The sequence below is a fragment of the Humulus lupulus genome, chromosome 7 (assembly GCF_963169125.1).
Source record: "Humulus lupulus chromosome 7, drHumLupu1.1, whole genome shotgun sequence".
Lineage (NCBI taxonomy): Eukaryota > Viridiplantae > Streptophyta > Magnoliopsida > Rosales > Cannabaceae > Humulus > Humulus lupulus.
The window spans coordinates 139,455,789-139,599,967 of NC_084799.1; the positions used below are offsets into that span (position 1 = coordinate 139,455,789).

A 144,179-nucleotide genomic window follows, 5' to 3' on the forward strand; every position below is an offset into this window, starting at 1 on the left:
AGGGGTATGGGTTACCTCGGTCGAAGGGGCCAGCTGCTGCCCCTGATGCAGCTCGTTCTAGGTCAGGACCCCGAGCAGCCTCGGGAGCTCGCCTATTTCGCACAAAAATCACTTCATCTTCTTCTTGTTCCTCGCCTTTAGCGACCTCAGAGTCTCCTTCTGGGGGAGGCCGGAGCTTGTGGACTACCGGAAGGATAGCCAGTGTCCTTCTTAAGGCCAAAGTCTGGCCTTCACCGATCAATTGGTATGCCAGCATCGTGATGTCATTCACGAGTTGGCGATAACTCTTATCGCGGGGCGGGAGCCCAGACAAGGTGTCATACTAACCCCCGAGGGTCGCAAACTTCTCCATCCTCGCGAATATGGCTGAACAAAAAATGGTAAACTCAATTAGTCTAAACACACGAAGTATGTCTATTAAAAAGAGAGAATGACTTCGCGAGCTGAGAAAAGAAAGAAAACTTATGAGGACGGTTGAAATATCGATGCTCACAATTGCGGAACCCGTTCGACATAAAGAATTGATCCTTATAGTCATTGGGGTGGCTGGGGAGTTCGATAACCGAGGCTGAATTTGGGAATCTTGTGAGGTAGTAGAATCTGTCACCTCGCCCTCTTTGCTCCGGGTTGGCCTTAAGGCAGAAGAAGTAGAGGATATATGCTGGAGTGGGGACCTCTCACTAATGCTTTAAAAATAGGTATTTCAACCCTGCCAGAAGTCGGTATGAATTTGGGGGGAGCTAAAACGGTGCCAATTTCACGTAGTTGAGGAAATCAGAAAAATATTGGTCTAGGGGAAGGAAGGACCTCGCCTTTAAGTTCTCGTCACTCCAGGCCGCAAAGTCATCCTGGAGGGGTACACAGCTCCGTTCCCCTTCAAACAGAGGTCGGGCAATGAGGACCCCGGACTCGTCCTCTATGTTGTGGCTTAGCATTATTTTATTGACCCTTCCTTGGGTCGTGATCTTGGAGACGATCATCTCTGCCTCGTAGAACGCATTGGGGTCAATCACGATCTCCCTCTCTACCACAGAGACGAAATGAGGAAGAGGAGATTCAGAGGCGATCTCTTTTCCCTTGTTAGTTTGTTGAGCCGACGAGTCAGGTGCATTTTTCTTGGGTACACTCTTCTTGGGTACGCTCTTCTTGGGTGCCATTAGATCGCCTAACGAACAAGAATGACGAGTCACTTATTAGGCGACCTAAGATTTTGTAAAGGTTATGACATGGATGTACGGGGGAGAATGATATCTATGATATACGAGCTGAGTTAGTCTCAGCCCGTTGTGTGATCCCATGTGCTACCCTACGCTACACGCCTCGGTTTCCTAACAGATCCCTGATGTTTAGGGATCCGTGTGTCAAAAAATCCAGCCACTACTGTCCTTGGGGGGAGGATTTTAAAAAAGAAAACCACCCAAGAAACGTGTTCCCTAAGCAATCTAATTTTTGAACCCTAACCTTTCATCTATAATAACTCGAATGGGTATTTCCTAAAATTTGCCATAAATTCCCAAATCTACCTAGAAAATACCCAGTTTCGTGAATGTCATAGTTTTAGGAGATACTCTAAACCTTCTCAGTAAACCTAAAGCTGAAGCCTGTGTGCCAAATTCGTTGAGAAAACACCCTAATATTATCTACGGTGAAACGTGGGTGAGCATGGTAAATAAAACACAGAAATCAATAAAGCAAAAAAAAAGGGTTCTTTGAAACGATAAGACTTACAGTGTGATCATCGATAGAAGAAGTAGATTTCACAAGGAATAGTTCCTGGAAGACTCCTGAGTAATCGGACAACTGGGTTTCGTAGAGATTTTGAAACGAAATTTTTTTGGATTTCTTTTCTCTGAGAAAGAAGAGGGGTTTGAAAGCGCAGACGAGAGAAGATGAAGAAAGATTTCGAATAAAAGGCAATGAAATGTGGAAATTGTCTACCCTATCTATATGTAAGTGACATAAATCAATTTGAGCCATCTGATTAGGTCAATACAATATCCGAGGGCTATGTTTCAAAGGAAAAAAACGGTGGAAAAAAGTTGACAAGACAATTATTGCAGTCCTCGAAACCCGAACAAACGCCAATTGTAGTGTTCCACGTGTCCAGTACTCAAGTAGTGGGCAGGCATGGTTTATTGCTATAGAAGTCTAAAAGTCCCTACTGTGTAGGTCAAAAGATGACATCATAAACCACGAGCAGGGACTTGGGGGGCAAATGTGTATCCTAATTTCAGCACTGGTCTTTCCCTCAGATAATTTGCAGCTGGCAAATAAATGCATGGATGAAATAGCCAAGGAGTCCATGTGCGTTCCATATAAACAACACAATTTTCATGATGGTTGTACGAGCTAGGGATGCATAAATTGATAAGCGTGAGCTTATAGTATTTATTAGGCATGGCCTCCATGATACGAGCTTAGCGGTGTGTTCAGCTCGGGGTGAATTGAACATATGGCATTTCCGCAGATCCCCGAAAACCCGGATACTTTATACGATCGTTTATGGCCAGCCTGTGATAGTTAATGCCCCAGATATTAGGAGTCTATTTATTTCGTGATTAGATCATATCCTAGTATAAATGGGAATATTCCATAATAAATATAATAAATACGCAAATCCGTGATTGACTCACGGGGTTACCCAAACCTGTCCAAGGAATTTCTTTATAAATACTGAGAATATTGGACAGGAAAGGGGATGATTATTTTGTAATACCGAAACTCTGTAAAAATAGAGAGAGAGAAAAGAAGAAATAATATAGACTCGTGGACTAGGTGGATTTTAACCACTGAACCACGTAAAAAGACCAGTGTTCTTGAGAGTTATTTTCTTACTTTGGTTTACCATCAAGCACTAATTCAACCTTGTTATTTTCTTAATTCACCGTTGGCGAAAAACCACGTCAACAGTCGCCAATATCCCTAAATAATAACAATAAGTAAATAAATGTGAGCCAAGTGCTTTGGCTATATCTAGAAAAAATACAACACTTGCAATTATTTACAAAATAAATAAAAATAAAACCAAGGTGTAATGACCCAACTATTCTAAGACTTAGATCATTAAACCTACTAGACATAACTACTACTTTAAAGAAAACATACTTGACAAAAATTCATAACTTTATTGAAAACTTTAATAATAATAATATTTTAATACATAAATGAGCTCATTGTTTTTGAAAATAAAACGTAACTTTAAATGAAATTGTTTACAAAGCTAAATGCGGAAATACATAAAACGTAATTTTAACAGACTAAAGAAAATAATGTCATCCTCGAATCGACACGCAGCCATCCACTCCATTCATCTCAACACACATGCCAAGCTTCCAAGAATCCTTTTGCCTTTGTATCTATTTTCCTGCATCAAACTAAAAATAAAGGAGTGAGCCTAATGCCTAGCAAGGAAGACCTACTAACAACATAAGACATATACATAAAGTTATATCATAAACATATACTATAATCGTATGTCATATACTACTACAATGGTCATTATACTACTTGGGGCTTGTTAACTAAGCAAGTCATATGCCCATTAGATTTGTGGGGCTTGCTAGTCAAGCAAGTCATATACCCATAAATTATTGGGGCTTGCTAACTAGACAAGTCATATGCCCAAGGTCTATAAATATACTATACATAATGTAACATAAGATAGCATAATGTATCATATAAACATATAAAATTCTATCCTATTTTCCTTACCAAAACCGGGATAATTGAGAACAAATGCAGGACTTGGAACACTCCTAAAACCAACAATAGAATAGTGAGTATTTCTAAGGAAAGAGATGAAAAGAATAGATCTAAACCACCAAGAGGAAACTTACCGAAAAGACACCTTAAGTTCAAAGAACTTAAAAACCTAACCACAAAACCATAACAAAAGTTAGAACCTGAATGAAAACTAAAGAAACTAAGGAATCAAACAGGATTGAGCTTAAGAATAAGAGTACCTTAGTTGACCTTATGGATTGGTCTAACTCCAATGCCAAAATACTCTAATACTCACTTCCCAAGTATTTTATAAAGCTTAAGAATGTCAAAGCTTTTTCCCAACCCAAGTGTTTATCACTCTTATGGTCTCACTAGCACCTTGGAGTCTGATCACAGCTGAAGAGTAAGTGGAAGGGCTGGGTTCTAAGTCCTATTTATAGAGTTCTAGGAATAAAAATCTTCTTTTTGGTTTTGAATAAAAATAATGAATTTAATTGAAAATATTGAATATTCGTCAATCAGAGGCTGAAGACTCGGTCAAAACTATCTAGGGCAGGTCTAAGGAGTCAAAGTTGGTTTTTAAAATTAAAAACCAAAATAAAATAAATAAATAAATAATTAGGGCGATATATCGCCTCTATGTGGCGACATATCCGCTCTACCCTAATCCCGAGTCTCCATTCGTCCATTCGTGCAACACCAACGTGTTTTCCGTATTCTTCGTCAGGCAATATATCGACTCCCAACTACGATATATCGGCTTACGTGAATATTTTAAACACGTAATTGCACTTTTTCAGCAGAATTAAGGTTGGATAACTGCTTTGACTGAGTCAAAATACAACCCTAACAGTTTCTGGTGAAGACTAAAGCTTATATTTCCTTATTTTATCATTAAAATACTAATTCATTAATAATCATGCTTATGACAAGTGTCATATTCTTATTGGCTTCATCTAAACCTTAGGTTATAATAAATATCATATTTATGACCAACAATATTAATCAACCCTTATGTTATAATTCATATTTTTATATTATAGGTTAAACTTATAAAATCCATATCTATTGCTAGGAGTTTCCAACTAAGTCCCGGTTTGAACCAAAATCCACGAAATCTAAAATACTACAACTACTACTAACTATCTAGCTAAGTAAACATTCTAGGACTCTACACAAGGCATGTAGAATCTTCATCTCCATCTTTTAGGCCATCTATTATTTTTATGCCATCTAGCCCAAATTTGAATTATAAATTATTTCAATAATTTTAAACAATCTCTTGAAATATTGAACTTGGCTAATAAAAGCTTCATTATTCATTTAGGTATATTTTGAACTTGGGTCATTTAATTAGAATTTTAAAATTCCAATTAACAATTTTTGGGCCAACCCCACAAATTTAAGGAAACCAATAATCACTCTAGGGCTCGAGTAAGGATCCAAGTGAGTTAGGGCTTGCAATTTGGGGTTGGGTTGGTGGGGCGGCTCAAAGAGCCACCACACCACCAACACGCTAAGAAGCTAGGCGCGACTGGGCGACAAAGGCAGAAGGTTCGGCTAGCGCCATACGCACACACGATCGTGTTATTGAGGGGTTGCACAAGATACGCCATGGGCGTCACTGGGCAGCGCTTGAGGGCATGCATGGGCGCGGTGTAGGACAGCCACGGGGCTGGTGTGACTGGGCAACCATGGGGCTTGGGCTGGGGTTGTCAAGAGGCTCTCGGCACCCTAGGGGCTCAGGGCTAGGGATTTTACACTTTTACAATTAATGTACTAATGCAGAAAATTAAAATATGAAAAATCCTATGCCCCACATGGCTTACAATTTTGTAGATCTAGAAAAATAAGAACAATTCCTAAACCCAAAACACCATATAATTAACGACTCTTTAGAATAAACATTCATCAAAATAAACATCCTCCCATTCATCACATATTACAATAATATAAGAATGCATATTATACCCACACAGTAATTAATGCAAGCAGAGATTAATGATTGCTCTAGTACCAATTGTTTGTAACATGTTTACCATATGCGCAGCGGAAAGCACTGGTGTTGGGCCCAGGGATTTCAAAAAAAATTATTTAAACAAACTTTAATTAATCTGGTCCATTAACATGCAAACATTCATCAAAAAGAAATAAAAAGATGATGATTTACCAGTTGAAAAACTATCAAGAATGCTCGCTATCTTTTTGTATCTCCGACGAACATCAAATCCAAAGCAGTCTTTAAAATACTCAGACCAAAATCTTCCAAGATGTATCTCAACACCTCAAGATGTGTGTGGGCACGTAGAGTAATGGTAGCAAAGTATTTATGATACACAATATATTCTCAACACATGAGATCTTGGAATATTAGGTCTGAGATAAATTTCAGGGATATGAAATATTACGATATATTTTTCTCTCTTTGAAAAGATAAGAATTTTCTTTCTGTTGAATATTTTGTATATCACATCTCTTTTTCTAAAACTATATTTCTAATAGATTTATAAAAGAAAAATGTTAAGATCCAATCTTGATCTTGTTATTGTTGTACATGCCAACTATAGTCTTTCGACTATGGTTGGCGTGTAGAATCCCTATTTTTAGTGATGTGATTCAACCAATTTTCTTTTAATATTTTTTAATAATCTATTTATTCAAAAATATATAAACCTGATATATTATCTTATTAGATTAATTAAAGAATAAATATTAATTAAAATTCAAATTCAAAACTAATTTGAATTATCAGAAATATCATTTCACAATATTTAAATGTTATTTTTGAAAATTTCCTTAATTAAAAATGCCAATTTCGAAAATTGCCACATTAATTAAATAATTTGTCTCATTTACATATTTGACCATGAAGAACAAATTTCTTCCAAATATGCATTTTTCTTGATTTTTCTCAATTTCAACCCTTACCTTGAATAATGTTGATAGAGTCGTCTTGGGGACCTATAGACCTATAATTTCAAGCTCCAATAAATTTAGATTAATAATTAAAACTCTTTAATATAATAACATTGATTTATTAATCTCAATATTATTCCACTAAAAATAAGAAACTGCATTCTTGTAATTATAGACATTTTTTTATTAAGTACTTTTAAATATATAAAAAGTGTCCATCGATTAAATTACTACATACAATTCATTCATTTATTAATGGTTCATAAGTAAAGTAGGAACTAATTACCATTTAACCTCTTTAATTATATCTTATTTCCTTAAGTACCATTAATTTTACTAGTGAAGGTTAATTCATAAACTAATTTTTTTGAATTTGAGCTCAATAACCTTTCAGTTCCAAAAGCCAACCCTTAAGAAAACCATTATTTAATTTCTCTCAAAAAAGGTATAGATTCCATATCTGTATATTATGTCCCCAACCATCTACATCAATGAATTCCCTAAACAAAAGTTTTTCAGCCTGATCATTATGACAAACCATAACGAATGAATCAAAGAACTCATATGACCTAACTTGGAGTTCATAATAACTTCAGGAATAAGATCAATTGGTATATGACCATCTTATTGATATGTTAAATTAATACTATTGACGCAGATTTTTGCCAACAGTAGATTTAGAAATCTAAATGGAATATTAGTGCTTATTTGTAAACCATAATGAAATTGTAAGAACCTTTTCATACACACACAAGTTTTACGTGGTTCAGTGGTTAAAATCCACCTAGTCCACGAGACAATATTATTGCTTTTCTCTCACAATTTCTTCAGAGTTTTAGTAATACAAAAAAATCGTCCCCTTCCCTGTCCATTATCCTTCATATTTATAGTGGAATTTCCTAGACAAGTTTGGGTAACCGTGTGAATAAATATGATATACATTTAATACATATTATTCCCATTTACATTGGGATATGATTGCATAATCGAATAGAATATACACCTGCTATCTCGGATTATATATGACAAATATGCAATACAGCTTTGGCATTAATGAGTGTATATAGAACCTCTAAGTCTCTCGAGATCCTTCAGTATGTGTTATGACTAAGTTTCCACGAGCTGAATATCTTCATTGAGCTGGTGATCAAAGGTTATCTGAACCTTAGCTTGGATTAACTTCAGAGCCCCCAAAGGGGGATTTGGCCACTATATGTCTCTAACTGAACCGTTTTCCTAAAAGGCGACTTGATAACCACCTGAATGTCATAATGCCAAGTCCCAGCTCGAGCTGCTCACATCATTGTTAACAAGAGGTTCTACTTGGCTGCTTTTCCATATATCCATCTGTCAGTTGTACCCCTAGCTGAGTGATTAAAATCATAATAATTTTTAGGGTACAACATATGCCCCCCAAGCTCCTGCTCGTGCTTGATGTCATCACTTTATAACATGCACAATAGGGGCTTTTAGGCTTCTGCCATGTAAAATCCTTCCTACCTATTACTCAAGCGTTGGACACAAGGTCGTCTGTAATTGGCGTTTGTTCAGGTTTCAAGGACTGTGACAACTGTCATGTGAACTTTTTGTCGTCGTATGGCTCATTTAATCTTGGTCTTTGGATCTCGAGCTTTCCCAATCGAATGGACCGAATTAATTCCCAAAGTTTACGTATAAATAGGGAGATCAGACCCGAACCTTACCATCTTTGCATTCAAAAACGTTCCAATCAAAAACAAAATTTCCCTTTTTCTCTCAAACTTTTCCCAAAATCCTTCATCGCCCAACAGAATTTTAGAGGCTATCAAGGAGCTTCCTATGAATGTATCGACATTTTCTTTGAACGAACATATAAATTGTAAGTATTTCCTCATCTGGTTTGAATCTTTCAATTCTTTATTTCCCAGTGAGTTTTTTACTTCGAAAATGTTCTTTGCTCAATATTGTTTAGACGTCTGAGTTTAAATAGGGCTCGGTTTAGGCTAAATAAACGAGACTAGGCTTGTTTAGAAATAAGGTATTCATAAAACTGGGCAAATTTTTTGGGTTTTACAAAGAAAATGTCACTAGTAAATCGATTAGAATGCCTATTTAGATGTAGAAGCCAAGAGGGTTTTAGGTTTGGTTATGGGTAGCTTGAGGGTCAAGATTCCTTAAGCGGTTTTGCATTAAACCGCTTTCAAAAGAAAAATAGTGGGTCTGATGAATCTGACACACGAATCCCAAAGTATCAGGGAATTTTACGAATTCAAAGCGTGTGGCCTAGGACCATGCATGGAACCACACACTGATGCTAGGACACATCTTTAGCTCATGTAAATTTTAAATCACCAAAAAGTAATATCATTGCACCTTTTATCGTCGTAGCTATTAATTGTCTTAGGTCGCCACTAATAGGCCGCTTTATTGTCAAGTGAGCTAGATCATGGCCCCCCAAATAAAATCCTCGCAAGCTCCTCTGGTCAGAGTAAGAATAAGGGAAACCAGGTAGCGCCTGACTCTCTAATTCCTCATTTCGGCCCTGTGGTGGTGAGGGAACTTGTCATCGACCCCAACGCTTTCTTTGAGGCCGAGCACATAGTGTCCCAGATAATGACACGAGGGAAAGTTAACAAGATCCTACTGAACCATGGGATTGAGATGGGAGTTGATGGCCTCATTGCCCAACCTCCTTTGGAAGGAGAGCGGAGTTGTGCCCCTTTCCAAGATGACTATGGGGCTTGGATTGATGAACACCTGAAGGGTGCATTCCTCCCATTGGACCAGTACTTTGTAGATTTCCTAAACTACGTCAATTTGGCTCTATTCTAGCTCCTGCCAAACTCGTATCGACTTTTGGAGGGGTTAAAATATGTGTTTCTAAGGCACGAGTGGGAGGTCCCCACTCCAGCAGATATTATGTATTTCTTCCGCCTCAAGGCCAGTCCTGACCAGAAGGGTCGAGGTGACAATTTTTATTACCTCACTCGCTTTCCCAACTCAGCCTTTTCATCGACCTACCCAGCCATCCAAATGACTATAAAAACATGTTCTTTATCTCAAATAGGTTCAAGAACTGGGAGCACCGATACTTCAACCGCCCTCGTAAGTCTTCTAACTTTATGAATTCAGTACGCAAACTCTCTTATCACCTTCCCTTTTTTTTTTTTAAGTATTCTAATTGAGTTCATTCCTTGTGTAGCTATATTCGCGAGGACAGGGTGGTCTAAGACCCTTGGGGGTCAGTACGAGACACTATCTAGTCTCCCTCCAAAGGAGAAAGACTTCCATAAGGTTGTGAACGATGCCACAATGGTGGCTTGCAAGCTAATCAGCAAGGGCCAGACGCTGGCTCTTAGAACCCGAGGTCCACTTCCTATTATTCCCGAGCTCCCCCTCATCAAGGAGTCTTGCCTGCCACTGAAAAGACTAAGGAGGAAAAGGATGTGGCACCTCTAGTGCGCAAGAGGCAAGCTTTTGAGAAAAATCAGGGGCCGAATCCAGAGCGAGTTGCGTCCAGGGCAGCAACCAAACCCTCTAGCCAAGGTAACCCATATAGAGAATTATATTGGGCTGCTGCCAGTTTTAGGGTAGTTCGCTTCAACCCCAACCAGCATGTTAGTCGCCATCCTACTGACCAGGACATAAAAACAACACTCCTTCAATGTGTGGATCATTTGGTGGTACGCTATGACCACAGCTACCCCAAAGGTAACATTGTGGTTGACAACACTCTCCATTTTAGGTCCTTCATTTTTTAGGAGTGTGGGACAAACTGTAGGACATGGCCTTCCTTGGATCAGGGTATATATGTTCCTGGTTTTAGGTTGTATGTAGATGAGTCTAGCTCAGAGGAAGAACCAGAACCCCTTAAGACCCAAGAATTAATAATTTTAGACTCTCCCCCTCCTCCAGTAATCCAGGAGTTTGAGGTATTCCTAGCCTAGTCCTTAGCCTCGAGCTGATCGTAGTAGATTCCTCCCCTATCTCGGAGGGTAAGGTTCTTGCTCTTTTTCTTGTCTTTACATTACTTTGATTAATTATTTCTTATATCTGAATCTTCTGCTCATTCTTTTTTAGACGAAGAGATGGAGCTGCCAAATGCCCCGGGTTTAAGGGGTGCCTTTAAGGCCAGCGGGGCCAGAGCTATTCCTGTGGTGAAGAGGCCTAGATTAACAAAGAAACACACTCCCAAGATTGGGACTTCCACCGAGTCTCCAGTAAAAGATAAAGGTGCCAGCTCCACCTGAGAGCAGCCACAAAAGACTCTTCCCTCAACTGGTGACAATAGTCACAGTTCTCCAGGCCCTGCCTCCTCTTCCTCGTCATGTACCTTCCTTGGTTCCCCAAGTGATCCAAGGCGAGGCTCCCTCAGTTCAGATCCCGGTGAAGCCACTCGACCTTGACTTGCCTTTTCCTTTTACAGTCTGTCCTAGCTCAATTCCATAGAATTGCTCGGGTAAAAGCTAGAGAAGAAGAGCTCTGAGGTGCCCTGAGCGCCGCCCAAGAGAGCGAGTAGTCTGCAAAATCTGCCCTGGTTTCCTCCCAGTAAAGCGAGCGAGCTACCAAGGAGGGTGAGTGGATGGCGAAGAACCAGGTCATGGAAGTGAGTCATCGCCCAGACTAGGTGCATGCCGAGAATGAATGGCTCAGAAAGAAACTTAATGAGGTTAAGGCCAAAGCCAAAGAGGAAGCTTAGATGGCGAGGACAGAGATCGCGGAGTCATCGACTCAAATGGAGGAAATGCTTTACCATGCTGGGCTTTCAACCAGGATGGGAACTTCACTTTCATGCAACCAAGGTTATGGGAAACATATCTTGCCATGTTCTAGATTTGGTTCTCACAAGAACCCTCGGAGACCGTCGAAGCTTTTGACGTTGCTGAAGGAGATGGCAAGGAGGTGACCTATTTTGAGTGAGTTGACGAACCCCAGTGATGATATTATTATTTCTGTTTATATTTTTATGCTTTTGTAATTAAGTCCCTAGAGACCAAAACAATTGCCTTCGGGCTCAAGTCGAGGTTTTTTCTCCTCGAGATGACAATATATTTTTGAATACATATCTAATTTGCGATCTATTTGTGTTCCCCTTAGTCTATTGTTTCTCATGTTTGTGAATCCTTAGATTCTTGTACATTCGAAATCTTAGGGGTTGTCTTTAGATCGGGATAGATTTTTTATGGCTCTACTAACTAATTTTAGTCGACATCTTAGTTGCATCCAAGATTTTGCCCGCTTAATTGTGTCATACCTATTAGGAATAAGTTCCTGGGCATGGTTGTATCCAGGGGTTTTATTTTTAGAGATTTCTCAAACTTAGTTCGTGCCCAGAATTTTGAAATTACAAATTTTAAAAAGCCATTGAATAATTAATGTTTCTAAACTCTAAGTTTCAATTTTCATCCAAACAAGCATAACTCTTTTAAAAGCTTTCTTCGGTTATGTTCCCCCCAAGAAACCAGAACTTATAAATGCTTTAGGTTGCTTTTACAAAGTGAGCTCGTGATAACAAAATGATAAAATTGATTACTTAATAATCCAACTGTTATTAAACTGAAATGGCTTTTATAAACAAGACTTACATAAACAGTAACTCCGAAAACATTAAAGACAACAAAAAAATTGATAATACTTTTTGAGGTGTATGGCATTCCAGGTCTGCGGGACTATTTCTCCACTTAGTCAGGCTAGCTTGAAAGTCCCTTCGTGCAGGATCTCCACGATCTGATATGGTCCTTCCTAGTTCGGCCCTAAAATACCATCCTTGGGATCTTTACTTGCTAAAAAGAACCTTCAGAGAACCAGGTAGCCAAATCCGAGACTGCGTCCTTTCACCTTCGAATTGAAATAACGAGTGATAATCTGCTGGTAATGGGAGAGTTGTAATTGTGATGCCTCTCATTTTTCTTCGATTAGATCAAGGGATGCACTAAGTAGCTCATGGTTATGAACTTGATTCAAAGGTATTTTGTCTGTGGATTGTCACTAGCGCCTCAATTGGGAGCATAGCCTCGCTTCCAAAGGTCAGAGAAAAAGGGGTATGTCCCGTGGAGGTTCGATGTGAGGTCTGATAGGCCCAGAGTACCTGTGGGATCTGCTCGAGCCATTTAGGGTCCTATTTACAGCCTCAACCTGCCCATTGGCTTGCGGGTATGCTACCGACAAGAAACTCTTGGTTATGCTATATTTTTCACAAAAATATGTGAAGAGATCGCTATCGAACTGAGTTCTGTTATCAGACACGATCTTTTTTGGGAGCCCAAATCAAAATATGATATTTTTTACAACAAAATCAAGGACTCTCTTCGAGGTGATGGTTTCCAAAGGTTCGACCTCTACCCACTTCGTGAAGTAATCGATGGCGACAACAGCATAACGAACTCCTCATTTTCCAGTTGGTAAAGAATCAATCAAGTTAATTCCCCATACTGCAAATGGCCAAGGGGATGAGATCATGGTTAGCTTGACTGGAGAAACTCGAGCAACTATGGCAAAGCGTAGGCATTTGTCACATTTCTGTACATATGAGATCGAGTCCTCACTACACAAAATACCTCTTTCTATTATACATAATTATAAGCTAATTGGAAAAGTATTATAATAGGTAAGCTAAAAATTAGAAAGCGGTAAAGTAAATTTTAAAATCGAGGGAAACAAGAAAAATGGCTGGGTACTTTTGGGTTGCCCGCTCAATTAATGTAAAAGCCTTTTTTTCTAGCAAATGTAAAAGGAAAGGAATTAATTTTGTCTGATTCTTCTTCTGCTCCGCTACAAGAGCTGCTTCGAAAGCTCCACCTCTATTGCTCGCCACTTTGGTTGATTTTGCTCTCACCCTCAGGTGCACACCGTAATCTCTCACCCTCTCTCAATCTCTCGTTCACTCATTTTCACCGTTGTTGACTGACCTCCATCTTTCAATCTCTCATTCTCATTCTCCCTTAGGCATGGACTAAGGCTCGACGACTATGGGACTCAAGCAAGGACTAAAGGTTGATGATGATGGGATGTAGGCGGTGCTTTGATGGTGAGGGCTAGATCGGTGCAGGTGGTGGTCGACTGTGTCTATTGCAAAGGCCGAGGACTGAAGGGTGACGAATGGATAAGATTTTTTCTCACCTGTTTTTTTTTTTTTTGTTAATATCTCAATTGAAAACATAGATATTTAATATGATATTTGTATATTTATTTTGTGTTTTGAGATCTTTGTATATATTTGGGTTGAAGATAGATTCAAATCATTGGATTAATCATTTTCCTCTATTTATGTGAGTGTTTGTTCTTCTGTGAGATTTAATGGCTAAAACCCGATTATAATCTTTAAAATTGAGGTACTGTAATGCTACTTATACCTCAAGATGATTTGGATGCATGATTCATCTTTTATTGTTTAATTTTTAATTGTTGTATATTGATTATTGGTATTACTCCAAAGGTTTATTTGTTTGGAATATTGAAGATAAATTTTCAAATTAATTTGCTTTGAGATTGATTCTCAATACTTGTTCTGTGTAATAACTGAGTGACTAGAAAATCATAAATGATTATCCTTTTAGCTTTTGGGAATAATATATACTTGTTGTACATATCTTGTATTTGGCATTTTACTAGGTTAAAATTGATGTCACTAATACTTGTCCTACTTTTCTAGTTAGTGAACTTCTTATTTTAAAGGTATTTAGCACATCCATCCTGAAATGTAACAATTATAGAATAACTATCTATTTTGTTGAGTAGGTTCCGAAGGCCCAAGTTGTTGGTGTTAAAAGTTTGTGCTTTTCCCCAAATTTCCAAATGGTTTAAAGGTTCTTTCTTTGATTCTATATCTTAATATATTTTTCTATATTATGACATAATATAATTGGTTTGTCTTTAACCATCTCCAATAGGAGATGAAGTTTCAATAAGAATGTTTTAGTGCCCCCGATCTGGTTTCTCAAGGGAAAATTCCCTGGTCTTGTAAGTCAACATACCTCTATAATTTTTTAGGCTAATAAGTTCTTATGAATATAGTTGATTGTTTTTAATAATAGATAATTTTTTAATTGTTTCATCTTTCTTTTGTCCAAGTAATCTATAGTGATTACTTTCTTTTTTAATAGTTCAGGGTATTTATTGGTTTTGTTTATGGTAGTTTACAATCACCATGCATGAATTTTATGTGTTTATATGCATTAGTTTTTACTAATAATATATAGAGATGTCATTTTTCTTGTTTTGTTAGACATATCCTGCAAAATATATGTTAGTTGTTGGAATTTTAATGAAGCAATAATATAAATCAAGAAACTTTTCTTGGTTACAGAATGCTTGAGTAGAAAGTATTCAAGATAAATTTGTATTTTAAACATGCTTTAGTAAAACTCTTTGAAGAGGAAGATATAATTCATATGATATTTACTTTGCTTTTTTTTGCTCAATTTGCAAAGACTGATCTATGTTAGCAATAAGGTATCAACTTTGAGAAAACGACTCAACAAGTGTGAGCACCTTTTCATGGATTTATTTTTTAGAAACAATGGAGCAAACAAAGCATTCTAATGTCCAACTCCATATTTTCTTCTCTTTATAAACACTGCCCTTGTTTTTCCTATAGCATCTAAATTAAGTTGAGAATATTAGATTAAGTATAATTAAGTTGAAGGATATTACACTTTCATTCAAATTTTTAAGTAAGTTTGATTTTCATTGCTACAAATTTTCCCTAAAAATGCCCATTCGTACAGTTTTCTGTCTACTCTTCTGTCCACACCTATCTTTCTTTCTTGTTGCTTCTTTCCATTATTTGTCCTCTCCACTTTCTTCTTCTCACCACTTTCATAAAAAATATTAAATAATCTATTGATATCTATGAACTAACTCTTTTTTGTCTTCTATGCCCCAGAGATCTCTTTCTTTTTGGCCATGTCTTTTTTTTCTTTTCTTAAGTTTTATTTCCAATTTTGTTTTTGTGTCCCAAATTAGGGGTTAGGGCAACATTGTCTTTAATGATTTATTGTTCATATATTATATGCATTTATAACTTGTAAGAATCATAAAGTAGCATACAATAAAAAATAAATAAATACCATTCCTTGACCATAATATTTTGAATCAATCATCTCACATTGAATTTAGGGTTCTAGAGAAAATGTGTTTATGAGAAGGGGTGAAAAGAGTTTTTTTTTTTTTTTTCTTTACAGAAATGTCAATGAGTAACATTATATTTTAAATACTAATTTTTTATTTCAATCAACCTAAGAGGGTAGCTCAAATGGTTGGGCATGTGGTTTGCTCCCACAAGGTTTGAGATCTGAGTCCCTCCTAGGTACCTGCATAGAAATTGTTATAGGATCCTAGCTATCCTTTTTTTTTTTTTTTTTAAAAGTAATATCAATCATGGGTTACTACAAAAAGGATTCAGGCAGTTGTCATGCTATTAATAGGTTTTAATATATCTCAGAAGTCAACTAGGTTTTGAAAGTTGAAATGTCCACTATATCAACATGATGAGGCATGTCCTTATAATGGAAAATTATGCTGAATGTTGAAAGTTAAGTATAAGAAAGTGTTTGTAAGTCTTGGCTATTTATATTATGGATACTGTTGAGTTAAACTACCCCTTTTATACATTCTTTCAACTTTTTTTTCACCCCTGTTTTACAATTCACACAGTATGATCTTGTTTATAGTTTTTGTATATATTTAATTCAATCTAGGAATGGATGCCCTTTTGATGTGCCACAGTTACAGTTTCTTCATTTTTTCTATTTCTTAAGGTCCTTTTTTCACTTTTTTTTTCCTAAACTCATGGTTGATTCCCTTTTGATGTGCTGCAGATGCAATTTCACCAATTTTGCTAGAAATATCCGCTGCCTGAAGTGCAAAGCTGAGGGACCAAAGAAGTCTGGAGGAAGTGATATTGAAATGAAGATAGGTGATTGGAATTGTCCAAAGTGAGTTTCCTTTTTATATTGTGTCCTTCTAATCTAAGGGCAATAAAAAGCCCGATATTAAACATAAAAAAGTATGCAAGGAAAAGTACATTTGGCTGTTACTGAATAAGTTTTGCTTTTCATTTTTCAATTGCTTCATTCCTATAAACCAGTGTAAATTCTATTTGCAAAAGGGCAAGTTTCAAGAGAGAGCTTGATATTAATCTTTGAAATTGTGAAAGAAAGTACACTTGGAGATGAGAATTTCAAGCTGGATTTCTTTCCCCTAATTACATTTTTATTTGAAAAACTACACCTTTTTCCAAATAATGGTCAGTTTATTTAGTTCCAATATCTGAACAACAGTCTGTTAAACTGCATCTCTTATTGAACATTTCATTTTTTTTGAAGGACTATGTTGCCATTCAATGGTACCGTGCTCCATAACTCTGTGGGTCAACTTTTCTCAAAAGTAAGTTGGGATTGATCTTTGTGATTTTATTTTCAATTTCTATTGATTGGCCGATGAAATATGCATAAAGTATTGCATTTTTTTGTTGATTTTCTAATGATCTTTCGAAGTTCTTCTTTCATGTTGTTTCTTCAATTTCTTCTATTACTGATTCCACAATATACTCCAATACTTTTTTTTTTCAAGTATCGCTCCCTTGCAATATATGTATATATGAGTTGGCATGTTGTATGTGGCCATCATTATTTTATCTATAAGCTTGAATCACACAAATACAGGTTTCTCTCAGAACCATTGATCTATTGCTCTTCATTTTATTTATATGACAAATTGAGAATGGCTCAGTCTACCTATTATGTACTCTCATACTTATTTATGGTAAAAGAATAGTTGCAGACATTGTTTTTTATTGGCAATTAACAAGTAGTGATGCCTTTAAGTATTTTCTAATATCTTTGTAGGGATTGGCCAATGTTAATTTTTATGTTACCTTCTTACTCTAGATCATATCAAGTGTATGGTTTCTTAGTAGTTTGTTTCTAATACTAAGAGGCTAAGACCTCTACTTTTTGTCTTCAGTACACTCCTGCAATAGATATTTAGAGCATAGGATGTATTTACTGAAATGCTTACCAGGAAAACCACTATTTCGTTGGGAAAATGTGGTACACCAATCCACTGGAAGGGTTCGTTTTTATTCTTTCTATCCATGCTAGTCACTCATCTATAGCAAAAATAATCAAGATTCATGAGATAAAATATTTAAGTAGCTTTTCCCTGAATTCTCGTACTGTAAACACTATATTCATCATGCTTAAATACTTAATTTTTAGCTTTTGCGTTTCATTTTATGGCTTGTTTCTTAAATCTAATATTATCAAATTTTGTGCTTGAGTTGGGCTAGTGGCCCAAGATAATTTGGGGCAAGTGTCCACCATAAATTTGGACCAACAATTAGTTTAGTTTTCACAAGGCCTTGATTGTAGATATATATATATAAGCGTCTCAGGCCTTCTCGAAATTATCATTTTTATTAGTATTTTTTGTTTTTCCACTAAAACAATATTTGATCTGTTTATGTTCGATTCTTAATAAAATTTATAAATAAATATAAAATTTTCACTAGAATTACATAGAAAAATTAAATATGGCAAATCAAATGCCCCAGAGCCGAAATTGGTCACAATACTTTAGGTAAAAGAGGGCAACCTTTATAAGACTTTTTAAAGGATCATTTCTAAGACTTATTAGTGACTTCTTATGTATTTTGTTTTTCCAATTTGAGTCAATATTATTTTTTTAAAAAAATATTTATCTATATAAAACTTTGTCACTAAATTGATAATTTATGACCGATTAATTATTGTATTTATTAATAAGGATGTTTTAATTATAATGTATAGGTTTATATAATAATAATTCGAGCTTATCCAAATATTAGAATAATACAAAAAAATGTGTTATTGTATCTTTTACAATAACACTTGTTTATAAGGACAAAATTATGTTATGCAAACTATTTTCTATAATGCAGAAAGTGTGTTATTATAAAGTGTATCATAACACTACTTTATAAGTACAAAAAAGTGTTATATAATCTATTTATAAATAGCATAATGAAATACTTATCTAACTATTAAAATAACACAACAGAAGTGTTATCGTAGGCTATACCATAACACATGTCTACCACTAAGGAAAAGTGTTATGCAAAGTGCTCTGACCTACTATAACACCACTTTCCTTAACACATCAAAAAGTGTTATGGTATATATTTGATAATACTTTTTTGATCTTATTGAAAGTATTTTTTCTTGTAGTGCCTTTTCAGTGTGGGCCAAAAATAGCCCTGTCTCAGTGCCTTCATAGCTAGGTTTTTCCCCCCAACATGGTATCCGCAAAGCCTTCATGTATTTCCTTCAAAATGGTCTGCACTTCTTCGGGGAGAATACATCGTAGGAGAGGTACAGGATGCCCTCGTCGATATAGAATCCCTTCAACCATAACATATCGTGGAGCTTGATACAGCAGCTTTCTCGCGCCCTTTCGATCGTCAAGTAGCTTTCCGATTGTGCGGTACTCTACTATGGGGGTCATCTAGGTTAGTTTTATGTCAATCATTCCCACCTCAACCGTTTCTGTTGTTATACTCGGGCGTTCCAAGAATTCCACTGGGACTACATTCAGTGTATCTGCCTTTTTATGGTAGCATGTCGAGCCAGAGCATCAACGTTGGAATTCTACTCATGGGGTACATGTTCAACGGAGCTAAACTCAAACTCAGACAATGCCCCCTTAACCTTAGCTAAGTAGGCCGCCATCTTGATACCATGAGCTTGGTGTTCTCCCGATATTTGATTGACTACAAGCTGAGAATCACTATAACATTGGATGACCTTTACATTTAGCTCTTTCGCCACCCTTAGTCCTGCCAATAAGGCCTCATATTCGGCTTCGTTGTTGGATGCTTTGTATCCGAACCTGAGAGCTGTATGGAATCGATGCTCCTCAGGTGAGATTAAAATTATCCCATCTCCTGATCTGTTTTCATTAGAGGATCCATCAATGAAGATTTTCCATAATTGCTACACCGGTTCCCTTATTAGCTCGTCCTAAAAACTTGTGCACTCGGCCACAAAAAACAGTGAGGGCTTGACTCTAGATTGTTGTCCACTGCATATACAATATTTCAAACTAGCTGAGTTTGATCACCCATTTTAATAGATGTCCTGACGTTTCAGGTTTTTGCAAAACCTGCCTTAAAGGTTGGTCGGTTAAGACGTGGATAGAATGAGATTGGAAATATAGTCGGAGCTTCCTTGAAGCCAAGATAAGACAGAATGCGAGCTTTTCTATCAATGGGTACCGAGACTCAACTCCGAGAAGTCTTTTACTTACATAATATATGAGTTTTTCTGCCCGATCTTCCTCTTGAACTAACACAGCACTGACCACATTTTCCGTCACGGCCAGATATAAAAACAAACATTACCAGGACACTAGTTTTGATAGTACAAGGGGTTCAGCCAAATGTGTTCAGGTCGTTGAATGCCAGTCTAGATTCTTCGATCCATTCAAACTTCTTATTCCCTCTGAGCAAGTTTTAAAATGGGAGACACTCGTCAGTGGATTTTGAAACAAAGTGGTTTGAGGCCGCCACTGTGACAGTCAAAATCTCGTGATCCGTATGGGGAAAGATAGGGTAAAAATTTGTGCAATCCCACATCGCCTGGAGAAGGTCAAGTGTGATGATTCTAAGACTGTGTATGTATGGGACTACACAGTTGAAGATGGCTTAAATGAATTGATGGGTACTACCTATGCCAACAAGATGCATCTTTTTTTCGGTAGCCCATCACTTGAGAACTCCAAAGTTAAGCGTGCTTGACCTAGAGTAGTCTCATGATGGTTGAACTCCTAGGAAGTTTTCCTAGGAAGCATTCAAGTGAGGACAAAGCATGCTATAAAGACTCGTGTTGGTTTGTAGGGCCAGTCATCATTCCAGGAAGCAGCCATAGTGACGTGGAGCATTACAAATGGTATCAGAGCCTTGACCTAGCCAGAAGTGTGGTCGACAGGGACGTCGGACCCCTAAGGGGGGTGATTGTGACAGTCAGAATCCCGTGATCCGTAGGGGGAATGACCGGGTAAAAAGCTATGCAATCCCACATCACCTAGGGAAGGTCAAGTGTGATGATTCTAAGAATGTGTAGGTATGGGACTACACAGTTGAAGATGGCTTAAATGGATTGATGGGCACTTCTGGGGATTCAACTTCATGCCATACTTCCTTAGTATGCCAAAACATTCTTCTAGGTTGGATACATGGTTGCTGGAAGTCTTTGATTTAACGAGCATATCATTGACATAAACTTCCATGTTTGTGAACATTTTTTTGACTAACCGTTGGTATATGGCACTGGCATTCTTCTGCCCGAATGGCATAACTTTGTAGCAATATACCTAATGTGTTGCGATATTTTTGCTATGCAAGTGCACACAGTCGCAATTCGTAATAAAATGGTAAAAACCAAGTATCGTCCTCAAGGACTCATTTATCAATTACCAATCAACCAATCTTTTTAATTCTATTTGATTGAACGATTTCAGAGATTTCAACAACGAAAAATACTAAGAAGCACGATGAAAATTTAAACAGAAAATAACAGAGAAAATGAAATTAGGACAATTATGATCCTTTATTTTCCACCCTTTTATTTCCTAATGCAATAATTTATATCCCCTTCTCCCTATTCAAGAATAAGTTGCAAAAAACAATTCATAATCTGGTCAAGATTTATGAAATTCAATCTAAATGACAACTTCCTATATATCTATGGTAAGTTGAATCATGTAGAAGGCATTAACCACGCAACTCTTTAAAAAATAGGCAAACAATCTAGATACTTTCGTTCTAAATTAAATTTGCATCCAAACAATCAAAGCATATCAAATTTCACTTTTCAGATTTCAATTTGATTCTTGAAATAGAAATTAGAGGTGATCAATCAATAATCGCACAAATAACACAGATTGCAAGGAATTGAAAGAGATCAAGAAGAACATCAATTTTGCATTAAACCATAACAAGGGTTTCCAAAAGATTCACATAAAAGCCCTAAAAGAGAATTTAGCCTATGATATTCATTCTAGCCATATGATAGTTCAATTACAAACATGAAAATTTAAAGAAAAAGATGAAAAACCCAGCAATCAATCCTCCAAGATGGTGTTCTTACTCCAGCCGTTGTAACCTCTTCAGACCTCCTTCAGTCGCACACTATGTTTCTCCAAAAATCCCTACCAAATTCCAAGTGAAAGGACCAAATTGCCCATAAAAAAATGATCATATCTGTGAAAATCGCGTCTCTAGCACTGTAGCGCTACTTCTGGAGCGCTGTAGCGCTATTAACAGTGGAAAAATACCTCAAAATATGGTGCACAAGCGCTGTAGCGCTCTTATTATGGCGCTGTAGCGCTAAAGTCAGAATCGACAAAACTCGGTTCGAACAGCCTGCAGCGTCAGCTCATCGTATTTTGATCATAACTCCTTCGATATAACTCCTAATTGAATGATTCAAAAATATATGGAAAGAAAAGAGAAATATCTACAACTTCTATTTCTAGAAGTATTTCCAGAAAGTGAATAAATCATGGTCAAAATGCGGCTTTAAGTATCAGACTTGCGTTATAGAGCATAAACGACGTGTGTTGAGCATCTTCAATGTAGTATTTTCCACACATAATGTCTTGAAACTCCACAATCAACACGAAATCCATCTTATTAATCATATTTAACATGTTTCTTTTCATTTCACTCCATATTATGCAATTGACCATTAAAACCTGAAACAAGAAGAAAACAAGCATAAATCTGCACTAAACAATCCTAAATAACTAAAAACATAACCTAAAACGATCTCTAAAACAAACCTAAAATGACCCTAACAAATTCCCCCAAACTTAACCTTTACTCGCCCTCGAGTAAATAATCTATCTAGACTCAAACCTAACAAACCAAGTCGACATAACTAACCAATTCAAACACTCAAGACTGTTATGCATATATAATTCTCAGGAAAAACAATCATGCAATTTAAACTTTAATCTAGATTTTTAGTCTTAACCACTTCACAATTCACTGCAATTTGTCAACATCAAAGATCATTTACTCATTGCAAATAAGATAATTGAACCCCTTTATGCACATCAAATTCTCACCAACTAACCACAAACTCATGTATTCCATATGCCTCCATTGCTTATTATTCTCCATTAATATAGACAAATGCACAAATAAGAATCAATAGGACTTTATGAGGGTTATAATAGAAGGCTTAGGTATAGGTGGATAAGGAGACAATTTTAGGCTTAAGCATACCACAAGCATTCCACTAAACAAGCTTTCCCAACAATTTCACACCACTCATCCCTTGTTACCCCTTTTTCTGTGCCATGATTGAGAATATAAATATATATATATATAATTTTTTTTTTTCAATAAACTCCCCCAAACTTTGATTTTTCAATAAATAATTATTTGGGAGCATAATCACTTTTCACTTTCTTTTCTCCTTTTTTCTTTTTAATCTTTCTCAATCAAAAGTAATTTCCTGAAAAACACATAATACCAACATCCCCTTATACATTCACTCCCCTCATATAATGATTTTCATGCTCATGGTATGGGTCAAAAAGAGTAAATGGTATTTCATTTTACAGTTAGGCTCAAAAGAGTGTGTTAATCAAGAAAATGGTTATAAGGCTCGAAAGGGATGACGAAGGATAAACTTTAATAGGGTTAGCTTGAAAGGCACAACCAGCCCAAAAATTGCCTATATCATTTTCCTAAATGTGCACTTTTTCAAATTTCATATCAAATAGTAAGCAAGCAAGTTCTAGAATTTTTCAAACTTTTCAATCCACAATCCAAATTTGACATGCATAAAATAACTCAAGTATAACATTTGCAATGTATGAACAATAGATCTCTAATGTCAACAAATCACAGTGAAAAACAAAGTAATCTAACCAAGCACACAGATTAATTTAGAAGCACAAAATTTTTTCCTTTGGATTATACTACAAAACAGTCAATCAGATTGAAATAGCCATTATTGTCAACTTAATTTATACTCTAAAACATGACTCAAAACATAAAAATAAATATAAACCTAAACCTAACAAAACTTAAACAAACTAAGATATCTACAATGAGCAAAGCAATAAAAATCAAATCCCTTCCCCCAAACTTAATCTAAACATTGTCCCCAATGTATAAATAAAAGAAAAGGAAAAGAAAACTTCCCTGTAATCCAATGTATTGCTCCATTGTAGTGACTCTCATTGCTAACCTCGTTAGTGTTTTATATTTCGAAACACATCAATGAGTGGTTGACGCCCATAATAAGCGTCATACAAGACAACTTGAAGGTTGTCGTTGGGAATGCCCTCAAGCTTGGCTAGATTTGGAATTGATGAGCTCCAATGCTCAACTTGACTTTCTTTGGAAATATAAGCATGATGGATGCAAAGGAATGATTCTAATGGAGGTGGAGATGGTGGTGGCCTATAAGGATCGTCATATGTGTACTTTTCCATTATCATTAGCTCACTATATTGAGGATCGAGTACTTGTTGCATGGAGTGTGATGGTGGATGTAGCCTTTCTTCACTACTTTGCTCAAACAATTTATCCACATCATGGGTAGAGATAGCATTCAACACTACTATTTTCTCTCCCTTTTCTTCCTTACTTTGGATTGAAGAGGACTCCATTTGATGTTCAAATTCTTCCATTGGTAGCTCCATCTCCTCACCATTCCCCAAATTGACCTCCTCACTTTGCTCTTTCCCTCTTGAATTTTCAAAATTCCTCAATGATGAATCTTGTCTTTGAATTAAGGCTTCATTTTTATCCATATACTCCATCATCAATACCTTCAATGAACATGATTGAGCCGCTTGGTGAGGTTTCTCTTCTATAATTACTTCTTGAAAATCATCCAAATTTTCCTCATTTGGTCCTTGAGTGCAAGTGTTAAAAGTTGGCTCCATATTGTTATAAGTGCTCTCCCATCCTTTGTTGGTCACTGAACAATTCCAATACAACCACTCATTGTATTCTGCCATGTCTTCCAACATCCAATAGGCTTCATCCATGGATAATTGGTAGAAATTGGCGGTACCATATCCTCTTTCTACCCATTCTCTCGCTTCGACATTCAACCCATTGAGGAAGACCTCTAATTGACACTCTTTGGACAAACCATGGTATGGGAACCTCATTAGCAAAGCTTTGTATCTCCACCATGCCTTGTATAAAGGCTCCAAATCGTGTTGAAAAAAATTCACGAGGACTTGCATATGAGACACCTCAAGTTCCTCGCAAGACAAAAAACAAACATAGAACAAAAACATAAAAGAAAAAAATATATACAAACCAAATTAGAATCAAGAATCAATTATATTTGATATTGATTAAATAGTCCCCGGCAACGGCGCCAAAAACTTGTTGCGATATTTTTGCTATGCAAGTGCACACAGTCGCAATTCGTAATAAAATGGTAAAAACCAAGTATCGTCCTCAAGGACTCATTTATCAATTACCAATCAACCAATCTTTTTAATTCTATTTGATTGAACAATTTCAGAGATTTCAACAACGAAAAATACTAAGAAGCACGATGAAAATTTAAACAGAAAATAACAGAGAAAATGAAATTAGGACAATTATGATCCTTTATTTTCCACCCTTTTATTTCCTAATGCAATAATTTATATCCCCTTCTCCCTATTCAAGAATAAGTTGCAAAAAACAATTCATAATCTGGTCAAGATTTATGAAATTCAATCTAAATGACAACTTCCTATATATCTATGGTAAGTTGAATCATGTAGAAGGCATTAACCACGCAACTCTTTAAAAAATAGGCAAACAATCTAGATACTTTCGTTCTAAATTAAATTTGCATCCAAACAATCAAAGCATATCAAATTTCACTTTTCAGATTTCAATTTGATTCTTGAAATAGCAATTAGAGGTGATCAATCAATAATCGCACAAATAACACAGATTGCAAGGAATTGAAAGAGATCAAGAAGAACATCAATTTTGCATTAAACCATAACAAGGGTTTCCAAAAGATTCACATAAAAGCCCTAAAAGAGAATTTAGCCTATGATATTCATTCTAGCCATATGATAGTTCAATTACAAACATGAAAATTTAAAGAAAAAGATGAAAAACCCAGCAATCAATCCTCCAAGATGGTGTTCTTACTCCAGCCGTTGTAACCTCTTCAGACCTCCTTCAGTCGCACACTATGTTTCTCCAAAAATCCCTACCAAATTCCAAGTGAAAGGACCAAATTGCCCATAAAAAAATGATCATATCTGTGAAAATCGCATCTCTAGCACTGTAGCGCTACTTCTAGAGCGCTGTAGCGCTATTAACAGTGGCAAAATACCTCAAAATATGGTGCACTAGCGCTGTAGCGCTCTTATTATGGCGTTGTAGCGCTAAAGTCAGAATCGACAAAACTCGGTTCGAACAGCCTGCAGCGTCAGCTCATCGTATTTTGATCATAACTCCTTAGATATAACACCTAATTGAATGATTCAAAAAGCTATGGAAAGCGAAGAGAAATATCTACAACTTCTATTTCTAGAAGTATTTCCAGAAAGTGAATAAATATGGTCAAAATGCGGCTTTAAGTATCAGACTTGCGTTATAGAGCATAAACGACGTGTGTTGAGCATCTTCAATGTAGTATTTTCCACACATAATGTCTTGAAACTCCACAATCAACACGAAATCCATCTTATTAATCATATTTAACTTGTTTCTTTTCATTTCACTCCATATTATGCAAGAGACCATTAAAACCTGAAACAAGAAGAAAACAAGCATAAATCTGCACTAAACAATCCTAAATAACTAAAAACACAACCTAAAACGATCTCTAAAACAAACCTAAAATGACCCTAACATAATGCTCAGTCATGAAGCTAGTATGCTCTTGGTCTGCAGGCTTCATCGTGATCTGGTTATATCTAGAATATGTGTCCATGAAAGACATGAGCTCGTGACCGGCTATGGCGTCTACCAACTGATCAATTCTTGGTAAAGGGAAACAGTCCTTAGGACATGCGTTGTTGCGACCGGAGAAATCAATTAAAGTTCTCCACTTCTCATTTAGATTAAGAAATAGCATGGGGTTAGCAACCCAAATCGGGTATTTCACTTCCCTGATAAATTCGCATTAAAGTAGGCGAGCTACTTCTTCTTCCAATTCTTCAGATCATACTATCCCCAAAAGCCTTCATTTTTAGGGCTTTGTCAGCACATTCTTCTCCATGTTCAAAGTATGAATTGTTTTACTCAGGCTAATTCCCACCATATCTTCATGCGACCAAGAAAAGACATCCAGGTTCTTCCTTAGGAATTTGACCAACTCCTTCTTCCTTTCAGGTCCGAGATTTTTTTCCAACTTTTACAACTCTTGCAGGTGTTTCTGGGTCGATACTGATTTCCTTGAGCTCCTCCAATGCTTTGAGCTTGGATCTATCTTCACCTACTCACGGGTCAATGTTTTCTTGTTGGGCGACCTCATTGTCTCATTCTTGAGGTTCTTCCACCTCATGGTCAACTTCCATTACCTGGGGCTCCTCACCTCCTTTGTTTATGACCATTGCCTGCTGCCTGAATTGTGATTTTCCCTTCATAGCTATGCTGTAGCATTCTCGGGCGCCAAGCTGGTCTCCAATACTGTGCATATCCCCAAGGTTGAGGGGAACTTCATTACCAGGTGTCGGATCGTGGTGATGGCCTCAAAAACCATCAGCGTGGGTCATCCCGAAATTGCATTATACGCAGCTAGACAATCAATTACCACGAACTCAAGTATTTTTGTAACAGTTCGCGTACCATGTCCTAGCGTAACCACCAGTCTAATTGTCCCTATGGCTGCCATCACTTCACCTAAAAATATGTATAGCGACATAGAGGTCTCCTTTAGATCGGTCACGGACAATCCCATATTTTCTAGGTGGACATGAAAATCACATTTACTGAGATTCCATTATCTACCAATATCCTTTGCACCCTTCGATTAGTGAGTTGCACGGTTACCACCAACAGGTCATTTTGTGGGAATTGAATGTGGCTATCGTCTTCCTCTATGAAAATATTGGTTGTTTTTCCAACTGCCGTTGTCTTCAAAACCGCTGCTCGAGGATAAATTCCACACCGTTATGAGTTTTCATCTCATTTATATACCTCTTCTGCTCATACCCGCCAAATGAGGTCCTCCAGCAATAGAAGTTATATCTCCTCCTACTTTTGGTGGAGGGTCGACTTGATTCTAATTCATCGAGTCCACCTGAGTCCTCGGCTGACCTGCCGGAGCTTCCAGAGCTGAACGAGAATTCTGCCCGACAGGTTGATTGGGAGCAACTCGATTTTGGGCGTATTGTGCTAATGGTCCAGCTCGAATGAGACTCTCAATCTCATACTTTAGCTGTTGGCAATCATCAGTATTATGACCGATGTCATTGTGGTATCCACAAAACTTTGAGGGATCTCTCTTTGCACTCTGATTCCTTAAAGGTTCTGGAATCTTCCATAGAAGAAAATTAGAATTTTCTAGGAAGATATGTTCCCGTGTATCTGTTAGGTCAGTGTAGTTGGCATAAACGGGCTTGAATTTTTCCCTGAACTTGTTCTTCTTCTGGTCACCCTCACCATTCTCCTTCCTCTTATTGTTTCCCACTTCGTTATTCTGGGTAATAGGTTGAGTCGTAGCTGCAACACCTATTACCAATCAAGTGGGTTGGATTGGGGTCTGGCTGGTTCCTACAAGAGCAGATCGCACCTCTTCTACGTTTATCCACTCCTGAGCTTGGGCCAAGAACTCATCTACACTCTAAACTCCTTTTCACTGGAGTTCTTGCCATAGATCACCTCCCTCTAGGATTCCGATTCTCATCGCCATAAGCTTGGAGCTATCATCAGTGTCTATAGCTCACGCTGCAACGTTGGTGAATCTGCTCAGATATGCTTTCAAGGATTCGATAGGTTGTTGTTTTACGTTGGCCAATGAGTCGACCTATACGCAAGCTAACTTTGAAGCTCGGAACACCTTCTTGAAGTTGAAAGACAGCTTTTTCCAAGAGCTTATCAAATTCTTTCTGTACTTCTTCAACCACTCTCTGGTAGGCCCGATCGGAGTCGTGGGAACATAATACACCTTAGGTAGAATCCGACATTGTGGGCCATCATCAATGTATTGAACATCCTGAGGTGGTTAGATGGATATGTATTTCCATCAAATGATGGCATGTTCAGAATCTTGACCCCAATAGGATACACAACTGCTGCAATATTTGGGGTGAAAGGTTCGTGCTCCTCATCGGAGTCACAATCATCTGCATGATCATCTAAATTCACAAAGGAGGTATCTAGCTCGCAATGATGATGTGAGTTAATACTCGACATGAGGGAGGTTTCTCTATCGTACGTGACAATGGGAATGTCCTACTTAACCAAGCTTGAACTTGGAGGGAAAACAACCCATCAAATGTGTACAATAGGTTGGGAGCTAGTGAACAACCCCCAGCTAACTTAAAGACTAAAGACCTAACCCTTGAGTGACTTGCCTTAATGGAGGAACAGATTAAGAAGCTCTTATCTGGAAAGGGTCAGGTTGTGGATCATACCAAGGACTTTGCGCTGAGCTAAGGTGATTCCTCAGGTCACTCTCAGACCTTCCTCCACGCTGGCTTCCCGTCCAGTAACTTCCATTTGTAAAACTTACACCACACGGCTGAGATCGAGGACCTAGATTATCAGCACATGCATGTGGGGCGTAAGTATCTACTGATAAGGGAGGATTTCTCCTACCATTTCCATGAGCTAGAGAATCTTGTTGTAGGCGCGGTGATGTAGGATGTCTAACCGGTGATGGCGGATGCCTTATTGGTGAGGCTATCCAGGTTCCATCACGATGAACTAAATTTACCCAACTTGGCTCTACCCCAATGTCCCGAGTTCTCTGCACTTGGGGTTCTGATCGCAGCACAGGAGAATTCCCTGGGGCATTTTGTCTCCATGAACTTGTCCCAGCTCACCCTGGTGGGTTGTTGTGAGCATTCCTGGGAATCTGTGAAGAAGGCACGGAGCTGGGGGTTGCAGTTCTACCTGACTGACTGACATGCAAATGATGGTTTCTGTGATGACTAGTGGGCTGAGCACTTCGGTAATTTCCCTCTAGAGGTACAGAGCTTGGAGTGGCAGTCATGACAGAACGACTGGGTTTTGACCAGTTAGTCCTATGGGACTTATGAGACCCACTTTTTCTCTTTTTGACATTAGTGTCGATTACAAGAAGGGGTTATCGAGCCAGGACCTCCTCGATCTATCTATTTTCCCTAGCGAGATCGCTCCTTAATTTGGCATTCTCCATCTCGACGGTAGTTAAATATCCTTGATTAAGATTTAGTGGGAGTGGCGTTGAACTCCCAGCATCGTCTTAGCCCACCGGTTGCTTCTCAGGAGTTGCTGAACATCTGGACCCCTTTCAGTGGGAACAGTGGTATGATGTGCCTCTGTAGCGCACCAATTTTTTTAAAAAAAAGTTCTTAAATTTTGTGCTTTGTTTGATTAAATTGTTAAGTGTTGTGAATATATTTTTTTATTTGTTTAAGTTAATTGTTAGAATTTTTTGGTAGAATTTTGTGAATTTAATTGTTAATTTCTATTTATCTATTTTTTTTAAAATGTGAATATTTGAGTTTTGGTTGAATGTACTAAGGTGCATGGTAGGTAGTGATGCACCCTAGTTTTTGAGTGTGCATGGTTGCATGGTGCACTTGTGTAAAATTTTCTACACACTTTATAGTTTATTTTATTAGATTTATTTATTAAATTAATTAAAATAAATAAATAAGGGAAAGGGAAACAAGGGGAGTGGACGGCATAGGTGGGAATGTGGAGGATTTGATTTTCTATTTTTTTGTCAATCAAATTAATTAGAATAAAGGAAAAATAGCAAGAAGAGGAAACTTACCATTATGTTTATTAGGTTATTTTTGGCCAAATTATAATAAAAAGGGAAGAGAGAAAAGAAGAGGCCATTTGGAGACTTGGAGTCGTCAGCCTAGAGAGAAGGAGAGAGAGAGTGGGCGAGCTAGAGAGAGAAAGGGAGAGAGGAGCAGCCATTTTCTAGAGATCTACGGTATGGGTTTGGATTGTGAATTTTTTTTCCCTTCTTCTTGGTTCTAGTCTAATGGAAGTCCTTGGTGGTGCTAAGTTCTAATCTCACAATAGCTTAGGGTTTGTTGTTAGGGTTTCGGCCAACAAGAGGGTAAGGGTGTTTTGATTTCCTAATATTGATCTATGTGAGATTTTGGTTTTTTGATCTAATGTTGTGGTGGTAACAATAAGGTGTTAAAGGCTACCAAACAAGGTGGTGACTCTAGTTTGGGTTCTTGATTACTATCAAGAGAAGTATTGGACTCCTCCCTCAATTTATGGTTGTTGTTGTTGTTGTTGTTGTTGTTGTTGTTTTATTTTAATTTTTTTTATTTTGGAGAGATCATGGCTGAATGCGGATTGGTGTTTTGGGTAAGGATATTATATTTGTGTTGTTTTGATATTGATGGATGTTTTCGAAAATCATGTTTTGAGAGAAAGCTAGTGTTTTGATTATTTTGGCCTTGGTGTATGTCTTGCACTATAGTTATGATGGCTTGATGAGAAACACGTTAGGTGGTTATATATTTTTGGATTCAAGAGTATAAATCTCATATAGGTCTCGCCCAAGGCATATGTAGATAATACATGTGAAGTTTTGCTTATGTTTCTTGTGATGTTTCTATGAATTTGGCCATGTTATTTGAGAAATAAGAACATGCTAGGTTTCATGTGAAGGCATATACGGATATTGGTATTTTATGTTATTGATACATGTTTGACATTCTTATTTTATTTGATGTCATGTATATACTCATTAGAAACATGATAGGGTGTTTGTAAGATTTTCAATGGGTATATGTTGGTTGTGTTTTCTTTTGGATTACTTGAATGATAGAAGCATTCTAGGGTTTGTGTTTAATTATGTTAATTAAACATGCATGAGTAATGTGTGAATTTCGTAAGGCATGATGAAAGTGACGAATTTCATGATTTGAAGTACTTGTTGATTTTGTGTATAAATGGTGTCAAATATGATGAGAATAATGTTTTTTAATGCTTAAATAATTTTTGTAAGTGCTATGATGTTTTAAGAAATTAAATGGAACTTTAATATTTGTTAAAATGATATTTTTACTCAAATAAATACCTACAGATTTCTTTTATATTTTTAGAGAAAATATGAGTTTTTAAAAAAATCAAAATGGTGATTTTGAGGGTATATATTGTTGCTGGAATTTCGGTAAAAATGAGAAGTTATATTTTTAAATAAAAGGAATTTTGTGTGTATGTTGAAGTAAATTAATACCATAAACTATATAAATATTAAAAATGGTATTTTTAAATATAACCATGAGTGTTCATTTTAATAGATATGATTTTTCTTCTTTTTAATTAAGAAAAATGTTGAGATTAATTCACTTGTGATTTTTAAATAAATTAAATAGTAGCTGAAAGTTTGGTTAAATAAATTCAAAAATAATAATTGGATTATCACTTATGAATTTATTCTACTTAAAATAATACAAATAAAAATGTATTTTTCTCACCAAAAAAGTATATTTTTCTCACACAAAGTTTGTAATTTTATTAAATTGGATTAAATTGTTATTTTCTATGGAAACATACTAGTTACAAGTATTTTAAATAATTTCTAGCCTTTATTATTTCTATGTGATTTAAAAATAAATAATGGAATTATTATATTTTTAAATGGCTAAATAAATTATTTTATGAAATAAAAATAATGTTTTAGAGGTTTAATCAACTTAGTGATTTTAAAGAGATAAATAATGGTAAGAAAAGTGTTACTAAACCATTATTTTCAAAATGATAGAAATAAGTGCGTAGGAATTATAGTTTTTAACGTCAATTTTTAACAACATTCCCACGTATGCATGTCACATGCAAATGCACTTTTACGTTCAAAAATATGTCTAATATTCAACCATATGATTTTTATTTAAAAACATGCATGTAACATAGGTATAATTTGCATTATTTTTTTGGTGATTTCATGTGTAATTATGTCTATTTGGAAATTATGAGTAGTTTTCACCATGTGTGCATGACCCATGCACACATGGGATATATGAGTTGGGCACAAGAAAGTCTTATGTGATGCTAAATGATGTTATTTAATTATGGTATAGGCTTGTTGTGAAGTTTGTCAGTTTTTGTTTTCCTTGGACTTGAGGTAAGGAAGTTAAATAGAATTTTGGATATTTAAGTTGTGAATTGTAAGGTTGGCATGTATGAATAAAAATGTTATGTATGATGATACCTTTTGCGATATGAATTATGAGATACTATTTTTGTGTTGATATGATTGGATTGTATGAATGTTGTATGTTATGTAATGGTTGTTAGCATGATGAACGCGACACAACAAAAATGGGTTACTAAGGATGTGAAGATGTAACCCGAGTTACTAAGGTTATGAAGACGTAACTCATAGGGCGGACGCGTCGAGGTTATTCAAGGACTAGAGATCCTGTTTATCTCAAGATGTGACATGGACAAGTTAGCGGGCCATGTTCACAAAGATAGGATATTATGTTTATGATGACTATGTATATGGTGTTTATGTTATGATGTTATGTTTATGATGACTATGTTTATGATGTTTGTGTTATGATGATTATGTTTATGTGTATGATGATGATGTTTACGATAATGGCGTTTATGATGTATGACGATGTATGAATATGAATATGTTCTATTATGTTTACTTGTTTGTTATTTGTACTTCCTTACTGGGCTTTTAGCTCACTCCCTTAATTTCCCTTCCAGGTAAAAAATAGGTTTTCTCTTTGGCACGTGTGGTGATGTGGGGAGTTCCAACGCCAGGGTGTGTATGGGTCGGGGGCACCCTATGGAGGAGAAAACAATCAGTTTAACGCCAGTTTTTAAAGAATAATGTTATGTTTATTTTTAATTTTCAGAACTTATCAGTTGGACTTAAACTTTTATTATTTTTATAATGTTGCATGAAAACTATTATTTTCTTTTAAACTATCGGGCCCAACATGCATGTTTTAGCAAGGCTCCACTAGGATTTTTATAATAAGTGTCTTTTCTTCTATAAACTTATGAGCATGCAAATATTTTACAAAGTATTAGACTAGGGCGTTTTACAAATGGTATCAGAGCTAGGTTGTCCATGTTTCCAAGGACCCTCCCCATACACGCTAAAGACAGGAAAATCTCACCTCACCGCATCGTAAGTATTTGTTTTATGTGCTATTACTTCTTTATATTTTATTTAATTAATAGTTTCATAACTGTAGTATAGTAAGATGCCTCCTGTTTTGAAAACTACTAAGAAACAACTACTCAAGGAGATCCGCGCAATACCCAAGGTCCAACTTGAAGAGGATCCCTACGATTGGCAGATTACATCATAAAAAACAACAACTGTGCTTTGTGATCGCATTCAAGGGATCATGAACAAAAAAGGAGCTTTGCTATGGCCCGAGAGAAATATTGGGTGCTGAGGGAAGCACTGTCTATGTACTCTAAGGACCTTTTCCAGTTGCACAGAGCATGGCACGACATCATTCAAGATGACTTGGAATTTAGTACCATGGAATACGTAATCTACGTTCTTATAGTCACAATGACAAATTTGTGAATTTTCTGATATTCATATAATACTATTCTAATATTATTATTATTATTAATAATAAAAAAAAATTTAAAAACATTAAATATGTACAAAAATTTATTTCAATTATTTACTTCATAAAATATTGTTCAATATATATATATATATGATTTAAAGGGCACTAATCCCAACATAATCGACCAGCCAGCCAAAATGTAGGAAGGCAACCAAGGCAACCTAATGTGTTCGACCATTTAGGAAGGTCAGAGTAGAGACGTAGAGAAGAGGATCTGAGGAATGTTCTAAATGATCAAAGAGAAAGGCACGACGAACACATTTCTACTACTCATACTCCTACAATTCCAGTTGTTGTTTTGGCTCAAATTGATGCACTGAACTAAGTCGTACAATAGCTGGTCAGTAATAAAACTTCAGATATTGAGTATGACTGGAGAAAAGGCACTCTGTTCATTAGCATAATTGCATTAGCATAAATCCCAAGCAATTTCAGAATGCATGTTCTCCCTAGATATACTAGAAAGTAAGACTCAATATCTCATGTTAATAAGTTTGAGATACATATGGATATTCAATAAGGTATCTGAGGACGTACAATGTTGAATCTTTCCGGAAACTTTATCTGATGCTGCTCAGGAGTGGTACTTAAAATTTGAGTCAACCAGCATTACCTCCTAGGAGATGTTCGTCAAAGAATTGTATGGGAGATTTTGTAGCTGAGTGAGTGACCATGAAAGGAATAGACTATCTAGGTTTTCACTTACCCAATGAATCAACTGAGACTTGCTTATGAAAAGCCTAGATATTATATTCCTTATATAGGCAACTTAATGGGCTTTATTAAAATTAAAATTAAAATTTATTAAAAATAAATAATAACAGCCTTGGGCTCCCACAAATGGACTTGGGCCCAATCTCTTTGTTTTGAATTTAAATCTCAATTGGGCCTAAATTCAAAACCTTTGTAACGCCCTGGATAGCCAAGACCGTTACACTGTGTGTTTATAAAGTGCCAGACTTGCTAAACAAGTCATTTAATTAAAATTGTGTTACTGAAACTATAAAGGAACTAGGGTTAAAAATGGTTTGGTCTCAAAAGCCCCATTTTCATTCAAAAGCATCATCTGTTTACACGGGATCCCAAAAATATTGAGTTTAAAGACCGTTTACAAAAGACACAAGGTTTATACACAATATTAGGCCATATTAAGGCAAAACAAACAATTAGGTAATCCCTGTCCTGACCCACTCCTCGACCATGGCGATCGAACAGTTGGCTATGTACATTCCACCCCGCGGCCCTCCACCTCAGGGTTGGTCCAGCTTTCCTTTGCCTTTACCTGCACCACATAGCACTCGTGAGCCAAGGCCCAACAAGAAAACACAACAACAAAGCATAAGCAATCAATAGACTAATCAATATCTCACATTGCATCACATAATCTCAACCATATAGTCATTCAGTATAATCAAGTATCCAACATGCTAAACATATCAATTCATATCATATATCACTGCACAAATGATAACTAGGGCTAGCGCTCTCAGGCTGCTCCCTCCGTTATCCCACTGACTCCGGCCCGCTTAAACCGAGCTCAGTGGACATTAAACTGTCCTCGGCTACCAGTGTCCAAGCCGCGCCCTGTGTGAAAATGCTATGTACGACACTCTTAGGCCGCTTTTACATGTCCCATGGCGTAATACCATCATTGACACGATGCAAATATCGGGAGCACTTCCCATCACAAACATATAACCGGGTTCAGTTTTCTTACCTTTCAATTCACTAGCTTTGATCCCTCGACTCCTTGAGCACGATCCCCCTCGAGCCCTAGCGCTCACCTAAACACAACCATGGCCAAAGTCATTATCGAACCTCAAGTCCAAAACCTAGCCTAGGGGCCAATCCCGAGTCCCCGAGAAGTCCTAGTTCCACCAACCAAGGTCGTTGAAACAAACACCAAACCTCTGGTCAAAAACCCTTGCAAATAACCCTAAAATCCCCTTCAGAAGACAGGGTAGCGCTACAGCGCTCATGGGAGGGCACTACAGCTCTACAAACAGAAGCAGAACCCCATCAGCAAACTTGGCCTAGTGCTACAGCGCCCAAAGGCTAGCGCTGTAGCACTAGTCACAGACAGACCAGCCTCAGTTTTCCCTTCCTGCGATTTCCTCGAACCAACCTCAACCAAAACTCTTCCAAATATTTTCCAACCTCAAAAACAACCTTATGACCATACTCCACTCATCCCAAGCACCCCAAATACCTAGAACTCAAGCACATTCATCCCCAAACTCAAAATTCACCATAGCCACTCCTAAACACTAAAACTCAGCAGAAACCAATTGAACAAAAAAGTTGGAGTTTAGAATTTATACCTCTGGTGAAATTTCGACCTCAAGGTGCCTCTAGACTTCCTTGGCTTGCTCCTCCTCAGCCTTAGGCCTGAATTCCCTAAAGTTTCCATCCAATTCAACTTAAACACCATAGCTAAAAAAAAACCAGAAACAGAAACTGAAGAACTCTAAAGTCTTACCTCAAGTGTTGATGAACTCTTGCTAAACCTCTACCAATTTCTCAATCCTAGGTTAGGATCCTTGATGCTTAGTTTATCACAGCTCTCCTCTGAGCTTTACTCCAGAAGTCCTCAAGAAACAGGTGAAGGAAATATAAACCGACCTAGAGAACTCTCTCTATTTTTCTCTCTTTCTTTTCCCTTCCTTTTCCTTCTTTTTCAGACTTCCACACTTCTCTACAATTCCCACTAACATAAAGCCTTGGTAATACTTAACTTCTATAAGCCAAATGACTATTATGCCCTTCCTATTAAGTCTAAACCCTTTAATCCTCTTAGGGGCATTTTAGTCATTTTACCCAATTCCCGCTAACTCCTCGAGTGTCTCTAATATTTCTCGCTTAATTCCCGATACGTAATTAATCACCAATAATATTCCTCAATGTCACAATAGACTCCAGTACACTCACTAAATTCCCATTTATACCCCTAAGCTCACTCCGAGCCGGGTATAAATCCCCGCCGCGACTTTTTCGCTACTTTGCTCACTGGAATCGTCTCGAGTCACAGATCACAGACATATCCACATAATAATGTGGTCTTGACAATTATCACATATACCAAAGCAGTTATGCCCATAATGGCCAAAATTACAATTATGCCCTTCTAACCTAATCAGGGCCTACATGCGTACTAATACACATATTCATGCATCTCAAATATTCAAATAATCATATAACATGATTTAAATCATAATCATGCATCTTAATCATTAAAACCACACATAATTCCCATTATGCCCTCCAGGCACACTAATCAAGGCCCTTAAGCCTTATTAGCAAATTTGGGTCGTTACAACCATCTATTTATTTATCTTTTATTTAATTAATTAAATCCTTATTCAAATTAACTAATTATAATTTGAAACTTGATTTAATATTATTTATTCATATTGACACCAATTTATCAATATTAATAAATTTTCTCAAAGATTCTCTTTTATTCTCTAAATCACATATCTCTGTAAAATTTTCTAAAATTGACCTAACCAACTTTAAAAATCATTAATTGATAATTAAATAAATTAATTGAGACATTCTAGATTATTTACTCAAAGGTGATGTGGGGACCATGGATCCATGAAATCAAGCTCTAATAAGTTACCGTGAATTTATTTACGAATAATTTCACTACCTTATTAATTCCTCGTGACTCCACTATAGACTTGGAATTGAACTCTTGAATTCATAGAATGCATTTTCCAAACCATAAATATGTTATCCATTATTATAACTATTACAGTCAATCAATCATCTATCAATGACTTACTAACGAGTTGGGTGCAAATTACCGTTTCACCCATCATCAATATTTTATCCTTAACTTCCACTAAGTTTCTTATAAATGATATTTCTGTGAACTTAATCATAGAAATGAGATCTTAATCATTTAACATTTTGAACAATGCAATTAAGGAAATCATATTTTCACTTCTTATACAAAAGTTGTAGATTTCATATCTATGAATAATACTCCCACTAAATTACACTACTAAATCTCCAAGTTGTAAGTATGGGCTAGACCATAGGTTAAGCTGGTAATGAACAAGTAAAAAGATTTAAATAATATCATTAGCGAATATTATCAATCAGAATTAAGATCGACTTAACCTATGGTCAATGTTGTGACATTGATTAGATTCGATAAAAATGATACTTATTTATCTATCAATAATCAATATCGGTCATAGTTTGATGTAACCAAATACATCTGATCTTATCTACTTGGTCAATTCCTTGGACAAGACATCACACCCTGAATGTGTAAGTAGATTATATCGTAGATTGCCTAATTAGTGAAAATCCAATGCACTGATCTAATCTTAGGACTCGTTCTTTTGAACATATAATTACAACTATAATCCATTGTGACCTAGTCGCTATAATTGTAATTATTTATATTTTCGAGATTTTATAAATGTTTGTATGATTCCAATAATCATGTAATAAAACAAGCAAGCAACATGACTGCCAAACTAAATGATTTATACTACTTTTATAGACAATATAAAATTGTGTTGCATGTCTGATGTGGTTTTATAAGGGCATAATACCCAACAGGTTTGGCTTCACAGTTTCAAACAATGAAGCTGAATTCAAGGCACTGCCCGCTGGATTAAGGCTAGCAAAAGATGTCAATGCATGATCAATGCATGTCTATAGTGATTCACAGCTAGTGGTGAATCAAATACTAGGGAAAATCACATCTGAGGGTTGAAGATCACTGCATATTTGAACAAATCCAAGGACTTGTTGGCATAGTTTGAAAAATATACTATGCAGCAAGTACGTCGCGACCAGAACTTCAACGCTGATGCATTAGCAAAGTTAGCTAGTGCAAAGGATGTTGATACACTAAACATTGTTCTAGTCGAACATTTAGAAATCCTAGAATACAATAAAAAGACTCTACCATGGTTATTAACACAACCGATATCTGGATGACTCCCACCATACAATATCTTGAGCAGGGGCAGTTGCCTGCTAAATGGAACAAGTCAAAAAGGCTTCAGAGGCAATCTACTCAGTTTGTACTAGTCGATGGAATCCTGTATCGACGAGGATACTCACTACCACTATTTTTGTATATCACCAAAGGACAAGCCAAAGACTTTTGCGTGAAGTACATGAAGGGTTTTGTGGTGATCATGCTGCGGGGCAGAGTCTTTCAAAAAAGATACTACCACAAGGGTATTTCTGGCCAACCATGAATGATGATGCCATGGAGTATGTAAGAAAATGTGATAAATGTCAATGTTTCTCCAACATACCTCGAGCAGCCCCCAATAAGCTAAGGCAAATGCAAAGCCCCGGTCGTTCGCAGTCTGGGGAATAAACCTGATCGGGTATTTACCCACAAGGAAAGGTGGTATAAAATATACAGTTGTAGTTGTCGACTATTTTACTAAGTGGACAGAGGTTGAACCACTTGCAACAATCACATCAAATAAAGTTCATGAATTTGTATTCAAAAACATCATTTGTCGCTATGGGTTACCGAAGAAAATAGTGTCATATAATGGCACACAGTTTAATAGCGACATTTTTACTTATTTCTGCTAGTGGCATGGAATCACAAGTCAAAGTTGTAAACAAAACATTAAAAGACAACCTAAAGAAGAGACTCAAACAGGCAAAAGGAGCTTGGCCAGAAGAACTGCCCAAAGTACTCAAGTCGTATAGAACAACACACCGAACATCAACTGGCCACACACCATTTTCTCTGGCATATGGGTATGAGGTCATGCTGCCAGTTGAATTAGACCCACCATTGCACAAGAGGTTAACATACGACTAGAATGAAAATCACCAATTGTTGATGGAATCATTGGACTTGATCGAAGAATACCAAGAGAAAGCCCAACTACGAGTAGCAGCTCATCAACAAAAAGTCGCTCGATATTTTAACTTAAAAGTATGCGAAAGGGAATTTTAAATGGGCGACTTGGTACTTAGGAGAGTTTGTCCCGACACTCGCGACCAAGTTGCTAGGGTTCTCGAAGCAAATTGGGAAGGCCCCTTATCAAGTCGAAGAAATCTTCCAGCTAGGAACATACAAACTTGCTCGACTAAACATAGCTCTCATTCTTCACTATTGGAATGGAGAAAACCTATGCAAGTAATATCAATAAAACATCGCTTTTTCAAGGGGTGGCTTGTGTTTACACATTTTTTACAAGTTTTGAACAAGGCTAGTCATACTGTGTCTAGTCGCTTATAAGTGTAAGATCACCATGATTGCTTGTATAAACATGAATTTTGTCCATTTTTTACGATAAATAAAAGGAATTGTGTGCAGCCAATTATCCTTGCCAATTATTGTATTTTTTCAAGTATTTGGTTTTTAATGTGTTGTTTTTTTGTATTTATAAGAATTTATAAGTTGGACAAGAAGATATGTTTAAACAGGTATGGTCTATGACAAGTGACCAAGCGCCTTAAGCCCCTTGATCACTTGGGGGGCACATGAGATACTAAGGTTAATCAAAGCATATAAAAATATGGAAACACATGAACAAAATAAGAAAAAGTATGCCAAAACACTCAGAATATCTTTCCAAATTTTATTCAATTTTGTAATAAAATATAAGTGTTGTGCTTGGTTCGGCCATGCGAGCTGGTGTTATAATCGTAAAAGATATAATACAAATAAATTTTTGTTACACCACAAGCAGTGCTACTTGGATGTAATTAGAAAAATAAAAGATGAACTGCCTTAGGCAAAGTATTGTCTTAACATCATAAACATGTTGTTCGAGTGTTTCAAAAAAGATTATAGAAATTAAAACCTAAGTTATTACAACAAAAATAACTGAGTAGGAGGGGTTTGATGGGGCTCCTAGTCGACAGTAGGGCCAGTTTCATCCTCTCCATTAATATCAGTAGCCAGAGAGATTTTTGGAGAAGTAGACGGATTGTTTTCTTCGGGCAACCGAGCAGCACACTTCTCAAGTTCTTCTTGCTTTATCTGCTCAGGTAGAGAATCAAAGTTGGCATTTTTATTATTCTTCCAAAACATATAAAATCAGTTTAATATTGCACCGTGGAACTGCTCCAAGTTGCTTTGGTTTATCTCCTCGAGTTATTTCACCCTCTCCTCGAGCTTATTTGACTTTTTCCTACTCTCAATCAGATCTTTCTCTAGCTTTACAGCCTCATCGTGATTAGTCTGGGGAGCAGTTTTGTGTTTCTCCACCAACTTAGCTGCCTTTTCCAGATATTCTTTCGATTGTTTTACCTCCTCAGTCAGAGCTTTAATGGTGTCTTCTGCAGTCTGCTGCTCGGTGGTCCACCACTTCTATTCCTCAGAAAATTTATTGTTCTCCTCCTCAACATGCCTCCAATCATTGTTAATGGTCAGAAAGGTCTATGATCAGCACAAATTCAAGGCATGAAATTAGATAAAAGCACATGCACAAAAATTTGTTAGTAAAAATAAATAATTGCAGAAACTTACACCAAGGAACTCATTAAAGCCCCGACCTAAGACATGGTCGAACCTTAGGGTTGGGAGTATGGCAAGCGCCTATTTACTCAGCTGATGTCTGGCTACTTTGTTGAGCTTTTCGATGGTGGAGCTAGTAGCATTATTCAACAATTCAGTCGCCGAGGGGAGATCAGTTTCCTCAGATGCAGAATCGAGCTGAGCAAATGGTGGTGGAGTAGTCTCCTTTGTTCGGGTGACTGATAAGGGTATTTAGGATATTATATTCGTTATCCTTTCGCATTTAGATAATGTTAATTTCAGGTTTTGTAGGTGTTCTTAGCTTTGTTTTACGAGTCTTTGATTTTTAAACCATAAAATATTTTATAAGGTATTATTGATGAATTTGATATATTTTTTATGTTAGGATTAGATGTACAATGATAGGACTTGAGAAAATGATGTTTGGGACAAGTTTGAAGTGTTTCAGAAGTACCTGAACCCAAGGTTCGAGCTTAAAGTTCAAGATTACGAAGAAAAACCATGCGAGCAGATTTTCACCCCGTAGTCGCGGTGTAAAATGCCCTAGACTAATACTTTGTAAAACATTTACATGCTCATAAACATATGTGTCCTTTGATCTTGATAGTGTCCAATTATATTATCATTGGCGTATTCCATTCTTTGCTTTACTTGAAACTTGATTGTGTCATACTTGTGATTTCCTATGATGCATCTCATCCATTAAATATGTTCATTCACAACAAACATCTTTCAGGGATCTGATATCCACTCATCTCTGTCGTTTACATCATCTATATGAACCCTTGAGATCCCACTAATCTCATCGAGAAGTTTCTTTCTAGAAGTCCTAATTACTAGAGGCATACTTTCTACACAGCAATTACAAAACTACAAAATTTAAAAATAGGAAAGAATATAGATAACATTTAGAGCAAGTACTTACGGCACGGTGAGGTGAGATTTTCCCATCTTTAGCGTGTATGGGGAGGGTCCTTGGAAACATGGATGACCATCTCTAATATCATTTGTAAAATTCCCTAGACAAATACTTTGTAAAACATTTACATGCTCATAAACTTATAGAAGAAAACCACTTATTATATGAAAATCCCAGTGGGGCCATGCTAAAACATGCAAGTTGGACGTAATAGTTTAAAATAAAATAAAAGTTCTCATGCAACGTTTTAAAAATAAATATAGTTCAAGTCCCACTAACAAGTTTGGAAATCCAAAATAAAAACATAACATCATCCTTTAAATTTTGGCGTTTTAAGCTGATCGTTTGCTCGCCCATAGGATACCCCCACGCCATACACACTCTGACGTCGGAACTCCCCACATCACCACGCGTGCCAAAGAGAAACCTTATTTATTACCTGAAAAGGAAAGTAATGGGTGAGCTAAAAGCGCAGTAAGGAAGTACAAACAACAAACAAGTAGACACAACAAAACATATTCATATTCATACATCGTTATACATCATTCTTAAACATCATCATCATGCATCATGCGTAAACATAATCATCATCATATACCATACATCGTTCAACAATAGCATATTCAAGCATAACATCATAGACATTATCATTACATCCTTGTGCGCATGGCCCCCTCTCTTGTCCATGTCACACCTTGAGGTAAACAGGAGGCTTTGGTCCTTGAATAACCTCGGCACGTCCGACCTATGAGTTACATCTTTATATCCTTAGTAACTCGAGTTACGGCTTTATATCCTTAATAACCCCTTTGTTGGGTCGCATTCAGCACGCTAACAACCATATACTTTCTCAACTAGCATACAAAACACATGCAATCCAGTCATATCAACACAAAGGGAAATACATGATTCATCAAACTCATCATATCATCTCAAAAATATCATTTCATACTTCATATCATATGGTACATCATCATACATAGCATTTAACCTGAACAAACCTATCTTACCGTTCATAACATAAATAAATAGATTTCTACTAACTTCCTTACCTTAGGTCCGAGCAAAGAAAAAATTGAACAACTTCACAATGAACCTATATTCAAAATCAAATAGCAATTTGTTAGCATCACATAAGACTTTCTTGTGCCCAACTCATATACCCCATGTGTGCATGGGCCATGCACACATGGTGAAATTTACACATATTTTTCCAATCATGCACATTTTTCACATAAAATCACAAAAGAATAATGCAACTTCTACCTATAATACATGCATGGTTTTCAAGTAAAAATCATAGGGTTGAATATTAGCCATAATTTTGAACGTAAAAGTACATTTCCATGTGACATGCATGCGTGGGAACGATGTTAAAAAGTGATGTTAAAAACGATAATTTCTACGCGCTTATTTCTATCATTCAAAATAAAGATTTATAAGTCATAATTTCTCACCATTATTTATTTCCTTTAAATCCCTAAGTTGATTAAACCTCTTAAGACATTATTTTTATTTCATAAAAATAATGTATTTAGCCATTTTCAAAAATATAATAATTCTATTTATTATTTTTAAATTTTCATAGAAAATGTTTACCCAAAAATGGTATTTGATGACATGGCAAAGATTATATACACGTCGATTGACACATGGCGGAATTAAAGGGCAAATGTGATGTTCGACTATCAACCAAAAGCGCACCTCATCGTCAGTGTTAATCTTTGGTACGACCAGGCTGGTCGTGAAGCCCGATTTATTTCCTTCTTAAGTTGTAATCTAATATAAACTGTATTTGAATATTTCCTCATAATGATCCTTGAAACGCGATTATTAAGGAAAGATAGGACACATTAGCATGTGTAACCCTCCTTGAGCCTATAAATATGCATGAAATAGCTCAAGGCGGGGACCTTTCGATTCATTTGCTTTTTTGCTTGATATTAAGAGAGAAAGAGCTATAGTGATTGTGGATGATTCTATTGTAATCCTTTCAAGGTTTGTGAAACTCAAGAACCCTAGTTCTTTGATCATGACTTTAAGATTCAATAATAACAATATCACTAAGTGGACGTAGGTCATTACCAATCACTGGGGTCGAACCACTATAATTCCTTGGTGTTTTTTCCTTTTCATTAGATTATCTTTTCAAGTGTCGTTCTATATCATGTCGTATTCTTGACTCTGTGTCGTTGGCTAATTCGAGGGTCAACAGAAAATAACAAAAACTTGAGTTAATCTAAAGGTACTTATAAATATCTTGTTTCCTTTAGAAAATAACAATTTTATTTAAATCAATAAAATTACAAAATTTGATGTGAGAAAAATATAATTTTAAGTTTGAGAAAATTTTTTGCTTGTATTATTTAAGGCTTAATTTATGTAGTCCAAAATAATTGTTTTTAATTTATTAAACTAAACTTTCAGCCACCATTTAATTTGTTTAAAAATCACAAGTGAATTTAATCTTAACATTTTTCTTAATTAAAAAATAAAGAAAATCATACTCATTAAAATGTGAACATTCAAGGTTACATTTAAAATGTCATTTTTAATATATACATAGTTTAGGGTGTTATATTATTTCAACAAACACACAAACTTCCTTTCATTTAAAAGACTTTTCATAATTTTTACCAAAAATTCCAGCAACAAGATAAACCCTCAACAATCACCATCTTGGAATTAAAACTCATATTTTCTTTATAAAATATAAAAAAACTGTATGTATTTATTTGAGTAAAAATATCATTTTAATGTAAATTAAAATTCCCTTTTAATTTCATAAAATCATCATAGCACTTGCAAAAATATTTATGCATGCAAATCATTATTTTCATCATATTTCATACCATTTATACACAAAAATCAGCAAACATAACAGTCATGAAATTCATCCTTTTACATCATGCTTCACAAAACTCATACAATAATCATACATGTTTAGTTAACACAAATTTAAACACAACTCTAGCATGCACCTATTATCATATTGTCAATCTAAGAAAACCCTAACATCACATAGACATTCATATCATAGGCATGCTTCAAGATCAATCATACACATATATGAGACAATAACCCTAGGCTGAAACCCTCATGAATTAAACATAAAAATAAAACCAAAGTTCTCATTTACATTCACATGCTTCCTATCATGTTTCTATCATCATTCGTGCATACATTAACCTATTGATACATCATAATTTCATAAACATATTCACCAAATTTCATGGATTCAATAATAAGAGTCCGATTTAATTATCATGCCAAAATTCACATAGGATCCTAGAACATGGATCTAACATAAAAATTAAAATAACAAAAATACAAAGAGGATCCCTATACTTGCATAGGCCGAAACCTACATACACATAAACATGAAGTACCAACAATCATGATATTTTAATAGATCAAAACCTAAGACCCTTGTCAAACTTAATCATACATCCTCCTTAAATAACAAAATAATCATAATCGTGAATCATCATGCATCAAAATCTAATACCTCAAAACAAATCAAATCATCACATGGAAAGGATTAAAATAGTCATCAAAACCTCAAGATCCTTTCAATATAACAACTAAATAAAAATCAAAGTTTAGAGATCTACTACCTCCTTTATAGAAACCAAAAATCCAAAAATGGTCACCACCTTCAATCAAACCCCTAGGTTTCGAAATCCATAAGAAAAACACAAACATTAACATGAAAAATAGATTAAGAAGATGAGAATGTAGAAGAGAGGATTAAACTACCAAAAATCAAAGAACTCACCTAGGTTTGAATTTTTTTCCCCTTTTCTTTCTTTCTTCTTCTCCTTCTCTCTAGCTCATGTTCACTCTCCCTCTCTCTCTCTATGAAATTCGGCAGCCACCAAGGAGCATAATGCTCTCTATTTTTCTCTCTTCCCTTTTTATTCTAACCTAGCCAAAAATAGCCTAATGACGAAAATGGGTAAGTTTCCTCTTATGCTTATTTTCTTTTATTTAATTTGATTTGATTGGAAAAATAAATGGGAATAAAATCTTCCCTTTCCCACCTATTTCCATCCACCTCTCTTCCTTTCCCTTTTTTTTATTATTTTTTTCTAATTAAATAAAAATAAATCTAATAAAAGGAAACAATAAAATGTGTAGAAAATTCTATGCAAGTGCACCATGCAACCATGCACATGCACACACTTAATTACTAGGGTGCATCACTACCTACCATGCACCTTGGTGCATTCAACCAAAACTCATATATTCACAAAAATAAAGTGATAAATAAACAAAACAATTTTCAATTAAATAAACACAAAATTTCTACCAAACAATTCTAACAATTAAAATAAAAAATTCACAACACTTAACAATTAAATAAAACAAAGCACAAAATTAAAAAAAAAAATTGTGCACTACAATATACCCTCCTTAAAAGGAATTTCATCCCGAAATTCTTTCTTACCAAATAACTTAGGGTATCTTTCTATCATGTCCTCCTCCAACTCCCATATTGCTTCTCATTCCGTACTATTATTCCACAGGACCTTAACTAGTGGAATCTTTTTGGATCTCAGATCCTTGATTCCCTTTTCGATAACACGCTCGAGCTCTTCATCGTTACTTAGGTCCTGCTTCAGCTGTAACGACTCATAACTCAAAACATGAGAGGGATTTGACACGTACTTACGAAACATCGAGATGTGAAAAACATTATGCGTTTCAGGTAGTGCTGGGAGCAGTGCTAAACAGTACCCAACTTGCTCTACTCTATCCAACATCTCAAATGGACCTATATATCTCGAGCTCAACTTCCCTTTCTTCCCAAAACGCATAACAACTTTCATTGGCGACACTCTCAAGAACACAAACTCGCCCACTGAAAACTTGATGTTCCTTCTCTTAAGGTCCACGTAACTCTTTTTCCTACTTTGAGTGGTAAGCATCCTTTGGTGAATTTTCTCAATCGTTGTGTTAGCTTCCCTAACTGCCTTGGGGCCTAATATCTGCTTCTCTCCAAATTCATCACAGTTCAAGGGAGATCTACACTTACACCCATAAAGCATCTCATAGGGAGCCATCCCAATAGTAGATTCATAACTATTATTATAGGACAACTCCATTAGGGGTAGGTATCGATTCCAAGACTCTAAAAAGTCCAAAGCACAGCATCTCAACATGTCCTCCAGAATCTGTATAGTTCTCTCAGACTACCCGTCGGTTTGAGGATTAAACGCAGTGCTAAACTTTAACCTTATTCCCATAACTCTTTGTAGTCCCGTCCAAAAGTTCGATGTAAACACCAATCAGAAATTATTGACTTTGGAACCCCATGAAGTCTGACTATCTCACTCACATATAATTCTGCATATTGGTTCGCCGAGTAGGTAGTCTTAACTGGTAGAAAATGGGCAGACTTAGTGAGTCTATCCACTATTACCCAAACAGAATCATGCTGCTTTGTGGTCCTAGATAACCCTACCACAAAATCCATTGTTATATCCTCCCATTTCCATTCTGGAATGTAAAGTGATTGAAGTAACCCTGCTGGCCTTTGGTGTTTTGCTTTGACTTGCTGGCATGTCAAGCATCTGGCAACAAACTCAACAATATCCCTATTCATACCAGGCCACCAATACAGCGCCTTAAGGTCTTGGTACATCTTCGTCGACCCCAGGTGTAAGGAATAGGGTGTTGTATGCGCCTCATTCATAATACTTTCTTTAATCTCATCATTATTAGGCACACAAATCCTATCCTTGTATCACAGCAAACAACCATTGGACATCGTGAAGTAACTGCTACCATTCTTCTATACCAAAGCCTCTTGCTTCATTAGGGCTTCATCCACTTTTTGTCCTTATCTAATTTGTTCTAGTAGGGAGGATTGAAATGTGAGGTTTGCTAGGCCTCCTGTCACAAGTTCAATGTCGGCGTTTATAATCTCCTTCTGAAGAGGCATCTCTATTGTATTCAGTGTTGAGACGCTCCCATGTCCCTGCCTACTCAATGCATCATCAACCACATCAGCCTTGCCTGGGTGGTATAGAATTTCACAATCGTAGTCTTTCAATAACTCCAACCACCTTCGCTGCCTCATATTCAGTTCCTTCTAAGTGAAGAAGTATTTCAGATTTTTGTGGTCAGTGTAGATTTCGCACTTGTTCCCATATAGGTGATGTCTCCATATCTTTAGTGGGATATCATTGCTCATAATCCTTAAGTTGTCTAGAAGCATAAGCTACCACCTTCCCATCCTGCATCAACACACACCCTAAGTCATTCTTTGATGTGTCACAATACACCACAAATTTCCCGCCCCTCTATGGTAACACAAAGGATAGGCGCAAAAATCAACTTATCCTTCATGGTTTGAAAGCTTTCTTCACATTTCTCAGTCCATGCAAACTTCTGATGTTTGTGGGACAAGTTGGTCAAGGTTGTGGCGATCTTTGAGAAACCCTCGACAAACTTCCTATAATAACTCGCCAATCCTAAGATGCTTCGAACCTCTGAGGCATTCTTCGGGTGGGAACAGTCTCTAATGGCCTCGATCTTTGACAGATCCACTGCTATCCCACTCTTGGACATTATATGCCCAAGGAAAGTTACTTATTCCAGCCAAAACTCACACTTAGAGAACTTAGTGTATAGCTGATGTTCTCATAGTCTTTTTAGGGTCAACCTCAAGTGCTCCTCATGCTCCTCCTTGGTATTTGAGTAGATAAGGATATCGTCTATAAACACTACTACAAACTTGTCCAAACAGTCCTTAAAGACCATGTTCATCATGTCCATTAATGTTGTTGGGCCATTAGTGAGTCCAAAAACATCATTAGGAACTCATAGTGCCCATAGCGAGTTCTGAAAGTCGTCTTCGAAATGTCTCCCTCTTTCACTTTCAACTGATGGTACCCGAATCGTAGATCAATCTTTGAGAATATTGGTGCCCCTTGTAGTTGATCAAAAACGTCATCTATCCTAGGCAAAGGATATTTGTTCTTGATGGTGACCTTATTGAGTTCTCGATAATCAATGCACATTCTCATGCTCCCGTCCTTATTTTTCACAAATAGAATTGGTGCTCCCCTTGGAGAATGACTAGGCCTTATGAACCCTTTATCCAGCAATTCCTGTAGCTGGTTCTTAAGTTCCTTCAACTCCATAGGTGCCATTCGATAGGGGGCTTTAGAGATCAGTGCTGTTTCTAGTGCAAGTTTGATCACGAATTCGATTTCTCTGTCCGGGGGTAATCCTGGTAATACCTCCGGAAACTCACAAACAATATGCACATTCTCTAGTTTCAAATCTGTTTCCTTGGATTTATCCACAACACTAGCCCAGAAATGTTGAATATGCTAATGTTATGCTTAAATAAGCTATTGTTGAATGATGTATGGTATATGATGGTTGGTTTGTATGAGGATAAAAATATGCTATGTGTGATGATGTACTATGTGATATGAAGTATGAAATGCTATTTTGAGATGTGTTGTACCCTAATTTCAGCCCGAGTTTATTCACCTAGCTCGGGTACAACTGGCAAATAAATATATGGAGACGTAGCATGGGAGTGATATCTGATTGTTATGCACGTGGACAGGTCAGATTTTGTGTGGTCACCCGTGGTGTCAGGCGCCTTGGGTCTAACCCAAGCAAGGTATACGAAGGTCGTGAAGTGCGAGCTCAGGATATTAAAATAGATGTCTAAGCACGAGCTTGGAGGAGACAACCAGCTCGTGGTAATTCTAATATATTGCACACCTGTGGATCCCAGAGACTCGGGTCCTTTTATGCGTTTATTTAAGACCATGCTATCATATTTAATGTCCCAGATGTTAGGAGAACATTTACTTTGTGATCAAATCATATCCCATTATAAATGCATGATTGACTCACGTGGTTACCCAAACCTGTCTATGGAATTCCCTTATAAATACTGGGAATATTGGACAGGGAGGGGGACCATGATTTGGTAATACCAAATCTCTGCCAAAATAGAGAGAGAAACATTAATAATATAGACTCATGGACTAGGTGGATTTTAACCACTGAACCACGTAAAAGTTTTGTGTTCTTGAGTGAAATCATTTATTTTTCATTACGATTTATTAAGCACTAATCTACCTTATTATTTCTTAATACACTGTTGGCAAAAAACTGCGTCAACAATTTGGTGCTTTCATTGAGAGGAAAATTAGTGCTTTATCAAAATCTCAGTCGAATCTCATCATGGTGCTCACTCGCTCAATGCATGACAATGAGATATAACAGCTAGTGAGCAGGAGGCCCATCATACCGCTGTTTCGAATGAGCAATGCCTTGAAGTCCAGCAACGTCTGAGAAAACAACCGGCAGGTCACGGCGACACTAGGAGTTCAGCATCATTACCACTGAATCCAAACTCAGGTTACTTAATTGCCATTGAGATGGAAAACATGCAGTTAAGAAGCCATCTCACTAAGGAAAACAGGCAAATTGAGGAGGTTTTGGCTCGGTTACCCCTTCTTGCAACCGACGTTAATGTCAAAAATAGGCAAAGTGGGTCTCATAAATCCCACAGAAATAACTAATCCAAACAAAGTCGGTCAGTCAGAATTGCCACCCTAAGTTTTGTTCCAACAGGGCGAGACTGCCAGGATGCTCATCCCAGTGGCCCCATAGGGGTCATCAGCATATCAGTCGATCGGTTAGAACCGCAACCCCAATTTTAGTGCCTTCTTCACAAGCACCTAGGAGTACCCATGGAAATCCATGAGGAGGGGCTGGGACAGGCTCACAGAGACAAAATGTTCTAGCAAACCCTCCTACGTCACAATCGTATCATCAGACGCAGAGAGCTAGAAATAATGGGGCAGAGCAGAGGCGGGCTAATCTACTTCGCCCTGATGGGACAAGGATTACCTCACCAATAAGTCATCCCCTATCACCTATTAGACATCCAACACCACCTCGTCCTATGTGGGACATTCCAGCTTATGGAGACAGTAAGAGAAATCCTCCTCCGTCTGCTCATACCTACACGTGTTGAAAATCTAGATCCTCGGCCTCAACCGCGAGTTGTAAGCTTCGCAAATGGAAGTTACTGGACTGAAATTTGTCGAAGTGGTAGGTCCGAGGGCGATCTGAGAAATCAGCTAAGTTCGGCACAAAGCCCTCGGTACAGTTCACAACCTGATTTGCGTGATCGTCTGAATTCGCAGAGAAGGAGTCCATCTCGGAATGAATATTTTAGTTATACTTGATAAGAGGGCGGTCTTCCATAGTACGTGATAATGGGAATGCCCTACTAAACCAAGCTCGAGCTAGAAAGGACAATAACCCATCAAACGTGTACGATAGGATGGGAGCTATTGAACATCCCCCAGATAACCTAGGGACTGGAGAAAAAACCCTCGAGAGGCTAGCTCTGATGGATGAGAAAATGAAGAGGCTTTTATCTGGAAAATATAAAGACGATTGTGACTCAGAGGATGAGCTCGAGCCTTTCGCTCCAAATATTGCGGCGACCACATATCCGATAGGCTTTAAAATGTCACACTTGTCAAAGTTTGATGGAGATGGAGATCTATCAGACCACCTAGGATGTTTAATACCATGATGATGGCCCACAATGTTGGACTCGATCTAAGGTGCATTTTATTCCCTTCAACTCCGATTGGGCCAGCCAGGCAGTGGTTTAAGCAATACAAGAGGCATTTTATAAGTTCGTGGAAGAAGTTTTCTTCTGACTTCAAAAAAACATTCTGGGCTTCCCAGACAACTCGAATTAAGGCTAATTCATTAGCCAATGTAAAGAAGCAACCTGGAGAAACATTGAAGGCATATCTAAGTAGATTTGCCAATGTCGTTGCACGAGCTAGGGACAGGAATCCTTGTTGGGGGCAACCTGTGGCAATAATTATAGAGAAAAAGGAGTTAATAGTGTGGACGAATTCTTGACACGAGCTCAAAGATGGATTAACATGGAAGAGGCGCAAGCTTCCGTCACAGGAACCAACCAGATCCTTGTCCAACCCGTTGGAGCGGTAACGGACGTTGTAGCTACGACTCAAATCGTTACCCTGAATAACCTAGGGGGAGTAACAAAAGGAAGGGAAATGGTGAGGGTGACCAGAGCGGAATAAAGAAAATAATTCTGGGGAGAAATTCAAGCAGACGATGCGTTGCCTGCAAGCAGGCGATGCATCGCCTGTTAGGGTTTCTTGAAACCCTAAGCATCAGGCGATTCTATGCCACTTGGATGGCGAAGTATCGCCACCTTCTCTATTTTTGGACACTTCCTAGGTCATAAAAAAGCTCTAAATGCTACCAAACTTTTTGGGAACCCTTAGATACTTTCATGCATCACTTTGGACCCAAATTTTCATTAAAAGTGCCTAAAATTGAAACTCAAATTTCACATCTTCACTATGTGAAATTTACTAAGTGTTTACACCTTTCTTGTATTTTAACAATTATCTTTTGTATTTAACAAATCATATTAATCCCCCACTTGGTTAAATACAAGCCTCATTCTCTAGCTTAAAATAGTTTTGGTGCATAAAATAAAGTGCATTTTGGTTTGAACTTTACCTAAGTGAAAATACCACAAAGTCTTATCGAAATCATTAGTTGCTTAAAGCTTGAACCAAGTATTCCATATGATAAAATCAATGATACCTCACACACCTCCACCACATCTTTTGTTTTTCCCACTTTCTCGCTTAGCACTATCATGGTCATGTGTGTAATGCCCCAAATTTCCTAATAAGATTGAGAACTTTGATTAGGAGGCTGGGAGGGCCATAATTGATTTATTATGCTATTTAATGATAATATGCATGTTTAGGTGTATTAAATATGCATGTGAACCCATTTGTGATTAATTGGGTGATTTTCATATTTTGGCCATTTCGGGCATTTTTGGCATATATGTGAAATGGGCGTGGTGCTTTGTTATTATTTGGTTATGCCAGGGTTACCCAGCACAAGACGATCCTAGGAGGTAAGCTAGTGGGAAAGTCACAACGGGATTTAAGCTTGACTTGGAGTAAGTCAAGGGGTATTTAGAGCATTACCGGGTTATTGGGTAATGGGAATTAATATTTGGTGATAAATTGGGAGTTAGTAAGACCAGGGGGAAATTCTGGAAGTTTTGACTATAATGTCCCCGGGGGTGTTTTCGGGACCCCGAGCATTAGGTTTTATTGGAAGCTACTTAAGCTTGAAGTAACCTTTTAAGAAAATAAAAAGAACGTTATGTATGTTCTCTCTCCCTAAAAGTTTCATTTTCGTCTCCCGATCGCATTTTCGAAGGTATCTTGAGTTCTAGGACTCGGAATCAAGCGAGGATCGAGGCATAGCAATCCTAAGGAGAATTAGAAGCTTATTAATTGGAGGATTTAGTTGGAAACAACTCAATCGGAGGTAATTCAAGTTTAAGTTTTAAGTTTTTAAAAGCTTTTAAGCTTGAATTGGACTTTGTGAATCGTTGAGTTTTTAGTTTGTTTGAGCCTCAGGTTTTGGTGGTTTTGGACCATTGGGGAGTTTGGGAACTTTGATTTAATGATTGGGAATGTTTAGACATGTTTTTGGGAGGTTTTAAAAGGTTAAAAACGAAGAAAAATGGTTGCCCCGAAGTTGGGCCGCAGCCCTTGCTCGATGAAGCAGGTGCTCTGTTTTGCTCTTGGTGGGCGCCGCGGCCCTTGTTGTTGGGTGCCGCGGTGCTTGCCTCTGGTTGTGCTGGGGGCCGCGGGTCAGGCAGGCTTTTGAGCCCGTTTGGGTGTTTTGACCCCGCGAACATGGTTTTAGGCCTCGGGATCATTCCTACTACCCGGATTAGTGAGGATTGATGTCTTGGAGGCTAAGTTTTAGTTCAAGGATTGGTTTTAGAACTTGAACTCATTGGATCACCATTTGTGGTTATGACTAGGTTTTCATTAGAGGCTTGGAATCGGGATCTTTCTTGTGGCTCATTTGTTGGTAACTTGTGCTTGGACCGAAGGTAAGAAAACTGCACCTCATGTGTGACATGCATGGCTATTATTGATGCATGTTGGATGTTTAAATGTAAACATTGATAGCATAATGAATGCTTAGAAATCTTGCTCATTTTCATATGATTATTACTGAGGCATGCAGGATGATTAAGTGTGATGCATGTGATGCACGAGAAACATGTGATTAGGGCATGCCATGAATGATGAATATGAGATTGGTCAGAGCTTAAGTCTTTGTGTTTGTGCATGATCATTATTATGCTCACAATTGTTAAGTAAGCATGTTGAACGCCTCATCTTTGGATGAGTGACATATGATATATGTTTGGTAGCAATGCTTACTTGTGCATGGTACTGACTCATTAGTCAGAATTGGCAAAGGTGTTAGTATCAACTATGAAGCTGTGACTCATTAGTCAGGTTCAGCAGTGGTACTGGGCATTGGTCACGTTGCGCTGACTCATTAGTCAGGACGGCCTTAGCGTGTTTCACGCAAGCCAACAAAGATTAGATCTAATCAACTTTCTGCATTGAATGACTCCAATAAGCATTAATGTCGGATCGACCTCAAGGCCGATGAATACTAAAAAGAACTTGTCTAGCCAAAGGCTAGCCATTTAGAGCCAGGGCCAGCAAGCCCCGTGACTGTTATGTCACATGGCTATGGGCACCGGCCCCACAGTGATGTGCTTGTCAGTCACTCATCTGATAAGAGCCATTGCAGAAAAGCCCAGGTAACGGTGTCGTTACACGACTATGGGCACTGAGGCCCTAGTGACTTGTTTGTCAGTCACTCAGTATGGTTTACCAGAACCTCAAGTGATATTCACTCATCTAATCAGAGCTATGAGCTCTGTATGATCATTTTGATCATCATATGCATGGCTATGGGCACCGACCCCACAGTGACGTGCTTGTCAGTCACTCAGCATGGTTTACCAGAACCTCAAGTTTTGAGACACTCATTTGATTAGGATTGACTTGATAGTCCTCCAATCAGAAGGGCAGGATTTCTTATCCTGGATACCCCAGCATTGGATTGAATTCATTTGCATGCTTGAATAAAGCTATGTTTGCTAGGCATGCCAGATATGATTTGATATCATGATATGTCTGTTCATGAGCATATGAGTTTTCTTGCTGGGCTTCGGCTCACGGGTGCAGGTAAAGGCAAAAGAAAGCTGGACCATCCTTGAGTTGAAGAGCTTAGGTGATGACGTGTACATATGCAGCTACTCGACCAACACTTGGGCGAGGTTTGAAAGAGGAACTAGGGTTAAACCTTGTTTTGCCGCTTAGAACGGCCTGTTGTAAATATTCTCTTGTAATAGACTCTAAAATTATATTTTTGGGATCCTAATGTATATGGTAAACGTTCTAGTGAAACGTTATATCTTAACCAAAAATTTTAATCCCTAAACCACTAATCATACTTAGTTACACATTTATGGCCAAATGACTCGATTAGCGAGTTTAGCACTGTTTGCAATGTGCACTGTAGCGGTCCCTGGAGTTAGGGCGTTACAATGTGCTCATCTCTTCATGAACTTTCGGAGGAGAAACTCCAACTCCCATGAGAGGTGGCACCACCTCTATGTGCACATAGGTGAAGTTCATAAAACATCTTTGCTACCTTTATAGATGCTTATTACACTCAACTGAACTTCATTAAAAGCCCTAGGCTTAACCCTAACTCGGTAGCAACCAACACTAACCTTCTCGATTGGAACTCATCATAAATTTTAGTGTTGAAACTATTCACTTATCAATGACTTGTTCTTACCCATTGAACTATTTCCCTTAATTTGTACAAGTTGAGAGTTGGGTTTCCATCATTGGTGAATCTATTATTCTAGGAGTTTCAATACCATCCCTTTTGAAGTAGAACTTACTAACCATCTCAAAAGAGAATTTGTAAATGGATCTTCTAAGTTCTCACTTGTCTTAACATATGAGATTGATATGATTCCACCTTGAATCAATTGTCTCGCATATTCATGTCTAGACTTTCCATTATACACACTATTATATGTTGGGAAAACTTATACAGGATCTTGTTTATTTTCATATAAATCTTATATTAAACAAATTAATATGAGCAATGCAGAACATGTTTCTAAAATTGAATTCATACAGAGATAATGATAAGATCACTTACATTATTGTGCAACAAAATGAATGAGTCATTCCTTCAGTTTCTCTAACCCTTGTATCCTTTATGTCGTAGGCCATCACCAAGAAATTGAACCGTTCTTCAATTTTCTTCATAGCCTTCCAAAGTATCCTTAGAATCACCTAGACTAGAGTGAGAAATTCTTGACGCATGAGATAGATACAAAGAGAAGAATAATAGAAGAGAAAAATTAAGACTTAGAAAAGGACTTATGTTGTAGAGAGAATCTACAACCTAGAGCATCAAGACTAGATCTTCTGATCTTCTCAAAAACAAGTCATTTCAACTCTCACTTAGCATTTATTTTATAAACTCAATAAGTCGTTTATTTTAATTAAAAAATTAATAAAATAATAGCCAATTAACATCCCTAGGTAAAAATTCTCATGGGCTTTAGGCCTGTGAAATTTTCCATTTAATTATAAGCTCGTTGGACTTAAAAACAAGGCATGTATTATTTTCTATTGATTAACTAATTAAATAACTATTTAAATCCTTTATCGAATTAATTATTTATAATTTGAACCTTGATTTAAACTTATTTATTAATTTAGACACCAATTTGTCTTAATTAATAAATCTTCTCTAAAATCTATTTTCTTCACTAAATTGTATAACTCTATGAAACTATCCAAAATTGATCTGGTCAACTTTGCTAATTCTAATTGATAATTAAATCAATTAATCGAGACTATCTAGATGATTTTATCCAAGGTACAGTGGGGACCATGGGCCTATGAAATCAAGCTCCAATAAGTTATCATAAATTTAACAAATAAATTTACTAACTTATTAATTCCTCGTGACTCCACTAAAGACTCAGAATTGCACTCTTGAATTCATAGAACGCTCTATAAGTAATATAGATACGTTATTGATTATCCATTGTTACAACCATAATTGTCACTCAATCCTCTATAGACGGTCTGCAATGAGATGGAACTAAAATACTGTTTTACCCTTTATTGTATTTTATCCTTAAAACACTTAGTTCCTTGTAAATGATATTTCAGTAAACTAATTTAATTACTGAAATGAGATCTCTATCATTTAGCACCTTGAATAAAACTAAAAGGAAACCATCATTTCACTTGTTCATCATAATCTATAGATGTTCATATCTATGATTAACACTCCCACTCAATTGTACTACTGAGTTCCCAAGATGTAAGTATGGGCTAGTCCATGTAAGCTGGTAACGAACAAGTCAAAGAACTCTAATAATACAACCAGTTAGAATACTAACCACTCAGAATTGAGATTGAATTGACCTATGATCAACTATATGATATGACTAGAATAGATAATAATGGTATGTTTACTTATCCTGTCTACTGTCAATATCGATCCAGTCTGATGTAACAAATACATCCGATCTTATCTACTTTACTAATATTCTGGAAATAACATAACACTGCGATGTGTAAGTAGATCATATCGTAGATTGGAAATTCAGTGTAAATCTTGTTCACTGACTAATCTTATGACTAACTTATTTTGAACATATAATCATATTTATATTCCACAGTGATTACGTCTCTATAAATATGATTAGTTATATGTTCATGATTTAATAGAAGTTTATATTAAACAAATAATTATGAAAATAAAACATGTGAGCAAAGTAATTGACCAAGTCAAAAAATTATTTCTATTCTTTTATTGATAATAAATGAGATTACAAAAAAATTGGGTTTTAATTAGGGCATAAAACCCAAACATTATATGCTCAAGCAAGTGCGGATTGGCTATCACAATGTGTTGAAATTGTTGATACCATATTTGTGGTTAAATGAATGTCCATCATGAGATTCCTAAGCCACTCGACCATTTTTTCGGTTGTCGCTAAAGCTATAAACTCCGCTTCCATGGTTGAGTGTGATATACAAGTTTGCTTCTTGTAGCCGTATTAGATTTCACCTCCTCCAAGATTAAACACCAAACCGGTGGTGGAGAGATTATCTCCAACTCCCGATATCCAATTAGCATCGGAATATCCTTCAAGTATCTCTGGAAAATTTGTATAGTGAAGACTATACTCTTTGGTACCCTTAAGATAACCAAGAATTCTCTCAATAGCTTTCAAATGCTTGATACTTGGATTGCTAGTAAACCTACTAAGTTTACTAACTGCATATGCAATGAGTGGTGTACATTAGGCTTCTTATTGCACTTGCATATTCCAATTGAGCCATCGCTCTTCCTTCATTCTTTTCAAACTTCATGTTTGAATCAAATGGTGGATGTGCCTCTTTGATTTTGAGATGACTGAATTTGTCGAGCACTTTCTCAACATAGTGGGTTTGACTCAACACAAAAACCCCCACTATTCCTTTTAAATTTGATACCTATAATGGTATCCACATTTCCAAGGTCTTTCATTTTAAAGATAGAAGATAGAAACCTCTTCGTTTCTATTATTCCTTTCAAGTCATTACTCAAAATCAACATGTCATCTACATATAGACACACAAGTATGACAAATTCACCACAAGTCTTATAATATAAGCACTTTTCCGTGTTATTGTGTCTATATCCACTAGAAACAATGACTTTATCAAACTTCTCATGTCATTGTTTTGGAGCTTGTTTCAAACCATATAATGATTTGACAAGTCTACACATTTTATGTTCATTTCCTTAAAGGACAAAACATTTCGGTTGTTCCATATAGACCTCCTCCTCGAGATCCCCATTTAGGAATGTCGTTTTGAAATCCATTTGGTGAACATAAAGGTTATATATAGATGATAAAGGCAAACAACAGTCTTATAGAAGTAGTTCTTGCTACCGGTGCATATGTGTTAAAGTAATATATTCCCTATCTTTGTTTGAATCCTTTGGCTACTAGCCTAGCCTTAAAGGTTTGTATGGTGCCATAGGTATGGTATTTCTTACTAATAAATACTCATTTGCACCCAATTGGTTTGGACCCTTTTGGAAGGTCAACCAATTCCCCATGTGTGGTTTGACATAATTGAATTCTTTTCAACATTAATTGCCTCCTTCTAAAAGGTGGAGTCTCTTGAGGACATTGCTTCTTTGAAGGTTTTGGGATCATCTTCTATTTGAAGTACTATTGGATGTTTCCAAGTAACTTCCTCATTATCACCTTCAATAAGGTATAGTGTCTCTATTGGAGAACACTTCTTGCTTGATCCCAAATCTTTGAGCATTTGGCTCCTTCTAGGCAATTGAGGTTGCTCACCAACTATTCTAGGAGTCTCCTTTTGAGGCTCTCTAGTTTGATTTGGTTCTAAGTTGTTGTCATCACATGACATGTTCTCAAAGAACTCAACCTCTCTAGATTCAATCATTGCATTAAACTCCAAGTCTAATAATCTATAAGCTTTGATATTTTGGGCATAACCCACAAATGCACATCTTATTGCCATTGGACCCAACATGGTCCTTTTAGGATCGGTGCTCTTGCAATAAGCAAGACACCCCCACACTTTAAGATAACCAATGTTTGGTTTCTTTCCTTTCCATAACTCATATGGAGATATATTATTTTTGTTCATGGGAATATGATTCAAAATATGACAAGTGGATAGCAAGGCTTCACTCCACAAATTAAAAATCAATTTAGAGTGTAATAGCATAGCATTAATCATCTCAATAAATGTTCTATTTTTTCTTTCCGCTATACCATTTTTTTGTGGAGTATAAGGGGTTGTACATTCATGAATTATTTCATGTTCTTCACAAAACAAATTAAATTCATTTGAAAATATTCACCACCCCTATCACTTCTAAGCACTTTAATTTTCCTTTCAAGTTGATTTCAACTTCCGCTTTATAAACCTTAAATACATCAAATGCTTCATCTTTATTTTTAAGCAAATATACATATGTGAACCTAGAGCAATCATCAATGAAAGTAATAAAATATATACTTCCTCCTCTAGTCAACATTCCATTAAGTTCACATAAATCAGTATGTGTCAAATATAACAACTTAGAGTTCCTTTCAACACTTGGAAAATGTTTCTTTACCATTTTAGATTTAACACATAATTCACATTTGTCATGCTCAACATTATCACAGTCAATTAATCCACATTTGACAGCTCTTTTAATTGTGTTAAATCCTATATGTGCAAGTCTAATAAGCAACAAAGTAATAGAATTTGAGTCAAGCATATAACAAGAGGAAGAAGAAACGGTATTGTTCACATGGTCAATAGATGTACAAAGTTTGAACATCCATCACAATCATATCCATTTCCCACAAAAACATTGTCTTTAGATAAAATGAGCTTGCCGAAATCTATCACAACCTTGATTCCCGGTTTGCCAAGTAAATTGTCACTCACAAGATTTCTACTCATTTCCAGTGCATACAAGACATTGGTGAGTAGAACCTTCTTGTCGGATGTAAAGAACAAATCAATAGTTTCCTTTCCTTCAACATTGGACCTTTTCTTATTGCCCATTTGTATCTCATGCCCTTCCTTTGAAGATTCAAAGGTCTTGAAAAGATTTCTATCATTGGTAACATGAATGGTGGCACAAGTATCGTACCACCATCCACTTACCTTTCCATGAATGGCATTAACTTTGGTTAGTTTTACCACTAACTCCTCTTGAGTTGAATTAACTCTTGCCTCATTATTCTGGCTCCTCTTGAACCTACAATCTCTAGCAAAGTGGCCATTCTTGCCACACACAAAGCAAGATTCCTTGGAACTTTCAAATTGTCCCTCATTCTTCTTGGTCCCCAAGGGGTTTTTTACCCTTGCCCTTGTTAGGAGGGTTAGCCACCAAATTTGCCTTAGAAGTCTCTCCATTGGACTTTTCTTCATTCATATCTCTAGAGTGAGATTTCACCTCAATTCTCAAGTGTTTGAGAATTTGCTCCAAATAAATCTCTTCATTTATATGGAGAATTTTCTTTCTATAGCCTCTTCAAGAAGGAGGCAACTTGGCTATAATGGCACCAATATGGAATTGTTTCAGAAATACAATCTTAAGTGTAGACAATTTATTCACAATAATTTTCAACTCATGAATTTGAGGGAGAAGAGGTTTATCATCATGAAATTTAAATTCCATATATTGAGAAATAAGGAATATCTTAGTACCTTCTTCTTCCACTTTGTACTTCTTTTCCAAGGCCTCCCAAATCTCATTTGTGGTCTTGGTGTTGGTGTAGAGATCATATAGACTATCTGAGAGGGCATTAAGGATGTGACCCTACATATCAATTCATCTTCTTCACGCTTCTTCCTTTCTTTGACAACTTCTCGAGTATCATCTTCCTTGGGCTCTTCCAAGGCTTTTAGGTCTTTATCCAATACATAGAAAACTTTCATAGTGGTGAGCAAGGATCTAATCTTGTCTTGACAACAAACAAAGTTAGTCCCATCAAACCTATCTAATCTAACAAAGTCTTGAATTATGAATTTCAATGCTGAAAGAGAGTTAGATTCTTCCATGATATGCTATCTCAAATTATAGAGTATTAGAATGTTGAGGAGAGTGAGATAACACCACCTCAAAAAATAGAATCTACACAAAAAAATGGATTGACAGGGACTTAAAAAAAGATTGAGAAAGAACTTGCAAACCCAAGTAGATCAATGGTGTTCTCAACTTTGATGAAGCTTCAAAAACCCTAGGCAAAACCACCATCTTGAGCAAATCCTTTAAGCAAAGCAAAATACACAAAACCAAGGCTTATACACATTGCAAACACTATCCTAATACTCTATTTCCTAGCCACCATGGATGTTTGAGGCCTTCTCTTGAGGAAATGAGGATTGAGATTTAACAAGCCTTAAACTCTCAAAGTCAAGCACTTTCTTTGAGAGTTCTTAGAGAAAAACTAGAGATTCTTAGAGCTAGAGAAAGAGAGAGAGGGTAGAGAGAGATTGGAGAGAGTGATCAAGTCTTCCAAAACCCTATTTTGACCCTTATATAGAGTAGGCACCGTCATTAGGTCTAACCAATAAGATTAGACTTGTAAAACATGTCATTAACAGTATTTCATGTAACTTTCACGTACTGCAGTAGGCGATGCGTCGTCTGCAAGCAGGCGATGCATCGCCTGTTAGGGTTTCTTGAAACCCTAAGCATCAGGCAATGCTATGCCACTTGGGTGGCGACGTATCGCCACCCTCTCTGTTCTTGGACACTTCCAAAGGTCCTAAAAATGCTCTAAATGCTACCAAACTTTTTTGGAACTCTTAGATACTTTCATGCATCACTTTGGACCCAAAATTGCATTTTAAAAGTTCCTACAATTGAAGCTCAAATTTCACATCTTCACTATGTGAAATTTACGAAGTATTTATACCTTGCTTGTATTTTAACACTTATCTTTTGTATTTAACCAATCATAACAACATTTGCTTCTCGAGGTTTCTCGGCTAGAGGAGCCCCACTAGGCCCACTAGTTTCTTTTCTACTCGATTTTTAAGTGTTGACAGCAGGACCACCTAAAGTGTATATGTCAAAGGCCTTTAAGGGCTACATGACTACAATCAGACAAGAAGTTAGTCAAACATATACGAGCATAATTAGAAATAAAGATAAGCAAAATTCTAGTGTGAATACCCGAACTATTGATGTTGGTCATTACATTATCTAAATTAATACTACCGCTAAAAAATGCATTATCTGTCTCAAAAAAGTCTGAACCAAAACTACTAGTCGAAGAAATAAAGATGACATCCCTATCGAACAAGTTGTTTGGGATGGGCAACATTGCAACAAGTAAAGAAAGATTCCAACCATTCTCATCCTCTAATGAGGAGTAATCTACCTGAATAGGGTGCTCGGGCAATTTTTGTTTTCCCTTACCATGGACGGGAGGGATTGATGATGGTCGATAAATGGCACTAGGCTCTCTAATATTGATCCCAGTTTCCCAATGCCTAGGGAGTTGTGAGACGTCTTGGGGCTGGTCAGTGGGGATTTTTTCTTCAGTGTCTTCACTAATGGCACTCCCCGCAGTCGACTCCTTTGCATCTTGATGAGGTTGTAAGAGCCCAACCATCCTTAAATTATTTATCGTGACCAGTTCCTTGACACTTTTTTCCATGTGTGTCAAACTGGCCAGAAAGTCGGCCCTCTCCATCATAGCCTTTGTAGGCTCTGTTCGGTATCATGGGCCAAGAAAAAGAGAGGATAATATGAGACAGACATAATAGAGTGACCAGCAAAAAGAAAAAAGTAGAATACGAGGAAATTACCTCCCCAGGTAAAAGACGGGTTGTTTGTGACCAAGACGCTATGAGGAAATACTCTTGGTGGTATTTTCCACATTGGATTTGTAGGTGGTGTCTGTAAGGAAGGTGTGAGTGGTTTCTTGGTGGTAGAAATGAAAGAACCATGTATTATTCTTGTTAGCAGTCGACTTGAGATAAAAAAGAAAAGAAAAGGTAGTTGGTCTCATGAGGAGTAGCTTCGGGCCATCTCAGGTGGTGGTAAAGGATATAGAATGTTGATAGTACTCTATATTCGTTTAGGGTTATTTGGAAAGGGGCTAGGTCAAAATAATTGGAGACCCCCCTGAAGTAATCGTGAAGAGGAAAGGTTGCCCCTGCCTCGACTAGACACTATAAGCGCGTCCAGGCACATTGCCCCTCTGGTCGATTGAGGGCCTATATAAGGTTATCCCAAGAAGCCTATACTTCTTGGGATATTTTTCCACCATCCTGTTCGAGATCACACTTGGAAGGGCAATGTACCAAGGGACATTTTCTTTGTGAACGCCAACCTTGTGAAGGGTGTGGGTAAGAAGAAGCTCAGAAGCTTGTTCGATGGATTTTGGTTGTAGATTAACTATTGAGGCCTCGGCATTGGCCGCATGTTGGCCAGCATGAGGATCTTGGCTCTTCTTTCTCTGGGCCACTTGTTTCACTTACACCATTGATGTCTTGTGCCTTTTTGTGTTGCACCTGGGAGGAGTGGTCGATGGATTTGGCGCAGGAGAAGGAATTTGAGAAATAGGCTGCACGTTATCCTCGAACATCAATGCTAAGAGATCCTCGTCTATTGGCCTCTCACTTCCCCAGTAAGTGTTAGGAAAATATTGTTTTGCCTCAATGGAAATGATTATAATATTACAACTCTATGCAATATATTACAAATAAATAATGATTGATTGAATAAGATTACAACTCTATAACTGAAAATTTCAAATAAACAAAGAAAAGGAAGAAGATGATGATGAAGAAGAGAATGGTGGAAATACAACTCAAAGCAAAATGTTACAAGTAAACTAAAATGTTTGAAATAAAGAAAAGAAGATTACAACATTTGAACAAGAAATACAAGTAATAGGAACAAGAGAATAAGAAGAAAACAATGCAATAGAAAGAAGAACAGAAACATAAGCAAACTCTCACTTACACAACCTAAGTGAAGAGGATTGGGGATCACCAACTTGAACAAGGTTTAAAACCTTTGTCCAAAAGCTTATTTCCCCCTAACTCAAGCACTAAGGGATCTCTCTCAGATATTGGAAAAGCTTTCTGGAATTATCAAGCCTCAAGGTGTTTCTAGCCAAGTGCTCTAGTGGATAGAAAAGTTGTGTCTTACAAGTGAGCTATAGGCTCCTATTTATAGAGTTTAGAAACACCCTTTGAATTTCAAATTCCACCAACCCCCATGGCTGTTACCAATGTTTAATTGGATTAATATGGAATTAAAAAAGAGATTTGAGAGTTATTAGGGTTTTTTGAGCCGTTCAACAAATATTGAAAAAACTGAAAATTGGTCAGTTTTTTGGCCTGTGGCCGCGGCCAGAGACAATGGTGGCCGCGGCCACTGGTCTTTGTCCCACAGGCCACGACCACTGACCAATTTCAGCACAAAAAATTGTGCTATTTTTCCAAACGGTTCCAAACCCTCCGAAATGATTTTGTAACTCCTAAAACACATTATTGGGGTTAAAATCATATCTCTAACAGCCATATCACATATGGCTTTATGAAATTCATCTCAATATTGTGTAACAACAATTTACACAATAAAGGGTAATATTTGGAAGTTACAAATTTGTAACACCAAATATGTTACATTATTTGGATATGTCTCATATATCTAAATATTGTAACTCTCTATTATATGTTACAATATGTGACACACTATGTCACATTTATTTAATCTAAAACATTATATTATAATATAATATAATTTTACATTATATTATAAAATAATATAACATTCCCCCACAAGATTAAATAGTTATCTTTTGTAACACTTATTTAATCAATCATTATATTTTGAAATATAACATATCCCCCACTTGATTAAATAAGAACTATCTCTTATAGGAGTCATTGCATTAGTGCATAAAGTAAAGTGTTTTTCAACTTGAACTTTACTATAGTGTAATTATCACAAAATTTGTCGAAAATTAGGTTGCACTGGGCATTGAACCATCTTTTCATGATGACAAATCGGTGATAACACACACACCTTTGCGATGTTCACTTGAGACATCTATGTCTCGCTTTGCACCGTTAATGGCCATGTGCACTTTCCATTCATGGACGTTCTTGAGAATACTTCCAATTCTCATGAGAGGCGGCACCACCCCTAGGTCCATATAGGTAGAATTCTTACAGTATTTTGTTACCAAAAATACTTGTCTTTACAAGACTGAACTCTATTAAAAAACCTTTCGGTTTTAACCCTCCAATTGGTAACACACAAGTACTCAATATCTCAGATGGGACTTGTTTTGAGTACAACTAATATTCACTTGATTGACTTGTTATTACCTATTGAACCTAACACTAGTTGAATAACTAGTGTTAAGATAGGTTACCATCAATCGTGAATCTCTTTAGGGAGTTTAAGTCCCATCCCTCGAGATGATGCAACCACTAAATCCCTCGTTAGTGGCTTAGTGAAAGGATCTGCTAGATTTTCACTTGTTCTCACATAGGATATTGAGATGACTCCTCTTTGAATCAATTCTCTTACATATCCATGTCTTAGACTAATATGTCTAGACTTCCCATTATACACTCCGTTGTATGCTCTAGCCAATGTCGCTTGGCTATCACAATGTATCGATATAGTAGATACATTATCTTTGATTAGGGGAATCTCTATCAACAGATCCCTTAACCATTCAGCCTCTTTGCCGGTAGCAGCTAGAGCTATGAACTCTGCTTCCATAGTGGAATGAGATATACAGGTTTGTTTCTTGGAACCCCAAGAAATTGCACCTCCACCAAGTGTAAATACCCAACCAGTTGTGGACAAATTGTCCCTGAGATTGGATATCCAACTTGCATCTGTATATCCTTCTAAAATCGAAGGAAATTTGGAGTAGTGAAGGCTTAGTCCTTTGGTTTTCTTAAGATAACTTAGGACTCTTCCAATTGCCTTCCAGTGATCCACACTTGGATTACTTGTAAACCTACTAAGTTTACTTACCGCAAATGCTATATCAGGTCTAGTACACTGGGCAGCGTACATTAGACTCCCTATAGCACTAGCGTACTCCAATAGAGCCACCGCTCCTCCTTCATTCTTCTCTAGTTTTACACTATGATCGAATGGAGTATTGGCATCTTTAACCTTGAGATGGTTAAATTTGTTCAATACTTTCTCAACATAGTGGGCTTGCCCTAACGCAAAACCCCCACTATGTTTCTTTACTTTGATACCGAGTATGGTATCAACTTCTCCAAAAACTTTCATCTTGAAGGTTGATGATAGAAACATCTTCGTTTCATCTATCCCTTTCCTGCTATTACTTAGAATAAGCATGTCATCCACATATAAGCAAATAATGATCACATATCCCTTACAAGTTTTGGAATACAAACACTTGTCTCCATTATTATGTCTAAACCCATTAGACATGATGGCTTGATCAAATTTCTCATGCCATTGCTTAGGAGCTTGTTTCAATCCATATAAGGATTTTACAAGTCTACACACTTTATGTTCATATTTTGGTAGGACAAACCCTTCGGGTTGTTCCATATAGACCTCCTCATTGAGGTCACCATTAAGGAATGTCGTTTTGACATCCATTTGATGAACATACAAGTTGTGTATAGAAGCTAGAGCGAACAAAATTCTTATAGAAGTTGTTCTTGCAACTGGCGCATAGGTATCGAAATAATCGATACCCTCTTTTTGCCTAAACCCTTTAGCTACTAATCTAGCTTTAAAGGTTTTGATAGTGTCGACAGTGTGGTATTTTCTCCTAAATACCCACTTACACCCAATTGGCTTAGACCCCAATGGGAGGTCTACCAATTCCCAAGTGTTATTGGAAAGAATGGAATCCATCTCATCATTGATGGCTTCTTTCCAAAATGCACTATCTCTCGATTGCATAGCTTCTCTATAAGTCTTAGGATCATCCTCAACGAGAAGTACAATAGGAATTTTCCTAATGACTTCCTCTCTATTTTCTTCTACCATGTAGAATGAAATTCGTTGAGAATCTATCTCATCCACTACTAGACTTTTATGACTTTTAAGCCTTTGACTTCTTCTAGGTTCAAAGGGTTGCTTTACATCCTTTTGAGAATTCTCCTCTTGAGAATCAACTTTGGATGTAGAAGCTTGAGAATTGTTCTCATATAACAAATTCTTCTTTAGAGATGTTGAAGCTTGAGAATTGTTGTCACATAACATATTCTCAAAGAATTCAACTTCTCTAGATTCAATCACAATATTAGACTCTAAGTCTAATAGCCTATAAGCTTTACTATTGTTGGCATAACCAACAAAAGCACACTTTATGGCTCTTGAACCTAACTTTGTTCTATTAGGTTCGTTTTTCTTGCAATATGCAAGACACCCCCACACTTTGAAGTACCCTATGTTGGGTTTTCTTCCTTTCCATAACTCATATGGAGATATCTCATTTTTCTTCATCGGTATTCGATTAAGAATGTGACAAGCGGTTAAAAGCGCTTCACCCCATAAGTTGAAGTTCAACTTAGAAAACACCAACATAGAATTTATCATCTCTAGATAAGTCCTATTTTTCCTTTTGGCAACACCATTGTGTTGTGGTGTATAAGGTGCAGTGCACTCATGAATTATACAATTTTCTTCACAAAATGTATTGAATTCATTAGAGAATTACTCTCCTCCTCTATCACTTCTTAGCACCTTAATCTTTTTATTTAGTTGACTAAATAATCTCAAAGTCACTTGACCAACTTTTGTGCGTTTTCTAAGAGTCTCTTTGAGATTATTTTGAAAACATCATTTTGACATCCATTGATTTTCTCGTCAAAATCAATTTGAAGATGTCAATTTTAAACACTTAAATCAAAGAAAATAAACCCTCAATGATTTATTTAAACACTTTGATTTCTAATGCTTTGGTTTAACATTATCTCCTCATTGAGATTAATTTAAAACATATCACCATCTTTAACAAGAATGAATAAAATTCTCTTCAACCTTATTCATTATTGGTATAAAGATTCAAAATTGCTTCTCCAATTTTGTAATGTCACCTCATTGAGACATTGAATATTTGAGAATTATTGTCACTAAATAATTCTCAAATATAATCTCTTTTGACCACACTTTAGACTCCAAGCCTATAGGTCAATATGTCATCCCATAATTTGGATCCACCTTGATCAATTTTTCTTGCAATAGCAAGATACTTATCAAAAGATGTAACCTTTTTAGGTTCATCTTTTCTTATCTCATAAGTTGAGATGGTCAACACTTAAATGAGAAATTTTAATTTCTCAAATAATTCTCTTTATTTACCAAATAAATGGTAACTCATCACATTGCAATAATATAGGATAAAACATATTTATATTATTATCACCTTAATAATCATATTATATGGCACACCATAAAAATCATGATAATTCTCATGTATATATCAATATACTTTTATATATTAACATAATTATGTCTCAAAGAAATTTCACATAATTTGTCAACATATATCCATCATATTAGCATGAATTTCGAATCTCATAATTATATTGTAAGTATATCACAAATATCATACAATATTTCACATATCTATTGATTCACAAAATCAATATATAGGCATGTCAAAAGACAACCTAATTATCATGCTTTATAAATTCTCAAAACATAATTTTCATGTCAAATGTATGTACTACTATCTCACTTTTAGCATACACATAAGATTAACAATCACTAGATTATGTAGAGCTTCTCAAAAGTTAACTTCTAAGGATTTAACTTTCACAAATAGATGTGCAACCTATGTTACAATGTATCTCATATTATATTAACATGTTAACATTTACACAAAATTTATTCATATATCAACATTTGGAAAACATGCTAATACATGAAATAAAATTTCATCACTATTATATAAAATTTACCCTTACCTTGTCTTACCACCAAGTTCAATTGAATCCATGAAACCTATTCCACCCTACTAGGTATTGGTTCATGATTTTGATAGTCTCACCTTCCATTGAAACAAACAATGGGGTTAAGCTTTTGAATGTTAGGAAAATATTGTTTTGCCTCAATGGAAATGATTATAATATTACAACTCTATGCAATATATTACAAATAAATAATGATTGATTGAATAAGATTAAACTCTATAACTGAAAATTACAAATAAACAAAGAAAAGGAAGAAGATGATGATGAAGAAGAGAATGGTGGAAATACAACTCAAAGCAAAATGTTACTAGTAAACTAAAATGTTTGAAATAAAGAAAAGAAGATTACAACATTTGAACAAGAAATACAAGTAATAGGAACAAGAGAATAAGAAGAAAACAATGCAATAGAAAGAAGAACAGAAACATAAGCAAACTCTCACTTACACAACCTAAGTGAAGAGGATTGGGGATCACCAACTTGAACAAGGTTTAAAACCTTTGTCCAAAAGCTTATTTCCCCCTAACTCAAGCACTAAGGGATCTCTCTCAGATATTGGAAAAGCTTTCTGGAATTATCAAGCCTCAAGGTGTTTCTAGCCAAGTGCTCTAGTGGATAGAAAAGTTGTGTCTTACAAGTGAGCTATAGGCTCCTATTTATAGAGTTTAGAGACACCCTTTGAATTTCAAATTCCACCAACCCCCATGGCTGTTACCAATGTTTAATTGGATTAATATGGAATTAAAAAAGAGATGTGGGAGTTATTTGGGTTTTTTGAGCCGTTCAACAAATATTGAAAAAACTGAAAAATTGGTCAGTTTTTTGGCCTGTGGCCGCGGCCAGAGACAATGGTGGCCGCGGCCACTGGTCTCTGTCCCACAGGCCGCGGCCACTGACCAATTTCAGCACAAAAAATTGTGCTATTTTTCCAAACGGTTCCAAACCCTCCCAAATGATTTTGTAACTCCTAAAACACATTATTGGGGTTTAAATCATATCTCTAACAGCCATATCACATATGGCTTTATGAAATTCATCTCAATATTGTGTAACAACAATTTACACAATAAAGGGTAATATCTGGAGGTTACAAATTTGTAACACCAAATATGTTACATTATTTGGATATGTCTCATATATCTAAATATTGTAACTCTCTATTATATGTTACAATATGTGACACACTTTGTCACATTTATTTAATCTAAAACATTATATTATAATATAATATAATTTTACAGTATATTATAAAATAATATAACAGTAAGTGTGCATGAATATCTGAGAAGAAGAAGGGGAAGTGAGAATTAACGACCAATAGAATAAATTAAACTAAGAAGAAAATAAATACTGCTCGTGGATTAAATCTGGTATTTATCTAACCAGCATCATTTAACAGCAAACAAATTTTAATATGCGAGCGCGAAGGTACAGATCAAAATCAGATTTTTACTTTGATTTTGGACCTAAAACTGTTTACGCTACATATTTAAACCTACTTAATGTCTCTACACACCTACACACTACCTGAAATGCCTTTAACCCCAGAATTACACACTAAAATCATAAAAAAATCAAAGTCTTCACGAACACCATTCGGGTTTTCCACAGAGCTTATAAATTCAAAAATCATGGCAATCAGGTGAAGAAATTGTTAAAAAAACTGAGAAAAGTAGTGTAAGAACTTACTTAGATTGAAGATTGACAAAGATATCGCTTGAAAATTACTTGGAAAGTCTCGGATTGATCATAAACCTACTGATTTTTTCTTTGAAAGTTAAAGTGTTCTTGAAGAGAGAGAAGGCAAGGGTGAAAAATGAAAAGGGGAAAAGAAAGGCTATATATACTCGATTAGGGTAGGTGGAAAGCCATGATCAAAAAGGTGATTTTGGAAGCACTGAGAAGTGTGAAGCCATCAGTTTTTCTCTTAAAAACCGTAAAATCATGATTATTTACTTTTTCAAGGAAAGAAAAGTGCAATTGAAGTGACATGTTAGATATTGATGATCGGTTAAGTTTATTTGATGCTGGTCGCATCATAATAAACTTGGAGGGAAAATGCTTCCTTAAAAATTAACATGATGATGTGGCACAAGAATATGACACGTGGCAGTCACACGGCAATGTAGTTAATGAATACCTGGTCGAACCTCGACCAGACAGGAGCATTCTTTTTCTCTTACTAATTGGATCTACAGGCATAGTGAGGCAGAAACTAATCAGGCTGATCGGTGGGCAAGACTAGAGCTGTTCGGATGGTAAGCAAAGAATGCTCAGAACTAGTTAAGACAAGATATTTTAAGTAATATTCATTAAATTTATATTATTTTCTTATCATTTATTACGTAAATCATGTAAGACCCACAACCCATTTATGTACACTCCTAAGCCTATAAATAGAGGACTTAGTGAATCATTATTTCTTATGCTTTAATTCTTTAACTTTGGGAGAATTCATAGTGCAAAGTGCTTTTATACACGTATTTTTATACTCTCTTGAACTCACGAAACTTAGTTGATCCAATTAATCTGATTGGGGGTTTTGAGAATTCTACATAAATAAAGGTACTAAAGGTGATGTAGGTTTTTACCAATCTGGGGCTAAACCATTATAAAACTCCTGGTGTCGTTATTTATTTTCACGTTCAGTTCTCACTTTATATCGTTTTATTGACTCGGTGTCGTTGGCCAAATAGTGGGTCAACAATAATATTGTTTAGTTATTTAAAATTTATATGACAATCATAAAAATTTAATAAAAATAATTAATAGTTTATTTAAAATAAAACTAAGCAAACGTGCATTGTATGTTGTTTGCACCTAGTATATTGATGGGCCCAAAATGGGTATGTTTTAAATATGTAAATCGCAAGCGCACGAATCGTTCATATAGAATAGTGATCGTGTAAGCAAGGATGTCGAACACAAAGGAGTTGTCTAAAATAAAAAAGAAAACTATTTTAAACCAAAATTAATACATTCTAACCTAGCTCCAAAGAATGATGAGATTTAATGTCATGAACATAAATAAAGCTATTTAAGAGAATAAAATTAAATCAATAATGATTTGAAAATAAGTGTTAAAAGGAAAGATGATTAAGATACTAGAATCCATAAAATGTAAGTTTAATAATACTTATTAGTATATTGATTCTCAAGTTTTAGTGGCAGTTAAAATAAGTCAAACTATCATTTTCCAAATAGATTTATACTTTTAAGAACAAATTATTTCTAAAAAGATAGGATTTTTCTTCACTTTTCAAAAAAGTATAATTTCAAAGTATTTAATGTGAATCAACCTAATGAAACAACAAAAAAACAAATAACATTATTTATAAGGCAAAACATAATATTTTTGTTCTAAGCATTGGATGTGTACAATTTAATGACACATCTTACACAAAGAATATTATGTTTTGCAAAATGAAGAACAAAGTGCAATATTATCTAACAATCCAAAATATGAGATATTAAAGATGAAAGACATATATGAAGAAGAAAAATCCATAAACTTTGTTGCATTACAAGGGAAATCAACATACAACATAAATATTATCTAGTTACAAGTTGCTTCATCATGATCTTAATAATTTTATGAAAAAGATTAGAAGCACATAACTACCATCATGCACATCAATCTTAGTTCTCACAGTTTTCATGAATGATCTCCCCAACAAAATTGGAGTGGAGCATGGAATAGATTCATCTTCCATATCAAGAGCATAAAAATCAGCCAGAAACACCAATTCATTTACTTGAACTAAAACGTCTTCTATTACACCCCTGGGATAAGCATTCGACCTATCATCAAGTTGAATAATCATCCCTGTTTCTTGAAGTGGACCGAGATTCAATGAAGCATAAATGGAGAATGGCATGACATTGATAGAGGCTCCCAAATCCAACATACAACGCTCAATTCTTTTATTACCAATAGTGCAAGGGATAGTAAAAGTACTAGGATCCTTACACTTTGGTGGAAGCTTCTTTTGAAGAACTGCGGAAACATTCTCCCCCACACTAAATTTTTCATTACCCCTCAACTTACGCTTATTAGTGCACAACTCTTTCAAAAACTTGGCATAGCGCGGCACTTGTTTAATAGCGTCAAGAAGAGGAATATTCACTTCTACCTTTCGGAAGGTATCAAGAATTTCCTTGTCAACCTCTTCTTTTTTAGTCTTCTTTAGTCTGCTTGGGAATGGAGGTGGAATGACAAAAGTAGGCTTAGGGCTTAATTGTGTAGGGGTGGTTGGTTCTGGAGGAACATCTTCATTAACTGAGCAATCAACTTGTGGCTTGGATGACAATTTACTGGGCATTGGAGGACTAGGTGGATCATATTGCGTCCCACTTCGCAAAGTTACTGCACTAGCATTCTCCTTGGGATTCATCTCAGGTTGTGAAGGCAATTTATTTGACAGATGAGCTTCCAACCGGTTATATGATGCTGCTAATTGTCCCACCTGATTCTCCAAACTTTTGATGGAAGCTTGGGTGGTTTGCTAAAATTGAAGAGTATTTGTAGCAAGTGCATTAATTAAATCCTCAGTAGAGGGTTTGGCACTTGGTGTTGGAGCAGCTTGCGGTGGTTGTGATGGTCTAGGTACATAATTATTTTGAGACCGTTGTTGCAAAGTGAAACCAGGTGGTCTTGCTGATGTTGGTTGTGGAGCAATTTGTTGTTGATTCCCATAACGAAGATTTGGGTGATCACGCCAGCCAGGATTATAAGTTTGTGAAAATGGTTCATAATACATCTGACGTAATTGACCAGGGAAATTTCCTACAGCGTTAACACCCTCAGTTTCTCCCTCCACTAGAGTAGGGCACGTATCAGTAGGGTGCCCCACAACTTGACAGATTCCACATGGCCGCACCTGTTAGCCCAAAGCTAGTTATTGGACCACTTCAGTTAATTGAGCCAATTGTTGACCCAGCTGATTAGCATTAGAGTTGCTCACTTCATTAGCTAATTTGGGTGGTGGAATAGGATCTTGACGAATGCCAAACTGTTGTGAGTTAGCAGCCATATTAGAAATCAAGGTCCTGGCTGCAGCAGGAGTCTTATCAACTAGTGCGCCCCCACTGACTGCATCAATCATACTCCTATCCAGTGATTGTAATCCTTCATTAAAGTATTGAATGAGGAGTTGTTCACTAATCTGATGATGAGGGCAACTAGCACAAAACCTCTTAAATCTCTCCCAATATTCATACAAAGACTCTCCTGTATACTGCCTTATACCACAGATCTCTTTCCTGATGCTTCCAACTTTAGATGCTGGAAAGTATCGTTCTAGGAACATAGTTTTCATACCATTCCAAGTTTCAACAGTACCAGGTGGAAGATAGTACAACCACTCTTTAGCTGCATCCTTTAGGGAGAAAGGAAAAGCTCGCAGCTTAATTTGTTCCTCAGTCACTGCAGCGGGTTTCATACTAGAACAGACAATATGAAACTCCTTCAAATGTTTATTCGGATCCTCACCAGGCAGCCCATGGAAAGAAGGCAATAAATGGATGAGGCCCGATTTTAGCTCAAAGTTTACATCCAACGGTGGATACTGGATGCAAAGTGGTTGTTGGTCAAGATTTGGCACTGCCAACTCTTTCAATGTCCTTTGTTGGGCCATTGTTCTATAGGATCAAACTGAATCGCCAATATCAGATTCGTTGTCAAACGGTAATGGCACTTTAACAGGGTTGACTTGTGGAGCAAGACGTGGAAAGAGCGAATTATCGGTAATAATCCTTGAAGAACGAGAAGCTGACGATGACTCAAGATATTGTTTAAGCCGAGATAACCTTTCTTGAGTATCGTCTTCACCAGACATATACACCTGATAATTCCACAGTAAAAACTAATTAGTCACAAACAAATAAATAAATTTGAATAATAAAGAGAATAACAATAGTCCCCGGCAACGGCGCCAAAAATTTGATGGCTGTCGTATACCACACAAATTTAACAATGATTTTTCTTTCAATACTTCCAATTATTTCAGTATAATAGCAAGCACAGGTCGAACCCACGACGACTATCGTTCACTTTATTATTCAAGAATTAACACTAAAACATAAAAGGGGATTTTGATTTTTAACTCAAAATTAAATAGCATAAACTAGAAAGCAATTAAAGATTGATATTACGATATTAAGAAACAGTTAAAGGTTAATCTCCACCCTTGACAATCATTCCTAATCACTAATAATAAATATTATTCCAATTTCTCAATTAAACTATTAACCCCGCAGATAACGCTGAAGCAGTCAATTATCCCAGTCTCCCTATTATAAGTAATCAAGGCGAAGCGCTCAATAATTAACTCTTTTATCTAAGCAATAAATCTATGAAGCATACAATCTATTTAACTTAGATAAAGCATTAAGTCCTATGGAAACAAGTTAATCTAGGCAATAAATTAATGAAGCATATAATTCATTTAACCTAGGTTCTATTTTTCATCACAATCAACAATTTTTTTGACATAACTATCAATTGTAATTTATCACGTACATTTAGAATCCTAAACTATTACGTGCGTAGTAATTCTAAGATGACAATTGAACAATGTAAAACCTTAATTAGTTGGCCACCTAACAAGAAATTACAAGATTCATAACATTCAATTGGAAAAATAGAAACAATCTAATATTGAGAGAAATTAAAGAACAATATTCATTATCAATAATCAAGAATTCATGTCTTCGGTTTTGAATTAACCCTTAACCTAAAAAGAACCTACTCCATAATTGTAATCATAATCACAAACATAATTATAAATAAAATTAAAGAGATTAAGGGAAGAAAAGAAACTAGATTGATGAACAAAAGTAATGTAGTCTTGTAGTCTTCTCTTCAGCCCTTTCTCAGTCATTTTCTCTCCTAAATCGTGATAAAGATCTCTCTCAAATTAACCATAATCATCCTCTATAGTCTCAATTAAATTCTAATTAAAAAGTAATAAAAAATCTGAAAACGACGTCGCAAGCCGCGGCCTGAAAAATGCGAGCCGCGGCCTAAAACAAAATCTGTGCCTAAATCTGTCCCTCAGGCAGCGGCCTGGCACCCTAGGCAGCGGCCTGAGTTTTATGCTCAGCGGCCTGTCTGTAAGAAAAAATTCTGAAACTACAATTCCTTTTAAAGTGTCGCAGCCTGAGTTTTATGAGCCGCGTCCTACCTCCAATTTCTTCATTCCTTGATCTTAGATAGTTTCCACGTTGCCACCACTTCCACATTTCAATCCCGAAAGCTTTGAATACTCCTAAAACTTTATTTTAACTACACTTGCCATCAAAATGTCAGATTTATCATCATAAAACGCAACGTAGAAAATATGTTGTAGAATCACGAAACTTAATGAAAACTATTAAAAATGCTATCATAACACCATCCAAGCATAGAAAAACTTAACAAATATTAATACAAAAATGACCTTATCAAATTCCCCCACACTTGAATATTGCTAGTCCCTTAGCAAAACACTAAAATAACAAAACTAAAAATAAAACAAACTAATCCAGACTCACTAAACAAAGGTCTTGTCAAAAGCTTGAATGTCTCTGAGAATCACACAAATAAGTAATGCCAAAACAATTCAGATTTTCATACTCATTAGAATTTCAACTCCATATGTAATTTACCATTTGATTTTCAAAAATAATTTACTAAGCACTTAATCACAACACCAACTCAAATGCATCAAATTTATTCCATACTTTCCAAATCATTTTCTTTTAAATCAGTCCCTATATACCAAAATGTTTTTCAATGAAAAGCATCCACTCCATAGATATTAACCAATCATTATCCACTAATATAAACACACAATGATCAAAAATCTAAAGGTCTTTATAGGCTTGTAATGTAAGGCTAAGGTTAAGGGTACTTGAGAAAGATACATTTAAGCTCAAATCACACCATAGCATACATCAACTTCATTCTTTGAACTTGCCCCAAATTTTCCCATACAAATCAAGAAGTGCCTATTTTTTTTCTTCTTTCCATAATGATCTCACTATTTCCCCCACACTTATACTTTTGAAAAATTTGCATATATGCATTTTCTTTCATTGCAAATCATTTTTTTCTTTTGTTTTTTTTTCATAATATTCCAAGGAGAGAAATAGAGATCATACACAAATTACAACCAAACAAATAACCCATAAGTATCCCCCCCCCCCCCCCCCTTTTTTTTTAACAAACCATCCCACAAGATCAAATCATATATAAATAACCATGGTGTAATGGGTTAAAAAAAGAAATATTTTTCAAGGAAGTATAAGGTCAAAAATTTCGGTTCATAGAAGAAAAGAAATAGTCATCATGGCTCAAACATGGGAAACTAAGGATTATCATATAATAGGTTGGCTTGAACGGCTCAAACGATCTAAAGAACTGCCTTAATCATCTTCCTAATCATGTGTACTTATGATTTCGCCTTAAACAATTGATTAATGATTTCTAAAGTGGTTGGGACTTCAAAAAAAAAATTCAACAAGCATAAATTTTTTTCAACACATTTAAGTGGTGAATTCAATCGTGCATAGAGTGAAAAACAACATAAATCAAAATAGCAATTCACATAAGAGTCAAGCACACAAATCATACAAAATTCCTCATTGTCTGACATCACTTTAAGCATAATTCAAAGTTTCATCATCGACCAATGCTTTCAACAAGACCAACATAACTGAACACTAACAGACACTAAATAAAACGAAAACTAACAAAGACATAACAGAAAAAAACATAAAATTTCTTTCCCCCCCACACTTAAACAGTACATTGTCCTCAATGGACTTAGGAAAATAGAAAAAAAAAAAATTAAAATATAAGAAAGAAAAAACTCCCTCATAACACATTATTCCTCAGGAATATCCATATCTGTCGCGCCAGCAACATCCTCATCATCAAGGGCCTGATATGGCACCATGGGCATGGGAACCGGTGGTGGGTATGGCTGCAACCAAGTAGGAGAAGGTGGATATGTAGACATATCCACATTCAAACGAGCCTGATCCATCCTATAACAAATATCCTGATAGCTTGCATATTTCACAAACCTCTGATTGTGATCCAGGATATGCTGAGTATTCGCCCGAATATCAAGTCGGCCATAATAAACCTCTTGCTCCAAAGCTTGCAAGCATTGTTGGGTGGTTCTTCTACTATCGTTCAAAGGAGGAACAGGGGCCGGAATAGAAGATTGGCCTTGATCATTAACTTGAACAGCGGTTTTCCCCTTCAATCGATCAAGGGTATTATGATCAATGATGCGCAATGGATGCACCTTGTCTTCAGACTCATCCCAAGGAACACCTGCCTTCTTACATAACGCAGTGATTAATGAGGGAACATAAAATCCATTTGTCACTTGGCTCATACTTCGGATGATGGAAGCATGAATAATTTGCCCCACATTAATGGTTTTGTCAGTGAGAATTGCATAAAGAAGAATTGCTTCATGAATATCCACATGACCAAGTTGGGCTGTCGGCATTAATTTTGCCCCCATGAACCGCTGCCAAGCTTTTGTATTGCTATCCAGATACGCGGCTTTGATGTAGCGAGGAGCCCCATTATTATATAAATTCCATACAGCACCCGGCATTGCAATTTCATCAATAATAGCTTGATGATCAAAATTATCTTTAACCGCACCATATTCATCACGTTGAAAGTGAGGTAGCTCATAATAGCTATTAATAGCAGCTGCTTTGAAGGACACTTTCACCTTGTAATTTTCATGAGCCACAGCGTTGGCATAAAACTCACGAACAATAGGACCAATGTCCGGTTCAGGATGAGCACATAATTTTTCCCAACCCCGAGACTCAATTTGATGCATGAGGAAAGGTTGATCATGATGCATATGAAGATCAAATCCTCGCTCAGGGACCCATGCCTTATCATGAGCAATGGCATTCAAGTAGCTCTCATAGGCCTCAATAGACACAAATTTTAGGGGATCATATGGAATTGGTGTCGATGAAGAAGCTTGATTCCTATTTGTCTTTGGAGCCATGGCTGTCCAAAAATTAGAAAAATAAAGAACAAGAACCCAACAACACCATTGTTATTCATTAAAAGATTAAGAGAAAAATACCACAATGGCCAACATTAATCCATACCAAAGTTTAAATGCCCCCAAATCCGGGGTCAAAGTGACACAATGCATCCACTCAACTCCTACATAACAATTTCTAACTCACCCCAAAAACATTCATACACCAACCATATACTCCATTCCTCACAAACTTTTTATCAAACACATAGAGTGCATAAAAATACCATCTCCAACAAATTATAGACCATGAAGCAAAACTTCCCAAAAAATCAAAATGTCCACATTTCATGCCTTATAATCAAAGTAATACAAAGGACATGGATTACCAAAATAAACTACCACACAAATATTTCCTAAATACACCACACTTCAATTACTCAAGTAACAAAACAAATATTTGATTTCAAGAAAAACTTACTTGATGAAATTAATGAATGTGAGTGCAAATCTTCTTGGATTATATATATGAAATGTTTAAGAAATGTAAAGAACAAAATGGAATGTGTGAATTTCGGATTAGTGTGGGGGAATTTTGGATTAGTGTGTTTATGGAGATATGGGGGAATTAAGATGGAGATGTGTTTATGGAGATATGGGGGAATTAAGATGGGGGTGTGTTTATGGAGTAATCGAAACAAGGGGAAATGGAGGAATTGATAGGGGTTTGTGATGAGAATGATGGGAAAAAGAAGAAAGAGGAATGAGGGTTTTTGGTGATGTTTAGATAAATGATGAAATGGAAATTTTAAAATTATAAAGTGCTGAAATCGTTCGTAGGCCGCGGCTTGCAAAGTGCGTGTCGCGACCTACAAAAAAAAATTTCTCTGAAAAGCCTCGTGTGCCACGGCCTACGAAATACGTGTCGCGGCCTACCATGCCCTGAAAGTATTTTTTGGAGAAAAGGGCCGCGGCACACCAAAGACGAGCCGCGGCCTGCGAAGCTTTTGTCTGACATTCTGTTCGTAGGCCGCGGCTTGCAAAGTGCGTGCCGCGGCTTGCGAACTTCTGAAGCAATTTTTCCCCTTTTTCTCGTAAAAGGGTCGCGGCCTAGGAAATGTGAGTCGCGGCCTACCTTGCCCCAATGCCTTTCATCATTTTTTTTTTCATAAAAGGGTCGCGGCCTAGGAAAAATGCACCGCGGCCTAAGTCCCTTTCCCTTTTTTTTTCAAACTTTTTCATTTTTTTCATATATTTTTTTTTCACGATTTTCACGGTTCGAATTACAGAAATTAAAACAAAAACAAAAATAAAAACATAATGTTCAATTTAAATAAAGAAAATAATAATAAAAATAAACTAATTTACAAAGTAGCTAAGTTTATCGTCACTAGCTCGACTAAATGCTTCATTCATCAACATTTACCGGGTCAATGAGGTGAATCACCGCAGCTTGTTCTTCCTCCATTGATTCATAATATGGCTTTAATCGCTGACCATTCACCTTGAATGACTTTCCGATACTTGGACTTACAACTTCGACCGCTCCATGAGGAAAAACCTTGGTAACAATGAACGAACCTAACCAGCGAGACTTCAACTTCCCAGGAAAGAGTTTAAGGCGAGAGTGATACATGAGAACTTTCTGACCTTCCACAAAACTCTTCCGAAGAATATGTTTGTCATGAAAATCTTTGGTTTTCTCCTTGTAGATTCTCGAACTCTCATATGCTTCATTGCGTATTTCTTCTAGCTCATGCAATTGAAGCCTTCTTTGTTGTCCTACAGCAACCATGTCCATGTTACACTTCTTTACAGCCCACCAAGCCTTATGCTCTAGCTCCACCGGTAGATGGCAAGGCTTCCCATACACCAACCGATAAGGTGACATACCGATAGGTGTTTTATATGCTGTACGATACGCCCACAAGGCATCATCAAGCCTTGTACTCCAATCTTTTCCGGTTTGGATTTACAGTTTTCTCAAGAATCAATTTAATTTCACGATTAGAAACCTCCGCTTGCCCGTTGGCTTGTGGATGATAAGCAACTGTCACCTTGTGAGTTACACTATAGCGTCGAAACAATGCTTCTATACTCTTGTTACAAAAATGAGTGCCTCGATCACTAAGTATAGCCTTAGGTGTACCAAAACGCACAAAAATGTTGGACCGAATGAAATCCACTACTGTTTTTGAATTATCCGTTCTAGTTGCAATTGCTTCCACCCATTTAGACACGTAGTCTACTGCCAAAAGAATATATTCATAGCCGAAAGAGGATGGGAACGGTCCCGTGAAATCCATACCCCAAACATCAAAGATCTCAAGAATTAAAATAGGAGTTTGAGGCATTTGATCCTTGGTCGTTATGTTACCAACTCGTTGACAAAGATCACATGCCTAACAATAAGCATAAGAATCTTTGAAAATTGTGGGCCAATAGAAACCACTGTCAAATATCTTACGAGCTGTCCTCTTAGGTCCAAAGTGTCCACCACAAGCATAAGCATGACAAAAAGCAAGGATGGAAAGAAATTCGGATTTAGGTACACACCTTCGAATGATTTGATCAGTACAATGCTTCCAAAGTTAAGGTTCATCCCATATGTAGTGGCGAGCATCATGCTTGATCTTGTCCTGTTGTGCTTGTGTGAGATCACTTGGTAACTCCTTTGAAACAAGGTAGTTTACAATGTCGGCATACCAAGGAATAACTTCTTGCATGGCGAGGAGTTGCTCATATAGAAATTTTTCTTCTATGGGCAAATTATCTTCATCCCGAATAAGACGACTCAAGTGATCCGCCACCTATTCTCAGAACCCTTTTTATCTTTTATCTCCAAATCAAACTCTTGAAGAAGTAGAATCCACCAGATCAGCCGAGGCTTGGCTTCTTTCTTTGCCAATAAATAGCGAAGAGCAGCATGGTCAGTATAAACAATCACTTTAGTTCCAATCAAGTATGACCGAAACTTTTCCAAGGCAAAAATGACCGCCAATAGCTCTTTTTCAGTGGTGGAATAATTAAGTTGAGCATCATTAAGAGTGCAAGAAGCATAATATATAACATGAGGAAGCTTGTCAACTCGCTACCCAAGAACAGCACCCACGGCATAGTCACTTGCATCACACATGAGTTCAAATGGTAGCTCCCAATTCGGTGGCTGAATTATAGGAGCTGTAGTCAAAGACTCTTTTAATAAGTTGAAAGCCACTAAACACTTTTCATTAAACTTGAACTTTACGTCTTTTTGGAGAAGGTTGCATAGTGGTGTGGAAATTTTAGAGAAATCCTTGATAAATCTCCGATAGAACCCAACATGCCCAAGGAATGATCTCACTTCTTTCACACTAGTTGGAGATGGTAGAGAACGAATTAAATAAATATTTGCCTTATCGACCTCTATTCCCTTGACTGAAATCACATGACCCAAAACTATACCTTGGTTTACCATAAAATGGCATTTTTCCCAATTAAGCACAAGGTTAGTTTCAATACACCGCTGGAGTACCTGATACGAACCACGCCAACAAGTGTGACGAAACCCGACACCAAATATGGAACAGCCACCAAGAACACACGAGATTGGAATGGAACCGCGACCCAATGCTTAGCCAAGCACGAACCTTGGTATGAGGAAGACGCCACAAACGGGGATGGAATCCGTTTGATAAGTCAGGATGAACGCCACAAGGAATCTCCTTGATAAGTTCAAAAGTTTCTTCAAGAACTCAAGAAGAAATAAACTCACAATTTCTTTCAACATAATCTGATTTTTCACATTGTTTTGGCAGTCCTTATAAGGACGAAAATTACATGAAAACAAGACCCTTGGTCTTTCTAATGAAACCGAAAAAACAAGGACAGCCCCTTTGTCTTCCTAATGAAAACCGAAATTAAAGACAAGCCTTTTGTCTTCCTCATGAAAACCGAAATTTAAAGACAACCCTTTGTCTTCCTAATAAAAACCGAAAATTAAAGACAAAAAGGACTCTTGGACTCACGCAAGTAAAATGTTTGACTTATCACAAAATAAACAAAGACTAAAAAACGTGATTAAAAATAAAAAGACTCATTAAGCTCCTAAACTCAGTCAACTTTGATGAGTAAGACAAGTCTTTGTTCTCCTTCAATGTTGACCACGGTCTCCTCTTGTTTTAGGACTTTGTGGACTAGGCTGTTAAGTTCTTCCTTGAATCTCTTGGCTCGTGACCTCGTCACTGGACCAACTGGAACTTGACTTGATACTTGGGTCTTGGTGTCCTCATCATTCCCCCCCTCTTTAAAAGGATTTGACCTCAAATCGTCACCTGCATCAAAAGGACTCAAATCAGAAACATTAAAAGTAGCACTAACATTATACTCACCTGGTAAATCGAGTCTGTAGGCATTGTCATTGATCCTTTCAAGTACTTGAAATGGACCATCTCCTCGAGGTAGCAATTTTGAACGCCTTTGTGTTGGGAATCGCTCTTTCCTCATGTGTAACCATACCCAATCACCGGGCTCAAAAACCTGCTTATGACGACCCTTGTTAGCTTGCTTAATGTATTGTTCAGTCCTTCTCTCTATGTTGAGTCGCGCCCTCTCATGGATTTTCTTCACAAATTCTGCCTTCTTCTCGCCATCTAAATTCAAATGCTCAGAAACAGGTAAAGGTGATAAATCCAAAGGAGTTAGAGGATTAAAACCATAAACAATTTCAAATGGTGAAAATTTAGTAGCAGAATGCATTGAACGATTATAAGCAAACTCAACATGTGGCAAACAATCTTCCCAAGTCTTAATATTTTTACTTATGATAGCCCTCAACAAGGTGGATAGGGTCCTATTAACTACTTCTGTTTGACCATCGGTTTGAGGGTGACAAGTAGTAGAAAATAATAGTTTTGTCCCAAGTTTTCCCCACAATGTTTTCCAAAAATAGCTTAAGAACTTGGCATCCCTATCTGATACAATTGTTCTAGGCATACCATGTAATCTCACAATCTCCCTAAAGAACAAATCTGCAACGTTAGAGGCATCATCAGTTTTATGACAAGGAATAAAATGAGCCATCTTAGAAAATCTGTCTACAACCACAAAGATTGAATCCCTCCCACGCTTACTTCTAGGTAAACCCAACACAAAATCCATTGAAATGTCAACCCATGGTGAACTAGGGATAGGTAGGGGTGTGTAAAGGCCATTTGGCTGAACTCTTGATTTAGCTTGCCTACAAGTGACACACCTATCACAAATTCGCTCAACATCTCGTTTCATGTGGGGCCAAAAGAAGTGCTCTTGCAACACAGCTAGGGTCTTAGCAAATCCAAAATGTCCCATCAACCCTCCCCCGTGGGACTCTCTAACTAGCAAATCTCTCAAAGAACAATTAGGTACACACAACCTATGCTCCCTAAACAAGAAACCCTCATGCCTATAAAATTTTCCTTCAGCAGATTTTTCACAAACACCATAAATTTCCCCAAAATCATGGTCAGCAGAATACAGCTCCTTTATGTGTTCAAATCCAAGTAATTTAGCATCAAGAGTGGAGATTAGGGCATACCTGCGAGAAAGGGCATCAGCAACCACATTCTCCTTACCTTGTTTATAGCGAATGACATAAGGAAATGTCTCAATGAACTCAACCCATCTTGCATGTCTCTTGTTGAGCTTGTGTTGGCCTTTCAAATGTTTCAAGGATTCATGATCTGTGCGAATCACAAACTCCTTTGGCCACAAATAGTGCTGCCATGTTTCTAAAGCACGCACTAGTGCATACAATTCTTTGTCATAGGTGGGGTAATTGAGGGCAGCCCCACTTAGCTTTTCGCTAAAGTATGCAAGCGGTCTCCCATCCTGCATAAGAACAGCGCCAATACCTATTCCAGAAGCATCACATTCAACTTCAAAAGTGTTAGAAAAGTTAGGCAAAGCAAGTAAAGGAGCATGAGTAAGCTGGTATTTCAGTAGCTGAAATGCCTCCTCTTGAGCTTCACCCCATTTAAATATCACATTCTTTTTGATAACTTCTGTAAGTGGTGCGGCGATGGTGCTAAAATTTTTCACAAACCTCCTATAGAAGCTAGCAAGTCCATGAAAACTTCTAACATTACCTATAGTTGTAGGGGTCGGCCACTCTTGGATGGCTTTGATCTTTTCTTCATCCACCTGAATACCTGTAGCACTTACAACAAAGCCTAGGAAAACAAGCTTATCGGTGCAGAAAGTACACTTACTGAGGTTAGCATATAAACTCTGTTTCCTAAGAACATCCAAAACAGAATGCAAATGCAAAACATGGTCATGCAAATTCTTACTATAAATAAGAATATCATCAAAATACACAACCACAAATTTTCCAATGAAAGCACGCAATACATGATTCATTAAACGCATGAAAGTGCTAGGTGCATTAGTTAGTCCAAAAGGCATGACTAACCACTCATACAATCCATGTTTAGTTTTAAAAGCAGTTTTCCACTCATCCCCTTCTTTCATACGTATCTGATGATACCCACTTTTAAGATCAATTTTGGAAAACACACAAGAACCATGCAATTCATCTAACATGTCATCTAAACGAGGAATGGGATGTCGATTTTTTACCGTTATATTGTTGATGGCTCGACAGTCAACACACATCCTCCATGTTCCATCCTTCTTGGGAACTAGAATCACTGGAACAGCACAAGGGCTCATGCTTTCTCTCACATGCCCTTTCTCCATCAATTCTTCAATTTGCCTTTGCAATTCCTTTGTTTCATCAGGATTACTTCTGTAGGCTGGTCGGTTTGGGATGGAAGCACCTGGAACAAAATCAATTTGATGTTCTATTCCTCGAACAGGTGGCAACCCATGTGGTACTTTCTCAGGAAACACATCCTCAAATTCCTGCAAAATAGACACAACAACACTTGGCAGCGAAGAATCAAGTTGGTTAGTATTTAAAAGAGCCTCCTTATACATGAGTAAAATCATGGGCTGTTTTGTACACAAAGCTCTCTTAACCTCACTTTTTTTTGCATAAAAATTATTTTGTTTTCTCTCACTTGATTCCACACTTTTCTCTCTTTGTCTCTCTTTTTCCTCACTCTCATTCATCTTTTCACTCTCTTTTTGCTCACTCATTTTCTTTTTGTCACTCACTTTTTGCAACCTCACTTGATCTTCATACACTTGCTTTGGTGTCAAAGGCGCTAGAGTGATTGTTCGTTGACGGAATGTGAATGAATACTTGTTGGTGAAGCCGTCATGCTGTACCCGCCGATCAAATTGCCAAGGCCTTCCTAGAAGGAGGTGTCCAGCTTGCATGGGAACCACATCACACAACACCTCATCTTCATACTTGCCAATTCGAAATGAGACTAGCACCTGTTTTGTAACCCTCACTTCACCACTATCATTCAGCCATTGCAATTTGTATGGACAAGGATGCCTAAGCGTTGTAAGCCCCAGCTTGGCAACCATGGAAGCACTAGCAACATTAGTACAACTACCTCCATCAATAATGACACTACATACCTTGTCTCTCACATGACAACGAGTGTGAAAGATGTTCTCTCGCTGCACCTCTTCTTCCTCTTCTTTTGCTTGCAAATTCAGGACTCGCCTTGTGACTAGTGCAAGCATCTCACCAGATTCTGGTCCATACTCATTGTCAGAAGCATCTTCCAAAGGTGGCATGTCAGCAAGATCATCTTCATCTTCAGAATCTATCTCTCCACTTTCTCGAATCACCATGACTCTCTTGTTTGGACACTGGCTAGCTATGTGTCCTCGCCCCTGACATTTGAAACACCTTATCTCACTAGAATGAGACTTAGTAGGAGTTGTTTTACCTTGAGGTGGTGTGGCTGTGGTGGCTGGTTTTGGTGTAGATGATGAAGTGGGTTGGTCTTATTTCTTTGGATAGTTCGACCTCCAAGGTGTTGTACTTGGATTGTGTGGGCTCGGTCTTGACCTCGAACTTGAACTACCCTTCTTGAGTTGCCTCTCAACTTTGATTGTCATATGAACCAAATCCTCCAATTCCACATAATGGTGTAGCTCGATTGGGTCAGCAATCTCTCGGTTCAACCCATTCAAAAACCTTTCCATGGTTGCCTCCCGATCCTCTTCAACATTGGCTCTAATCATAGCCATCTCCATCTCCTTGTAATACTCATCAACACTTTTGTAGCCCTGACGAAGACCCTGCAACTTAAGGTAGAGATCTCGATAATAATGAGGTGGTACAAACCGTCGCCTCATCACCCTCTTCATGGCCTCCCATGTGTCAATAGGGCGATCTCCATTCCGCCTCCTGTTGATGCACAACTGATCCCACCAAACAATAGCATAATCAGTAAACTCAATGGCAGCAAGTTTTACCTTCTTCATGTCGGAGTAGTTGTGACAATCAAAAACTAGCTCCATTTTCTTCTCCCACTCAAGGTATGCTTCAGGATCACTCTTCCCCTGAAATGCTGGGATTCTCATTTTGATATTCCCCAAATAATTATCTACCTGGTTCCTATCTTCTCTATTCCCACCATACCTCCTATGGTTACCCGCCGATATCCTATCAAACTCATCATCAGAAATTACCCCTTCCAAATCCCCTTCATTCTCATCCTCCCTTTGGTGTACCCTACCCCTCCTTGGTCTCCGTTGTGCCCCCTCTTCTACCCTATCCAACCTCTCATGTATCTGCTCACACTCCGCCCTCATCATCCTTCGCATCTCCCCAATTAATGCTTGTATTTGTAGATTCGGAACCTCAGGTGGCAGATTATCATTGCTTGCATCTTTCTCTGGATTTTGTGACATGATGGAGAATCTGCAAAACAATAAGGTTAGACAATTATAGAAAGGACCTCACTGCACTCCCTCACGTGTTTCACTCAAAGAAAATGGTCACTCAAGTACACTCGTGTTTGCACTCAATGATGGCTTTTACCCTCAAATAAGCTCACACCTCTGCCTTTTTCCACTCTATTTTCTTCTTTAAGCTCTTTGAAAACTAATGAAACGGTGATATGGAGGTTCAAGCAGCAAATCCAACCAAACAAACCAAACGAACACCGACGAAAACTGGTGAAAATGACGAAAAATGATGATTTTTGGAACACTTGTGTGGGGTTTTGGTCAAAAGGCCTCTAGACCATAAGGAACAAGAATAGAACAAAAAATTTTAAGAAGGGTTTCCAGACTTTTTTTTTTTTTTTTTTTTAGGTTCGGATCCTCTTGATTTTTCCTTTCCTTTCTTCCTTTTTTCTTTTTTTTATCTCTCAAATTTGATAACCCAGATACTCAATTTTTGAAAAGAAAAAAAAAATTTGAACACCAAAGAACCAATCCGAAAACCAAGCAAACTGTGGTACTATAACAGATTCAAGAACAATCCCAATAACAGAAAACCAATATTCCCAAAATCTAATCTGTGATTCAAACAATAATATCAAAACCAAACTAATTTGTGGCACTATAACAGTCTCGGATTCCACAACAAATAAAGGAACCAATGGAAACCAGGGACACAATTGAAACAAGGGAATGATCAATACCAATTTCGGATTTCACAACAAGAACAAGAAACCCAAGGCAAAATTCGGATTTCAAAATAAAACAGCACTAGAAACTCAATGAAAATTCAGATTCTACAATTAGAACAAGAGAAAAAAACTCAAAGCCCTAATTCACGATTTCAACAAGCTCTAGAATAGTTTCTGATTTCACAACAAACAATTGGAACAAGGATATTAAGAACACGATTTGAACAAAGAAACAATCTGGAATAAAGAGATTAACTATAATGGTTTCAGATTTTTAGAAGGAAAACAAGAACAAAGACTAAGAAAATCAAGAACACGAATAGATAGATTTTTTTTTTTTATTTCAGAAACCCTAAAATTGAAATACGAATAGAACACAAATGAAAAAAAAGGATAGGCCAAACCGGATGATCCTAATCTCTGATACCAACTGATACGAACCACGCCAACAAGTGTGACGAAACCCGACACCAAATATGGAACAACCACCAAGAACACACGAGATTGGAATGGAACCGCGACCCAATGTTTAGCCAAGCACGAACCTTGGTATGAGGAAGACGCCACAAACGGGGATGGAATCCGTTTGATAAGTCAGGATGAACGCCACAAGGAATCTCCTTGATAAGTTCAAAAGTTTCTTCAAGAACTCAAGAAGAAATAAACTCACAATTTCTTTCAACATAATCTGATTTTTCACATTGTTTTGGCAGTCCTTATAAGGACGAAAATTACATGAAAACAAGACCCTTGGTCTTTCTAATGAAACCGAAAAAACAAGGACAGCCCCTTTGTCTTCCTAATGAAAACCAAAATTAAAGACAAGCCTTTTGTCTTCCTCATGAAAACCAAAATTTAAAGACAACCCTTTGTCTTCCTAATAAAAACCGAAAATTAAAGACAAAAAGGACTCTTGGACTCACACAAGTAAAATGTTTGACTTATCACAAAATAAACAAAGACTAAAAAACGTGATTAAAAATAAAAAGACTCATTAAGCTCCTAAACTCAGTCAACTTTGATGAGTAAGACAAGTCTTTGTTCTCCTTCAATGTTGACCACGGTCTCCTCTTGTTTTAGGACTTTGTGGACTAGGCTGTTAAGTTCTTCCTTGAATCTCTTGGCTCGTGCCCTCGTCACTGGACCAACTGGAACTTGACTTGATACTTGGGTCTTGGTGTCCTCATCAGTACCAAAGTGAGATTATGAAGGCAACGATCAAATGAGTCACCATAAACACTAAAATCATCCATAAAAATCTCGATGATGTTTTCAATATATTCTGGAAAAAATGCTCATCATACATCGCTGAAATGTGGCAGGAGCATTACATAACCCAAACGGCATTCGTCGGAAAGTGAATGTACCAAAAGGGCATGTGAAGGTTGTCTTCTCTTGATCTTCAAGAGCTATAACAATCTGATTGTATCCCGAATAACCGTCAAGAAAACAATAATATGGATGACCCGCTAACCTCTCAAGCATTTGATCAATGAAAGGTAATGGAAAGTGATCTTTACGGGTTGCCGCATTCAACTTTCAGTAGTCTATACAAACTCGCCACCCGGTTTGCATTCTTTTTGGTACCAGCTCGTTTTCATCATTTTTTACCACTGTGATTCCAGACTTCTTTGGCACTACCTGAACAGGACTCACCCATTGACTGTCTGAAATTGGGTAAATAATACCCACACTAAGGAGCTTCAGTATCTCCTTTTTCACAACCTCCATCATAGGTGGATTCAATCTCTGTTGTGCCTCACGTGTTGGTTTAGACCCTTCTTCAAATAAAATTCGATGCATGAACATAGAAGGGCTAATCCCCTTAATATCAGCAATAGACCAACCAATGACTGTTTTATATTCTTGGAGTACTCTCATTAATTTTTCTTCTTGGACTTGATTAAGATCTCGTGCAATTATAACTGGAAGTGTCTCGTTCTTCCCCAAGTAAACATATTTGAGATGCTCCGGAAGTGGCTTCAATTCAAGTGTTGGAGCTTGAACAATTGATGGCTGCAATTTCTCATTAGAAATCGGCAAATTAAGAAATGCAACCTTCTTAAAAGTCTTGTCAAAACCACTATAGAGTGTGGTTATGACATTCATGATCTCATGAGACAAATCTTCATCGGTCAACACAAGATGCTCTCTCAACGCAACCTCCAAACAATCTTCACTATGCAAATCTAAAACTCGTTGAGAGAGGATATCCAACACATCAAGAGAGTAAACAGCGTGTACATCACTTGGATACCTCATAGCCTCAAAAATATTAAATCTAATTGTCTCCCCATCAAATTCCATGGTCAACGTACCGTCATGCACATCAATCTTAGTTCTCGTAGTTTTCATGAATGGTCTCCCCAACAAAAAAAAATAATAAATAAAAATAGATTTATCAAACATATTTTATGTTTAATTGTCAAATTTTTAATTAATTAAATAAAAAACTGTTTTTTTAAGTGTTACCAAACAACACCAAAGTGTACACGTAGAAAAAAAAATTGGCGACCAAACTAACTAAGATTTTATAAGTGTGACAATTAGATACTCAAGCTTTTGTAAGTGTAATAGATAAATACTCAAATTTTTCCTTTTTTTATTGTAAACTATCGTGGTTAGGCGGTGGATAGTAATGGAGCACTATTTTAGTAAGTTTAAGTAATTTTGCCACAAAAAAAAAACTTAAATATTTATTTATTACAATTACAAAACTTTGGGTAGTTTCACCACTAATATCCCTCATCTTAACCAAAAGTTTAATTCTTTTAGGTTGTTCCAAATATAGTCAATCTTTTGTACAATTAAAAAATAAAATATTAATAATTTATCATAAAAAAAATTAAATAACATTAAAATATATTCAATGCTAATAAAAAGTATAAATTAGATATATAGAAATTAATATGATGTTTCTTTTTGGGCTACCAATGGGTTGGTTGTGTGATTTGTGACAAGGTTCCAATGTTAGATGATATTGTTTTGGCTCAACCTATGTTGTTGTTAATGACATTTTTTTTTTAATTGCTCATCTTTTTAGCGTAGATAAGAAAGGTCGATATCATTCGATCCATAAACTTCTCGTTGATAAATTGATATTTTAAAGTCTTGGTTGGCAAGATTTTTTAAAGTAGTTTTGAACTTAAAAAAATTAACACATATTTTTTAGTATTGAGTGGGTTTACCCATATTTGGTTTTTTACTTTTGAAAATCTTATTAAGAAAAAATCATTTTTTAGGAAGAGCTTTCAAAAAGCTCAAAACCGAAAGCAAAAGCTTAATCAACCAAACCTAATTCTTTCGTCTTGCTAAATAGAGTGAATAGAGTAGGACTCTGTTTATTCCAAATCGCCAATATTTACTTGTCTGCCAAATGATTCTTGCAGTGTTCCTACTCGGGATACTTTGCGGAAGAAAGACATGTGCTTCTTCAGTATGTTCTTTCTCTTTAAGCTGCCAAAAACATTGACGACATCTTCACTAAGTGTGTATGATAACTTTTCATGTTTTCAGTTTACATTTAATATTTTCAATTTACATTTTGATTTCAGATCAGATTTCGCACATCTATTTGTCCAGTCAACTGCTGCGTCTCAACGCATCTCGCCTTATTTTGACTATTTGGTCTATTTGGCGTGCTAAGAATAATTTATGATATGGTCATCCCTTTTCATGTGCTTATTGCTAAAAAAAAATCTTTGGTGCACGAGATAGTTCATTTTCATACAAGTGTTATCCACAATTTTCAGCATGATTTTTTTTTTTTAAAGTTCATCTTTGCCATGTCCTCCAGTCAAGCAATTGCATGTCCAATCCATTCATTAGTACTCTCCCATTGATCATTGGGTTAAAGTCAGACAATAGCAACACAAATTTAAAATCTTTGGGAGTTTGAAAATCTATAGAAGGAAATCTATCAGCAAAACGGAATAATAGGGGTTAGATTTTCTTTAATAAAAGAATCAGTGTCCTAACATTTCTTTTTCCTATGATCTGTGTAATTCTCTATCTAAAACTTAAATGTATGCTAAAAAAATTACAGAGGAATACTTTATGCTAAATCTAAACCTTATTGAGAACCCAACTTAGACCTATGAAAAAATGACAAACAACAAATAAGTCATCTTGTTAGTCGTATCTAGTTATCTACAAAACGTGATCAAGAGAGCACATAAATTTAAAATGGTGGACATCTTTCTTTTTTCTTCTCTCTGTATCTAGTGTGGTTGTGTTCTTCCGAAGGCTTTCATCTTTCTTGGTTTCTTGTTCTCCTTTGGAAAGTTGTAAGTACAATTTACAAGCAAAGAAGACTATAGAAAACAAGTGGTATAAAAGCATTATCAAGTTGTGTTGTGTAGGCCTCCAATAAACCACTCACAGTAACAGCAACGATAAGAGAGAACCAATGCTGCCAAAGTGAAAGACAGAAAGCATAAATAACGTAAACAGAAACTATGTGCACGATTTGCCGCTGAAAATTGACTTGCAACAGAAACGCACAAAAACGGATTCACATACTCACCTGCTTCTAATTTGACACAGCCTATGCGAATTTTTGTCGCAACAAATTTTTAATTGGAGGTAAAACTTAGATAAAAAAATATCTCATATGCATAAAGCACAACCATCACCGTCTATGTTGACAATGAACTGTAGCAATGCTTAATTCAAAGATAAATAGAGAGCTAGAGATACCTCTGTAACAATATATCCAGTTGATGCTAGAAGCGGAAGCAGAATTGAACATGTGGCCAAAACCGATGTAATACCAGCTGCAGTACCTTCAATGGTTTTCTCTGGCAAAGTTGACCATGTCCAGCACACATCAGCAAAGTATTGAGAATTGATAATACCAGCTTGGCTTAAAAAAAACAATGGTAAAAATAATATAATCATTAATGAAAAGCATACTTACTGCCCGACTTGCTCCATCTAAGGACACCATACTTGTGGCCAACCATTGATGCCTGAATATGTAAAGCAAAACTGTTGGTAAACATGCAATACATCATCGCATAAAACAAGCTTTTGAAGGATAGTATAATAGCACTCTCGACAAAGGTTTAGAAAACATTTTCAACAAGTAACTTTGTTCTCTGCCAACTTCTGTAACAAATGTGAGCACCGTTAACATGTTCTGTTAGCAATACTAAATTGACAAACTATTGGTATTTAACTTATGGCTACCTTTGCACGCCATACTTGCTAACAAGGATTCACAAATACAGAAGAAACACTGAGCTACAGACATCATGCTTGCCAAACAACATTCTTCTTATGTCAAAGATAAGAACAGAGTTATGAATGATATCTCTAACTCAACATAACATGTGAACTAGTATGTCAAATTAAAGGTGCAAAATGACAAGTACAGTTGTGAACTCACCATTGTATCTCCAATCCCAAGGCTCAAAATTCCAGCAAAAGGAACAAGAGGACGATCGTTGTAGCCAGAAGACATCCAAATGGGAAGTGCACATCCCAACAGAAGTGAAAAGTGGCTGAATATTTAAGAAATTAGAAATCAATGCATTAAGATCTTTTTGAAAATGCATTAAGATCAATTTGAGAACTACTAAATTTCAAAGCTTCTGATCCAAAAGAAAAATAAAATGCCTCACTCACCTGACAATTAGAATATCAGAGTCACGATGGTCCGTGAAAGCAGTCATAAATTGATGCACTAGTTGCCCCAAAGGCCAAAGTCTCCATATCTGACAAAAACAATATGGTTATAAAAAATGTACTATAAAACATAGGAAGATAAGAATTGCTTGATATTTTTTTTTTTTTTTTTTTTAAATGATGTTCTTAAGAAGCTTAGACCCAGCTAGTCTTTCGACAGATGACCAAGAAAAAAGCAGAGATCATAAGTAATGACATTACATAAGGTAGCCAACAATGTTTTGTCATCTATTGAAATATACACTATGTAACAACCTTCCATTCTATGAACACAAATTCCAGGAAATATATTTCAGCTTTTACGTCCAGGGCAAACAAGCATATGAGATTATTTTTTGTTTGTTTTTGTTTTTTCTTTTCAATTCTATCATTGACCAATTGCTACACCATAAAAAAGTATTCAAAGCACTCATTTCCTTCAAATGAAAGCATCAAAGCTCGCAAGTTAAGAGATTTCTGTTCTATTTGGATAAAGATATTATATGATTTTAAGTTATTTTAGTCTAGTTTTGGACATAGATTAATAACACAGTTGCCCAAGGTATGCACTGAAAACAAATTTAAATCCAAACATATTGCTGTACAATCTCCTATCGTACGATTACATATGCAAAAAATATTAACACAATTGAATATCATAATAACCTGTTTACAAGGATACATCATTTGGTATGCCAATTTAAATTAGAACAAAAGAAAAGTCAGTTTTATCAAAACAATTATACCATAAGTTTTCTAACTTACTCGAACAATTTCCAATGCCATGAAAACTCCCAAAGCCACACCAAAGGCTAGATCAAGAAATTTTGGCTGAAAATCAAACATAGAGAGAACATATCTAAGAGCACCACAACAATTGAGAATAACATCAGAATAAATACATTAAAATCCCTTATATCACACCTGAAAGACAAGAGCAGGCAGAAACATTAAAACAGCCATAAGATGGTAGTACTTTCGTAGAAGAATCCTCTCAATCTTGCTATTCTTTGAGATGTTATAGAATCTCACAACAGAAACACATATGACAAGCACCCAATAGATGCATAAAGATAATCTTTTAACGGGTTCTGAAAAGACAAATTGAAGGACCCTGCCGAAAAAAAAAGGCAACGTAGAGATCAAAGAGTTATTTGATAAAAACACTATATTCCAGAATACACAGCAGCTAATAGAAATCATAATTGTAGAAGCAACACCTACCCCACCCCCACGCCCACCCCTACCCTTCCCCAAAATATGTCTTATTCAACTGGTACAGTACACCAAAATCCATACATCTTCATAGGCAGAAAAGTCTCAAAAGTCTAATTAGTAATAAATATATGCTCCAATTCATAGGTAAACCTTACATAACGATAATTTATTTTGAGCAAGAAAATGTTTGCGGTAGATTCTACAAAAAGCAAGTGGTTGACTCAACTGTTAGAACAACCTTACTGTGTAGCTTGGATGTCTACTAATATTGCATTGCAAAAGCTCCTACAAAGCCAGAACTTTAATCTTTACAAAAACTTATTTGGCTACTAATCAGGTAGGGGCCACAAGGATAGCTACTACTGTCTCCAACATTCACATTAAAAAGGACCTAGCCAAGATATTAACATGCATGCAGACCCTAACTCCTACTCCAAGCATTATCAAGATATGTAACTCCCATGTAATCACTTCCCGTAAGAATATCACATAGAAGTCGCATCCTAATAAGGCTTACTGATGAATCATTCTGCAGGTGGAGACAAAGATTATCAGTATTCTAAGTAATAGAGTGGGAACTATAATTAAGCTTCAATTTCAATGCAACTCCCTGGTAGACCAATAATAAGATACTTATGTTAAAAACAGAGGGAAAGTTAAAGGTGGCATTTAGGTTAGTTAAACTTAAGTAGTCTTAACTCTTAACAGAATATTATTTAGTCAATCTACTTGTCTATTAAAAGGCTAGCCTAAGGAAGGATTCATTATCTGATTGTTCTGAGACTTTGGAGAGCCTAGCTCAAGTAGAGAGACCAAACCTCGCTAATGTTTGGGACCCTATTTGTACATTGAGTTGTTTTTGTTGCTGTTTTCTTTTTTCAGTTTCAATAAGAGTATATTTCAGTTTGAGTTCTGTCTTTTACCTTAGATATAAAAAGAAAAAAAAAAGTTCTGGCTGGGATTCGATTCTTGTTGTGGTTGATAAATTGAGAAAATACGCTCATTTTATAGCCCTTAAACCCCCTTTACAACAGCTGTTATAGCATTTTCATAATGGAAATTGTAAGACTCCATAAACTGCCTCAATCAATGATTACAAACCAAGATAGAATCTCATAAGTGGATTTTGAAAGGAGCTATTCAAATTACAAGGCACAAAACTCAAAACTAGCATGGCATACCATCAACAAACGGACGGACAAATGGAGGGGGTAAATCGGCGCCTTGAGACACACCTAAGGTGTTTTTCATGATTTGGCTGAGTTGGACCAAATATTGGTACAACACCAACTACCACTCAGCAACAAAATGCACTCCCTTCTGAGCATTATATTGTCGAGTGCCTTCCCCGCATGATTTAATATATAGGAAAGCCTACACCGGTTTCAGAAGTGAATAGGTTATTACAAGATCAAGACGCTATCCAAGATGACTTGAGAATGCATCTCTTGAGAGCTCAACAGCACACAAAGACTTATACTGAGAAAGCAACATGAAAGAGTTTCAGCCAGGGGATTGCCTTTCTTAAGCTGAGACCATATCACAAAAACTCACTAGCTCAAGGAAGGAATGAAAAACTTTCAGCTAGGTACTGTGGGCCCTACAAAATGGAGCAAAGGATTGGAAAAGAAGCCTACAAATTGGAGCTGCCCCCCACAGCAGCCATACACCCCGTTTTCCACATATCACAGCTTTGGCGTGCAATAGACAGACTTTGGCAACCACTATTATTCCTCCCCAGCTCACAGTCAAGTTGGAAATGAGAGAAGAACCAGAAGCAATTGTAGACGAGTGCCCTATTCAAGGAAGACAAGATGGAGAGAAAGAGGTGCTAATCAAATGGAAGAACCTACCAGAATTTGAAGCTACTTGGAAGGAGTTTCAGATCCTAACAGAACAATTTCCTGAATTCCAGAAATTGAAGCTACTTGAAATGAATTTCAGATCCTAACAGCCTGAATTCCATCTTTATTCTTGAGGACAAGATGAAAAATTGACTGGGGGAATTGATAGACCAATAATAAAATATACTTATGTTAGAAACAGAAGGAAAGTTAAAGGCAGCAGTTAGGGTAGTTAGACTAAAGTAATCTTATCAGAATATTATTTAGCTCCCCTATTTGACTATAAATAGGCTAGCCTAAGGAGGGCTTCATTATCTGTTGTTTTGTAACTTTGGAGAGCCTAACTATAGGGGAGAGACCAAACCACTTGAAAGTTTGGAACCCTATTTGTACATTGAGTCTTTTCTTTTTTCTTTTTTTCATTTTAATAAGAGAAAGATTTCAGTTTCAGTTCTATCTTTCACCTTTGATAGAAAAGAAAGTTCTATCGCTCCCATGTAAAGATTGAATTCTATGCCAGAAATATATACATATAAAAGATAGGGCATTTCTCAGTTGAAATAAATGATAGTGGGTTCATAGCAGCTGTCAAACAGAGTCCTATCGCTGCCGAACTACCACATCAAATTTAATATAGTAAATGCAACCAAAGTGATAGCAATACCATAGCAATGGATGCATGTGAAAATCCTGAACAAACTCCATCCATGCTGGAATAATCACAATCATGCTAAATCCAAGGCAAAAGAAGAATAAAAGAGATCTCCAAATCTCATTGTGGGTCCTTGATTGAGAAGAAGCTTTAGTTAAAAAGTATTCCCATATTTGAAGTACAAATCTAAAGACCACTGGAAAAAGAAGAAGGCCAAGCAGCATTCCCTGCACAAAAGAGAAGCTTTGCTATACAGCTAGGTCATTTTAACAATCAATTCATTACATAAGAAATCATACCTGAATAATAACACCAATCTCACTTCTTTTGCTTCCATATCGCACCACATCTTCTGTAATCAACAATCTACATGACTGTTTGAACAAATTTGTCACCCCCAATATCATAAGCTAGTTTTCCTAGAGGAAAAGAAGAACAACCAAGTGCAGAAGAACCTTACTTTTGCTATGGTTAATGCCAACATGTCACCTAAATAGAGAACGAGACCGGATGTCACCAAAAGTGCTTCTCCTGAATGAAAGAATAAGAAATGAAATACAAATAAATAAAACTTTTGATGTAATTAGTTATTTTAATGTTAATAGTTATGTTTAATATTAGTTGTATTTTATCTTTATCCTAGGTGTATATATTAAAGTTGGAAAAATAACTCTTGTACAATTTCAACCCCAACATTGAGGTTTAATTTAATTATTCAGTAACATTCAGATTTTCTCAAAGTTTAGTTTCTCTAGTTTTCTTTCTACTTTCTGGCTCTTCTTGTTTCTCTCTCGGGAATCTACATCAACTGTCCAAAAAATTTGAAATGAAATGGTTTATGCAGTTTATCATCCACTAAAGATAATGCTGATAAATTCAATTCTACTAATTTAAATGCACTTGATAAAGACATTATAACTGCAAAAATAAAATGAAAATTTGCTATTGCAGAAAAAGGACATATTATTAGTCTATCATAACATATTAAAAATTAATAAATAAATACAAAGGTAAATTGAATTTGTTCCTTTTTTTTCTTTTCCTTCTCATGATACATACCAATGGAAGCACATGACGGGAAAGTATTGAAAAGATGCTGTATCAATTTCACAGCTGCCAATCCATGACAAAACATCCACAATAGCTTTAATATTGTGTTGAAGCCTGTAAAAACAATGATTAAAACAACACTGTCAGCAGAGATATTTTAAACTTAAACAGAAGCAAGACACACACAACACAAGAAATCAACAGGATGAATTACATTTCGATGTAATCAAATCGTAGCTCTAATTGTGTGATCGGCAATTAGGACGATGGAAAAAAATAATTAATAGTTGTACTTCAAGAATAAGCACTTACCAGTAAGAGAGATTGTACCAAGAGACATGCAGCACAGTGCTGTATATAAGACTATGCAGCTCAAGCTGAACTTTGCATGCCAAGTACTATGCAGAATAAGGGAATGCACATTGCTAGGTGGATACGATATATGCATGCAGAGAAGTATTATTACGCCTAAGCAACAAGCAGAAGCAGCCCAGTACTGCATCGTTAAGTGCTCAAACTCTACACACCGAAAATAAAACATAGGCACAATACTTACAAATTGTTAAAAGACATAAAAAAAATCCAAAAAGGAAAACAGGACTAAAAGATGAAGGAAATAGAACGATAGAACAAAACATTTTTCCATTCGCAAAGCAACTTTACAAAGCTTTGAAGGAGATAATTTTCCATAACTATTTGTCACTTGAGTAATATCGTAAACAATCCAACGGAACAATATTGATTGATTCGATAATTGAGCGCAATAAAATACCATCGAAATTTTGAACTCGAGAAACATTGTATTTCTACCTTCAATTTCGATTTCGTTGGACACTGCCCTTCCCATCTGTATCAACTTGGACAACATAACAGTTGGCAGAGTAACAGCCCCCAACAGTATACCAGATGAAACACCTGGTCTGAAATATAATAGAAATTTGTATATTAATCCTATTTTTCTATGTTTTTACCACCAAAACCCAATCTGAATTAAGGAATATACATTTCAGCAAAATCAAAATCACAGAGAAACAAAGCCAGACAGATATTAAGGAATGAAAGAGAAAAAATACCTGGTATGGAAAAGTGGGAATGAATTGAAATAATCGGCTCCTACATCGAGGGATAAGGCGGCGAGTGCGAGAAGAGATAGTGCGAGACCATGGCAGAAGAGAGAAGGAGGAAGAGAGACGACAACGCGTGTTACGAAGACGACGACCACGGCTCTCTCGCCGTTCAGCAGCGACGCCATAGCCGCCATTTTTAATTTCAATTTTATTTATTAACTTATTTTGAGAAAGAAGTATTCAATGATAAAAATATTTGGACATTCTGTTTGTAATTTTTCTATTAGTTTCACTTGTTCTGATTTTCGAAGAAAAATCCTTTTTTTTTTTTTTTGAAAAGGTAAACATTTTTAATTTAATCAATATTAGTCATTTATTAACAACAAAAATGAATTAAATGTTAGTTGAAATGAGCGACAAAACTTGAAATGAAAGGCGAGGAAATGCACCAGCACCACGTTTACGCGTTTAAGGAGTCCATCCGCCACGTTTACCACGACTTTCGGACCAAATAAAGCCGAAGTTTCTACTTTTTTAAAGCGAAAAAACATCACAAAACAAACATATAGAAGGGTGACTGAAAAGGCCACCGAGGGATAACCATCCACCTATATGCTAAACTCTTTGTCGGTAGGGGTGTTTACAGTTTTTATATTATTGGGAAAGTTGAAGTTGAAGAGAGTAATTTAATAGTCTAGAAACTTACATTATTATGTTTAGTTGTGCACTGTAATCTTATCTATAATTCATAGAAATATCACTTTTTGTGTTTGGTTATGCATAGAAATCTATTAAGTTTTCATATTTTCATAAAATTAATATAATAATATATTTCATCAAAATAATTTATAAACAATTTTGCTCATAAAATATTTTTTAACAGAATTAAAAAAATATATTTATTGAATACTAGAATCAAGTATAATTTTTAAAATTACAAAAATATTCTTATTTTATTTTTAATAATATTTCATTTGTTATTTTAAACTAAAGTAATAATATAAAGACTTTACAAATCAATTTCTTTGAATAAACAAATATTATTTATCATTTTATAGTTTGATATATGTATATTTGTTTTAATATTATAAGCTTCAAAAATAAAATAAGTGATTAACTAAAAAATTATTGGTTTAAGATTTTTTTAAAAAAATAATAATAATTTTGAAGTGTTTCACATTCCTGGGTATCTGAAAACCATTTGTCAGATGGATTTCACTTGAACCTAGAATCAGGAAAAGTTAAAACCCCTAGAGTACAGATTCACAAGTTAGAAAAACTCAAAGTCAGTACCAAACATGGGAAAGTGTTCAGATTCTCATTCCCGTGTCTAGATTCCTGCATACCAAACAGCCCTTTACTCGTCTAACTTACTCGTCTAATTAGCTAAGAAATAAGTTGATCTCGCAGTAAAATGGAAACCAACAAAGCCACCATCTAGGGATTCTTCTTGGATATCCTTATGAGCACATCCAAATCACATATATCAAAGGAAATGAAAAATCTGACAAAAATCATCTCTTTGGCTATTTTTAATCCATCCCAAATAGCAAGAATCTCTGATGTTAAATGACTAAAGGGTCTTCAAATAAACTTGTAGTAAGAAACTCTATTTTTTTTTCTATTCCATCTCTAGTCGCACCATATGTAATTCTTAAAATTGACAAATTTTATAGAAATATATTTTTATTTAAAAGATAATTTTACTTTCTCATTATTGTGATTTTCGAAATATCAATAGCTAGAATTTGTTGGAATTAATTTGTAAGGTTTTCATATAATTCATTATTTAGCTTGATTTTATCACAATATGATTATAAACGAAGTTGTATCTTCGTTGTATAATATAAAGGAAATATTATGTACTTACTCAAAATCATTTATGGAATATTTATCTTTTATTTTTCGTACAGCTCAAGGTAATAAACTTCAAGAAACTAAATCTTTGAAGTAATAAGTTGTTATTTCTATCTTAAGAAATTTGATCTGACACAGGTATTAGTTGTCCCTACCAAATTCGTATTTGTCGGATCCGAATCTTCTAAAAAAGGCAATTCTTCATTAATCAATAATATTTTCAAATATTCTTGCTTTTATTAGGAGATTCTTTCTCAGCATTTCTAAGCATGAAAATGACTCTATAAATAGGTTTCTAAGGCCTAGAGAAAAAGTGAACTTGTTGGTGCATAGTTTGTGAGTGAGTTGTAATATTTGTGAGAGTTCCTTGTTTGTATTCAATATCATAGTATTCACGTGATCTTGTAGTAAAATGAGTGTTTAGTTTTTGTGGTAAGTTTATACCACTTTCATGAGTCAATACATGTTGTAATTTGAATACAATTTTTACAAGTCTTCGGGAGAAGATTTTTACAAGCCTTGCGTTGGGAGGATGCAAGCACTTGCTGGGCATTGAAGGGAATTCAAGTGGTTGAGCATTTCAATCAGAATCAGATTAGTGAAGAGAAGTACAACAAAGTTGCGGCAAATCTCAAGAGGGAGTCTTGTTTTGTTTAAGTCAATATTTTATACTTGTAATTCTGTATTAATTAGTTTTATTCTCTGGGCGTGGCCCCAAGGAGTAGGTTATCCGAAAGGGTTTCTGAACCTTGTAAAAATTCGTTGTGTTCTTTACTGTTTTTGCACTGTCTTTTATTGTGTTCAATTTCTGTCATGACAAGTTTGGATTCTGTCCCGACAGATCTGAACTTTGTTTCAACATTTAATTACCATTCCGCACCTTAATTAATTCATATGATTTAATTAATTTGGTAATTACTAAAAACAGAATTTCGATTGGTATCAAAGCGGGTCACTCATTTCTGAGTGTGATCTTGGTTTATTTCATTTGTTATTCTTGTTCTTGCAATGTCTTTTTTCACAGAAGGAGACTCCATAACTCGCCCCCCTTTACTCAATGATTCTAACTATCTATATTGGAAAGTTAGAATGAGTGTAACGCCCTGTTATGGTGAACGTTGAACCGTGAATTTAACTAGCTAATCGAGTTCTTTGGTTAAAAACGTGCTTCTAGGTGTTATTAATATGTTAAGGTGGAAAACCAATCAAAAGGAAAGGATATGTTTTATGTAAAACATAAAATTGTTCATGGGCTCATAAACGTTTACAAGTTATTTACAATGAAAAATGGTCATTACAGTTTGAAATTTACAATTCGTCGATCTAAGCGGCAAAAATAGGGTAAACCCCCTAGTTCTCCTGAGAACTCCTTGGTCGTGGTGGTCAAGCGGCCACATATGTACACATCACCACCTAAGCTCTCCACTTAAGGCTGGGTGAGCTTTTCTTTCCTTTTACCTGCACCACATAGCACCCATGAGCCAAAGCCCAGCAAGAAAACACAATAATGCATATAAATATTATCAAATGATTATCATTATAATCACACAGAGCTTAAAGCTCTGAACAGATGAGTGAATATCACTTTATGGGTATGTTAACCATGAAGGAGCTTATAGCTCTAATCAGATGAGTGGTTTAACACTTGAGGTTCTGGTAAACCATACTGAGTGACTGACAAGCAAGTCACTAGCTTAAACAAATGAGAGACTGATGGGTAAGTCTCTAGCTTGACAGATGAGTGACTGATGGGTAAGTCACTAGCATAACAGATGAATGACTGATGGCTAAGTCACTAGCTTAAACAGATGAGAGACTGATGGGTAAGTCTCACGGGGCTCGACACCCATAGCCATGTGACTAAACAGTCACTGGGCTTGCTGGCCCTGGCTCTAAATGACTAGCCTTTGGCTAGACAATCGCTTATAATATTCATCGAACTTGAGGTCGGTCTGGCATCAATGCTCATTCGAGTCATTCAATGCAGATGTCAATTAGATCTAATCTTTATTGGCTTGCATTAGACACGCTAAGGTCATTCTTGACTTATGAGTCAATACCATGTGACCAACTCTCAGTACCTCTGCCGAACTTAACTAATGAGTCATAGCTTCACAGTTGATACTGACACCATTGCCAATTATGACTATTCAGTCAGTGCCATACACAAGTGAGCAAGGTTTGCTAAGCATTCAATATTCAATCCATGTCCACATTTAAACAGTCAACATGCCTCATGAATAACCATGCATGTCATATATGCGGTGCAGTTTTCTTACCTCTGGTTCGAGCGAGAATTAGTATAAGAACGACCCTTGAGAACGATCGACCTTTTGATTCCTTAGCGGTTAGCTAATCATAACCAATTATAACCTCCATTAATGAAAATCAACAATAATAGGATCTTGACCCAAACCCCACTCTCGGGACCTCGAAATGTACCCACACAGTGAGTATATTCGATCTCGGGCCTTAAGCATTGAAACCCCGAGCCAAAAACCCTTAAAAACACTCAAAACAGGATTTTGAAGGAACAGAGTAGTGCCCCAGGGCGCTACTCACTAGCGCCCCAGCGCTCATCTCAGAACCAAAAATGCCCAAACCAATCCTGGGTAGCGCTGTAGCGCCCCCTTGTGGGCTATAGCGCTACACCAAGCCTGATTTGCCCCTGAATCTTCTCCCTTCGACTCCTCCATTTCCAACTTGATTCAAATGCTTCTGAACATAAAATTAAGTGCCAAATGAACCCAAAAGCCATCCCCACATGTCCTAGGAATCACAACCCCAAGAACCCTAGCCAAAAACTCCAAGCAAAACCAATCAACCAATCTAGAAATCTCAACTGAAATCCATAACAAAAACAAAGCAAACTAGAGATTTAATGGCTAGAATCTTACCTCAAGTTCAAATTATGATGCTCTTCAATGGTGGAACACACTCCCAAGCCCTCAAGACTTATTTCTCAAGCTTGGTTCCTCTAATTAAGCTCAAAAATCCAAGAAGAAAAGGAGAGAAAATAGGTACGGGAGAAGTGTAATTGATGCTCTGTTTTTTCTTCAAACTTCCACAGCCTTCATGGCTTAAAACTATCCTAGGGGTGAAAAGACTAAAATACCCCTAGGTCAAATAAAAGTTTCTAAAGGCTCCCAAGGAAAAAACCGTCATTTCCCGCCTACTTCGTTAATCATAATTAACACCCTCTAATTCCCGCTATTCTCGATATTCTCAAATACCAATAATTCATATCCCGCTACCCTTTAATTTCCGGCAACGCTCTAATCATTAAAATCACCCCGAGACTCGCCTCGAGCCCCAAACTTAATCCTGACTAAACTGCTAATTTTCACTCAAAGATCATCTCATGCCGAATGGCTCGAACAAATCCACATTATAATGTGGTCTCAACAATTTGTCACCGACATGCATACAAATATACAATTACGCCCTCAACAGGCCAAATTACCAAAACACCCCTGAAATGTGCATGTGGACCCATATGCATGCATTTAACATCATATTATAATATAATTCACATAAACATGCATATAATCATGTAATGGCATAATAAAGCAATTATGGCCCTCCCAGCCTACTAATCCAACCATTAAGCCACATTAGGGATTTTGGGGCATTACAATGAGAGTCTTCATCAAATCTCAAGATGAAAAGGCTTGGAGAGCTGTTTTGAGTGGTTGAACTCCTCCAGCAGAAAGCAATGATGTAACTAAGGTAAAATCTAAACTTGATTGGATTGATGCTGAAGATAAATTGTCCAATTACAATAATAAAGTATTACATGCTATTTTTAATGGTGTTGGTGAAGGTTACATTAAATTGATTTCTTCATGTGTTTCGGCCAAAGATGCTTGGCAACCCCTTCAAATCCAATTTGAAGAAACTGTTGATGTCAAGCATTCTAGGCTTGTTATGCTCACAACAAATTTTGAAAATTTGAAAATGAATGAAAATGAAACTCTCATTGAATTTTATGAGAAATTGTTAGATATTGCTAATGAATATTTTTCTCTTGGTGAGAAACTTGAAGAGAATGTTTTGGTTAGAAAAATTGTTAGGGTACTCCCTTACAGGTTTCAGACTAAGCTCACTGCAATTGAAGAAGCAAAAGATCTGGACAAAATAAAAGTAGATGAATTGATTGGTTCACTTCAAACTTTTGAACTAAACTAACAAATTAGACAAAAAGGTAAAATAGAAGAAATCAAGGAGAAATCTATTGCCTTAAAATCTTCCAGAGAAAAAAAAGGAAAGTTCGGATGATAAGAATGATGAGATGGCTTTGTTAACAAAAAATTTTCAAAAGTACATAAAGAAATTGGGAAATAAAAAGGTCATATCCAAAAACCCAAAAGGTAATTTTTCTAAACCCTTTGAAACTAATAAAAAGGGTATTCAGTGCAGGGAATGTGAAGGATTTGGACACATTCAATCTGAGTGTGCAAATAAATTTAAAGAAAAAGAAAGTCATGCCAGCTACTTGGAGTGATCAAGACTCTGAACAGAGTGATGAGGGAGACAATAGTGTTGCATTAACCTTTGTTCACAAAAGTATGGCTTTTTCTTTAGTTGATTCCAAGGATTTGGTATGTCTTAATAATTCTGTTCAGAATAATGAAGAATCTGATACTAACTCTGATGAATCTGACTTAGATGATGAGTCATTGAAAGATTCTTACAAAAGAATGTATGATCAATGGCTGAAAGTTTGCTCTGGGAATCGATTAATGGATAGCAATAATAAAAAATCTGGTGAAAAAATTAAAGAACTTGAGATGATTATTGCTTCCAAAAATGATGAAATTAATTCTTTGAGTAAAGAAATTGATCTTATGCAAAAAGGTGTCAAAATGCTTAATCCAAGATCTGAAATTTTGGATGATATTCTCTCTGCAGGAAAAAAGGCTGGTGATTTCAGTGGATTAGGATCTAATGGATCCGAATCTTCTAAGAAAACGGTTTTTGTAAAATCTATGAATTATCCGTCTGTTGTGACAACTAACCGTTTTGCAGGAACAAGTGACTCTTTGGAGACCACACAGTTGTCATCTATTCCATTAGATCTACAACTAAAGAAAATTTCTTCGAAGAAAAATATTGGTCAATTTGTACCATTTTTTCATTTTTGTGGTAAGAAAGGACACATAATGTAATGACCCAAATTTGCTAATAAGGCTTAAGGGCCTTGATTAGTGTGCCTAGAGGGCATAATGGGAATTATGTGTGACTTTAATGAGTAAAATGCATGATTATGATTTAAAGCATGTTATATGACTATTTGAATATTTAAGATACATGACTATGTGTATTAGTATGCATGTAAGCCCTAATTAGGTTAGAAGGGCATAATCGTAATTTTGGCCATTATGGGCATAACTGTATACATATATATGATAATTGTTGAGACCACATTATTATGTGGATATATCTGTGATTTGTGACTCGAGACGATCCTAGTGAGCACATTAGCGAAAAAATCATGGCGGGGATTTATACCCGGCTCGGGGTGAGCCTGGGGGTATAAATGAGAATTTAGTGAGTATATTGGAGTCTATTTTGACATCGAGGAATATAAATGGTGATTAATTAGGTATTGGGAAGTAAGCGGGAAAATATTAGGAACACTCGAGGAATTAGCGGGAATTTGGTAGAATGACTAAAATGCCCCTAAGTGGATTAAAGGGTTATAATTAAAAGGTAGGGCATAATGGTCATTTGGCTTGCATGAGATAAGTACTCTGAGGCTTTATACTTAGTGGGAATTGTAGAAAAGGGTAGAAGGCTAAGGAAAGAAAGAAAAAGAAAAGAAAGGAAAAAGAAAAGGAAGGAAAAACAGAGTTGTTTTCCTAGGAGTCGGTTGGTGATCTCCTTCATCATTTCTGGGTGTTTTCTTGGAGTAAAACTCAGAGGGGAGCTGGGTTAGGCTGAGCAACAGAAATCCTAAGCTAGGCTTGAAGAGTTGGAAGGGCTTAGCAAGAACACACCATCACTTGAGGTAAAACTTTGTAGTTCCTTCAGTTCTGGTTTTGGTTTTTAGCTAAGATATCTAAGCTGTGTTGATGGGGAATTCTAGGGAAGTTGGAGCCAAGGGTTGAGGAAGAGCAAGCCAAGGAGGTTTAGAGGCAACTTGAGGTCGAATTTCCATCAAAGGTATAAATTCTGAGCTTTTAACTTTGATGTTTTGACTGGTTTCTGCTGAGTTTTGAAGTCTAGAAGTGGCTATGGTGAATTTTGAGATTAGGGATGCATGTGCTTGGGTTTTGAGTATTTGGGGTGCTTGGGATGACTGGGATGTGTTAATAAGCTTGTTTTTGAGTTTGGTGAAGGTTTGGAGAAGTTTTGGTTGAGTTTGGTTCGAGGAAATCGCAGGAAGGAAAATTGGGAGGTTGGCTATCTGTGACTAGCGCTACAGCACTAGCCTTTGGGCGTTGTAGCGCTAGGCCATTCTTTCTGGGGGATTTTGGTTCTGCTTGTAGAGCTGTAGTGCCCTCCTAAGAGCGCTGTAGCGCTGCCTTGTTTCCAGAAAGGGATTTTAGGGTTGTTTTCAAGGGTTTTTGACCAAGGATTCGGGGTTTGATTCCACCACCTTGTTTGGTGGAACTAGGACTTTTCGAGGGCTCAGGATTGGTCCCGAGGCTAGGTTTTGGACTTGAGGTTTGGTGATGACTTTGACCTATGGTTGTGTTTAGGTGAACGCTAGGGCTCGAGAGGGATCGTGCTCAAGGAGTCAAGTGATCAAAGCTAGCGAATTGAAAGGTAAGAAAACTGCACCCGGATATATGTTTGTGATGGGACTAAGCGCTCCCGATATTTGTATTATGTCAATGATGGTATTATGCCATGGGACATGTGATAGTGGCCTAAGGGTGCCATACACAATATTTGCGCACAGGGCGCGGCTTGGCCACTTGTAGCCGAGGACAGCTTAATATTCACTGAGCTCGGTTTAAGCGGGCCAGAGTCAGTGGGATAACGGAGGGCGCGGCTTGAGGGCGTTAACCCTAGTTATCATATGTGATTTGGTGTATGCTATAAATTGATATGTTTAGTATGCTGAATACTTGACTATTCTAAATGTTGATATGGTTAAGAATATGTGATGCTACATGAGATATTGAATTGTCTGTTGATTGCTTATGCTCTGTTGTTGTGTTTTCTTGCTGAGCCTTGGCTCACGGGTGCTACGTGGTGTAGGTAAAGGCAAAGGAAAGTTGGACCAATCCTGAGAAGGAGGACTGCGGGGTGGAATGTACATAGCCAGCTGTTCAGTCGCCATGGCCGAGGAGTGGATCAGGACAGAGATTGTCTAATTGTCTGTTTTGCCTTAATATGGCTAATACTGTATTTAGTCCTTGAATCTTTTGTAAACATTTTTGGGATCCCATGTAAATAGGAAATGTTTCTTTATGAAAATGTGACTTTTGAGACCAAAACATTTTAACCCTAGTTTCTTTGTAGTTTCAATAACACGTTTTTAATTAAATAACTTGATTAACAAGTCTAGCACTTTATTAACACACAGTGTAACGGTCTTGGCTATCCAGGGCGTTACAACTTGGTATCAGAGCGTCCTAGGTTTATGGGTCCTGAAGACTGGCTGGATATGTACATTCGCCACGAGAGACAAACTCAACTCAGGGTTTGGTAATTGGTAATTGAGTGAGATATGATTGTTGATATTTGTTTGATGAATAAGGAGCATGAGATACTGATAGGGCCTGGCCCTTGACTATTGCATGATGCTATTGAGGCGTGCTTATTAGCACTGCTGTGCATGTGGATGAATATCTGGATAAATTGCTATATTTTGATTGCTTGTGAATGATTGGAGTTCCAGTAATGGATCATGAAAGGATTATTACCCTGTCATCATAGTCTAATTGTCGAGTCGTTGATTGCAGATTGACTTGGATAATTATGCGTCCAAGGAAATCCACGCGACTAGCCGGTAGGTCTAGGGCTAGAGATGATGAACAAGGCCAGACCCCTCCGCCAGTCCCTGAGAACTGGCATCAGTTGATGGCAGACATGCAGGCTCGGCTATAGAGCAAAGATGAACAGATTCGGATTCTGCGGCAGCAGGCTCCGTCTGGGAGTGTTGCCCCTGTTGTGCCACCTGTAGTGGTACCTGTAGTGCAGCCAGTTGAGGTTGGGAACAAATAGGAACCGTTGTATGAGCGGTTCAGGAAGCAACAACCCCCAATCTTTGAGGGAAGACCAGATCCACTGAAGGCTGAGCAGTGGATGACTATGATTACTACCATTCTTGATTTCATGAGGGTAGAAGGACATGACAGGGTGGCCTGTGCCACTTATATGCTGAGGGAGGATGCCCGAATCTGGTGGGAGGTGGCATCACAGACCAAAGATGTTACTGCATTGACTTGGGAAGGGTTTAAGGATTTGTTTAGTCAGAAGTATTATAATGTTGCCATCAGGGCAGCAAAGATAAATGAGTTCGCGGGGCTGGTTCAGGGCAGTATGACAGTTATAGAATATGCTTTGAAGTTTGACAGACTTGCGAAGTTCGCACCAAATCTTGTGCCTACTGATGCAGCTAGGCAGGACAGATTTATCAGAGGGCTGAATGCTATGATAGCTCGAGATGTGAGAATTACCACAGTTCCTAGAGGGACAACTTATGCCCAGGTTGTGGAGAAGGCTCTTACCGCTGAGGAAATGAAGAATAAGATATGGAGAGAGAGTGCTGTGAGGAGGGAGGGCCGCAGGGCGGTGCCTCCATATTCTGGTTCAGGTAGGGGCGAAGACCCCAGTGATTTGAAGAGGAAGACCCCTGAGGCTTTGATCGCTCCTGGTCCAGATAGGAGAGGTCGAGGTACCCAGGGTGGCCGCCAGGGAGGCGGTGATACATGGAGGACTTATCCAGAGTGCACGAGGTGTAGGAGACGCCATCCGGGCGAGTGTCGGGCTAAAGCCTGTTATGTGTGCGGAGTGGTGGGACACCTCAGGAAGGATTGCCCGGCAGTGAAGAAGAGGGATACAGGGAAGGTGGACAGCTTGACTCCAGCTCGGGTGTTAACCTTGACGCAGGCAGAGGCCGAGGCTAGTCCCTCGGTAGTGACAGGTCAGCTTTCTAGCGTTGGCACTTCTTTTACTGTTTTGATAGACTCTGGTGCTACACATTCGTTTGTATCTGATAAGGTGATTGATAGATTGTGTAGACCTAGTGAGTATAGTACTTCAGGGTTTGGGACTATTTTGCCTACAAGAGAACTGGTAGTATCTAGGAGGTGGATTAGAGCATTGCCAGTGATAGTTGATGGTAGGGAGTTGTCAGTAGATCTGATTGAGTTGAGTATGGAGGATTTCGATATGATCCTAGGTATGGATTGGTTGGTTAGATATGGAGCTACCATTGACTGCAGGAAAAAGATGGTGACTTTTGAGCCAGAGGGCGAGGATCCCTTTGTTTTTGTGGGAGCGGTGCATGGACCCTGCGTACCCAGGATATCTGTATTGAGAGCCAGAGACTTGTTACATGGTGGATGTATAGGCTTTCTGGCTAGTGTGGTGGATACCACCAGAGTTTCGCCAATAGGGCCGGAGGAGACCAGATTGGTTTGCAAGTTCCTGGATGTGTTTCTTGAGAATTTTCCTGAGTTGCCACCGCATAGAGAGATTCAGTTTGTCATTGAGTTAGCGCCAGGGACAGAGTCAGTGTCGAGGGCACCATATAGGATGGCCCCGGCAGAACTGAAAGAATTAAAGATACAGCTGCAAGAGCTTCTGGATTTGGCATTTATCAGACCTAGTTACTCGTCGTGGGGTGCTCCGGTTCTATTTGTGAAGAAGAAGGACGGGACTTTGAAAATGTGCATAGACTACAGGGAATTCAACAAGTTGACTATCTAGAATAAGTACCCCCTACCAAGGATTGACGACCTGTTCGATCAGCTGCAGGGTAAGATGGTGTTCTTGAAGATTGATCTTCGATCTAGTTATCACCAGCTGAGGATCAAGGATGAGGACATACCGAAGACGGCCTTCCGGATGAGGTACGGGCACTATGAGTTTCTGGTCATGTCGTTTGGTTTGACCAATGCCCCAGCAGCCTTCTTGGATCTAATTAACATGGTGTTCAAGGACTTTCTGGATCAGCTCGTTATTGTCTTCATCGACGACATCTTAGTGTACTCCAGTTCAGAGGCAGAGCACGAGATTCATCTTCGACAGGTTCTTCAGAGACTGAGGGAGCATCGGTTGTATGCCAAGTTTAAGAAATGCATATTTTGGCTACCAGAAGTGACATTCCTTGGACATATTGTGGGTGCAGATGGGATTAAGGTGGATCCGTCTAAAGTAGAGGCAGTTATGGATTGGCCGAGGCCAAGGAATGCCTCAGAGGTGTGGAGTTTTCTTGGTCTAGCGGGTTATTACAGACAGTTTGTGGAGGGCTTCTCGAAGATAGCGGCACCGATGAAAAAATTGACACGGAAGAATTTGAAGTTTATTTGGTCAGACAAGTGTGAGGATAGTTTCCAAGAGTTGAAGTGACGACTTATTTTTGCGCCTGTGTTGAGTCTTCCTTCGGGGGAAGGGAAATTTGTGGTCTATTGCGATGCATCGGGGTTGGGTTTAGGCTGTGTGTTGATGCAGAATGAGAAGGTCATAACTTATGCATCACGACAGCTGAAGGAGTATGAACAGCGGTATCCTACCCATGATTTGGAGCTAGTAGCTGTGGTTTTCACACTGAAGAATTGGCGACATTACCTATATGGGGAGAAGTGCGAGGTGTACACTAATCATAAGAGTTTGAAGTATTTCTTTACACAGAAGGACCTGAACATGAGACAGAGGCGTTGGCTAGAGTTGGTGAAATATTACGATTGTGATATTCTTTATCATCTGGGGAAAGCCAACGTAATGGCGGATGCATTGAGCCAGAGAGGCCCAGGTCAGTTGTACAGTTCCACCCAGATCTCGAGAGAGCTAGCTGATGAGATGGTCAGGGTAGGGATAGAATTGGTGGTAGGCCAGTTGGCCAATATTACTCTACAGTCAACCCTGCTAGAGCAGATTAAAGAGGGGCAATTGGTAGATGCTCAAATACAGGAGGTTAGAGAGAATGTCTTAGCGGGAGTAGCTAAGGACTATTCTATTTCTGAGGTTGGTTTACTTCGGTATCAGGGGCGGATTTGTGTTCCAGCTGATGAGGGAATTAGACGAGAGATACTGGATGAGTCTCATACGATGTCGTGCTCACTTCATCCGGGTACCACGAAGATGTACCAGGATCTATGGATGTTATATTGGTGGCTCGGGATGAAGAAGCATGTAGTGGAGTACGTAACCAAATGTTTAACCTGTCAGCAGGTGAAAGCTGAGCATCAGCGACCAGCAGGGTTGCTTTAGTCTTTGGGTATTCCCGAGTGGAAGTGGGAGGATATTACGATGGATTTCGTGGGCGGTTTACCTAGGACGGTTGGGCTTCATGACTTGGTGTGGGTGATAGTGGACAGATACACCAAGTCAGTCCATTTTCTTCCAGTGAAGTCAACATATACTATGGATTAGTATGTTGTGTTGTATGCGAGGGAGATCGTACGTATCCATGGGGTTCCTAAGTCTATAGTGTCAGACCGGGATCCCATCTTTACTTCTAAGTTTTGGGGAGGTTTGCAGAAGGCTATGGGAACCCAGTTGAAGTTCAGCACAGCCTTTCATCCTCAGACTGATGGACAGTCTAAGAGGAAGATTCAGGTATTGGAAGATATGCTCAGAGCGTGTGTGATTGACTTTGAGGGATCATGGAGTAAGTATCTCCCATTGATTGAATTATCGTATAATAATAGTTACCAATCAATAATTGGAGTGGCTCCCTACGAGATGTTATATGGGAGGAAGTGCAGATCACCCATACATTGGGATGAGATGGTTGAGAGGAAGTATTTGGGGCCAGATATGGTTCAGAGGACAAGTGAAGCTATAGAGAAGATTCGAGCTAGGATGCTCGCCTCTCAGAGCAGACAGAAAAGCTACGCTGATCCCAAGCGTAGGGACGTGGAATTCAAGGTTGGGGACCACATGTTTCTCCAAGTTTCACCATTGCGAGGGGTGAGGAGGTTTGGTAAGAAGGGCAAGCTAAGCCCTAGGTTCATCGGACCTTTTGAGATCCTGGAAAGGATTGGTCAGGTAGCTTACAGGTTAGCCTTGCCACCATTATTGTCAGGAGTCCATGATGTATTCCATGTTTCTATGCTTCGGAAATACGTCTCAGATGCGACTCATGTGTTGAGGTATAAGGATTTGGAATTGCAGTCAGACCTAGCTTATGAAGAGCAACTGGTTTAGATTTTGGATCAGAAAGATAAAGTACTACGGAATAAGACGATGCCTCTTGTTAAAGTATTGTGGAGGAATAGTAGGGTCGAGGAAGCGACCTGGGAGCTTGAGACAGCGATGCGGGATCAGTATCCCGAGTTATTCAAGTATATTTCGAGGATGAAATTCTCATCAGGAGGGGATAGTTGTAACGACCCAAATTTCCTAATAAGGCTTAAGGACCTTGATTAGTGTGCCGGGAGGGGATAATTGGATTATATGTGATTTAGTGATTAAACGCATGATATATGACTATTTGAATATCTGTGATGCATGACTATGTGTATTGGTATGCATGTAGGCCCTGATTAGGTTAGAAGGGCGTAATCGTAATTTTGGCCCATTGAGGGCATAATTGTATATATATGTGATAAACTATCGAGACCACATTATTATGTGGATATATTTTTAATCTGTGATTCGAAGCGATCCCAGTGAGCGGTTTAGCGAAAAGTCACGGCGGGGATTTATACCCAGCTCGGGGCGAGCCTGGGGGTGTTTCTAGGAATTTAGAGTATATATTGGGGTCAATTTTGACATTGAGGAATATTATTTTTGATTAGTTAGGTGTCAGGAGGTAAGCGGTAAATATTAGAGACACTCGGGGAATTAGCGGGAATTGGGTGAAATGACTGAAATGCCCCTAGGTGGACTAAAAGGCTTAGGAATTATGGGAGGGTATTGTGGTCATTTGGCTTATAAAGGATAAATTTTATTAGGCTTTATACTTAGTGGATTGTGTAGAAAGGGCTGGAATTCTGAAGGAAAGAAAGGAAAGAAAAGAAAGAAGAGAAGGAAAAAGGGAAATTGGGAGTCTTTTTCTCTCAACATTCGGTTGGAGGTTCCTTCTTCATTTATTTGAGGTTTCTTGGAGAAAAATTTAGAGGGAAAGTCAAAGTAGAAGCTTGAGACTAAGGTCCCTAGTCTGGCTTGAAGAATTGGCAAGGATTTAGCAAGAGAAATCCATTCACTTGAGGTAAGGGTCAAGGTAGTTTTCAATTTCTAGTTTTGGTATTGTTATGGGTTTTGAGCTGAGTCTTCGTGGGGAATTTTAGGGAAGTTGAAGCTAAGCTTTGAGGAGGTGAAGGCCAAGCTATTGAGGAGGATAACCTAGGCTAAACTCATCCAGTAAAGGTAAGGAATTCTAGTTCAAGTTCTGTGGTTTTAGCTGTTGTTTGTTAAGTTTCTGAGCTTTAGGTTCAGCCATGCTGAATTCTATGTTTAGGGATGCATGTGATTGAGTTATGTGTGTTTGGGATGCTTGGGATGAGTGGAGGATGTTGGTAGGCTTGTTTTTGTGTTTGGTTGAAATTTGGAAGAGTTTTGGTAAGGTTTGGCTTGGGGAAAATCAAAGGAGGAAAAATGCAGGAGTTGCTATGTTGTGACTAGCGCTACAGCGCTAGTCACTAGGCGTTACTAGCGCTGTAGCGCTAGGCCATGTTGTCTGGGACATTTTTAGGTTCTATTTGTAGCGTTGTAGCGCCCTCCAAAGAGCGCTGTAGCACTACCCTATTTCCAGAAAAGGGTTTTTGGGTTATTTTCAAGGGTTTTTGCCCGGGGGTTCAGGGTTCGATTCCACCACCCCGTTTGGTGGAATTAGGGCTTCCCGAGGGCTCAGGATTGGTCCCGAGGCTAGGTTCTGGACTTGAGGTTTGGTGATGATTCTGATATATGGTTGCGACTAGGTGTACGCTTAGGCTCAAGAGGGATCGTGCTTGAGGATTAAATCAAACAAAGCTAGCAAATCTAAAGGTAAGAAAACTGCACCCGGTTAAGTGTTTGTGATGGGACTAAGTGCTCCCGATATCTGTATAATTTCATAGATGGTATTACGCCATGGGACATGTGATAAATGGCCTAAGGGTGCCGTGAATTATACTTGCGCACAGGGCGCGGCTCGGTCACTGGTAGCCGAGGATAGCTTAATATTCATTGAGCTCGGTTTAAGCGGGCCGGAGTCAGTGGGATAAATAGAGGGTGCGGCCTAAGGGCGTTAACCTTAGTTATCATATGTGGATTGGTTATTGATATGGAATGATATATTTGGTATGCTGAATACGTGGATAACATGAATGCTTAAACTGTTGAGTACATGCTTGTAACACCCCAAGTTGCTAATAAGGTTTAGGACCTTGATTAGAGTGCCTGGAGGGCAATAAGTGAATTAACATGATAATATATGAATTTGAATGAATATGTGATTAGAATGCATGTTTAGGTGGTATAAATATGCATGTGGGCCCCGTTTTTATGTTTGGGGTAAATTGGTAATCTTAGCCCGCTGAGGGCATAAATGTAATAACTGAATTGTATGATTAGTACCATGTGTGAGTGGTGATATTATTGTGATGCACGTGCCGAGACGGTCCTAGGGAGCTGTTAGTTTAAAAGTCACAACGGGATTTTATACCCGGCTCGGGAGGAGCCTAGGGGTACTTTGGGAATTTTGTAAGTTGAGTTGAGAATTAGTGGTTAATGGTTATTGGTGATTAAGTAACCTGAGTAACCATTAGTAATTAGCAAGGGTAACAAGTTTAGATGAAAGAAATGGTAGAATTGTATGAAAGTAGAAATGACAAAAAGGGCATTGGGGTTTAGTTAGAAAGGGAAATAGATAGAAGGGTAAAGTGGTCATTAGGCAAGGGTTAGATAAGGTTCAGCTGAGGGAAAAAGGATTCACGTTTTACACTTGGTCACAATTGGGTTTATGCTGAAATTTGAGGAAAAAGCTAGAAGAAAAGGGAAGAAGAGGAAGGCTGAAGTTGGGAGACCTAGGAGGAGAATCAAGGTGGTTTAAGGCAATTAAGTTGAACATAAGCCAAGATTATTCAGAGGTAAGGATTTGTCTCTGTTTTGCTTAAGTTTCAAGTCTGGTTTTTAGAGAATAAGCATGAAATTGAAAGAGAGTTGTGGCTGGTTTTGTATGGAATTCAGTTTGGATAATCAAGGGGGAAAGTGGCTTGAAGCTGAGATTGAAGAGAATTCAAGCTGAATTCTTGATTGAGGTAAGAGCCCTAAACATGTTTGAATTCGGTATCTGATGTGGTTAAGATTTTAGAAGCATGAGTTATACTTTTCAAGTTCTGGTCTAAGTTTTAGAAGCCATGGTTTAAGTTTCTGAAATCTAAAACTCAAGTGTAGAATTTTGGGTGTAATTGCGTAATTGTGCTTGTTGTTGATGTTTATAGGTTGTTAAATGGTTTATTTGGGGTTTTAAACTGATTTTGGGGTTTAAATATGCATTGGGGGTGGAATTGGGAGTGTTTTGGCTCGGGGAAAATGCAGGGGAAAACCCAGATTTCTGGGTTCGCGAAGGGGCGCCACGGCCCTGTTCTTTGGCGCCGTGACGCGAGGTTGCATCAGGGCTGGGGGTACTCTCTGACTTGCTGGGCGCCGCGGCGCTAGGCTATTTTCAAGATAGGGTAATTTTGCATTTTTGGGCATTTGATCTGGGGGCTCGGGGGATGTTTCTGTTGTGTTGTTTTGGGAAATTGGAGGTCCCGAGAGTATGGGATTGGTACCGGGAAGTGGTTTTGGATTGGTTAGTATTAAAGGATGTTTTATATGTGTTGTGACTAGGTCTTCGAAGAGACTCGGGATAGAGGACCGTGCTCGTGGCTTTGGTGCATTGTGAAGCTCGAGATACAGGTAAGAAAACTGTAGCACCCGTAGAGTAGGGCGTGGGCCCATAGTGTTGTTGCAGGGCACGACCCTAGATTGCATTATTGTTAGGGTGTAGCTTTGATTGAATTATTGTATGCTTGAGTGCTGTAAAAGTATGCTATATGTGTGGATATAGTAGAACAAACGGCAAAGGAGCCAAGAACGGCGAAGGTCGAGAACGGCAGTGGGGCCGAGAATATCACTTAGCATATGGAGTGCTTATGGTTAGGGTGAGACCCCAAAGGATACATGGGATGTAACGACCCGAATTTGCTAATCGGGCTTAGGGCCTTGATTAGTGTGCCTGGAGGGCAATAAGTGGTTTAATTTGCCTATATGTGAATTTATGTGTATATATGATTATGATGCATGTTTAATTGAGTTAAATGTGCATGTGGGCCCCGTCTGGATATTGGGGGCATAAATATGATAAATGAAATATATGTTGTATATGTGTGATATGTCTGTACAGCACGATCCGAGACAGTCCTGGGGAGCAGTTAGTCAGAGAGTCACAACGGGGTTGAGATTTGGACTCGGGGCGAGTCGAGGGGTAATTCGGGTATTAGTTGAGTTATGAGATGATCGGGACATAGAAATAAATATTTGGAGATATATTTGAGGATAGAATACCTAGGCAGGAATATTTGGGGAATTTACCATTTTTACCCTCGGGGACGTTTTGGCACCCCGAGCCTTGAGGTAACCTTTAGACTTAAGTTATATAAAACAAAAAAAGGGAACTATTTAGAAACCTTGGGAAACCGACCCATACTATCCTAGAACTGAAGTTAGCTTTTTCTTTCCTTTCTCTTACACTCTCTAAGGTGAAACTCAAGAGGAAACTCATAGGAAATTCTTGGTGCAAGCTAGCATAAGCAAGGGGATTCAGTTGTGTTAACTCAGAAGCTTAAAGCTTGTGGATTAAGGTTCAACATCAGGGGTTTGAATTCAGCAAGAGGTAAGTTTTCCATGGAAGTTATGTTCAAGTTTCAGCCAAGTTTTAAGCTTTGCATGTGGATAGAATTTAGGTTGTTTTTGGGTGTTCTAGTTGTATTTTGGAGTAGAATTCTGTTGAGTTTTGGTGTTAATATTGAGCTGAAATGAAGGTATTATTATCTGGGATTATTGGCTTAGCTTTGGTGGGAATTGGCTTGAAGAAAGGATGAAAAACTGATGGGAAAATCTGGGTTCGCTGTATAGCACCGCAGCCCGCATGCGCGCACAGCCATGGGAGGCTGAGGGAATCTAAGCGCGCCGCGGCGCTTGCAGGGCGCGCCGCGGCCCGCGTGGTGGTCAGTGAAGAGCTAGCCTCTGTTTTGAGGCTAGCCGCGGCTCTAGTGGGAGGGGTCGCGGCCCTTAGCGTCAGTGAGGATTTTAATGATATTTTTGACTTGGGAACTTAAAGGGTAAGGCTCGGGATGGATCTTATCATTCAGATTGATAGAATTCAAGGTCCCAGAGGTTAGGGTTATGGTTTTAGGTTATTTGTTGAGTTAGAATTTGATGGTCGGATATTGTTATGTGTTGTGACTAGGATTTCGGCGAGGCTCACGTTAGCGGACTGTGCTCGGGGCATCGGTGCTCAGGAAGCTGGGAACTCAGGTAAGAAAACCCCTGTTTCCATAGAGCTTGTGTGCAGGGCTGAGCCCAATATATTGAATGGAAATGACATGCAGGGCCAAGCCCTATATACTAGAATTGTAGAGCATGGCTCTTTATCTGTTTATGCTTGAATTATGTGCTTGTTGCTATAACGTGTTTGATATTATATGTGTGATCGGCAAGAGCCGGGAATGGTGTAGGCCGGGAACGGCGTGGGGCCAGGAACGGTATCAAGCACGATGAGTGCAAGGCCGAGAATGGCAAGAGGCCGGGAGCGGCATTGAGCACGTGGGGTGCGAGCTGCCAGGGCGAGTCCCTAACAGGATACTTGGGATATCCTTACGGCGTGGTCCGCGAACCCAGGGCTTGGTAAACGCCTGGGACGGCTAGGCTGTATGTGTTTAGCCATTGGTGGCCTGATTATATGTTTGATTCGTGTATTGCATATGTTGTCTGTTATGGGTTTTCTTGCTGGGCTTCGGCTCACAGAAGCTCTGTGGTGCAGGTAAGGGTAAAGTGAAGATCAACCAACCATGAGCACAGCTGGCGTGAGAAGGCGTGTACATGTCCGGCCAGCCTGGCTGTCACAGCTAGGGGATTTTGGGAGATGCTTGTAAATTAACTTAGATTTTGTCTTTTAGTCGACTCTGATCAGTTTTGTATTGTAAATATTTTATAAACTATGTTTTGGGATCCCAAGTGTAAACTTTTATGATTAGCTATGAAAAACTACTTTCTCTAATGTTTTCTTTTTAATTATGGCTTAGCTACACGTTTTGAATTAAAACCTCGATTAGCGAGTTAGAGGCACGATTTTAAACACACTTGGTAACGGCTCTAAGGAAGTAGGGCGTTACATGGGATATCCTTACGGTGTGGACCGAGATCCCAGGCTTTGGTGACGCTTCTGGGACGGCTTGGCCGTAGATGTGTTTAAATCTTTTGGACTGTTTGTTTATCTGTGAGTTATCTGCTATAGTGGTTGTATGATATGCATATATTATGTGCTGTGAGTGTTTTCTTGCTGGGCTTCGGCTCATGGGTGCTCTGTGTTGTAGGTAAGGGCAAGGAGAAAGTCAACTAGCCATGAGTACGGAGAGCGTGGGGTGGCGCGTACATGTTTGGCCTGCCCGACTGCTTTGGTTGGGGGTATTTTGAGAAATGGCTATATTAAACTATGTTTTTGATAATTAGTCATCTGTAAACCTATTTTGAATTGTAAATATTTTACAAACCTTATTTTGGGATCCCAAATGTTAAACTCTTAGAACTTTTAATGAGATAGAGTACTTTTAAAGATTACAGCCTTGACTTTCTGTCTAATCACACTTTTGTGCTAAAAACCTCGTTTAGCGAGTTAATTGCACACTTTAAACACACTTAGTAACGAATCTAAGGTAGTAGGGCGTTACAACTTGGTATCAGAGCGAGCCAAGGTTTATTGGTTCTGGAGATTGACCGAACATGTACGCACGCTGCCATTGAAAAGGTTGACTCAGGGTTGGTTGGTATGGTTGATTATTATGATTGAATATGTGCTTGATGCCCTATTTACCTGCATAGTTATAGAGAGCATGATGAATGAAACAACATATGCATGATGACAGGGCATCGCCTGTTGTGTGATATATGTTATCTGTATGTTATTTGGATTGTTGATCTTGGTTTGTTGTTGAGATTGAGAGGTGGAATTGGATCTTGTTATCATGCCTGATGAGCGGTGTCACTGATTACAGGCATATAGTCATAATGCCTCGGCAATCATCTAGACTCCACGGCAGTCGAGCCGAGGATGACAATCAGGGTCAGGACCCTCCACCTGCCCCACAGAACTGGCATCAGATATTAGCCGAGATGGAGGCTAGGTTGCAGAGAACAGAGGAAGAACTCCGTCATATGAGGCAGCAGGCCCCTTCACAGGTTACAGGGTTATCGATACAGCAGAATGTGGCGCCAGTGCCGGTTCAGCCTGTGGTTGAGAACAGGTGGGAACCCTTGTATGAAAGATTCAGAAAGCAACAACCTCCTACCTTTGAGGGTGGATCAGACCCACTGCGAGCCGAGCAGTGGATGACTATGATTTCCTTGATCTTAGATTTCATGAGGGTTAAAGGAAATGAAAGGGTAGCTTGTGCTAGCTATATGCTTAGGGAGGATCCCCGCATCTGGTGGGATGTAGTGAGTCAGCGGAGGAATGTTACAGTTATGACCTGGGAAGAATTTAAGAGTATCTTTAATGAAAAATACTACAGCGTAGCAATTCGAGCTGCGAAGGTTGATAAGTTTATCAACTTGACTCAGAACAGGTTGTCAGTTACTGAGTATGCCCTGAGATTCGACAGACTGGCGAAGTTTGTGCCAGACTTAGTGCCGACGGATGCGGCCAGGAGAGATAGATTTATACGGAGGTTGAATGTGATGATCGCTCGTGATGTGAATATTACGTTAATTCCAGAGATTACTACTTATGCACAAGCAGTGGATAAGGCCCTTACTGCAGAAAGGGCTGAGGATCAGATATGGAAGGAAAGCGTTGTTAGGCGCGATGCCAGGAGGACGGTGCCTCCTTTTGTTGGGTCTAGTCGGGGCAGTGGCCCCAGTGAAAAGAAAAGAAGGGTTCCAGATTCATTTGTTCCTCCTAGTTCTGATAGGAGGGTACGAGGTTCTGTTGGTGGCCGTCAGGGCGGAGGTGACAACTGGAGGAGTTTTCCAGTGTGTCCTTGGTGCAGGCGACGACATCAGGGTGAGTGCCTAATTAGGGCATGTTTTATCTGTGGGAGTGCCAACCATCTAAAGAAAGACTACCCACAAGCTAAGAAAGAAGAGCCAAAGCAGGGAGACAGTCTCGCTCCTGCCAGGGTATTCGCTTTGACTCAGACTGAGGCAGAGGCTAGTCCCTCAATTGTGATAGGTCAGATCTTTAGCGCTAGTTCTTTGTATACTGCATTGATTGATTCAGGGGCTACCCACTCATTTGTATCTGCTAGGGTGATAGACCAGCTTTGTAGACCTAGTATTGTGTATGCTAGGGGTTTTCAGACTTTGTTACCAACAGGAGAACTGGTAGTCTCTAGGAGATGGGTTAGAGCATTACCAGTAGAGATAGATGGTAGAGAATTGTTTGTTGATCTGGTTGAACTAGACATGGATGACTTTGATATGATATTAGGGATGGATTGGTTAACAAGGTATGGAGCAACGATTGATTGCAAGTGGCGTATGGTGACTTTTGAACCAGAAGGTGAGGTACCTTTCGTGTTTGTGGGGACGGTGAATGGACCGCGAGTGCCTATGATCTCAGCACTGAAGGCCAGAGACCCGATGCAGGAGGTTTGCATAGGATTCCTAGCAAGTATTGTGGATACCTCTAGAGTTGCTTCGGTGGGACCGAATGAGACTAGATTGGTATGTGAGTTCCCAGACTTGTTTCCAACAGACTTGCCAGGATTGCCGCCACAGCGAGAGATTGAGTTCGTCATAGAGTTGGCACCAGGGGTGGAGCCAGTTTCCAGGGCACCCTATAAAATGGCTTTGGCAGAGTTAAAAGAATTGAAGATTCAGTTACAGGAGTTATTGGATTTGGGGTTCATCAGACGAGCTTCTCACCATGGGGTGCTCCAGTGCTATTTGTTTGATGGTGCATGTGGCCAAATTTAAGGTTGTTGGGCTATGTGGGATGAGATGCAGTGGATGGTAGGCTTATTTTGAAGTGTAGTTGAGGTTTGGAGGGGTTTTAGGGAGTTTTGGCTCGGGGAAATTCGAAGGAAAACTCACGGGAATATTAAGTGTTTTCTGTAGTGCTATAGCACTAGTAGTAGAGCGCTACAACGCTATGCCTGGTTTGTCTGGGGGATTTTTCCTCTGCTTGTAGCGCCCACCTTGTGGCGCTGTAGCGCTACCCTGCCTTCAGAAGTGGATTTTTGGGTATTTTCTTAGGGTTTTCGCCCGGGGGCTCGGGGTTTGATTCCACCACCCTGTTTGGTGGAATTAGGGCTTCCCGAGGGCTTGGGATTGGTCCCGAGGTTAGGTTATGGGATTGAATGTTAATGAGGGTTCCATGTTGAGCTTGTGACTAGGTGTACACTAGGGCTCGGACGGGATCGTGCTCAAGGATTGTCTCAATTAATTAAAGCGCTCGAAATCAAAGGTAAGAAATTGCACCCGATTATGTGATTATGTTGGGAATAATATCTCCCTATATTTGTATGTGATGTCATGAGATGGTATTATGCCATGGGGACATGTGATAAATGACCTAAGAGTGTCAGAATCAATATTTGCACACAGGGCACGGCTCGACCACTGGTAGCTGAGGTTAAGTACATAATCAATGAGCTCGACCTAAGCGAGCCGGAGTCAGTGGGATAATTAGAGGGTGCAGCCTAAGGGCGTCGTCCCTGGATTTTAGTGTGATATGTTTATTGTTGTTTAAATTGATTATTGTGACGAATTTGTTATCTGAATAACTGATTACTAGTTTGTAGATTAATATCACTGTTTATGTGAGCAATATAACCTGTTGTATATCTGATCGATGATTTGTGAATTATGTGTCCGTTGGTTATCGCTTATGCTATGCATTACACTTTTCTTGCTGGGTCTTGGCTCACGGGTGCTATGTGGTGTAGGTAAAGGCAAGGGTAAGGTGGACCAGTCCTAAGTTGGAGAGCTTTGAGGTTGATTGTACATAGTCAGTTGATCGGCCACCATGGTCGAGGAATGGTATAGGACAGGAGAACCTTAAATGTCTATTTTTCCCTTAGAGAGGCCAGTAGCAATATATAACCTGGAAATTTTTGTAAACTGTCTTTTAAACTCTATTTTTGTTGGGATCCCATGTATGAAATGTTATTAAAATGAAATGTATCTTTTATGACCAAAATATTTTAACTCTAGTTCAATTATAGCTTCAATGACACGTTTCTAAATAAATGACTTGGTTAGCAAGTCTTGCACCTTTATAAACACACAGTGTAGCGGCCTTGGCTACCCAGGGCGTTACACTCAATGTCAATTATTTTCATATATTTGGGTGTCTTTGTTATATTCTTAGAGATTGTGAGATTCTGGGCAAATTTGATGCCAAAAGCGATTTGGGAGTTTTCATGGTTATTTCACTAATAGTAGGGCCTATCGTGTTTATAACATGAGAACCCAAACTGTCATGGAATTTGCTAATGTGGTTGTTGATGATCTAAAAGATTTTTTTGAGTGCTCCCATGAGGAGGAAATTGATAGGTTCATTAATGTTCAGCAACATAAAGGGATACCAGATTTGACAGAACAACGTTAAGAGGTGACAACAGTTGCTGATGATGTATCAAACACTGATTCTGTCGCGACAACAACTGAATGAATAGAGAAGGAAAATCCAGTTAATTCTTCTGACTCTGTTAAAAAAAAACCCTCAACCAGAGTAAAAAGGAATCACCCTTCTGATCTTATTTTCGGAAATCTTGAAGAGAGTATGGTCACGTGAAAAAGGTATGTAAACTTGGTTCAATTTGTTTGTTTTACTTTGACATTGGAACCAAAAAATGTGAAGGAAGCCTTAAATGATGAATCATGGATTAATGCTATGCAAGAAGAGCTAGATCAATTCACAAGGAATGAGGTATGGATCCTTGTCCCTAGACCGAGCCATACTAATGTTATAGGTACAAAGTAGATATTTAAAAACAAAACTGATGAATTTGCACCACAATTAGAAATAAAGCTAGGCTAGTTGCACAGGGGTACACTCGAGTTGAAGGAATTGATTTTGATGAGACATTTTCCCCTATTGCAAGACTTGAATCCATAAGATTATTGTTAGCTATTTCATGTGTTCTTGGTTTTAAATTATTCCAAATGGATGCCAAATTCGCATTTTTAAATGGATTCTTGAATGAGGAAGTGTATGTGGAGCAACCCAAAGGGTTTGAGGACCCTCACTGTCCTAATCATGTTTTTAAACTGCAAAAAGCTTTGTATGAGTTTAAATAAGCCCCGCGGGCTTAGTATGAGAGACTAACTCATTTTTTGGTCGCAAAGGGGTACAAGAGAGGGGGAGTCGACAAAACCCTTTTTATCAAAAATGTTGATACGAATATTATGATAGCTCAAATATGTGTTGAGGATATAGTGTTTGGTTCTACTAATGACTCTCTAGTACAGGAATTTGTGAAACAAATGCAGGAAGAGTTTGAGATGAGCATGGTGGGAGAGCTCAATTTTTTCTTAGGACTCCAAGTTAAGTAGTCAAACGAGGGAATTTTCATTTCACAAAGCAAGTATGCCAAAAATTTGGTGAAGAGATTTGGGCTCGATGCATCTAAACCTGCTAAAACTCTCATGGGAACCACTATCAAATTATCTAAAGATGAGAATGGGAAGAAAGTTGATCCAGCTCTTTACAGGAGTATTATTGGGAGTCTCCTATACTTAATTTCTAGTCTCCCAGACATTAGTTACAATGTTGGAGTGTGTGCTCGCTTCCAAGAGAACCCCATGGAGTCTCGTGTGACTGCTGTAAAAAGAATTATTCGTTATATCAATAATACTCTTAATTTAGGCATTTGGTACTCGAAAGAAACAAACTCTAACCTTGTGTGTTATAGTCATGCAGATTGGGCAGGAAACACTGATGACCGCAAAAGTACAAGTGGTGGTTGCTTTTACTTAGGAAATAATTTGGTCTCTTGACATAGTAAAAACAAAACTCCATCTTCTTGTCAACAGCCGAAGCTGAGTACATAGATGTTGGAAGCTGTTGCACTCAACTTTTGAGGATGAAAAAAATGTTGGCTAACTATGGGTTTGATATTAAAACTGTACGCCCTGAATATCCACACACTTTGGCGAGCTAGAAAAGGGCCTAACTCGGTCTGCCACATGTCAACCGTCCATCCGGAGCTATTTGTTACCATCCCCTAATTTAACCAGCCCAAGCTGGTTAATCATTTAGCTGTTCCTTGGAGCCATTATGTTGACATGATGAGAGCCACGAGCTAGCACCACCTTAAGCTCGTAGTGCATCAGAGGCCTGACACCCCCGAATCCTTGTAAAGTCAACCACGCAATATAAACGTGCATATCCCAGACGTCACGTGTCTATTCTATTCCTGAATTCTCGGACACGCAGTATAAATGTGCGTGTTCAGACGTCCCATGCCTGATTTGGGCCATGTGGCCCATTATCCATCCTTACCTATTGATTAGACCACACTTCACTGCAAGGTTTAGGAATTAATCATCGATGTCACATAAATGATTTGATGGATGAAGAGGTCATGGGATGACCCCAATACCTACTCAGAAATCAATCTCCTATAAATATTGAAACCCTGGATAGTGCAAGGGGTTGGCTTATTCTTGCAAAACAAACACTTTGTAAGAAATAGTGAGGAGATATCAATAATATCGACTGGTGGACTAAGGGGATTTTAACCTCTGAACCACCTAAAAAATGAGTGACTATTGTTTCCTTGCAATTAATTCTCACATCCTAGAATACTATCATTTTCATATTACGGTTTATCAATCAGCACTAATCCATCATATTTATTCGTATAATTATCTGTTGGCAAAAAACCGCGGCAACAGTTTGGTGCTTTCATTGAGAGGATTTAGATTAGTGCTATCACAAAAACTTGATCATGGTGGTTACTCGGTCGAGGCATGGTAACGAGGCGGATCAACATGATGGGCAGGAGGCCCACCATGCCGCCATATCCAACAAACCAAACTCTGAGGTCCAGCAGCGATCGGGAAAGCAGCCGATGGGCCAGAGCGACACCGGGAGTTCGGCGCCCTGACCACCAAATCCAAACCCGGGTTACCTGACGACGATAGAAATGGAGAACATACAGTTGAGGAGTCAGCTATCCAAAGCAAGTAAGCAAAACGAGGAAGTCTTGGCCCGACTATCCTCTCTTGCAACCGTCGTTAACGTCGGAAAGAGGCAAAGCGGGACTCACAAGTCCCGCAGGGATAGTCGGCCCAGACCCAGTCAATCAGTCAGAACCTCAACCCCGAGTTCTGCACCCATGTCACACCATAACCAGGAAGCTATGTTTGAGGAGTTTCCCAGGGCCAATCAGCAATTCAGCCGATCAGTCAGAACCTCAACTCCTAGTTCGACACCACCATCGAACGCACCCAGAAGGGCTCGTGGCAGCTCGCGGAGGAGGTCCGGGGAAAGCTCGCGCAGACAACCTACTCCGGCTAGCCCTCCCATGCCGTGGTCAGACCGCCGGGCGCAGGAAGTTGGAGACAGCAGAGTAGAATGACCGCGAGCTAGTTTAATCCGGCCGAACGGGACGAGGATCGCTTCACCAATTAGGCATCCCCCTTCACTGATAAGATACCCATCTCCCCCTCGTCCTGCTCGAGATATTTCGGCGCACGGGAATGTTCTGGATCCTCACCCCTGGCAACGAGCTCCAAGCTTTTACAACAGGAGCTACTAGACCGAGAGCCACCGATATGGCAGATCCGGTGGAGACCTGCGTAACTGTTTAAGTTCGGTGCAAAGCCCTTGAACCACCTCGAGGGCCGACCTTCGAGATCGCCTCAACTCGCAGAGGGGGGATCCGGCCAGAAATGACAGCCATGCTCGTCGAGAGGATGGTCTTTCCGAAGTACATGGCAGTGGGAATGTCCCGCCAAACCAAGCTCAAGCTTGGAGGGACAATAACCTGCCTAACGCGTACAATGGAACTGAAGCTGTTGAACAGCCCCAGAACAACCAAGGGACTAAGGACCAGACCCTAGAACGGTTAGCTCAGATGGAGGAGCTAATGAAGAAACTCTTGTCAGAAAAGGACAAGGACGAGTATGACTCGAGGGACGAGCTCGAGCTCTTTTCCCCTAGCATAGCGGCCACGACGTACCTGCCGGGTTTCCAGATGCCCCATCTATCCAAATTCGATGGGGACGGGGACCCGTCGGATCACCTGGGTATGTTCAATACCCTGATGATGGCCCATAATATCGGCCCCAAGCTGAGATGCTTGATTTTCCCTTCCACCTTAATCAGGCCAGCTAGACAGTGATTCAAGCAGGGTAAAAAGCAGTCCATTAGCTCGTGGAAGAATTTTTCTTCCGATTTCAAGAGGGCATTCTAAGCTTCTCAAGCAGCCCGCATCAAAGCTAACACCCTGGTGAACGTGAAGCAACAACCAGGGGAACCCTTAAAAGCTTACCTGAGCAGGTTCACAAACATTGCGGCCCGAGCTAGGGACGCGGATGATAATTCCAAGCTCATGGCTTTAAGGACTGGAATCCTCATTGGGGATGGGCTGTGGAAAGAAATCCAAAGAAGAGGTGTCAGCACCGTGGATGAATTCCTGAACAAGGCACAGGAGTGGATAAACCTAGAAGAGGCATGAGTATCGGTCGCGGGAACCAGCCAAACCCTTGATCAGCCCATTAGAGCAGATGCGAATGTCGTGAAAATGACTCAAACTGTCGCCCAGAATAACCAAGGGGTGGAGGCAAGAGAAAGGGGAGCGGCGAGGACGGCCAGCACGACCCAAAGAAGAACAAACCCGCGAAAAATTTTAAGCCAATCTACGCTACTTCGACCGAGCTCACGAACACTAGGGAACACATTTTCCTAGCAAATTATGCCCGCCTTCCCTGGAAAAAACTAGAGCCTTTGAAACATCAGAAGGCCAAGAGGGACCCTTCCAAGTTCTGTCAGTTCCACAACAACATTGGCCACAACATTGACGATTGTAGGCACTTGAAGGATGAGATCAAGACACTCATTAGAGCTGGACCTTTGGCTTAGTATGCGTGGAATCGAGTTCCTACTAGTCAGCCAGCCCCGGAAGATTCGATAAATCAACCCGGGGCCTGGGTAAATCAGGATACCCCTCCTCCTATAATAGGAGGAGAGATAACCACCATCTCCAGAGGCCCTCATCTGGCAGGCATGAGCAGAGGTGCCCAGAAGAGGTACTTCAATGAGCTGAAGTCTCATAACTGAGTTGAATTTATTCTGGAGCAGCATCTACCCAAACAACGACGATTGGAGAGGCAACCAATTAGTTTTACCGAAGAGGACGCTAGTCATGTCCAGTTTCCACATAACGATCCTCTGGTGATATCTGCACAGCTCGCCAATCGGTGAGTTAGGAGGATGCTGGTTGATAATGGGAGTTCGGTGAACCTATTGTTCCCGTCCACGCTAGAAAAAATGGGGTTTTCTATAGCCGAACTGAAGGCCACCTCCATGATGTTGTATGGGTTTTCCGGAGAAGGGTTGGTAGCGATAGGAATGATCGAGTTAGTATTAACCTTGGGAGAGGGACCCCGAAATGTCTCAAAACTCCTCGAGTTCGTGGTTATCAACTGTCCCACTGCATACAACGCAATTCTGGGCCGGCCTACGTTGATGGCATTTGAAGCCATAGCTTCTATTCGCCACCTCGCAGTCAAATTCCTCTCCTCTACAGGGATATGTACGGTCCGAGGTGATCAGATCACTACCAGGGAATGTTATAGCATTTCCATGAAGGGAAAATCACAACCCGTGCAGCAAACGATGACCATCCAGAGCGGAAGCGAGGAATCTCAAGAAGTAAGATCTATTCCTGGGATAGAAAAACCTCAGGAAGCCGATGGTGTAGGTATCACCTTGAGTGATGATATCAACCCAAGGATAGGCGAAGATAGATCCGAGCTCCAGGCCATCGAAGAGCTCAAAGAGGTGAACATCGATCCTAGAGACCCTTCGAGGGTGGTTAGGCTCGGGAAAAACCTTTGTAATGAGAGAAAGGCCGAGCTGCTTAAATTTCTACAAGAAAATCTAGACGTGTTCACCTGGTCTCATGAAGACATGATAGGGATCAGCCCAAGTGTCATCATGCATACCTTTAACTTGGACAAAAACATGTCTGCGAAGTCCCAGAAACAGAGGCGCCTAGGCACAACCCGAGCTGAGGACCTAGAAGAAGAAGTAGCTTGAATTTTAAAATGCGGCTTTTTTTGCGAAGCGAAATACCCGATCTAGGTCGCCAATCCTATTTTGGTCCCGAAGCCCAACGGGAAGTGGCGGACCTGCATCGACTTTTCTGATCTGAATAAAGCATGCCCCAAAGATTGCTTCCCCTTGCCGAGAATGGACCAATTGGTGGATGCCACTGCGGGGCACAGACTCATGTCCTTCATGGATGCATACTCAGGCTATAACCAGATTGCCATGAACCCTGCGGACCAGGAACACACTAGCTTCATGACCCTAACCAACGTTTATTGTTACAAGGTCATGCCCTTCGGGCTGAAAAATGCGAGAGCTACATATCAGAGATTGGTCAACAGAATGTTCGCTAATCAGATCAGGAAAAACATGGAAGTATATGTTGACGATATGTTGGTCAAGTCAAAAACAGCCGATAACCATGTTCCCGACTTGAAGGAATGTTTTGAGATCTTAAGGAAATATGGTATGAGGCTGAATCCCCAAAAATGTACCTTCGGGGTTGCGTCAGGAAAATTTCTGGGTTTCATAGCCAACACCCGAGGAATAGAGGCGAACCCCGATAAAATCAGATCGCTACTCGAAATGCCAACACTCCGGTCGCGAAAGGACGTCCAAAGTCTGACGGGAAGGGTGGCAACCCTTAATCAGTTCATTTCCAAATCAACCGACAAGTGTTTGCCATTCTATAACCTACTCCGGGGAAATAAAAAGTTCGAGTGGACAGATGAGTGCGAGCGTGCTTTCCTCGACCTAAAATCACATTTAGCTGAGCCACCTGTGTTGTCTAAACCAACAACATGAGAGCCTTATTTCCTTTACCTAGCTATCACGGAAGATGAGGCTAGCGCCGTGCTGGTCCGGGAAGAGGACCGGCCGTAGAAGCCGGTCTATTATATTAGTAAAAGGCTCCTCGGAGCCGAATCTCGATATCCGTTGATGGAAAAAATGGCATTCTGCCTCATCATGGCCTCCAGAAAGCTCAGGCCGTATTTCCAGTCACATTCAATCCACGTCATAACCGATCAACCTTTAAGGCAGGTATTACAGAAACCTGAGGCATCGGGACGTCTTTTGAAGTGGGCCATCGAGCTCAGCCAATTCGAGATACTCTACGTATCGCGAGCTGCAATCAAAAGCCAAGCTCTGGCTAATTTCGTGGCAGACTGCACTGGATTCCAAGAGGAACCGATGGAAGAACCGGTTCAGGCCTTGTGGAAAGTCTTTGTGGATGGCTCATCTAATGAGAACGGGTCCGGAGCTGGATTCATTTTTATATCCCCAGAGGGACATCGTTTCCACTTTGCGGTATGATTCGGATTCAAAGCGTCCAACAACGAGGTCGAATATAAAGCTTTGTTGGCTGGGCTAAGGGTGGCCGGGGAGCTGAAGGCCAGGGCCATCCAATGCTATAGCGATTCCCATCTCGTGGTTAACCTGGTATCAGAAGAATATCAGGCACGGGGAACCAAGATGGTGGCCTACCTGGCAAAGGTAAAGAAGGAGCTGTCTGCATTTGTATACAGCGTAGTCGAACAGATCCCTTGGGAGCAGAACGCCAATGTCTATGCCTTAGCAAAGCTCGTCGCCTCCAGGGAAGCCGAAACCTTGGGTTTAATACCGGTGGAATTCTTGGCAAGGCCGAGCGTAGATGAGACTGCGAGAGAGGTCGAGATGATCGACGCTAGGCCAACCTGGATGACTCCCATAATCTAATACCTTACAATAGGAAAATTACCTTAAGAGAGAAGCGACACGAGGAGAATACTTTATCAGGCCCCGAGGTATACAATCGTAAATGGGACATTGTACCAACATGGCCTTTCTTTGCCTCTTCTGTGATGTGTTCTGCCAGAAGAGGCCAAGGTTATTCTGTAGGAGGTGCATGAAGGCTTTTGTGGGGATCACGCTGGGGGGCAAAGCTTGGCCTTGAAGATATTGAGGCAAGGATATTATTGGCCCACTCTATCAAAGGACTCAATTTCTAACGTCCAAAAGTGTGACAAGTGCCAGCGGTTCGCCACGATCGCCCGAACTTCGCCAGTCGAGCTGAAGATGATCTCGTCCCCATGGCCGTTTGCGGTCTGGGGAATTGACTTAGTTGGTGCCCTGCCCACGGGAAAAGGAGGAGTTCGCTATGCGGTGGTGGCTATTGACTACTTCACGAAATGGGCAAAAGCAGAGCCCCTGGCGACAATAACATCAAAGAGGGTCATCGACTTTGTGGTTAAGAATATTGTCTGCGATTCGGGCTGCCAAAGAAGATCGTGTCGGATAACGGAACCCAGTTCGATAGCGACCTCTTCACCAAATTCTGTGAAAGGCACGACATAGTTAAAAGTTTTTCCTCTGTGGCCTACCCCCAGGCTAATGGGCAGGTCGAGGCTGTGAACAAGACACTTAAAGCGAGCCTTAAGAAGAGGCTAGATGAAGCTAAGGGAGTTTGGCCTGAACATATCCTCAGGTGTTGTGGGCATACCGGGCCTCACACCGAACTTCGACGGGGAATACTCCTTTCTCCCTGACCTTCAGAAGTGAAGCCGTCCTTCCTGTTGAAGCAAAGATAGCCTCGCATAGAGTTCGGGCGTTCAGCCAAGACCAGAACGATAAATTGCTTAGCGCGTCCCTTGACCTAATTGACAAAAAACGAGAAGATTCGCAGCGGCAGCTCGCGCATTATCAACAAAAAATCACTCGGTATTTCAACTCAAGGGTCAAGAAACACGTCTTTAACTTAGACGACCTGGTGCTCCGAAGGCTCTTTTTAGTCGGTAAGGATCCCAATGACGGAGTTTTGGGACCAAACTAGGAAGGACCTTATCAAATAATAGAGGTTGTGAAGGAAGGAACCTTTAAGCTCGCTCAGCTTAATGGAGAAATAGTCCCATGGACATGGAATGTTGTGCACCTAAAGAAATATTATCAATAGTCGTGCTTTTGTAAGGCTTAATTATAAAAGCCACCCTGTTTTATTAAAAAATGAGAAGTATATTTCTGGTATTGTATGTTTCCGTGTGCGTATAGGCTTAAAATAGCGTGTTCAAAGTAACCGAGAAAGATCTTTTTCTGCCTACTTGGGGGGCGTATATCCTGTACCTAACCAGGTCCTAAAACTTAGAAGTTAGTTAAATTGATTAACCAGTGTTTTTCCTAAAGAGCACGAGGTGTCGATAAAACTAACGCGAACTAAGTTTTTAAATCAATACCCTAGACACAACCAGGTCCTAAAACTTAGAAGTTAGTTAAATTGATTAACCAATGTTTTTCCTAAAGAGCACGAGGTGTCGATAAAACTAACGCGAACTAAGTTTTTAAATTAATACCCTGGACACAACCATGTCCTAAAACTTAGAAGTTAGTTAAATTTATTAACCAATGTTTTTCCTAAAGAGCATGAGGTGTCGATAAAACTAACGCGAACTAAGTTTTTAAATTAATACACTGGACACAACCAGGCCCTAAAACATAGAAGTTAGTTAAATTGATTAACCACTGTTTTTCCTAAAGAGCACGAGGTGTCGATAAAACTAACGCGAAGTAAGTTTTTGAATTAATATCATGGACACAACCAGGTCCTAAAACTTAGAAGTTAGTATAATTGAATAACCAGTGTCTTTCCTAAAGAGCACGAGGTGTCGATAAAACTAACGCGAACTAAGTTTTTTAATTAATACCCTGGACACAACCAGGACCTAAAACTTAGAAGTTGGTTAAAATTGACTGGCAATACTTTGCAATCTCAAAGAAAAATTGTCAATAAGCTAACACGAACTAAGCTTTTACCAGACACAAAAAAATAAATAAATAAATAATAAGAGTAATAATAAATAAAGTAGATTGAAATAAAATTCATGGTAACTGAAATCAATTGTCTCGAGGAGGAAAAACCCCGTGGTAGATTATTATAGGTAAATAAAAAAAAATACAAGAGTACTAAGCCCCCCAGGTCGCTCCGATGAGGTCACCCCCTCGGTCTCTTGCTCCCTGACAGTGGAAGTCTCCCCAGTCTCAGAAGGCGGCTCCTGTTGAAGACGGGCCTTGAACTTCTCAAGGAATGGCTCCCACACCTCGGCCGCCAGAAAGGAGAAGGCGCCATCTTGGTTGAAGGCCCAACAATGGTAGAGCATGGCCTCCATGGAGGAGCTGGAGGACGCCCTCTCTGCCACGGCGGTGGCCTCGGCCTCCAACTGCTTAGCCTTGGCCTCCTCGAGCTCGGTCTTCGCAGCGGCCAAGGCGGCCTGTACAACCTTTTCGCTTTCTTTAGAAGATGTCAAGGCAACCTTGGCACTTTGCTCTTGCTATTGGGCAGACACGAGAGAGGCTTGAGCAGTCTGGAGCTCGCCCTTGAGCTCATCAATTCTAGCCCTGGACTAAGCTATGCTGTGGTGTAGAGCCAAATCCGCCTGCAAAGACATAGATAGTAAGGCACATGATGGGAAGAAGCAAATAAATTTAACTAAGTAAACTTACCGTGAGGTTAATCCCCAGCGCGGACTCCATGACATTCTCAGGGCTCCTCGCCTCGATCTCCCTCAAGTCCCTCGGGGTGGCCTTGTAATAATGCTCCACTGTATAGCTTGCGGTCTAATAGACCATCCGTCGGAAGGTCTTGGGGATTTTCTCCAGGTCCTGGGCATTAACCGGGATGCGCACGATGGGAGGGGGGACTGGCGAGGTTCCAGCTGGTGCCTCCTGTTCCCGAGTAGGGGCTGGAGGTCGCGAGGGAGGTGGGGGCATGGTCTCTGTGGCTGTAGGGACCTGGCTCCTCCCCTTGGCGGGAGACTTGGAGGTGGTCCCGGAGGCAGGAGTCTTCTTGGCCAGTCGGGGTCTCTTGACCAGTGGCCCGGACGGTCCGGAAGGAGGATTCCCCCCTGGAAGATTGATCGCAGGGCGTTGTCTCTAGGCTGTGCCATCTCCTCGCCTGAAATAAAAAGAAAGGAACATTAGTATACATGTAAGGTTATTTTATTACAAGAGAAATCTAAAGGTGTATTGAAAAAGTCCTACCCTCCGAGCTAGAGGAGGAATCTATTACCATGATCTCCGGCCTCGAAACTTCTATAGGGGAGTCTAAGTTTATTACTTCACGGATAAGAGGGGGCTCTAGGTCCGAATCTGCCTTAGGACTGGACTCCTCTACGTATTTCTAAGCCCTAGAGCAACTACACCCTCCAGAAGGGAGGGCCACGACCTAAGGTTGGTCCCGTACTCCTCAAAGAAGGCCGACCTAAAGGACAAGGTGTTGTCTACTACTACGGTGCCCCTAGGACGGCCCATATCATGGCATAACACTAGTTGATCTATACACTGGAGTAGGGTTATGTTAAGGTCTGGGTCATCTCGATGACGATGTACGAGCTGGTTTGGGTTAAACCTAACAAGCCTTAGGTTTGCGGCAACCCTGTCTAGGTCCCTAAACGGGTATGGGTTACCTTGGTCGGAGGGGCTGGCTGCTGCCCCCGACTAAACTCGGTCCACGTCGAGGCCCTGAGCGGCCTTGGGAGCTCGCCTTTGTCACACGAGCAGCACCTCATCTTCTTCGTCCTGCTCGTCGTCGTCTGCGGCATCCCCCTCGGGGATAGGCACCAGCTCGCGAGCTACTGGGTGGTTAGCCCGCGTCCTCCTCAAGGCCAGAGTCTAGCTCGCAGAAATTAACTTACATGCCAGCATCGTCTCATCAGACACGAGCTGGCGATTGTCTTTCTCATTTGATGGAAGCCTCGCCAAAGTATCGTATTGACCCCCAAGGGTCACTGATTTGGCCATCCTCACAAAAATGGCTGCATGATGATGTTCAAGTCAGTACGTGCTGAAAGAAATAAAACAATATGGTGATTTTGCGAGCTGAGAATAGAGATAACTTATGAGGACAGTTGAAATAATGATGTTCGCAGTTGTGAAACCCGTTCGACATAAAGAACTGGTCTTTGAAGTCGTTGGGATGGCTGGGCAGTTCGATGACTAGAGGAGAATTCGGGAAGTGGGTCAGGTAGTAGAACCCGCCGCCTCGTCCCCGTTGATCCGAGCTAGCCTTGAGGCAGAAGAAGGATGTCTGCAGGGGTGGGGACCTCCCACATCTGTTGCAGGAGAAGATACCTCAGCCCGGCCAGCAGACGGTATGAGTTCGGGGGGAGTTAAAATGGCACCAGCTTCACATAGTTGAGGAAGTCGGCAAAGTATTGATCGAGGGGGAGGAAGGCCCCAGCCCTTAGGTGCTCGTCACTCCAGGCCACAAATTCCTCCTCAAGCGGCGCGCAGCTCCTCTCCCCCTCATAGGGAGGCCGGGCAATAAGAACGCTAGTCCCAATCTCGATGTTATGGGACAGCATAATCTTATTGACCCTCCCTTGGGTCGTGATCTTCGAGGCTATCCTCTCCGCCTCAAAAGAAAGCATCAGGTCCTACCTCGACCTCCTTCTCCACTGTGGGACCAAATTGGGGGATGGGAGACTCCACCTCGATCCCCTTCCCTTTGTTGGACCGCTGGGATGACGAGCCGGCCGCACTTTTCTTGGACACGTTCTTTCTGTGTCCCATCGGATCGCCTAGCGAACAAGAATGAGGAAAAGCTTAATAGGCGACCTAAAAAGTAAGAAAAAAAAAGAGCGCGAGAAGAAGCGATTTTCATACACGGGCTAAGGTAATCTCAGCCCGTGGTGTGTGAAGCCACGCGTTGCCATAGTCACGCGCCCACGTTTCCAACGGATCCTTGATCTCCAGGGATCTTTGTATCAGGAGGGGCAGATTATTGCTTGCCTTGGAAGGGAAGTTTTGAGAGCAAAACCACCTAGGAAGCGTGACCTCTAAGCTACCCGGTTTTGCACCCTAAAAACCTCTCACCTTCCATATTCCAAATAGGCATTTCCTATATTTACCTAGAAAATAACCCAGAAAGTTACCCAGAAGTCCCCTAGTTATGAATATCACATTCCTAGACGTGTTTCTAAGTGTAATCAATATGCCTAGAATTGGAACCTACGTGCCAAAGACCAGCCAAAAACAACCTATTGTTTACGACTAAGAAATAAATTTGCCTATCAAAGAAACAGGGAACTTACAATGTATTTTTCCGAGTGAAAGTTGCAGAAAGCGTAAGGGTAGGAGTCCTAGTTGAATCCTTAAAGCTAGACTTCTGAGAGACTCTTGTGGTGAGAACGTGGGGATCTCTGGGATTATGACCGGAAGAAGAAGAACTTCTGAAACTCAAAAAGAGAAAATGAAAAAAAAAATTCAAGCGAAGAGTGACTAGTACTGAAGATTGCCCACCTTATATATACGTAAGAGGCATGAGGAAGCAAGGACCGTCCGATCAAATCAATGTGAGATACGAGGGTCATAACTCAGGAGGCGAAACGACTGCAGAAAGATGGCTAGGCCATTTAATGCAATTCTCGGAATCCGAACAGTCGCCAACCACGGCGTTCCACGTATCCGGTACCAATGTAGTGGGCAGGACATGAAGAGTCGAAAGGGAAGTTTAAAAGCCCCTACTGTGAAGATCAGAGGTGACGTCATAAGTCACGAGCAGGGGCCTGGGGGGAAAATGTACGCCTTGAATATCCGCACACTTCAGTGAGCTAGAAAATGGCCTAACTCGGTCTGCCACGTGTCAACCGTCCATCCGGAGCTGTTTGTTACCATCCCCTAATTTTACCAGCCCGAGATGGTTAATCATTTAGTTGTTCCTTGGAGCCATTGTGTCGACATGATGAGAGCAACGAGCTAGCACCACCTTTAGCTCGTTGTGCATCAGAGGCCTGCCACCCCCGAATCCTTGTAAAGTCAACCACGCAATATAAACGTACATATCCCAGACGTCACGTGTCTATTCTATTCCTGAATTCTTGGACACGCAGTATAAACGTGCATGTTCAGACGTCCCATGCCTGATTTGGGCCATGCGGCCCATTATCCATCCTTACCTATTGATTAGACCATACTTCACTACAAGGTTTAGGAATTAATCATTGATGTCACCTAAATGATTTGATGGATGAAGAGGTCACGGGATGACCCCAATACCTACTCAGAGATCAATCTCCTATAAATATTGAAACCCTGGATAGTGGAGTTGGCTTATTCTTATAAAATAAACACTTTGTAAGAAATAGTGAGGAGATATTAATAATATCGACTGGTGGACTAAGGGGATTTTATCCTCCAAACCACCTAAAAAAGGAGTGACTATTGTTTCCTTGAAATTAATTCTCACATCCTAGAATACTATCATTTTCATATTACGGTTTATTAATTAGCACTAATCCATCCTATTTATTCGTATAATTATCTGTTGGCGAAAAAACGCGTCAACAAAAACTTTAACCCTTTTTTGTGATAATAAGAGTGTTATTAATATCTCCAAAAATCTTGTTCAGCATTCTCGTACCAAACATATTGACATTCGTCATCATTTTATTAGGGAACTTGTTGATAACAAAACTCTGATTTTAGAATATGTTGAGACTTACAAAAAAATTGTAGATATATTTATTAAAGCTTTAGACACGGTCAAATTTGATTCCCTCTAGAAATCCTTGGGGGTGTGTTTTATTTGAAATTTCCAATAATTGATTGACTTGCCTTGCATATGTGATTGTATAAATCTCTTGCCCTGTTTGGAAGAAATTTGATGACAATTTTTTTTTTTTTTAGAAAATGAACATTATAATTCTTATACTTTATGAGGAATAAAAACTATTTTTGAAAAAATTATAGACCATCCAATTTATATTTGATCAAATCATTATGTATGTTTTAGTATGAGCATTCCTTAATCCAGTTTCTTTTTAGGCTCCATTATGGAAAAGAGCTACCTATACTGATGTGTGAAAGCCGACACTGAGTAAGTTGGTACCAGGTATGTAACGTCCTGGATAACCAAGACCATTACATTGTGTGTTTAAAATAGTGCAAGACTTACTAATCAAGTCATTTGAATAAAGATGTGACCCTAAATTCATAATCAAGTTAGGGTTAAAATATTTTGGTCATAAACGGATAATTTTTTATTAAAATAAATGTTTAGTACATGGGATCCCAAAAACAGGGTTTAAAGGACAAATTTACAAACTTCCAAAAGTTATATACAAACAAGGCCACTCTAATGGAAAAATACACATGTTAGGTTTCTGTCCCTGTACAATCCCTCGGTCGTGGTGGACGAGCAGCTGAAAATGTACACCTTGCCCCCAGAGTTCTCAACCTCATGGTTGTTCCATCTTACCCTTGCCTTTACCTGCACCATGTAGCACCCGTGAGCCAAGGCCCAACAACAAAACTATAATAGCATAGCATATTCGATAATTCACAAGATAGTTAACCAGATATTCAACAAGCAATAACAGATATATAATCAGTGATGACAGTCAATGAATCACAAGCCAATCATCCAGGTATTTAACAAGCCATAATCATCAGATTAACAATAGAAAGCATATTTATACTCAACAGCTTATCACAATAATCATACAATACTCAAGGTCGGCGCCCTTAGGTCGCACCCTCTATTTAACCCACTGACTCTGGCTCGCTTAGGCCATGCTCAGTGATTATCTAGCTGACCCTAGCACTTAGTGGCCGAGCCATGTCTTGTGCGCAAAATATCAGCCCCAACACTCTTAGGCCGTCTATTTCATGCTCTCATGGCATATCATAATTATACAACATTTGTATTCAAACATAGGGAATCTCATTCCCAACAGAGCCACACAAAGGGTGCAGTTTTCTTACCTTTAAGTCCGAGTGGAGAAAAGAAATGGTTTTGTTGATGTTGAAAATTCCATGCTTGAAAAAGGTCTAAAACACACGCTTAGGTCCCATAAACGCCCAAATACATGCCTGTGCCATGAGGCCCTTAGGCCACCATCGTCTCATGGAGAGGCACATGAGGCTAACCTCGGCCTGCTTAGCACCCACGCACCTCGGCAGGACCATCGTTCCACTCCTCGCAAGACACGCACCTACCTCCCCTTGGTGCACCCAAGGAAGACATGCCTCGTGAGACGCGTGCCTACCTCCCCTTGGCGCTTCCAGCGAAGCCATGCCTCGTGAGACGTGCGCCTACCTCCCCTTGGCACACCCAGTGAGGCCACGCCTCGCGCATTAGCCCCTCGCGAGGCCAGTGTCTTGTGACTGCCTCCACTCGGCACCCCCAGCAAGGCTATGTATCGTGCATCATCCCCTTGCGAGGCCAGTGTCTCGCGACAGCCCCCACTCAGCGCACTACAGCGAGGCCATGTCTCGTGCATCAGCCCCTTGCGAGGCTAGTGTCTTGCAACTGCCTCCACTCGGCACCCCCAGCGAGGCCATGTCTCGTGCATTAGCCCCTCGCGAGGTCAAAGTCTCGTGACTGCCAGCGAGGCCACGGCTCGCACACCATGCAGCGCCTCTCGCGCGCATGCCCCAGATGACCTCGCGCCTCGTGAAAGGAGGCATCTCGCGCCCAAGAGTGGCATGCCTCACAAAGCACGTCTCGCACACATGAGGAGTGTGCCTCATGCCCAGGAGGGGCGCGCCCTACATAGCCTCATGCCTAAGACCTGATGAGATGGCTCCGCACCCAAGTTCACCCGCGAGTTGGCCTTGTGCTTGAGCACCCCGCGGGACCTCTAACACCTCGCCCATTTTGTCTAGCCACTCCAGTCAATAAGCAATCTGATGCTGAGATAGGCATGAAGGGACTAGATCAACATGCACATCTTTGGAAGGTGAAAACATTCACTAGGTGCAGGGTACACGTATGGGTACGGAATATACGTACCAATCAAAGAGGTGTAAGGATACAAGGACAACACCCACGCCAGACAAGTAGTGCTCGTACAAGTGAGGTGCCTATTACGATCCTCGCCAACCCATCTCTGACACTTGTACTAGGTGAGTAGTGGAGGCACCATCACATACTAAAGCGGAGGTGCTCCCACAAACTCTGACCATGCAACAGAGCCAACCACCACTCTCCCAAAGCCACTACACCTGATACCACTCTCCTGACAATGTACTTGTGTACCATCTGGTCCCCTGGACCACAATGTATCCGGGGCCATTAGAGTCCACTATAAAGGGAACCCCTCTTCAACATTGAAGGGGGTTGGAAAAAACACTATAGCTGGATACAAAAGAGAAATACAAGTTCTTTTCCCCATTTTTCTTCTGCAATTATTTTCTAAGTTTTTGTTTAGATTTGTGAAGTTCTTCATCTGTAAGCACTACACTTTGATTTTTCTAACGTAACATAGTTGACGAGTTCTCACCGTCAATAGTTTGGCACCGTCTGTGGGAAGAATAAGTGTCAAGCCACTGTTCTTCCGTCGATTTCAATAAGAAAGAAATGCGACGACGTTATAAACGATTGAGAGAGCCGCGGGAAGTGGAGGTCCACCTTGACGGAGATCAGCTGAAAGCCTCTATGAAAGATCCTCCTCCACCCACAAACATGGAGGCCCCAAAGGAGCTTGAGGTTCCCAGAGATGAAAGGGAAGCCTCATTGTAACGACTCGAATTTGCTAATAGGGCTTAGGGCCTTGATTAGTGTGCCTGGAGGGAAATAAATGATTTAATATGTTAATATGTGGATTTATGTGAATATATGATAATGATGCATGCTTAGTTGAGTTAAATGTGCATGTGGGCCCCGTCTAGATATTAGGGGTATAAATGTGATAAATGCTATATATATGTGATATGTCTGTGCAGCACGATCCGAGACAGTCCTGGGGAGTGGTTAGCCAGAAAGTCACAACGGGGTTGAGAATCCGACTCAGGGTGAGTCGAGGGGTAATTTGGGCATTAGTTATTATATGGGGTTATCGGGTTATGAAAATAAATATTTGGAGATATATTTGAGGATAGAATGTCTAGGAGGGAATATCGGGGAAATTTCCATTTTGCCCTCGGGGACATTTTGGTACCCCGAGCCTTGAGGAAACCACATAGATTAATTTAAATAAAACAAAGTAGAGGAACTATTGGGAAACTTGGAGAAACTGACATACACTTTCCTTCTCAGCTGAAGATAGCTTTCATCTTTCTCCCTCTTTCATTCTCTAAGACAAACTCAAGGAAAACTTGGGGGAAACTAACTTGAAGCTAAGGGATTGCAGCTGGAGATTTAAGGGAGCTTGAAGCTGGGAGCATAGGGAACTGGTTTTGAGGCTTAATCCAGCAAGGGTAAGCTTTAATTATAAAGATTATGTTTAGAATTGCTGCTGGTTTGTTAGAGTTTGCATGTTAGTTGAGTTTGATCTGTTCTTGAGCGTTTTAGTTGACTTTTAGAGTAGATTTTGATGGGTTTTGATGTTGATACAGAGCTGGAATGTTGTGTTGATTATCTGGGACTGTTAGATAAGCTTTGAGTGAGTTGGTTTGAGGAAAAATGCAGGGAAGATGATGAATTCTGGGTTTGGAGGCGAGGGTCGCGGCCCTAGGATGGGCATGCCACGGCTC

General features: G+C 38.6%; 3 protein-coding genes and 1 non-coding gene across 4 annotated transcripts; 1 reads left to right on the forward strand and 3 right to left on the reverse strand.

The window, feature by feature from the left end:
* Positions 1–41,236: 41,236 nt before the first annotated feature.
* On the reverse strand, positions 41,237–75,891 carry LOC133792231 (uncharacterized). The gene is made up of 5 exons (XM_062230141.1): positions 75,220–75,891; positions 74,866–75,135; positions 74,422–74,760; positions 41,489–41,695; positions 41,237–41,404 (listed from the first exon to the last, which is right to left on the reverse strand). The coding sequence occupies exons 1-5, from the start codon at positions 75,889–75,891 to the stop codon at positions 41,237–41,239; spliced, it is 1,656 nt and encodes a 551-aa protein (XP_062086125.1).
* On the forward strand, positions 75,419–75,525 carry LOC133793128 (small nucleolar RNA R71). The gene has a single exon (XR_009874588.1). It is a non-coding gene; the product is annotated as a small nucleolar RNA R71 (small nucleolar RNA).
* Positions 75,892–81,673: 5,782 nt separating the features above from the next.
* Positions 81,674–82,156, reverse strand: LOC133792232 (uncharacterized). Its single transcript, XM_062230142.1, has one exon. The coding sequence runs from the start codon at positions 82,154–82,156 to the stop codon at positions 81,674–81,676; it is 483 nt and encodes a 160-aa protein (XP_062086126.1).
* Positions 82,157–93,706: 11,550 nt separating this feature from the next.
* Positions 93,707–101,603, reverse strand: LOC133788665 (dolichol kinase EVAN). Its single transcript, XM_062226214.1, has 14 exons — positions 101,294–101,603; positions 101,031–101,140; positions 100,533–100,739; positions 100,230–100,334; positions 99,631–99,701; positions 99,470–99,544; positions 99,183–99,397; positions 96,381–96,570; positions 96,222–96,287; positions 95,418–95,506; positions 95,179–95,293; positions 94,708–94,759; positions 94,488–94,588; positions 93,707–94,200 (listed from the first exon to the last, which is right to left on the reverse strand). The coding sequence occupies exons 1-14, from the start codon at positions 101,479–101,481 to the stop codon at positions 94,087–94,089; spliced, it is 1,698 nt and encodes a 565-aa protein (XP_062082198.1). The 5' UTR covers positions 101,482–101,603; the 3' UTR covers positions 93,707–94,086.
* Between the last annotated feature and the right edge of the window lie 42,576 nt (positions 101,604–144,179).

Excerpts from the sequence above, each read along its gene's own strand:
- LOC133788665 (XM_062226214.1), bottom strand. The coding sequence starts at position 101,481 with ATGGCGGCTATGGCGTCGCTGCTGAACGGCGAGAGAGCCGTGGTCGTC. Across the intron at positions 99,545-99,630 it reads TGGCATTAACCATAGCAAAA|TCATGTAGATTGTTGATTAC; the intron begins GTAAGGTTCTTC and ends TTGTTCAAACAG. Across the intron at positions 96,288-96,380 it reads TGCCTGCTCTTGTCTTTCAG|CCAAAATTTCTTGATCTAGC; the intron begins GTGTGATATAAG and ends TTTGATTTTCAG.
- LOC133792231 (XM_062230141.1), bottom strand. The coding sequence starts at position 75,891 with ATGGCCCAACAAAGGACATTGAAAGAGTTGGCAGTGCCAAATCTTGAC. Across the intron at positions 74,761-74,865 it reads AACGGTCTCAAAATAATTAT|CAAACCACCCAAGCTTCCAT; the intron begins GTACCTAGACCA and ends CTTCAATTTTAG. Across the intron at positions 41,696-74,421 it reads AGAAGACTAAAAAAGAAGAG|AAGTGGTGGACCACCGAGCA; the intron begins GTTGACAAGGAA and ends TCTGAGGAATAG.
- LOC133792232 (XM_062230142.1), bottom strand. The coding sequence starts at position 82,156 with ATGTCACCTTATCGGTTGGTGTATGGGAAGCCTTGCCATCTACCGGTG.